At 41.3% G+C, this 109,484-nt stretch overlaps 1 protein-coding gene across 1 annotated transcript; it reads left to right on the plus strand.

The window, feature by feature from the left end:
• Window positions 1-22,339: 22,339 nt before the first annotated feature.
• Window positions 22,340-103,179, plus strand: LOC116273016 (ribokinase-like; the record flags this gene model as incomplete). Its single annotated transcript, XM_031661955.1, has 7 exons — window positions 22,340-22,514; window positions 33,358-33,421; window positions 34,349-34,411; window positions 38,209-38,373; window positions 50,463-50,554; window positions 55,543-55,731; window positions 102,875-103,179. Coding segments are annotated over 7 exons (922 nt in total), but the record flags the coding sequence as incomplete, so codon positions are not given.
• Between the last annotated feature and the right edge of the window lie 6,305 nt (window positions 103,180-109,484).

Genomic DNA, 109,484 nt, shown 5'->3' on the forward strand with positions numbered 1-109,484 from the left:
CTTCAATCAGTGTTTTATAGTTCTCATTGTAGAGATTTCTCATCTCCCTGGATAGCTGTATTTCTAGGCATTCTTTTTTTTGTATGTGGTAATTGTGGATGGGATTGCATCCTTAATTTGGCTTTTGGCTTGACTGTTAGTGTATCAGGATGCTAGTGATTTTTTGTGTGTTGATTTTGTATCCTGAGACTTTGCTGAAGTTGTTTAACAACTTAAGGAGCTTTTGGGCCAAGATTGTGGGGTTCCCTAGGTATGGAATCATGTCGTCTGCAAACAGGGATAGTTTGACTTCCTGTCTTCCTACTTGAATGCCTTTTATTTCTTTCTCTTGCCTGGTTACTCTGGCAAGGACTTCCACTACTATGTTGAATAGGAGTGGCGAGAGGCTTCAATCAGTGTTTTATAGTTCTCATTGTAGAGATTTCTCATCTCCCTGGATAGCTGTATTTCTAGGCATTCTTTTTTTTGTATGTGGTAATTGTGGATGGGATTGCATCCTTAATTTGGCTTTTGGCTTGACTGTTAGTGTATCAGGATGCTAGTGATTTTTTGTGTGTTGATTTTGTATCCTGAGACTTTGCTGAAGTTGTTTAACAACTTAAGGAGCTTTTGGGCCAAGATTGTGGGGTTCCCTAGGTATGGAATCATGTCGTCTGCAAACAGGGATAGTTTGACTTCCTGTCTTCCTACTTGAATGCCTTTTATTTCTTTCTCTTGCCTGGTTACTCTGGCAAGGACTTCCACTACTATGTTGAATAGGAGTGGCGAGAGGAGGCATCCTTATCTTGTGCTGGTTTTCAAGGGAAATGCTTCCAGCTTTTTCCCATTCAGTATGATGTTGGCTGTGGGTTTGTCATAGATGGTTCTTATTATTTTGAGATATGGTCCTTCAATGCCTAGTTTATTGAGAGTTTTTAACACAAAGGGGTGTTCATTTTATGGAAAGCCTTTTCTACAACTATTGAGATAATCATGTAGTTTTTGTCTTTAGTTCTGTTTGTGTGATGAATCACAGTTATTGATTTGCATATGTCGAACCAACCTTGCATCCCAGGGAAAAGCCTACTTGATCATGGTGGATTAGCTTTTTGATGTGCTGCTGGATTCAATTTTGTTTTTTTCTTGTACCAGGTTTTGGTATCAGGATGATGCTGGCCTCATAGAATGAGTTAGGGAGGAGTCCCTCCTCCTCAGTTTTTTGGAATAGTTTCAGTGGCAATGGTACTAGCTCTTCTTTGTACATCTGACAGAATTCAGCTGTGAATTCGTCTGCTCCTGGCCTATTTTTTAGTTGGTAGGTTATTTATTACTGATTCAATTTCGGAGCTCATTGTTGGTCTGTTCAAGGATTGATTCAGTTTCTTCCTGGTTCTGTCTTGGGAGAGTGTATGTGTCCAGGAATTTATCCATTTCTTCTAAACTTTCTAGTTTGTGTGCATAGAGGGATTTATAATATTCTCTGATGGTTATTTGTATTTCCGTGGGGTCAGTGGTAATAACCCCTTTAAGTTCTGTTCATTAAATATAATGAACAGAAATGTATTGGCTCATGGTTCTCTCCAGAATGGAGAGTCCAAGATCAAGGGCATCTGGTGAAATCGCTGTGCCATTCCATGGTAGAAGAATAAAGCGGGTGGGGAGGAAGAGAGAGAAGTAAAAAGAGGTTAAACTTGTCCTTTTGTTAGGAACTCACTCCCTTGATAACAAACTCACTGCCATGATAATGGCATTAATCCATTCATGAGGACAGAGCTCTCATGACCTAAACTCCACTTAAAAGTCTCACCTGCCAGTGCCATTTCATTGGCAATTAAATTTCAACATGAGTTTAGGAGGGTACAAACATTTGAACCATAGCACTGCTCTTAGGGAATTTAGAGTCCAAAGAAGAAGGCAGACACAAAAAGAGATTATTATAGTATGACGTGGTAAGTGCCTGCAGGTTATGCGGGAGAACAGGGAAAACTTCCTGGAAGAGATGCCACCTGAGCCAAATTTTTAAAAATAAGCAGGTGCTAACCCAGAAAAAAGGGGAAGGAAGACATTCCACCACCTGGGGTTACACACAGAAGCAAAATCATGGAGGTGCTTGCATGGTACATGCTGAGGCAGCAACCCTTGGATCTTAGAACATCAAGATACACAGTGGTGATGAAAGGCCTGATCAGCCATGCTGAGGTGCTTTGGTTTTATTCTGTGGCCCTGGAAACCAGTGAAGGGCTCAAAGTATAAGAATGACAGCCAGATTTATATTTCACATAGTTCACTTAGTGCTAAAGTCAGATTTAAAAGAAGCCAATGTTTTGAAGGCATCAAAGGCATTCTTCTTGAAGACAGGAAGACCCATTGAAAGCAATAGTACTCAGAAATGTTGATGATGGTGCGAACTAGGACAGTAGTGCTGGGAATCAAAAAGAGGAAAAAGCCTAAAGATACATTTAGGGGCGCTGGGCGCGGTGGCTCACACCTGTAATCCCAGCACTTTGGGAGGCTGAGGCAGGCGGATCACGAGGTCAGGAGATCAAGACCATCCTGGCTAACATGGTGAAACTCCGTCTCTACTCAAAATACAAAAAATTAGCCAGGTGTGGTGGCGGGCACTTGTAGTCCCAGCTACTCAGGAGGCTGAGGCAGGAGAATGGCATGAACCTGGGAGGCGGAGCTTGCAGTGAGCCAAGATCATGCCACTGCACTCCAACCTGGGCAATACAGCGAGACTCCGTCTCAAAAAAAAAAAAAAAAAGAAAAGAAAAGAAGAAATATTTAGGGGCTAAAATAGTTGGAAACAACTGTTTAGTAAAGTGGGCATGAATCAAGCATTCGCTCTCTAATCTTTTGTAAGAAAACACTAATGTTGAAACTTTACTTTCCCACATTGACAAGACCTAGAAGGTAGATCCTTGGAAAGAATCCCATCTGATAGAACAAAAGCATTCCATGCTTACTACTTTTATGGGGGGGGGGGGGCAGTTATATTCCTTAAAAATCAAAATAAATGTTATCAAACAATTAAGAGATAGTCAGATTCTCTCTAGGGGAAAAAAGTCCTAATTTGGTTTTGAGATTTAAGAAAAAATACAGGTATTCTTTCATAATTGTAATGGAGACGCTAATGACAAATTTAGCTCAAAAAGTTTGCAAATATTAAATGGAGGCAATGAAATGACAGAAGATATAAACATAAAATAGAATGTTAAAATACGAAATAGAATCTTCCATATACCAGTACAACATTCTTAAGGAAAAAAAAAAACTACGCAAAGCTCAACCACCCATGTAACAAAGATATTTATAATGTGTAAATTGTTGTCGGGGAACTTAGGTACTGTGGAACTAGAGAATATCTGAGTAGCAAAGAAACTTGAGTTCATTTTTGTGTTGAAATGACCACCCTGTTCATTTTAAATATAGGAAGCACAAGTCTAGAAAGAATTAACTGATTTTCCCCCAGCTAATACCTAATTAGGATTAGAGCCAGGATTAAAGTTTTTATCTTTTGGCTCTCAAATATAACACATTGTGTTACTGTGAAGTTTTGAGTAGCATTTCAGAAGTTTGACATGTACTGGATTTGCAGGAGACAAAGTGTTCAGAAGTGCTAGTAAGGACCAATTTCCTTGAAAAAGAAAACAAAGCTAATATTGCAATTATCAGTATCAGAGTACTTAGTATTATTGTCCTTTAGAATTTTTTTCAGACCTGCCATTTTTATTATATATGCATAACATTTACTATTTTAAATTTACAATTCATTAGCATTAAGTACATCCACATTTTTTTACAAACATCACCACTAATCATCTCCAAAACTTTTTTCATATTCCTAAACGGAAATGATGTCCTTATTAAACAATAGCTCCCTATCCCCTCCTCCCCTCAGCCCCTGGCAACTACTATTCCACTTTGTATCGCTATGGATTTGACTACTTTTAGGTACATTATATAAGTGGAATCATGCAGTCTTTGCCCTTATGTGACTTACTTATTCCACTTGGCATAACATCCTCAAGAAAGGGTAAGTAAACTTGAAGACATAGTAATAGAGATTATCTAAATTTAAGCATAGAGGAAAAATGCACAGAGCCTCTGTAACCTGTGGAACAGTTCACCATATGTATAATTGGAGTCAAAGTATCTCATATAGGTGGAGTCTTTGTAACTGGCTTACTTCACTTAGCATAATGTTTTCAAAATGTATCCATGTTGTAGCATATTTCAGAATTTTCTTCCTTTTAAGGCTGAAAAATACTCCATTTATGTACATTACACATTTTGTTTATTCATCTGTCAATGGACATTTGGGTTGCTTCTACCTTTGGGCTATTGTGAACAATGCTGCTATTAACATGGGTGTACAAATATCTGTTTGAGCCCCTGTTTTCAGTTCTTTTGAGTATATACCCAAAAGTGGGATTGCTGGATCATAAGATCATTCTACCTTTGGGCTATTGTGAACAATGCTGCTATTAACATGGGTGTACAAATACCTGTTTGAGCCCCTGTTTTCAGTTCTTTTGAGTATATACCCAAAAGTGGGATTGCTGGATCATATGGTAATTCTATGTTTAATTTTTTGGAGGACCCACCATATTGTTTTCCATAACAGCAACACTGCTTTTCCTTTTAGTTTCTTGCATTTTCTTTGTAAAGTCCCTATTCTTCATCTTACTCACCAAGCCTCCCTTTTCCTATTTCAGTTTAGACTATTTTTTTGTTTTGTCTCCCATTTGTAGTCCCTCTTTTATGTCCTCTTATGCAATTTTGCATCCCCGTATGCATGTATATCTATCATGTCTAAGTATATGTTTGTGCAAGAGGAAAAATGTGTCTGTACAGGCAAGGAGCTCAGTAAACCTCATACCTTCTCTGCCCTCCTCAGTCTCAGCAGCATCATTTTTGTGGCCATTTAATACTCTGTTACATAGATATACAAAAATTTGTTGATTCAGTGCCCTAAATAAGTACTTTTAAGTTGTTTCTGTTTGCCATGATGAACTTCTTTGAACGCTTATCTTTTGGACTCATGTCTGTTTCCTTAGGTAAATTCCTAGAGATGGAATTTCTAGGTCAAAGGAAATAACATTCTTGTTTGTGTTTTGTTTTCTTTTGAGTCAAGGTCTAGTTCTGTCACCCAGGCCGGAATGCAGTGTCACGATCGCAGCTCACTGCAGCCTTGACCTTCCAGGCTCAATCAATCCTCCCATCTGAGCCTGCTGAGTAGCTGGGACTACAGGTGCATGCCACCATGCCCAGCTAATTGTTTGTTTTTTTTTTTTTGGTTGAGACAAAGGTCTCACCATGTTGCCCAGGCTGCTCTCAAACTCCTGACCCCAAGCTATCTGCCCACCTTGGCCTCCCAAAGTGCAGTGATTACAGACGTGAGACACCATACCTGGCTGGAAGTAACATTTTTTAAACTTTTGAAATATATTGGTAATTTGCCTTCATAAAAGTTCTTCTGAAATACACTCCTACTCACAGTGTATGAAAGGCCTATTTCCTGGATTTTTAACGAACACATTACTAGTTGAGAGATGATAAATGTTTTCATGTTTGATTATAAAAGGAGATGTCGAATGTTTTCCAGATGTTTGTTATTTATTTGTGTTTCTTTTGTGAGTTGCCAGCCACGGATCCTTTGTCCATTTTTCTGTTGAACACTCCTTAAGATTTTAAACAAGAGAGTTCAAAGAAAAAAAAAATGTAAAGATGCTGGTTAAGAGTTCTGCAGCAAAGAAACTAATAATGTAAGAGTGAAAGGAGAATTTTAAGACTCTGGCTAGCATAAAATATTGTGGAAATATGGAAGAGAGAGATTCTCAAACCTGGTTGCCATTTAGAATCCGTTAAACCAGACTCTCCAGGGAGGAAATCCAGGCATCAATTTTTGTTTTTTAAATTCCCCGTAAATTTTAATGTGCCACAGGGATAGAGAAAAAGTGACTTACTGATAAAAGCAGGAACTATGAAGTAGAGCAAATGTGACAAAATACTGTAGCAATTTGGAGAAATTAACCTTTAAGAGAAAGGGGTTGGAGTTATTCCTGACCAAGGGGAATCATGATTGGCACAGATAAACACATCAGTGTTTAAGTGGCATCATATCTGGTTATCCAGTCTCTCCACTGTGGTAATACAGAGTCTTCATTCTTGACACATTATATCACATGATGCTGTCCAGTGAATATCAGTTCTTGAATTATGTGAGTTCCGCCCAGGACAGTTGCCTCCTAGTTAGGTGGCTGCATCTTCCTCCATTCTGAGAGTGATTGTACAATGTTAAAACTAAACTGTAAGCTAAGTGAGGACAGGGTCTGAATATCTCTAGAACTTCACACAGAGTCTGGAATGTAGTAACTGTAACAAATATATGCTGAGAATGGATTGAGTATCACAAAAACGATCTGAGATTATTCCAGTTTCTTCCGTAGTTTTCATACTAAATCAAGATGTACTTCATTGAATACAATTTTAATACTTTTTAGTATTTTCTACACAGTAATGAACTACCTTTTTGTCATATTATCTTCAAGGACAAGATTTCTTTGAATTGTATAAGGTTCCTCTTAAGACGACTGATTGAAGACACTTTTTTGAGGCCTCAAATTCTTCATATGAGCATTTAAAATATTTCCATCTGCCTTGCTTTACCTTCTTTGTGATTTTTATATGACTAGTTTGACTTGGAGTGTTTCTTGTATACATGCAGAAGGCTGCTATAAATTATCTCTGTTTGTATATGGTTGATGTGTTTTCTAAATAAAAGCTGAGAGTTTTGTTTTTGCTTTGGGTTTGGGATTTTTTGTTTCAGGGTGTTTTGGTTTTTTGTTTGTTTGTTTGTTTTGGTTTGTTTCCCAAATACATCACATATTAGGTACTGGCTTGTCTTCCATAGTCAAAAATATCTTCAAATGCAATTCTTCTGTAGCATTGCAGAAAGTAATTTGTGCAACAGTTTTTTAAGTACCCTTTACAAATTATATTTTACATCTGGATTTTTACCACCAGTTTAAAAAGTTACAATTCATACACTGTTATAGCAACAATATTGGTTTTTTCTGAGTTAGAAATCTTCATTTTGAAGTGAGAAACACAGATCTACATTTTTAGTTACCTAAGTTTTCAACCAAATACTCTGCCAAAAATCTTTTAGAAACTCGATTTTAAAGTCCTTCAGGCTGTCTCAATGAAAATCATAAGCAGTTCTTTGGTATTCTGTCAAGACCATAAAGAAAATAGAATATTATCTAAAATGTTTCTTTTAAGCTATTTCAAACTATCACAGTACCTTGCTCAAAGTAGTTACTCAGTGAACATTTGTGGAGGGAAGGTAGGAATGCTGGCATGCCACAGTTGCCCAAGAATAGCAGCTATGTAGAATGGCTGTGTGGGGTCCCTGGTTCCAGCAGAACTTTCACCCTACTGACAGCTGCAGCCAGGAAACTGCATTATTTAACTGGTTAGTTCTTTGGGTTGTAATGAGCGGAGGATCATTTCAGTTACTTCAAGAATGGATACTTGCTTGCCAGGGGACCCAGAATTAGCTTAACAGCCAGGTCTCAGGAAGAGCAGGAACCAGGGAAGGTTCCTAGGAAATGGATTGTTGTTGAATTTTTACCCAAGTGCTCCATCATTACCCTGGCCCCACTGTCCTCCCCATGTGTGCTCCATACCCTCGCTCCTCTCTCTATTTGCAGGCTTTCTCTGCAAATATAGCACCTACTCCTTCCCAACCCTGCCAGTGTTTTGCCCTTATTGGTCTCCTTTACACCCCTGCATCCATTCAAGCTTCTGCTTCCACCACAAATTGCTTCCTTCTTACCATGTTTGTTGTTTGTTGGGTGTTCAACTGTGGTGTTTTATATACATTTATTAAGCTAGGCTGATTTTCTGTCTGCTTGACGTGTCCCTTACCTAGGGAATTGTGTTAATATCACCTACCATGATGGTGGATTTGACAATTTCTTCTTGTTGTTATATTTATTTTGGTTTTATGTATTTTACAGCTATTTTATTGGTTATATTTAGACTTGAATTATTACATTTTCCTGCCGAGTTTAACTGTTTTTCCCCCTTTCCTGTGGTGCTGATGAATTTAACCTTTTGATTAAAGCGAGTTGCCATATTTTATCTGTCTTTGCCCTAAGCTGTTTTATTTTTTAATTTTTGGCTAATATTGATAAAGCTATCCAGGTTTATTTTAGTTGCTATTTGCCTTGTATATCTTGTCCTGTCTTTTTTTCTTTTCACCCTTCATTGTGTCTCATAAACAGCACATACCTGGATTTTAGCCTTTTGTTGGCTTGTTTGATTTATTAATTTTTTTATAACTGCGATACTTTTTTCTTTTTACTAGAGAATGTAATCCAGTCACATTTGTTGGGAGTTCTGATTTATTTGAATTTATTTTAAATGTGTTATGTTACAATAAACCACTCTTTAGAACACTATTTTTCAAACTCATTAAGGCTGTAGAGCAGGGGTCCCCAGACCCTGGGCCACAGACCAGTACTGATCCGTGGCCTGTTAGGAACCAGGCTGCAAAGCAGGAGGTGAGTGGCAGGCAAGTGAGCAAAGCGTCATCTGTATTTACAGCCACTCCCCATTGCTCACATTACCTCCTGAGCTCCGCCTCCTATCAGATCAGCAGTAGCATTAGATTCTCATAGGAGCGTGAACCCTATTGTGAACTATACATACAAGGGATCTAGGTTGTACACTGGTGAGAATCTAATGCCTGATGATCTAAGGTGGAGTATTGAGGAGCAGCTGCAAATACAGATTAACATTAGCAGAGAGGTTTGACTGCACAGAAACCATAATAAGTCAACTGCTTGCAGACTCATGTCAAAACCTTATCAGTGAGTGGCAAGTGACAGTTAAGCTGTATCTGGTGGCAGGCTTAACTTTATAGTGGCAAGTGAGTTGATGTACTTCAGTTGTACAGCTGCATCTGGTAGCAGGCTTTAAGTCAGAATCCGACAGTTATTTTAGCCCACACATGGGCCACCCATTATTTTATTTACCATGCCTCTTTCTCACGCTGCACACTTGTCTCAGTCACAGTTTTGGTAAGCCAATGAGCTAATCCTAGCCAAAATGAGTAAAAAATAAACGTCACTGGAGAGCTTCTTTGAAAAGGGGGGAAAGACCCAGTGATGAGACAGCAGAAGACTTTAAGACTGGCAACAAAATGAAAGCTGCATTTAAAAGAAAATACCAAGAGTCCTATTTAAATTACGGGTGCATTGCAATAGGTGATTTCACATTCTCCAAACCTGCTTTGTGTAATATGTGGTAACTGGCTATCCAACGAAGCCGTGAAACCTTAAAAACTGCTTTGCTACATGGAGACCAAGCACTGCACATTAAAAGACAAGCCTTTGGAGTTTAAAAAAAAAAAAAAAGTGAACGGGAAGAACAGAAGCAATCATTGAAGGCCACAGCTTCATCAAATGTGTCTGTACTGACAGTATCATTGTTAGTGGCTAAACGCATCGCTAAAGCTAAGAAGTCCTTTACTGTTGGTGAAGAGTTGACCTTGCCTGCTGCTAAAGACATTTGTCATGAACTTTTAGGAGAGGCTGCAGTTCAAAAGGTGGCACAAGTTCCTCATTCAGCTGGCACCATAACTAGACAAATTGATGAAATAGCAGAAGACATTGAGGCACAATTGCTAGAGTGGATTAATGAGTCACTGTGGTACGCAGTCCAGGTTGATGAGTCTACCGATGTTGACAACAAGGCAACTATGCTTGTTTTGTGTAATGTATTTTTCAGGAAGATGTGCATGAGGATATGTTATGTGCACTTTTGTTGCCAGCCAACACCACAGCTGCAGAACTGTTCAAGTCTTTGAATGATTACATGTCAGGAAAACTGAACTGGTCATTTTGTGTGAGTATATGCGTGGACAGAGTGGCTGCCATGGCTGGACAGCTTTCTGGTTTCACTACTCAGATCAAAGAGGTTGCTTCTGAATGTGGGTCTACATACCATGTCATCCATAGAGAAATGCTGGATAGCCAAAAAATGTCACCTGAACTTAACAGCATTTTGCAGGATGTGATTAAAATTATCAGCCACATTAAAGTACATGCCCTTAACTCACGTCTCCTTCGCACAGCTCTATGAGGAGGTGGGCGCAGTGCACACGTCTTCTCTTATACACAGAAGTGAGATGGCTTTCTAAAGGTAGGTCACTGATCAGAGTTTTTGAGTTACAAGAGCCACTCCAGAGATTTCTTTGAGAAAAACAGTCACCACTGGCAGCACATTTCAGTGCCACAGAATGGGTTGCAAACTTTGCTTCCTTGTGTGACATATTCAACCTGCTCAACGAACTCAATCTGTCACTTCAGGGAGAACAACGACTGTGTTCGAGTTGTCAGATAAAGGGGCCGCATTCAAAACCAAACTGGAATTATGGGGGTGACAAGTGAACACTGGAATTTCTGACATGTTTCAAACATTAGCAGAGATTTTGAAAGAGACTGAGCCAGGGCCTTCTTTCCCCCAGCTGGTGCATGATCACATATCTCAGCTTTCAAAGGAGTTTGAGCATTACTTCCCAACCACAAAAGACCCCCCAAACTGGGAAGGAATGGATCCACAACCCATTTGTGGATAAGCCAAGGTGAATCGACTTTGTCCGTGCTGGAGGAGAACCAACTGCTTGAAATCGCAAATGACGGTGGCCTTAAAAGTATGTTGAAACAGCTTCAAATCTTCATACAGTCCAGATTGAAGTCAAGGCAGAATATCCAGAGATTGCCCCAAAAGCCCTGAAAAGCTTGCTTCCATTTCCAACGTCCTATCTTTGTGAGCAGGGTTTTCTGCAGTAACAGCAACCAAAATGAGATTATGGAGTAGACTGGACATAAACAACACACTTCAGGTATCACTGTCTCCTATCACCTCCAGATGGGACCGTCTAGTTGCAGGAAAACAAGCTTAGGGCTCCTACTGATTCAACATTATGGTGAGTTGTATAATTATTCCATTATATATTACATTGTAACAATAATAGAAATAAAGTGCACAATAAATGGAATGTGCTTGGATCATCCCGAAACCATTTCCTCCCCCTGATCCATGGAAAAATTGTCTTCCACAAAACCGGTCCCTGGTGCCAAAAAGGTTGGGGACCACTGCTGTAGAGCACAAGTCATGCTTTTTGTGGAATACCACAGAACATTAAACTTCAGTTAACTATATTCATACTTCCCATGAAATTGTGTGCTCTCTTCTGCTAGACTATAGGTTACATAAAGAATACTGCACTCAGGGGTTTAAGAAGAAAAGTTAAATTTGATAACATTGTGTCCATTCACTTAATGCCTTCTGAATTAAGTAGGAAAGGAGCACCATTATTTAACCTTTCCATCTCAGCATCTTAGTTCAGCTTGTAGAACACCAACGTTCTTCAGAAGTATAATTACTATTAAATAAAAATTACACAATAAATTATAAAATCGTAAAATATAAATCAGTCCAAAGGCTTTAGGTACATTTCTGGATAATATGTTGTAAGTTTTGGAGTCAGATCAACCTTGCTTTGAATCCTGGCCCTGCCATCTTCTACTGGGTGAACATGGATATGTTTTGTAATCTCTCTGATTTTCATTCTCCTTATCTGTGAAATAGGATGAAAATAATAATAACTTTCTCATGGGATTATTGTAATGGTTAAGTGAATTGATAGTTATAAAGTGTTTAGTGCAGTATTTATCATATAATAAGTCCTCTGGAAATATCTGCCATTATTAGTGTATTATTTCAATTGGACTTACTATATTAGGACCCCCAAAGGAGATGATTGTCTGAGTTGAATTTTAAAGGATTTGAATGGATTAGCTCAACTGAGAAGCAAAGGAAAGAACCTTCAGGCACACAGAATAGGCTGTGCAAAGATATTTTAAATATAAGTAAGATTTTAAGAATGAACAGTGTCAAGAGACCACCAGGAAAGCCACCATTCTTTCCTCTGTAACGTCACCTAGTGACACACTCAAAACAAGAAGTGGTGGAAAGGGATGAAATATAGGTCGTTTTTAGTATAGAATTATTGTTTCTTATGCTCTTATATAAATTGACTGTTAAGTAAATATTTGTGTGTTTTATCTATTGAATATCCAACATTATAGTCAAAATTGAAAGAATACCAATTGTCAAAGAAAGTAGCATATTGTGATTAAAAACTATAGCAGTGGAGTCAGAATAGCCGAATTAAAAATTCGCTCAACCCCTAACAGCTTTGTGTTTTTTTGATAAGCCAATACTTTTTGAATTCTCACTTTCTCCCTAAAACTGATGATAATGCCTGTTAAGCTCAAAATAACATAATGAGTTATTGATTATACATGATCACCAAAAACAGTAGATAAATTAAAATTTAATAATTGATTCCAGATTACATTATTTTTTCTTATGCTGATTTATCCTTCTAATTGTATTTTGCTTAGGATAAAATTAAAATCTGTTTTTATTTCTTTAAACTACATGAACAGATGGCAAAAAGATGTAACCCAGATAATTATAATGTAGTGACAGAAGTCATTCTAGAATTTAAAATTTACTATAATTAATTGGCAAAATACAAAATAAAATATTGGTTTTGTAGTTATTTGTCACTGTCATTTTTATTATTTTACAAATGCATACTTTTCTTGTCTTCAGTGAATTTAAAAGCAAGTCATCAGGAACTTTTGACAAATGACTTTGTTCCACCAAACCCTTTTTGCTCTGTTTTTCAGCATTCTGATTTTCCCACTTTCCAGTTCTTGTACACATACCTTTTGCCATCCAAAATGGCAATAGTTGTCCAATCCCCACTTCCTAATCCCCTGTACATACATATACATTTTGCCTGCCCTCACCTCTTGCAATCTCTAATTCCAAAATTAGCTCATTCTCCACCTCCCTATCCAACTTTTTTTCTTCCTCTAGGACTGTTCTCAGCTGGAAGTAAGGAGATGTATATATAATTATCCAAAAAGATTTGCTGAGCTTAGGTGGTATTTTAATTTTTATGTGTATGTTTAATGTTTTGAGTGATAAGCCTCTCCCAACACCTTGTATACTCAGCCCTCCATGCCATACTGGAAGAATAAAAAGGATGTGCCCCTTTTTGTCCCCACTTTTCTGACTATATTCCCAACTAAGTTTATAAAGACTCCCGTCACATAACTTCATTTCCAATTTGGAAATTTCATAACTGGCTTACTTTTTCCCTTGGGCTTCTGTCGTACATAGCACTTTTGCCCTGCTCTCACCCCATTGTATTATTTATTATGTACCTGTCATCTCTATATTATTTATCTGTATTACTTATTAGGCATCTGTCATCTCAACTTTCTATATAATGTCTTTTAAGCTGTAGACCATTCATTCAAAAATATTTATTTCTGCCCATGTTGGAATAACTAGTGAGCATCCAGAGATCACTAGACATGCAAAGAATCAGGAAAATGTGATCTATAACCAAGAGTGGGGAGAAAAACCACTCACTCAAAATAAACACAGAAAAACAGGGATGGTAGAATTAGCAAAAAGGCTTTTTTTTTTTTTTTTTTTGAGACAGGGTCTTACTCTGTTACTCAGGCTGGAATGCAGTGGTGCAATCAGAGCTCACTGCAGCCTCAACCTCCTAGGCACAAGCAATCCTTCTACCTTAGCCTCCCGAGTAGCTGCGACCACAGGTGCACGCCACCATACCCAGCTAATTTTTAAATTATTTGTAAAGACAAGATCTCCCTGTGTTGCCCAGGCTAGTCTCAAACTCTTGCGCTCAAACAGTCCTCCTACCTCAGCCTCTTAAAGTGCTAGGATTATAGACATGAGCAACCACGCCCAGCCAGAAAGGGATTTTAAAAGTCGTGTTACAAATGTGCTCAGTGATTTAAAGAAAAAGATGAACACAAGAAAAATGGAAGATATATGAATGAACCAAATTAGAGGTCTATAAAATGAAAAATACAATATCTGAAATAAAAAATTCACTGGATGAGCCTAATAGGGTGAACATGACAGAAGAAAGGATAAGTGAACTTGAAAAACTAGTAAAAGAGATTATCTAAACTGAAGCAACAGAGAAAAAAATGCACAGTGTCTGTGACCTGTGGAACAGTCTACCATATATGTCATTGGAGTCTTAAGAATAAAAGGAGAGAGAAGCAGAGAGGCACTAAAAGCATTTGAAGAAATAATGACTAAAATTTTTTAAACTTGATGCAAACTATGCAAACAATGAACATCCAGCAAGATGAGCATGATATAAACCACATCAGAGCACATTGTGATCAGATTCCTGCAAATCAGTTATAAACAGAAACTCTTAAAAGCACCCAGAGGTTAAGAAAAAAAAGACACACGTTACATATAGATGAACGAAGATTGACTGCAGACTTCCTGTCAGAAACAAGATGTAAGTCAGAAGAAAAAAAAATCTTTAAAGTGCTTGAAAAATAAACTGTCAACATGGAATTCTATATCTTTCTAATATAAAGGGGAAAGATAAAGACTTCCTAAAGACTTTTTAGGAAAATAAAAGAATTTATCACCAGAAAACTCACACTATAATAAATGTTAAAGGAAGTTCCTTTAGGTGGAACCAAAATGATTCCAAATGGAAACTCAGATCCGTCCAAAGGAATGAAGACCCCCAGAAATGGTAAATATATGGGTAAATACAAAGACTTTTTCTTCACTTCCTAATTTCTTTAAAAGGCAATTGACATTTTAAATTAATAAAGTAGTAACCTAGTATTGTGAGGTTCACATCATGTGGAAGTAAAATGTATGACAGTAGCACAAAGGTTAGAAAGAGGAAATGGAAGAATACGTAAAGTAGATTACATTTTTAAGTAAAGTGGTATGGTACTGTTTGAAAATAAAGTGTGATCGGTTTAAGATGCGTATTCTAAACACTAGATCAACCACTTTTAAAATAATGGGGGGGGGGGGGAATCAGCCAGGCATGGTGACTTATGCCTGTATTCCCAACACTTTGAGAGGCCAACGTAGGAGGCTCAGTTTAGGCCAGGCGTTCGAGACCAGCCCTGGGCAACTTACTGAGATTTGTCTCTACAGAAAAAAAAAGGAGGAGGAGGAGGAGAGAAGGTAGACTATAACACAGAAACGGGGAACGTGAAATGGAATACAGTTAATCCAAAAGAAAGCAGGAAAAGAAGAAGGAAATGAGTATTGTAATGTCATGTAGTGATATTGCTATGAAGAAAATTATTGGGAAGTAATGCTTCATGAATGTTTTCATGTTTCTGCATGATCAGGACTTTCTGAGCAAAGATTTCTGGCACCGGGTTAAAGAATGTTTTTTGTTTGTTTGAGAAGGAGTCTCGCTCTGTCGCCCAGGATGGAGTCAGTGGCGCGACCTCGGCTCACTGCAACCTCCGCCTCCCGGGTTCACGCCTTTCTCCTGCCTCAGCCTCTCGAGTAACTGGGACTACAGGCACCCGCCACCATGCCTGGCTAATTTTTTGTGTTTTTAATAGAAACAAGGTTTCACCGTGTTAGCCAGAATGGTCTTGATCTCCTGACCTCGTGATCCACCCGCCTTGGCCTCCCAAAGTGCTGGGATTACAGGCGTGAGCCACTGCGCCCAGCCTAAAGAATGTTTGAATGGCAAACAAGCCTTGGAAGTTAAAGACGTGTGGAGAGATTCAGAGACTTCTCCCCAAGATAATTTGTTTTCATGCTAGGGGTTGTAAACCTAGAGACCCTCCCCTTCTCCCCCTGAGATGATTTGTTTACAAAGCAAAGGTCAGTAAGTCATGTGCAGGTGATGCAAGCTGCTTCTTCCCCCACCCCAGAGGGGAGAAGGAGCAGCAGCTGTGTGTGAAAAGTCCTACATAGGCTCCAAATTTCATTACTGGGGAGTTATTCTTATCATGTAACCTTGTAGGGGACTGTTAGAACTAAACTATAAGTATGTAAATACTATCTCTGATTCAAAAACCTGGTGGTTTTTGTTTTTTGTTTGTTTGTTTGTTTTTGTCAGAATAAATAAGTCAATACTTAAAAATTATATCAAGAACGGAGTGTCTCCTATCAGGTGGTCTGGGAAGTCCTCTCTAAAGAGGTAACCTTTGAGCAGAGATGTGAATGAAGTCAGCCCTGTAAGACTGTAACATGGGAGAATACCATAATGTACTAATCTTTATTGTCTCTCTCATTGCCTGGTACACTTTTTCACACATACGTAAATTTTAAGTAGACAGGGGTCAAGGATATGACACTCTGAAAGACTGGTCACTTCTGGCTAGAGTGTTGTTTGTCCACTGTACAAATTCCAGAGTAGCTGCATCTTCAGACAAAATGACATTTTTGTCACAGACATTTTAGCTAGGAAAAGATAAGAGTTTCATGCCTGTAATCTCAGTGCTTTGGGAGGCCAAGGCGGGAGGATTGCTTGAGACCAGGAGTTCAAGAGTAGCGTGGGCAACATAGCGAGACCCCATTTCTACAACAACAACAAAAAATATTAGTTGGGCATGGTTGTGTGCCCCTATAGTCCCAGCTAATCAGAAGGCCAAGGCAGGAGGATCGTTTGAGCCCAAGAGTTCGAGGTTACAGTGAGCTGTGATTATACCACTGCACTCCAGCCTGGGCAACAGAGCAAGAACCTGTCTCTTAAATAAAAAGATATGGGTTAGAAATCAAGATCAGTTAAAAACTGTATAAAGCGTAATTTATGTTTCATTACCTTAAATAAATAATATATATGTCTCCAAATGAAGGGTTAGGGAACATAGAATGAATTTTTAGTTGGGAATTTTTTTTTACAGAGGTAGAAATAGATGTCACTAACTTGATTTTGAAATTACTCTCAGCCTTTTAAATGTGGCATATACAAATGCCGAGAAGAACAGATATGGTTGAAGAATACAGGCAGTAAGAATAATAAATTAGCGTAATGAATTTTAATTGGGTAATAACTAACAGTACAATCTCCTGTTATAGAGGCTTCTGTTGTCAGAAGCTTGCAGCCAAAAGGAGAAAAGATCAATGCAAAAGCCAAAAAGCAACACATTTGGTGACTTTTGGCTGAAGCCAATATTAGTGTGACCTCTTTAGTTGAAAGACTTCTCATCCCCATATAACCGGGTCATTTCTTCCTTTGGTTTGAATAATCTCTGAGAATCTGTAAAAACCACATCATTGTCAAGAAGTTAAGAGCAATTGATAAGTTGTTCTGGTAACACCTGTCAGTGAATTAACTCAGAGCACAAAACCCAGGCATTTAAGGAGTTGACAAGTATTATTAAACCTGTTTTGCAAGAGAAGAAGCTGGTTCAAAGAGGGAAAAGCTGTCAAAAGTAATACAATCAGTAAGTGGCTCAGGCCTCCTGCCTGGCACACCCAGGCTCTAACCACGTGGCCTCTCATGGCAGGGAAGACTGGGGCCATGTATGAACATTTATCCCTGTTCCTTTCAATCCAACCTAAAGACAATTGTGGCATTTTAAAAGCTATGCATTTGTTTTAAATTCAAATATATTTCTTAGGCATGGTTTTCTCTGTTCAGGTTTTCTCCCTCATTCAGAAATTTACACTGTTTTTACCTTTAAATGGTAGTAACAACGTATCTCTACTAATACTGTTTCCTTTTCTTTTTAATTTGAGCAATTTAATTTTTCTGTCTTTGACACTCTGTTAAACCTCTTTTTTTAAAATTAGAACAAATCATAGTAATGCTTTCATCCCAGGAGACAGTGCTTTGTGCAGATGCTTTCTTGAACCTGAGCATAATTTCATGATTTCAATAAGGAAGAAAGATAGGAAAGTCTAATTCAAAGTAAATTAGGATTTATAATTCAGAAATGCTTCTGCCTGTTTGTAACTAACTTTCTAGTTGCTCTCTCCACTCTTCAGTTTATTTACTTTAAAAAAAATTAAATCAGCCGTAAACTGTCTTAGTCTGGGTTTAACAGAAACTGGAGCATAAGACAGAGGCTTAAGTGCACATACTCGGTTAGCACCATAACCCAGGAGTCAAGAGCAGGGGACAGGGAAGAAGGAAGAGTGTATACAAAGGTATTTGACATTTGCAAGTTGACCACTGGCTGCTTAGTCCTTCAGGACAGTCTGAAGAGACAGAAGCCCAGGGGTGGGATGACAGCAGCATTCAGTAAGGCTCTGTTAGGTGACACCTGCAAGAAGCCAGCTAGTGCCCATGAAGAACTCGTGGCTAGTAAATGAGGCAGAGGCCACGTGAATCTGAAGTAGTGACAAGTGGTATCGTATAATACGCTGAAATATTCTTGTCATATGTATTTATGTACATAAGAATATAAAGTAAAACACGAACTTTTAGTCCCCACCTTTCTTTCTGAATACCTGTCATTTAACTTTTCACTTTTTATGCATGTACATATCATGGGAGAACATATACATATATCTTTTTCCTTTTTTTTATTATTTTTTTATTTTTTTATTTTTTTTTTGAGACAGTCTTGCTCAGTCGCCCAGGCTGGAGTGCGGTGGCGCGATCTCGGCTCACTGCAAGCTCCACCTCCCGGGTTCACGCCATTCTCCTGCCTCAGCCTACCGAGTAGCTGGGATTACAGGCACCCGCCACTACGCCCGGCTAGTTTTTTTGTGTTTTTAGTAGAGACAGGGTTTCACCGTGTTAGCCAGGATGGTCTTAATCTTCTGACCTCGTGATTCGCCCGTCTCGGCCTTCCAGAGTGCTGGGATTACAGGTGTGAGCCACCGCGCCCGGCCATCTTTTTCCTTTTAAAAAACATAAATCAGCCAGGCACGGTGGCTCACACATGCAATCCCTACACTTTGGGAGGCCAAGGCAGGAGGATCGCGTGAGCCCAAAAGTTTGAGACCAGCCTGGGCAACATGGCAAAACCCCATCCTACAAAAAATTAGCCGGAGGTGGTGGTGTGCACCTGTTGATCCCAGCTGTCTAGGAGGCTGAGTTGGGAGGGTCATCTGAGCCCAGGAAGTTGAGGCTGCAGTGAGCCATTTTTGTGTTGCACTCCAGCCTCAGCAACAGAGCAGACTCTGTCTCAAAAAAAAAAAATCAGGCCAGGCGCCATGGGTCAGGCCTGTAATCCCAGCTCTTTGGGAGGCTGAAGCAGGTGGATCAGGAGTTCAAGACCAGCCTGGCCAATATGGTGAAACCCCATCTCTACTAAAAATGCAAAAAATTTTAGCTGGGCATAGTGGTGCGTGCCTGTAATTTTAGCTACTCGAGAGGCTGAGGCAGGGAAATCGTTTGAACCCAGGAGGCAGAGGTTACAATGAGCCCAGATAACACCACTGCACTTGAGCCTAGGAGACAGAGTGAGACTCCACCTCAAAAAAAAAAAAAAAAGAATCAAACGTACTAATCTCCTTATTCCGTGACATATTTTCTTCACTCGTGTATTACTTGCATCGGGGTTAGGTTTAATGCCATTGTCAACAAGTTGATTTTGCCTTGGAGGTACATCAGGACACAATGATTAACATTTGTTGAATTAGTGCATGAATGAAGGAATATATCACTTCTAGTTACAGTTCTTGCTTATGGAAGAGGAATGCTGCTGATACTGGGAATGCAATGGGCAAGGTCTGGTAAAATATGAAGTTGTCATTGTCAGACAGTTGCCCAGTCATCCCTGCCAGTCTCCCCCTGCTTCCCTAATCTACACTTCCACATCCTCATTTCAGAACAGTAATAGATGCTATATTGGGGAGACACAGAAAAGAGACAGAGGGAGGCTGGCTGCTGTGGCTTATGCCTGTAACCCCAGCACTTTGGGAGGGTAAGGCAGGTAGATCACTTGAGGCTAGAAGTTCGAGACCAGCCTGGCCAACATGGTGAAACCCCCTCTCTACCCAAAATACAAAAATTAGCCTTGCCTGGTGGCGCATCCCTGTAATCCCAGCTACTCGCGTGGCTGAGGCAGGAGAATCACTTGAACCGAGGAGGTGGAGGTTGCAGTGAGCCGAGATTGTGCCACTGTACTCCAGCCTTGGTGACAGAGAGAGACTCCGTTTGAAAAAAAAAAAAAGAGAGAGAGAGAGACAAAGGGAGAGTCTTACAAAAATCTGTTCAATTAGCAAATATCTGTTAACTTCTTGTCAAGTGATAGACACATTGCATAAAATGGAGAACATGACATACTTGGTCCCTGTCCTCATGCAGGGAAAGTCTACAGTTGAGGGAAGAAAGACAAGAGTAGGGGAAGGATGCAGAAGAAAAAGAGGAGAAATTAGCAAAAGAGTGAAGAATTTCAGTGATCACTGAATTAATACAGTGCTTGTGTTAATAGAAGTTGTTTAGAAATGAGTTTAAATCCCAGCCATCTGCTCCCACATCAAACACACCTACTGTACCCATGATTTTGCCCTTCCCCCACATACATATGCATCCCAGTAATCATCTGGTGATTTTTAAATGAATTCTCACGTCAATAATAAAAATTACACTTGATTCAAACCAGTGAATTGTAACCCAGATCTAAGTATAAATATAGTGGAAATCGTAAGTTTCTTTAGTGACAGTCTTACTAATCAAGTTATTTGGCCTGTTTTTAGCCACATGGGATATTTTTTCTTTTTAAGGTTGCTGTGAGTGTTGTTTGTAGCAGCATCAGTAAGCCAAGAATTCACATAGTTACTCAATCACACAGATTACTCATCATTGCCTGTTCATAACAGAATCCTAAAATGTTTAAGATTTCTAATGCAAATCAAAATCTCATCATCACTTGTCATTGCTAAATTAAATGACAGGATAATAACATTACATTAAAACCATTTTTCTCTTGATTGAGTACCTTTTTCAGAAGTGAACCTTCTAGATGTATATTTTTTTCATCAGTACTATAAATGCATTTAGAATCCAAGATAAAAATAGAATTTAAAGGGGAGGAGTGGGATGTTTTCAAATTATTGAGAAGGCTCTTTTGAATCTCAACCATATTTGACAGTGTACTGCAAGGGAATGGAGTAGTTCAGCTCAATTTATTGACACTTTTAGAGCTATATAAGGGAGGTTAACAGGTTGAGCTTGGTCCTTATTGAAACAATCGTGTGTTCTTAGCATCAGTTATAAGTCATCCCCTTGCAAACTGGCTGTTAGGGACCTAGAGGAATTGGCATTGCTTTGTTCTAATATAAGATACTGGCTTCAGGTAGATCACAATCTATGTGGGAAATTAATATAGATTTCTAACCTGTAAAAGCAGCATAGGTTCTCAGTGGCCTTACTATTGTGAACTTACTTCTTTACCTTTCTTCCCTATCTAAAGCTAATTAACCTTTTATGGTCACACCTACCCTCTTTTTATCTCTCCCTCTGGCCCTTGGTCCACTTCTTTGTGGCCAACTAGCCAATGTTTGTGCCACCTGCGCCCATCTTCTTCACGTGCCCTAGAACTCCCCAGAACGCCTCTTTCATTTTAAAGTCAATCATTTCCTTCCATCCTTCAAATATTTTATTTCTTCATACCTTCCATCTTTAATATGAAATATAAAAATCATACCCTGGATCAAACCTTTTATTATTTTTGCCTCACTTAATACTATCAGTATTAGGCAATAATAGCATTATGGTAAAAATTCTTACCTCTTGGAGAAACTGATGAAGGTATTGACTCAAACAAGATTGGCTATGAGATGATAATTATTAAATTATTAAATCTGGATGATAGGTGAATGAGGGCAAGGGAAGTCAATATGCTGCTTTCTCTACTTTTATAGGTTTGAAACCTTCCATAATAAAAATTTAAAAATAACTTAGCTCTTTAGGGTTCCTTTTTTAAAACAGATGCTCTTTTTGAGTGAGCGCATGAAATGATGTGGTATGCAGTATGGCCTAAGACTAAAACCTGATCCTGCTGTCTGAACACCCCACTCTTACTCTACCCCTTAGTAAACAAAAAAGATTCTTTAGTACCTGGAATTGTAACTTCCCTCTCTCCTTAGGTCCTGTACTTGATTATCAGAATCCTGATACACTTCCTGCTTCTTGTTAAAGTAACCAGATAAATCCATATAGAAATATACATTAATTTCATCCCGTTTATTAAATCCCACTGTGAATAAAGTTCTGTGCTGGCATTAGGAAAGGGAATATGAAGGAAAGGTATTCATGAATAACCCTGATGCAGTACACTAGCCACAGTAGTGGGCTCTAGGAGACAGAGAGGAATTCTGTCAAAGAGACTCATTCTTGATAATGATGCAAACTACTAAATGTCATCCTAAAGGAAGAGACAATCTTCCTTGCTTCTGCTCGTAATTCTAAGTGTTAAGACTATTTAGAGCTCTACCATATAGCCTTCCCTCTCTTCTAAAGAACTTAAATTGATTACAGTTACCAATATGCCTTTTTTCTTCTCTTTTTAAATTACAATAGTCTTACTTCTCGTTTGCCAAAAACTGGAGAAACCATCCACGGACATAAGTTTTTTATTGGCTTTGGAGGGAAAGGTGCCAACCAGTGTGTCCAAGCTGCTCGACTTGGAGCAACGACATCCATGGTGTGCAAGGTAAGTATAAAGTATAGTGGAGAGGATTCTAGAGGTAAGAATCTGGTTTTAAGACTGGAGTTCATTGTTTTTATTTTTTTCAACCATTTTAAAGTGAACCATTCAGCGGCTTATAAAACGTAGAGTGGCATTTAATACATTCAACCACCACTTCTGTCTTGTTACAGAACTTTACTATCATTCCAAAACAAAATCCCTTACCCCTTAAGCAGTTCCTTCTTATTCTGTCTTCCATTTAAGGCCCTGGGAACCACCAGTCTTCATTCTATCTCTATGGATTTATCTGTTCTGGACATTTCATATAAATGGAATATATATTATGTGACATTTTGTACCTGGCTTCTTTCACTTAGCATACTGGTTTTGGGGTACAACATTGTAGCATATATCAGTATTTCCTTCCTTTTTATGATTGAATAATATTCCGTTGTATGGATATACCACAATTTTTTTGTTCATCAATAAATGGATTGATGGATGCTTGGGCTGTTTCCACATTTTGACTCTTATGAATAGCATTGCTACCAACATGCATATACGTCTACTTGAGTACCTGCTTTCAGTTCTTATGGAAGTTTATTGTTTTTAAAGATCTAAATGAGAGAGAGTAGTCTCCCTTGTCCTTTATATTAATGTCTGCCTCATTACATCCTCTGGGAAGTAGCAGTTCTCAAATAACTTAATGCTGCATTCCCTGAATGTAATGAGTTTCTAACTGGGGTGTGAGAAGTGAGGGAAATTAGCCTACTCCAGTGGGTTTCTGTCATCCAGCTTCTAAACAACAGCATGAGTCATCCTGTTTTTAGCAGGTTTCACTGCAGCAACACAGCTTTTGGAAACTTCGTGTAATAATAACTGGTGATTTACTCATCTCTAAGTCATTTTCTTCTAATGCTGTATCTTAGATCTGAAAAGAATCTTGGCCTTAATGAACTGCACATAACTGATCTTTTGGCATTGTTTTGTTTTCATGTATGTAGAGATATGATATTGTAACATCCAGTATTCCTGTTTTTATCCATGCTACTGAAATAATTTGAAAATAAATTAAATGGGCTGCCAAAAGTTTACATTTTTCATTTTTCATGAAATTTTAAGGTGCTAGCATTATAGTATTAGTATAACAGGAAAGGTAGATAACTGTGTTTGTTTGATTTTTAGGGAAAGCCAGGCTGGGTCTGTACATTATTAAAGGGCAAGAAAAATACAAGGAACTTAAAAGAATGAGCTTTCTCCTGTGAACTATATAGATTTTACCAAAATTCTCAAAATGTCATTTTTCATTGCAGTCAGCACTTTTCTCTCCACAGGAGTTTTAAATGATGTTTAAACTATACAATTATCACTTCATCTACTAGTGAACTGTAATTTTATGTCTAACCTATGATTAACATAATTTTCACATGGCTATTGGGTCAAAAACATCACGTGAAGCATAAGATTCAAAGTAAGAAACCCTCTTTCGCTAAGATTGAGCTCTTGATAGATTTAAAATATCATTGTAATTAATCAGCAACTAATTATGTCCCAGGAATTATGGGGCTGTGAGAGGGGGCTGATTAAAAACTTAGGCCTGACCCATCTCGTACCTGATTAGCTGTGGAAGGTTTGGAGAGTGATCAGATGGTGCTGACTTAATTAAGAGGACCTGGGAACTGGAAAGAGGATGATACAATTTCCTGTGTAGGAAAACCTGGACGTAGAATTGGCGTTGGAAGCTATGTACCCAAAATGGCTTCCTGAAAGAGGGGAGTTCCTAGAGCTGGAGACGTTAAAGGAGAGATTAGAGAACCCCTCCGTCTTGGAAGCTTTATAGAAGCTATTTATGTAGCCATTAAAGTCAAGATTGGATGTCCCCTGGGATCTCTTCCAAGCCTAAGATTATGAAATTGGTTTTATTTTAGGTCTGTTGAATTTGAGGTAAAGAAAGAAATGACAAAGAGAAATATTTGAATTATGGAACTGAACTTGGGAAATGAATCCTAAAACCATATGAGTGGATGGGAGAGGAATAGAAGCAGGGGGCTGTATTTTGGGAAATGTTCCAGTTAGGAGGTTGATTAAAGCAAAAGTACTATTTGCGTATGACGGTTTATGTTAGCATCTGTACAATGTTGAAAGTTCTATATATCTACCATGCCCCTGATTTAGTCATCTAATGTTTAGCACCGCAGTGGATTTTAGCCTGTGTGTCTGCATAGCAAAGGATCAAAAAACATGACTGTAGCTAAAACCTATCCAGGGTAACTTTGGTTAGATAACCTGGGACCTTTAGACATGGAATTATTTAAAAGCTTAAGCAAATTGCACAATATTCTTAGACTTCTTAAAAAGAAAATAATATATTTTTATAATAGAAGTTATTTCTGTCCATTAATCATATTTTATCCATTGTGAAATACATTTTTATTAAGCAAATTAGTCAAACTTGCTTTATAGCAGGTTTTTTGTTTGTTTGTTTGTTTGAGACGGAGTCTCGCTCTGCCGCCCGGGCTGGAGTGCAGTGGCCGGATCTCAGCTCACTGCAAGCTCCGCCTCCCGGGTTTACGCCATTCTCCTGCCTCAGCCTCCCGAGTAGCTGGGACTACAGGCACCCACCACCTCGCCCGGCTATTGTTTTGTATTTTTTAGTAGAGACGGGGTTTCACCGTGTTAGCCAGGATGGTCTCGATCTCCTGACCTCGTGATCCGCCCGTCTTGGCCTCCCAAAGTGCTGGGATTACAGGCTTGAGCCACCGCGCCCGGCCTATAGCAGTTTTTTAAAGATGACAAGTTCTAAGTAGAAACCAAAACTATGAAATTTATCAAGATAAAAATGAACAGATGGAGCAAAAGAAAAACAGGTAAAAATTTTCTATGGCTTTCTCAGCAAGATTGATTTACCTGTTACCACCTATAACAAACTAAACTTCAAGCTCTTACAAAGTAAGACTGATGGCCCAAACAAACTTCTTATATTGAGCTAGGGAGAAATATTTGTTAAGATATTGTGACAAAGAATATTAAAAGAGTTACCTCAATATTTATACAGTGATACACGTATAATGAAACATTTGAAGTACTTAAAAGTTATTTAGTCAGTTTTTAACTGAGTCATGGACCAAAGCTACAGTCCAGTGATAAATGGAGATGGTATTTTCAGATTTAAAATCCCCCCAGATATTGTATAATATGAAAGTCGTCCTCCCAGGACAAAGAGCCTATTAGGACGTCTTTCTTGAGACTTCACCTGAGTTAAGTGTTTCCTGCTCCATTCCATCGAAGCCAAATGTTAAGAGGAGGAAGTTATTCCTAAACATCAAAAATTGGCAGTTCAGGAGAGGACCATGGTCAAGTAAGGAACTCAAGATGCAGTGGCCCAATATGAGCACAGAAACCATGAGCAGGTATGAACCCAAATGACCCAGGTCAGGAATCAGCAAACTGGAAACACCTTCAAAAAATTACCCTGTCTTACTTCCTTCAAATATGAGACTGTCAAACTCTCTAATACAGGTAGCTATCTGTTCTCCCTTCAGAACCATCAAGCATGAAGTTTTGTGACAGAGGCGATACTGATGCAGGCTGCCCTGGTGGGCTTAGCCAGGGAGGGTTCTTGGCTTTGCCCAGGCAAGAATTTAAGAGTGAGCCAAGGATAAGAAAAAGCCACTTTGACTGAACCAGTGCTGCACGGCTAACCCATAGGCTGGGTGCCCAGAGGGTAGTGTATGGACGGTTAGCAACTATATTTACATGTACTTTAAATTATATGCTAATTAAGAGGTGGGTTATGCAGAACTTTTTGGAAAAAGGGTGGGGAATTTTCAGAACTATATAAGGTAACTTCCGGGCCATTGCCATGGCATTTGTAAACTATCCTGGGTCCAGTAGGAGCGTCTTGTGCTAATGAGCAGTGAGAGCAACTAGAGGTCACTTTCCTCCGTTTCAGCCAGCTTCTTCATTGCACCATGTTTTGACCAGATCCTGCTTCCACCAGCAGGGTCCAACCGGAAAGTAAGACCTGCTGGCCTCCTAACTCGGTGTATTAAGGCGGCGTTCAAAGTCCAGTCCTCAGACTGGTGCCAGGCTGCATGTAGATTGTCACTGGTCCAAACAGTACAGGAATGGAGAGTAAGCAGTTAGGATCATTTATAGCAATTTGACAGAATAACTTCATAGCTGTTGAATATAATAGTAATAATAAATTAGGCCTTGTAGTTTGTATGACTCTTTTTTGTTTTCATCTCCTTGTTATTGTATTTTATAAAATAGTCCACAATGGGTTGAAAGCAAGAAAAGGAAAACAAGGCCAATGTTTCTCCATGGATAGCTTGAAAAGCAGTGCATTAGAGTATCCATCACCTTAACCAAAAAGTACCTTCTGTGCTAGATTACTGTGGGAGAATCATCTGATCATGCATTGAGATTTTCATTTTCAGAGATCAAAAATTAGTCACCAGGTCTTTCCAGGTAATATGTAATGAGGAGAAATCTGTCCTTTCCTGAACTCTGTTGAAAGACAGCTAGCTAAAAGTAGTTGGCTCTGTTGATTGGAATGCTCAGCCATATGTTCAAACAAATGATCCTATAACCAAGCAAATAGTATACACCTTATATAAGAAGAAATGGTAGAAATGAGAGAAAATAACTGGATTATCTCAAACCTATCACCACTCTCATATAATCAGGCCTAATAATGGTGATTGTAGCATTAACTTTGTGTGTTAAAGGTCTTCATTTTTTTCTGAGACAGGATCTCACTCTGTTGCCCAAGCTAGAGTGCAGTGGTGCAATCTGGGCTCACTGCAGCCTCAACCTCCCCGGGCTCAGGTGATCCTCCCACCTCAGCCTCCCAAGTAGCTGTGACTACAGGCACATGCCACCATACCCAGCTAATTTTTGTATTTTTTTGTAGAGACAAGGTTTCACCGTGTTGCCCAGGCTGGTCTCAAACTCCTGAGCTCAAGCAGTCAGCCTGCCTTGGCCTCCCAAAGTGCTGGGATTACAGGTGTGCATCACCATGCCCAAAGGCCTTTTTTTTTTTTTTCAGAGACAGGTTACCTAGGCTGTAGTATTATGGTGTAGTCACAACTCACTGCAGCCTCAAACTCCTGGGCTCAAGCAATCCTCCCACCTCAGCCTCCAGAGTAGCTGAGACTATAGGCATGCAGCACCACACCCAGCTAATTTTTTAATTTTTTGTAGAGATGGGGTCTTGCTGTGTTGCTGAGGCTGGTCTCGAACTCCTGTCCTCAAGCAGTCCTACCACCTCAGCCTCCCAAAATGCTAGGATTGCAGCATAAGCCACCATGCCTGGCCTAAACGCCATTATCAAGGTAAACACCCCTTTATCTAGGATTTAAACAACCAGCAAGCTTAAATAACTGAGATTTTATAGATTCTTCTTATGTATTTTGTTGTAAGGCCACAAATGACAATATATAAGTTAATTTGAAGGATTTATTCAAAAAAGTAACAGCTGGGTTTTGTATGACAACAAATGCAACTTAGTCTCCTCAACCAGCTGTTCATTATAACCCTCAGGCACTGAAAAGTCACAAAATGTCTTCAGTTGCAAGGATTAAATTATATTCATCTTAGTTTTAGTGTTAAACCTATTTTCTGTATTCTAATGCTTTGAAATTGGTAACCTGTTTTAATATATGTGATAACTTCTCGAGCAGAATATTCAATTTCATGTGGCCTTGGATACGATATTTTGATCTCCTATGTTTTATTCACCCCAAGTGTATGTTGAAGAGTAGAATTACTAGATGGTTTCTGCCATTTGAGGATTCCAAGCAGCCTAAACAACCATTCCTCAATCATTTTGCAAAATAGAAGTTATGGTGCTGACTGAAGTTGCCCTCCTTAGCTTCAGGTCATAGTTCTGGACTCTGGAAGCCCTGCCAAAGCTCTGCTTCAGTGCAGAAGGACCCCTCCCAGTGATAAGAGTGAAAGAAGCATCTCAACACCCTTAGCTGAAGAAATGCTCTTGTTCGTCATATACCCAGCCCTTTTGCTTTCCATTACCCTTGCTGCATTGTCAAATATAGAAGCCACTAGCCACTTGTGGATATTTAGATTTAAATGTAATCAAAGTTAAAAATTGAATTCCTTAGTCACACAGTCTGTATTTTGAGTGTCTGTATTGGGCAGAACAAATAGAAAACATTTTCTGTATTGAACAGCACAGATATAGAACATTTCATCACTGCAGAAAGTTCTGTCGGATGGCACTACTCTACAATATTCAGGACAGAACTGAACCTGGGATTTCCAAAGAGCATGTTGAGTTCTGAGCGTTCCCTTTTGGCTTATGTGCAAGCGCTTGTCCATAGTTGCTCTTGACCTGGCTTCCTTCATGTGGAACAAGCTCACACAGACAGGCTATTTCAGACTATGTGGGTTTCCAAGAATCTTTCTGCCCAAAAGTATTTCACTGCTATAGGCAAAAGAGTGTGAGAGTGCCTTCAAGGAAGCTGTTGAAAACAAAACCTTGTATGGAACCATTCTAGAATAGTTTGGGTGCTTGTAGTCATGTTCCTTCAAGAATGGAACATGACAGCCGGGCGTGGTGGCTAATGCGTGTAATCCCAGCACTTTAGGAGGCTGAGACAGGAAGATCACCTGAGGTTAGGAGTTCAAGACCACCCTGGCTAACATGGTGAAACCTCATTTCTACTAAAAATACAAAAATTAGCCAGGTATGATGGTGCACACCTGTAATCCCAGCTATTCAGGAGGCTGAGGCAGGAGAACCACTTGAACCCAAGAGGCAGAGGTTGCAGTGAGCCACGATTGCACCATTGCACTCCAGCTTGGGCAACAAGAGCGAAACTCCATCTCAAAAAAAAAAAAAAAAGAATGGAACATGACTACAAGATGGGTCCAAGGGAAATGAACAGAAGGGCAACTGATGTGATCACATCCTAAAGAGTCTCCAGTAAGCTTTTAAGAAGGCTAGACTAACAAATATGAAATTGCCAACAATATAAGATGATATTGAACTATGGGCTTGATTAGGAATGTCATAGGAGGTCTGGAGATGAGAGGATTAACAAGGGCCAGAGTAGGGAAGGTAGACCTTAAATTGATACCTGAAAAACAGGTGAGGTTTGATTTGGTGGAGGAGAGGGCAAAGGACTTCTAAGTTCTCAGAAATGATGGTAAGGAAGCAGACAGGTTTCTTTCTATTGATATATCCAGAAAGGAACAATTTTCTGTGGAAGAATGGAACACACCAGGAGTGACTGAAGCCTGGATTGAGACATAGTCCATTGAAGTAGTGCTCACTGGCAGGACAGAAAAATAGAAGTTCAGTTCAGAAGTATAGTTCAGAGGTAGCAAGCCGAAAGGCCTACAGGAACCAAGCAGGTCACAGAAATTGCAGTAGGCTAGATAGGGACTGTGATGAAGTCAAGAGTCTATGCCCACTTGAAGGCACTTACCTCTCAGTTCCAGACGGTTTGCCTTGCAGGAATGTGGACGCGGCGTTACCAGAACCTCTGAATGTTCAGAACCTCCTGGACATCTGTCTGTTTTTGTGAAGTCTTCTAATATTTAAGTATTGAGAACTGATTAAAATTAAAAACAAAATTAAAATTAAAACAAAAATAACAGGGCATTCATAGCAAAACCTGCACACAGATATTTATAGCAGCTTTATTCATAATTTCCCAAACTTTGAAGACATCCTTCAGTAGACAAATGGATATTTAAACTCTGGTACATCCAGATGCTGGAATATTATTCAGCTCGAAAAAGAAATTAGCTATCAAGGCACAAAAAGACACAGAGGAACTTTAGTTGCATATTACTAAGTAAAAGAAGTCAGTCTGAAAAGGCTACATACTGTGTAATTACAACTGTATGATATTCTGGAAAAGGCAAAACCATATGGAGACAATGAAAAGATGAGTGTTTGCCAGAGGCTCGTGGGGAGAGAGGGATGAATACACAGAACACGGAGGATTTTTAGGGTAGTGAAACGATTGTGTATAGTACTATAACGGTGGATATATGACATTTTATATTTGTCAAAGCCTATAGAATATTCAACACCAAGAGTGAACCCTAATGTAGACTATGGAGTTTGAGTGATAATGATATGTCATGTAGGTTTATCAGTTGTAACAAATGTACACTTAGTTGCAGGATGTTAATAGTGGGGGATACTAGTTGTAGGAAGAGACAAAGTATATGGGAACTCTGTACTGTCTACTCACTTATGCTGAGAACTTAAAACTAGTTTTTAAAATAAAGTCTATTTTGGCCGGGCGCAGTGGCTCACACGTGTAATCCCAGCACTTTGGGAGGCCGAGGCGAGCGGATCACAAGGTCAAATCGAGACCATCCTGGCTAACATGGTGAAACCCCGTCCCTACTAAAAAATACAAAAAATTAGCCGGGTGTGGTGGCAGGCGCCTGTAGTCCCGGCTACTGGGAGGCTGAGGCAAGAGAATGGCGTGAACCCGGGAGGTGGAGCTGGCAGTGAGCTGAGATTGTGCCACTGCACTCCAGCCTGGGCGACAGAGAGAGTCTGCGTCTCAAAAATAAAATAAAATGAATAAAAAATAAAGTCTGCATGGAGACTATCCTGGCTAACACGGTGAAACCCCGTCTCTACTAAAAAAGTACAAAAAACTAGCTGGGCGAGGTGGCGGGCGCCTGTAGTCCCAGCTACTCGGGAGGCTGAGGCAGGAGAATGGCGTGAACCCGGGAGGCGGAGCTTGCAGTGAGCAGAGATCCGGCCACTGCGCTCCAGCCTGGGCGGCAGAGCGAGACTCCGTCCCAAAAAAAAAAAAAAAAAAAAAAAGGCTGCTTTTTAGAAAACAGTAGTAGGACAAACGAAACATATCTAGGAGTCAGATTCAACTTTCAACCCACCAATTTACAGCCTCTGCTGTAGATTCAACCGTAGAGTTCAAGCCAAGGTCCAGCCAAGGTAGCAGTCAGACAAACGGTTAGCATTAGAGAGGTATGGGAGAAGATAACAGGGGTGTCCTGACCAGCACAGTGATTGCAGAAACGGACAGTAGGGAGATGTCGGTAAGATGCCAGCAGTTGGTATCAAAGGCCTTGCAATCATAGTTTTCTGGCTTTGAGCCACAGACCTAAAGTTCTGGCCCCTGCAAATAGCTGGCCAGGCAGAGAAGAGTACCTGTTCTGAAAGAGCTAGAGGGCTAAGCAGATGAAGAGGATACACACTCGTGCTGACAGAAACGGGGAGAGATCCAGTTACCAAAGTGGACCACAAAGCAAGAATGTGGTCACAGGACCCAGGCACAAACACAGCCACTTAAATTATAGTTCAGTGGTTCAGGGGTGACACTAGGCGCTGGGCTAACTAGCTTTTTCTTTTCCTTTTTTATTTATTTATTTATTTATTTATTTTTGAGGCGGAGTCTCACTCTGTCGCCCAGGCTGGAGTGCAATGGCGCAATCTCAGCTCACTGCAACCTCCGCCTCCTGGCTTTAAGCACTTCTACCTCAGCCTCCCAAGTAGCTGGGACTACAGGCATGCACCACCACACCCAGCTGATTTTTGTATTTTTTAGTAGAGATGGGGTTTTACCATGTTGACCAGGCTGGCCTCGAACTCCTGACCTCAGGTGATCTGTCTGCCTTGACCACCCAAAGTGTTGGGATTACAGGCGTGAGCCACTGCGCCCAGCCTGAAGCTAATCAGGACTTTGTTAGTAACAGACAATAGACACTCAATTCGAAATAGCTTAAGCAAACAAATAAAAATAAATAAATTTTTTAAGAAGAATGTATTGCCTGGTGTAACTGAAAAGCCCTGTGGTAGAGCTGGCTTCAGATGACTTAGGGGTCCATTAGGCTGTTAGGAGTCTGTGTCTGTTTGTGTCTGTCACTCCTGCTTTCTGTTACGTTTCTGTTTTCTTTCTAGCTGTCTCTATATGGTGAGCCCCAGTGACTACAAGCTTACATTCTCTTATAGCCAGCAATCTTACTGGGAAGAAAACTTGTCTTCCCTGGTAGTTTCAATAAAAGTCCCAGGATTGAGTCTTTTTGGACTGGTTTAGGTCACATGCCCATTCATGAACCCATCACTGTGACCAGGGTGGTGGAACTTTTTTTTTTTTTTTTTTTTTGAGACAGAGTCTCACTCTGTCATCCAGGCTATAGTGCAGTGGCGTGACCTCAGCTCACTGCAACCTCCACCTCCAGGTTCAAGCAGTTCTCCTGCTTCAGCCTCCCGAGTAGCTGGGACTACAAGGAACACGCTTTTTAATCAGGCCTGGGTCCCTTGGCCAACTTAATTTTGTTGTCTATAGAATGGGACAGAAATGGGTGTCCAAAGGAAAAACTGAAATACCTTTAACAGAATAGATGCTAGGATGCATAAACAGAATTCCATTACACCAAGTTACTCAAGTTAGCTAGGGCCTTTAAAATTTCCTTTTCTTTGCCTCCACATGTCAGTGTCAAGGGAAAAGATAAAAAGATTCTGGAACATCAGGTAAGTCATGACAAAGATGCCCATATTTACCATGAAGTACAAATAGCTGAGATTGTTCATAAATATTGAGGATTGATGATGGTAGACAACTCCATCTCAGTGGGAATTATCACATGAACAGCTCAAAATGAGAATGACTTAATGAGTGGCGTTCATTAAATACTTCACATTTTAAGTAGGATATAAGTGAAACATTATTATATAACAATTCTTTGGGCTGCAATCAAGTCTAGCATCTTATATTAAGAAGATTAATTAGCTAATGTTTGTAAAGTACTATGCAGATATGCCCTTTTAAAATGCTAAGTATTCTAAAAACTACATTGTAGCATTTTACTAACTATAAAAGATCTAATATTCATTATTTCTTTGGTACAGGTTGGCAAAGATTCTTTTGGCAATGATTATATAGAAAACTTAAAACAGAATGATATTTCTACAGGTAAAATTCCCATCTTTTTTACAGTTACTGTTCATAGCTTTTTTCCATGATTTTGTTATGAGAAAAATTGAATCTAGAGGAGAATTATTAGACCTTCCCCTGGTGGCCAGAGAATTTTTATGCACAGCTTTGTCCATTCTTGCTTAAATGTCCTTTGGTTTATTCTTCCATGTACATTCCTCCAGATGGGAATAAAATGATAAGAGATTACATACCTTCATCTCATGGATATGTGACAAATGACAAGGAGAAAAATGTGCTGCATTCACAAAAGGTGTTTTAAGAACGTTACAGCTGGCAACACTCATTAGAAGCCATAGAGACTGAAACCATTATTTCACAGAAGAGAAAACCAAAGGCCAGAGATGTTCTGTGATTTTTCCAAGAGCACACAGTTGGTTGGAGCCAGAGCCAGGACTAGAATAAAATCTTCTGACTCCAGTTCAGGGCTCTTTGCTGCTACCAAAGACTGCCTGGTCAACATTTCTGTTTATATGCTAGACCTTGATTCTTGGTGAAATAACAAGCTTATGAGAATGAAAATAATCAAACAAGTTCATTTTATAGGTTTGACCTTTATTTTTTATCTCAACTCTGACATTCCTTTCAAGGAAGAACATAAGTGTGTTGGTCTAGAAAAATGCATATGTATACAATTATGAATAATTGGGGGGACTTGAAAGTAGGAGCAGTTTGGTGGGTTGTTACTAATGTAGAGAAAAGGTGCAACTAAATATAAAACTGTCTATTTTTCTTGTTGTATAGATGATGGGTATAAATTAGCACTAATTACTTATTTTTTTTATCATTCCAGATGGTTAAAGGTTAAAAAGTTTTTCCGAGGATTAGTGTTGTATTGAAATTGTTAAAATAAATTATACATGACAGTCTGTATACATGTGATTGTAATTTTCTTTTTTCTTTCAGAATTTACATATCAGACTAAAGATGCTGCTACAGGAACTGCTTCTATAATTGTCAATAATGAAGGTAAGTGTTTTGCATATTGGAGTGTCATTTCGTAAGACAGTGTATTTCCAGAGTTAGATCAGAAGCATCATCAATTTTGACCCATAATCCTATGGACCTCTTACTACAGCCACCACTCAAGGCCTAAAACATAGTTTTTCCAATCCAAATGTAAATGTGTTTCCCTTTATTTATACTTCTCACGTTGTTTGTTCAGATCAGTTTTCAGACGATTTTCAAAATTGTCTCTCCAGTATATATGAAGTTGCCTCAAAATAATATGTATATGCTGTAATGTCCCCATTACCCTTCATGTGAACTTATAATTGACATTTGTCTCTAAAAGCAGTCAAGCATTCATCTGTCATTTCAGTTACACTAGGTAAATAAATGTAAATAGGTGCAAAGAAAAGTTTGATGAGTCATATTTATAGAATACGTTCTGAGCAAATGGCAGCAACTAATTACATCCAACTTATCGTTAGTGTTCAATTTCGTCTGTTCTTTCAACAGCAATCAAATCGCAAAAGTCTATATATACAACTAAGTCTGCCACAAGGCTTTGCCATAGCTGATACATGTATCTTTTAAAATAGTAATTGGGCCTGGCACAGTGGCTCACACCTGTAATGCCAATGCTTTGAGAGGCTAAAGTGGGAGGATCACTTGAGGCCAGGAGTTCAAGGCTGCAGTGAGCCACAGTCCCACCACTGCAGTTCAGCCTGCATGACAGAGTGAGACCCTGACTCTAAATAGATAAATGAATGAGTGAATGAATTAATTAATTAATTAAAACAGTGGCTGAGCGTGGTGGCTCACACCTATAATCTCAGCACTTTGGGAGGCCAAGGCGGGTGGATCATTTGAGGTCAGGAGTTCAAGACCAGCCTGACCAACATGGTGAAACCCCGTTTCTACTAAAAATGCAAAAACAATTAGCCGGGCCTGGTGGCACATGCCTGTAATCTCAGCTACTCAGGAGACTGAGGCTGGAGAATCGCTTGAACTCACGAGGTGGAGGTTGCAGTGAGCCCAGATCGGGTGACTACACTCCAGCCTGGGCGACAGAGCAAGACTCTGTCTCAAAAAAAAAAAAAAAAAATAGTAACAACCTTCAAGTCAGGTTTTTATAATTTCTGCCAACTGTTTTAATTATAAAAACACCTACATAAGATGTTTTAAAATCAGAATCAATATTCAGAAGGACCCAGCATTTTGTGGGGCACCTAGGACAGAGCCTCATGTGTTGTGGACAGTGTGCATTTTATTAAATTAGGATTTGTCACAACGTGTCTTTTATTTATAATGCAGCTTTGCAAGATCATTTCTCACAGAAAATACAGTATTTTTAACTCTAGTGATTCCAAGTTGCAATAATAATGATATGTTTCACCTAAAGGTAGTAGATAAAAGTTTTCATTCTAACTATAGAAAGTCTGTGTTCATTTAAGCTACCTTTTAAGTAATTATTCCTGCCAACAGCAGCTCATTCCTTGTCTTAACCCTCTTTTGTTGTTGTTGTTGTTCTAGGAATATCCTCAAGTTCTCTTTCTTATTTATGAACAAAATCTGCATTTTCCATGCAAAGATATAATGTAATAGTGTGTGTCAAGTGCCTATTTGGTAGACCTTGCCTGGTTTACAGTGTACAGTAATGCCCTCAAGAGTATAGGTGGTAATAGAAGAATTCAGACAAATACACAGAGATGGGACAATCAGCTCCCTTAAACGAAGGAGTGAGTTTGCAAGTTTAGTTTTGACAAGTTAAATTTGAGGCATGAACAAGCTAGCCATATGGCATTGTCCATCAGACAGCTATAGTCTTGGGCTTGTTGCTCAGCAGCTAAGGCCAGGCCAAAAATTTGGATCTGGGAGACAGCAACATGGAAGTAGCAGTTGACTCCAACAGAGAAATTGAGGTCACTGAAGAAAATGAAGGAGAGATGCTGTCTTTCAGCAAGTGGATACTTTGAATTTTTCCAGGACTGAGGTTAGGTTTATGCTGAACCATCCCCACTTTATTAAGCCTTCCTCGTGGCCAACAAACACATCTGTGGTAAGATGATAGGATAGAATTTGTTCTGTGTTGAGAGGTGATTTTAGGTCATGTCTATACAAGATCAGCACGAGCAGCCTGGAGCACAGAAAATGCCTGCTACAACTCATTCCTCCAGATCAGTGTTGTCCAATAAAAATAAAATGCAAGCCACATGTGGAATTTTAAATTATCTAGTAGCCACATTTTAAAAAGTAAAAAGGAACAGGTAAATTTAACTTAGGCAATATATTTAACCCAATATGTCCAAAATATTATCATTACAGTGTGTAATCAGAAATTTATCTTGGCTGGGCGCAGTGGCTCATGCCTGTAATCACAGCACTTTGGGAGGCCAAGGCAGGTGGATCACATGAGGTCAGGAGTTCGAGACTAACCTGGCCAACATAGTGAAACCCCGTCTCTACTAAAAATGCAAAAAAAAAAATTAGCCAGGCGTGGTGGCACACCCCTGCAATACCAGCTACTTAGGAGGCTTAGGTGGGAGAGTTGATTGAAGAACCCAGGAGGTGGAGGCTGCAGTGAGCCGAGATCGCATGACTGCACTCCAGCCTGGGCAACAGAGCGAGACCCAAAAATTTATCTTTTTTTTTTTTTAATTTTTAAAATGGTAAGAATGAATGGATATTTTACCTTATTTCCTTTGTACTATCTTTGAAATCCACTTGTATTTTACTTGAAGCACACCTGAGTGGACTAGCCACATTTCTTTTTTCTTTTTTTTTTTTTTTTTTTGAGACAGAGTCTCACTCACTCTTGCCCAGGCTGAAATGCAGTGACGTGACCTCAGGTCACTGCTACCTCTGCCTCCCAGGTTCAAGCGATTCTCACACGTCAGGCTCCCGAGTAGCTGAGACTGCAGGCACATACCACCACGCCCAGCTAATTTTTGTAATTTTAGTAGAGATGGGTTTTCACCATTTGACCAGGCTGGTCTTGAACTCCTGACCTCAAGTGATCTGCCCACCTTGGCCTCCCAAAGTGCTAGAAATTATAGATATGAGCCACTGTGCCCAGCCAGGACTAGCCACATTTCAAATGTTCAATGGCTGTGTGGGGCTTGTGCTCATGACTACCATATTGGACAGCACAGCTCTTAAGGGTTCACCTTACAGATGAAATGCACCACCACCCCTCCCTCATTCAGGTGGGATTAAAGACAGCAGGTCCAAGTAATAAGAATATATCAGAATCCTTAGTTCTGTTTCTGTTTGATCCATTATAGTATAAGCCAGGTATCCCTCTCTCTTCTATATCTGATACAATTTTCTATCTGTTAGATATTTTAAATGTGTTTTGATTGACAGCATCACTTTTTAGAATACCATAGGGTACACATGAACTGCTTGCATACTACAGTGTCATACGAGTTTATTCCTATTTATATTCGTCTCTATAGCATCTGTCATTTAGGATTCAGAACCTTTACCACATACATATACCAGCTATTTTCTATAGAAGAAATGTTTAAAGTATGTTATATGTCATTTCTCAACTAATATTCTTTATATATAAGAATATTGGGAAAATCTTTTTAAGATTTTGCTTAAGGTGATCAGAATAATGTGAATCTTACAGAGATATTACAAAACATACATTTGGAACTCAAAATTCAAGCTGAATAACCTAGAAATGTTAAAATTAATACTTACAACACATTTTGTATAATGACTTTACAAGGGTGATTGTATTCATAACACTGCAGAATATCATTGCTTGGCTTTGTTTAGTTTTAATATAAATAGGTGGAATTTCTTTATAGGCCAGAATATCATTGTCATAGTGGCTGGAGCAAATTTACTTTTGAATACAGAGGACCTGAGGGCAGCAGCCAATGTCATTAGTAGAGCCAAAGTCATGGTCTGCCAGCTCGAAATAACTCCAGCAACTTCTTTGGAAGCCCTAACAATGGCCCACAGGAGTGGAGGTAATTATACATATTTGTCATTGTTTCTATAAAAGCTTTTATCGCCATCTTAAAGTTAGCCGTCTTAATTTTAAGTTAAGCAAAGCAATACTCTTTCTGTAGTAAAATATTCTTTCTTCCATCTGTGAGATTCATAGTCTTGTGGTTCTTGATAATGTTAGAGAACCTTACAAACGGTTAAAAAAAAAACATGAGTAGCATTTCCAAAATCCCTCCATATAAATCTTCAATGTAGTTGGAAGAAATGGTACAAGTAGAATTAGAATTCCTGTAATCCCAGCTACTTAGGAGGCTGAGGTAGGGGAATCGCTTGAACCCGGGAGGTGGAGGTTGCAGTGGGCTGAGATCACATTGCTGCACTCCAGCCTAGGTGACAAGAGCAAGACTCCATCGCAAAAAAAAAAAAAAAGAATCCCTGAAGCAGCCGCTTGTCCAAGGTACATATTAGGTGGTGAAATGTTTTCTACTCTGAGAAGCAGAGGTCAAGCTGCATGTCATACATACAAATACATACATACATACATACATACATACAAATACATGCATACATACAAATACATACATACATACAAAACTAACTGGGGCAGCCCAGTTACTTTTTGACAAACATCTCTAGGAATTGAAGATTAGGTTTTTTTCTCCTTTTCGTAAAACTTTATCATTTTCAATAAACAACAAAAGATTGTTTATATGTAATATTTTCTATGTTATCAATATCCATTGACATTGCCTCTTTTGTTTGACCTTTGATTTTGGAAATTTTCAAACCTACAAAAGCAGCAGAATTGTACGAGGAAATCCATCACCCAGCTTCCAGTTATCAACCTGTAGCTAATCTTGATTCATCTGCTCTCCCAGTCACTCCTCTTCTCTCACCTCCAGCAAATAACAGACTTTTTAAGAATCCAGATAATTTCTTTGTTTGCTTCTTTTTCACCACTGACTAGTGGGGAAAGCATCTTCTGAATTAAAATCCCATTTCTGTCCCTGTCAGCCTGTGGTCCTAGCAGAATTACCTGATTTGTCTGAGCCTTGTCAGTAAAATGCATATAGAAATACTCCATCTGCAGAATTGTTCTAAGGATGGAATAAAATAAAATATGATGCCAAGCGTGGTGTAGTACATGGTGGTAAATCCCAATTTTTTTCTCTTCCATCCACTTCTCTCTTTAAAGTTAGGATAATATCCTGATCAAGCATCATTTGGTGAAAAAATTCAAAATAAATAGTAGCCACTCTAACATGATGACTTCTTGATGTTGTGGCAATAGTTCTGTGATTTTTTTAAGAATAAAGTAGAGAACCACATTGACTTTTTCTCAAGATACAAAACTAAAAAGAAAAAAGAAAAAGAACAGTGTGTATGTGTGTGTGTGTGTGTGTGTGTGTTTATATAAGTGATTTCTCCCAAAGTGTACAGTGTTCTACATAGAAATAAATGGAAAATAAGTCAGTGAAATGATTTTGTGGAGAATTTTTAAATGTTCATCCTGATTTCACAAATTTTCCTCTTGGCAAAACAACATGCTGTGGTAAATTTTCACTGACATTTAGTGTATTTTTAATGGACTTGAAGCTGTCAGAAAGAATTCTAAGCCAAAACCCATTTGGTTCCATTTTCTCAGAGTGTCACAGTAAAGTCTAATGCTTATGGTTACGCATTCTCTGCACTGTGCCCATCTCAGCAGAGTGATGTGAATACAGGGTGCCACCCTGCTCCTGCTCTTGTCTTTCTTTGTATAGATCAAAGCGTATTCTCGTGTACTTCTGTTTTTTTCCTACTATCCCTTGCTGCTCAGAGATCACTGTTTCCTCTGTCCTAGTCTAGTTGCCTGTTACCTACCCAGCTTGTGAAGGAGAGAAAGGTACGGCAGCCACAGTTGAGGATCTAACCTTTCACAGGTGAGAATAGAGTAATCCGGATGGGCAGGCAGCCTACCCTGGGGCTGTCATTGGGTTGGGTCCAGAAAGGCTTCCTCCATCCCCTTCCGTGTAGCTCTTCCATTTGGGAGCTGGAGGACCCAGGGCAGCAGGAAGGTGGGTAGGTAACAGTGGGTCACAGACCACTTGGCCTACTTCACACTTTTACTAAGAGCCAGCATGCCTTGCTATTAATTCTGCATGAACTTCCTTATATAATAATATCAGAAATAGTAATATCATGCATTTATATGTACTTTACAGCTTACGAAGTACTTTCTTACACATTTTATCCTCAGAAAAACCTTATGACAAAGATATGGCAGGTAGTGTTCTCTCAGATTAATGGTGAGAAGACTGAGACTGAGAAGTTAAGTCATTTGTTCAACCAGTGTCACACTTTAAGTTATGGAAACCATGATTTCAGACTCTAAGACCCAAGTTCTGTCTCCTAGTTTAAACCGCACTTCAAACTGCCACAACCCATTGATTCCAACAAACTGAGCCTTTATGAAGAGTATCTCTAGAAAAGTCAAGTCCATAAATGTTAACACTGTCCAGCACGTGGCCTAAGCTTTATGTGTTTTTCTGCCCAAGAAACAGAGAAAAGGCTCTAAAGTGTTTTCAGCACTGTGACTCCAACAGAACACATACATGGGTGCGCGCGCGCGCACACACACACACACACACGCACACAAGCACACACACTCATCTGTCCAGAAGTCCTCCAGTCAGATGGCTTTCTCTGGCCAAGTCAGCTGGTCCCTATTTGGTAGATACTAACCAGATGCAGCTTAGATTCTATTCCATGAGGAGGGTATGTGTGTGTATGTGTATATGTGTGTTTGTGTGTGTGTAATGTATCATCATTCTCATATGCAAGAAGAGCAGTATCCCAGCACTTTGGGAGGCCAAGATGGGCAGATCACGAGGTCAGGAGATTGAGACCATCCTGGCTAACACAGTGAAACCCTATCTCTACTCAAAATACAAAAAAATTAGCCGGGCATGGTGGCGGGCGCCTGTAGTCCCAGCTACTCAGGAGACTGAGGTGGGAGAATGGTGTGAACCCGGGAGAAGGAACTTGCAGTGAGCCGAGATCGCGCCACTGCACTCCAGCCTGGGCGACAGAGCAAGAGTCCATCTCAAAAAAAAAAAAAGAAGAAGAAGAAGATTGGTATAATGAAAGGAGAGCATTGGTTTGGGAATCATGAAATATGGCTTTAAATTCATAATCAGCAAATGGGGGATCTCAGTCAAGTAAGTCAGTTCCTCACTGTGGACGTCACTTTCTTCTGTGAAACCAGAATTGGGCTGACAGCTCTCAGGGTTCTTTCACGTCACTTTGGACTGATCCCAGAGCAGAGTGGGCTTAATGATCTCTTAAGCATTGAGCGCCCTACCCTTTGCCCCAGGAAGCTGCCTATGTGCTGAACAGCATTATTCCATCTTCAAGAAAGATGATAAAGTCATCATCATCATCATCGTCTATGGGTTTTGTTATCACAGTTCCATTATCTTTACCTCTTACAAGTAGTGAATTTTGAATTAAGCACATTGTATAACTAGATTATGCTAATATATCAGTCATGAAAATCCAGAGGAAAAGATCCCTACATCTTTGAATATACTGTCTCAAAACTCTCTGTCTCTATCAAAATGAAAGCATCGATTTTAAAGACATAGCAGCTACAACACCAAAAATCGGTAGCCCTGTATAGCCCCCATCCTCACCAGGCCACAATGCTATGAGGTAGGCCCACCAAAGAGCTAATGCTGCAGCTGCTTGTGATGAAATTATGCATGTTGGTTCTGGTCTTTATATCCATTTCCAAGCAAATGGAACAGTACATGAACAATTATAAATAATTGAGATTGTAAAATTGCCAAAGTTAAATTATCAGTATGATACAAAGTATCTTTTAATGCCACTTAGTCCTTTTGCCTTTGGCAAGCAAAACTTCTTGTCTGGTCATCCAGACTTTCACAGTGACATTGTCCAGCACATAGCCCAAGCTTTGAGTGTTCTTGCTGCTCAAGTCACAGAAAAGAGCCTCTGGAGTAATGGACAGCAAAGCCAGTACTTTGAGTATCCCAACATGCTCGCAGTATCTTCACTTAGGGTGATTTTCTTCCCTGGTTTCTCTGAGCTAATTATTAGGGCCTTCCTAACTGTCCAGCCCCTGCCCTCCTTGACAACATCATAAAGAGTTTCTGCCTCGTTTTCCTGCCTTTTAGCCTATACATCTGCTCCTCCAGGCCTCACCAGTTCCTTACTGACATTATTGTGCTATCCATTAACATGCAGTTAAGATAACTAGGAGTTTAGTTCATCTGACACTACAATTAATAATAATTACTGTTGGGTGCTGCCAGTCACCTCTGCAACTCCAAGTTACTCCATGGTACATTCTGTGTTCTCTAGCTCTGCCTGGTCCCAGGATGACATAATGGCTTCCACCTTGTCTATTACAGATTTGCATTCTTTGATTAGCTGCATCTGCTAATTTATGTTTCTTTCATCGTGGTAGAGTATGCTTATTTGTGGTAGCACAAGCCGAGAAGAATCCTTTCTTTATGGCAGTTACACTTTTCCTCTAAATTTAGTTACTAGTCAGACTCTAAGCCTATGTATCCAGTTACTATTGAAGAATGCTGTCCCTCAGTAAAGTACAGGCAAATAAGATTGATTTTTATACAGTATTTACAGTAAAATTATAGAATTCCTTATTCTAGCAATTGATACTTAAATTTTAATGTAATTTTTTCCTTAAAATTTGTTTTTATTATAGAAATTTTCAAATATATATAGACATACAGAGAATAGTATGGTAAACCTATCTATACTATCATTTAGCTTCAACAGTTACCAACATGTGGCCAGTCTTTTTCTCTACTTTTAAATTCAATCTTTTGTTTTAGACACCGTGGGGTACATGTGCATACTTGTTTTTGTTTTGATTTTGTTTTTCTTGTTTGTTTGAGATAGAGTCTTACTCTGCCCACCCAGGCTGGAGTGCAGTGGCATGATCTCGGCTCACTGCAGCCTCCACTTCCCAGATTCAAGTGATTCTTATGCCTCAGCCTCCAGAGTAGCCGGGATTACAGGCCTGCACCACCACACCCAGCTAATTTTTGTATTTTTAATAGAGACGGGGCTTTACCATGTTGGCCAGGTTGGTCTTGAACCCCTTACCTCAGGTGATCCACCTGCCCTAACTTCCCAAAGTACTGGGATTACAGGCATGAGCCACCGTGCCGGGCCCTCATATACGGATTTGTTACATAGGAATATTGCGCCCAGGTAGGGAGCATAGTACCCAATAGGTAGCTTTTCAACCTGTGCCCCTCCCTGCTCCAGTACTCCGTAGTGTCTGTTGTTCCCATCTTTCTGTCCATGCATACTCAATATTTAGCTCCCACTTATAAGTGAATACATGTGGTATTTGGTTTTCTGTTCCTGTTTTAATTTGATTAGGATTATGACCTCCAGCTCCATCCATGTTGCTGCCAAGGACATGATTTCATTCTTTTTTATGGCTACATAGTATTCCATGTGTATATGTACCACATTTTCTTTATCCAGTCTACCATTGATGGGCACCTAGGTTGATTCCATGTCTTTGCTATTGTGACTAGCATGGTGATGAACATACAAGTACATGCTTCTTTTTGGTATAATGATCTGTTTTCCTTTGGGTGTGTACCCAGGCATAGGATTGCTGGATCAAATGGTAGCTCTATTTTAAATTCTTTGAAAATCAATCTCCAAACTGCTTTCTACGTGGCTGAACTAAGTTACGTTCCTGCCAACAGTGTATAAGTGTTTCCTTCTCTCTGCAGCCTCACCAGCATCTGTTGTGTTTTGACTTTTTTTTTTTTTTTTTGAGATGGAGTCTTGCTCTATCACCCAGGCTGGAGTGCAGTGGCGCGATCTCGGCTCACTGCAAGCTCCATCTCCTGGATTCACGCCATTCTCCTGCCTCAGCCTCCCGAGTGGCTGGGACTACAGGCACCTGCCACCATGCCCGGCTAATATTTTTGTATTTTTAGTAGAGACGAGGTTTCACTGTGTTAGCCAGAATGGTCTCAATCTCCTGACCTCATGGTCCGCCCGCCTCGGCCTCCCAAAGTGCTGGGATTACAGGTGTGAGCCACCATGGCCAGCCCTTGACTTTTTAATAATAGCTGTTTTGATTGGTGGGAGATGGTGTCTCATTATAGTTTTTTTTTTTTTTTTTTTTTTTTTTTTTAGTATTTATTTATTTATTTATTTATTTATTTTTTAATTTATTTATTATTATTATACTGTAAGTTGTAGGGTACATGTGCATAACGTGCAGGTTTGTTACATATGTATACTTGTGCCTTGTTGGTGTGCTGCACCCATCAACTCGTCATTTACATCAGGTATAACTCCCAATGCAATCCCTCCCCCCTCCCCCCTCCCCATGATAGGCCCCGGTGTGTGATGTTCCCCTTCCCGAGTCCAAGTGATCTCGTTGTTCAGTTCCCACCTATGAGTGAGAACATGCGGTGTTTGGTTTTCTGTTCTTGTGATAGTTTGCTAAAAAAAAAAAAATTATAATGAGACAGAACAGAGTCCTCAGAAATAATACCACACATCTACAGCCATCTGATCTTTGACAAACCTGAGAGAAACAAGAAATGGGGAAAGGATTCCCTATTTAATAAATGGTGCTGGGAAAATTGGCTAGCCATAAGTAGAAAGCTGAAACTGGATCCTTTCCTTACTCCTTATACGAAAATTAATTCAAGATGGATTAGAGACTTAAATGTTAGACCTAATACCATAAAAATCCTAGAGGAAAACCTAGGTAGTACCATTCAGGACATAGGCATGGGCAAAGACTTCATGTCTAAAACACCAAAAGCAACGGCAGCAAAAGCCAAAATTGACAAATGGGATCTCATTAAACTAAAGAGCTTCTGCACAGCAAAAGAAACTACCATCAGAGTGAACAGGCAACCTACAGAATGGGAGAAAATTTTTGCAATCTACTCATCTGACAAAGGGCTAATATCCAGAACCTACAAAGAACTCAAACAAATTTACAAGAAAAAAACAAACAACCCCATCAAAAAGTGGGCAAAGGATATGAATAGACATTTCTCAAAAGAAGACATTCATACAGCCAACAAACACATGAAAAAATGCTCATCATCACTGGCCATCAGAGAAATGCAAATCAAAACCACAATGAGATACCATCTCACACCAGTTAGAATGGCGATCATTAAAAAGTCAGGAAACAACAGGTGCTGGAGAGGATGTGGAGAAATAGGAACACTTTTACACTGTTGGTGGGATTGTAAACTAGTTCAACCATTATGGAAAACAGTATGGCGATTCCTCAAGGATCTAGAACTAGATGTACCATATGACCCAGCCATCCCATTACTGGGTATATACCCAAAGGATTATAAATTATGCTGCTCTAAAGACACATGCACACGTATGTTTATTGCAGCACTATTCACAATAGCAAAGACTTGGAATCAACCCAAATGTCCATCAGTGACAGATTGGATTAAGAAAATGTGGCACATATACACCATGGAATACTATGCAGCCATAAAAAAGGATGAGTTTGTGTCCTTTGTAGGGACATGGATGCAGCTGGAATCCATCATTCTTAGCAAACTATCTCATTATAGTTTGATTTGCATTTCTCTGATGATGAGTGAAATGATGAGTAGTTTTTCATATGTTTGTTGGCCCACTCGTATGTCTTCTTTTGAGAAATGTCTGTTCATGTCCTTTGCCCATTTTATTTATTTATTTATTTATTTATTTATTTATTTATTTTGGAGACGGAGTCTCACTCTGTCGCCCAGGCTGGAGTGCAGTGGCCGGATCTCAGCTCACTGCAAGCTCCACCTCCCGGGTTTACGCCATTCCCCTGCCTCAGCCTCCCGAGTAGCTGGGACTACAGGCGCCCGCCACCTCGCCCGGCTAGCTTTTTGTATTTTTTAGTAGAGACAGGGTTTCACCGGGTTAGCCAGGATGGTCTCAATCTCCTGACCTCGTGATCCGCCCGTCTCGGCCTCCCAAAGTGCTGGGATTACAGGCTTGAGCCACCGCGCCCGGCCTTTTGCCCATTTTTTAATGGAGTTGTTTTTTGCTTGTCGATTTATGTAATTCCTTATAGATTCTGCATATTAGACCTTTGTCAGATGCATAGTTTGCAAATATTTTCTCCCATTCTCTAGGTTTTCTCTTTACTCTGTTGACCATTTCTTTTGCTATATGCAGAAGCTGTTTAGTTTAATTAAGTCCCACTTGTCAATTTTTGTTTTTGTTACAGTTGCTTTGGGGGACTTAGCCAAAAATTCTTTGCCAATATCGGTGTCAAAAGGGTATTTTCTAAGTTTTCTTCTAGGATTTTTATAGTTTGAGGTCTTACATTTAAAATATTTAATCCATCTTGAGTTAATTTTTATATATGGTGAAAGATAAAGGTCTAGTTTCTTTCTTCTGCATATGGCTAGCCAGTATTCCAGCATCATTTATTAAATAGGGAATCTTTTCTCTGTTGCTTGTTTTTGTCGCACATGGCCAATCTTGTTTTATCTGTATCCTGCCTCATGGCTCCCTACCCTGCACTGCCACCTTGGATTATGTTGAAGCAAAACCCAGATGTTACACTTCATTTTTAGTATACCTGTTTTTTGATGTAAGGTACTATGTTTTTGTTTTTGTTTTTGTTTTTGAGACAGAGTCTCACTCTGTCACCAGGCTGGAGTGCAGTGGCGTGATCTCAGCTCACCGCACCCTCTGCCTCCCAGGTTCAAGCGATTCTCCTGCCTCAGCCTCCTGAGTAGCTGGGACTACAGGCATGTGCCACCACGCCCAGCTAATTTTTGTATTTTTAGTAGAGACAGGGTTTCACCATGTTGGCCAGGATGGCCTTGATCTCTTGACCTTGTGATCTGCCCAACTCAGCCTCCCAAAGTGCTGGGATTACATGCTTGAGCCACCGCGCCCGGCTAGATACTGTATGTTTTAAGAGTGTTGTCTTTGCTACATACAGCACTTAACCTGTAGTCAAATTTAGTCCCATCAGTTTTTTATAACTAATGGCTCATTAGTTTAGTGAGAAACCTCTCCAACATTTTTTTCTTCTGTGTAAGTGTATAAGTGTAAATACACATATAGTTATGTGAGTTTGTTATTTGTTCTTATTAAAAAGGGAGAGTAGGCTGGGCATGGTGGCTCACACCTGTAATCTTAGCATTTTAGGAGGCCAAAGTGTGAGGATCACTTGAGCCCAGGAATTCAAGAACAGCCTAGGCAACATGGCAAAACCTCATCTCTACCACAAAAAGAAAAAAAAGAAAAAGAAAAAGAAAAAACTTGCCCAGGCGTGGTGATGGGCACAGTAGTCCCATCTTCTTGGGAGGCTAAGGTGGGAGGATCACTTGAGTCTGGGAAGTGGAGGTTGCAGTGAGCCAAGATTGCACCACTGTACTCCAGCCTGGGTGACAGAGCCATCTCAAAAAGTTGGGGGTGGGTAGTACAAAACTGCCTTGTTCACTTATAAATAAATTATAGAAGTCTTTCTTTGACAAACAGAGATCTACTTTACTCTTTTTAACAACTGTAGTGATTTACATCAGGCATGTGTCATAATTCTTTTTTTTTTTTTTTTTTTTTTTGAGACAGAGTTTCGCTCTTGTTGCCCGGGCTGGAGTGCAATGACGCGATCTCGGCTCGCTGCAGCCTCCACCTCCCGGGTTCAAGTGATTCTCCTGCCCCAGCCTCTAGAGTAGCTGGGATTACAGTCACGCACCACCATGCCCGGCTAATTTTTGTACTTTTAGTGAAGACAGAGTTTCACCCTGTTGGTCAGGCTGGTCTCAAACTCCTGACCTCAGGTGATCCACCCGCCTCAGCTTCCCAAATTGCTGGGATTACAGGCGTGAGCTACCGAGCCCGGCCTATGTCATAATTTTTTAAACTAATCCCCTTTAATAAATGCGTTGGTTTCTTTTTGTGTTTTCTATTGCAAACAGGGCTATATAAACAACATTGTATATCATCTTTGTATGCTTATGGATTTCTATAGGATGGGTTTAGAAAAGGAATTGCAGGACCAGGCATCTTTTGAGGGAAAAAAATGATCCTTTAAGAATGGCTCTACCATGTTGTTCCACACTTGTAGCTTACTCTAATCTGTGCTCAAATGCTGATGAATGTGCTAGGCGAGCAGTTGTTTCCACTTAATGCTTGAGGAAAATTGGGAACAGTATATTGTTCTGAAAACCTAAAAAGTTTAAGTGATGTGTTAGAATATGGGACAATGAGAGTCTTTATGTGTAATTGACATCTCTAAGACCTCTCAGAAGTGAGAGAACCAATGAGAGAGACTGTTGCCAGGCTACAAACTCCAGCAGAAGGCAGAAGAGATGGGTGGACAGGCGAGGGTGTTGGGCTATCTGTAAAGGACAATATAATAACAGTAATAATCCTTTACATTTGTACAGCAGATTAGAGTTTACACTAGGCTTTTACATCCGTTTTCTAATTTAAGCTGCACAATAACTCTATACAAAAATCTGAGCAGCCAAAAATATACCATAGAATTTCTGTGGGTGGACATTCTGGATTCTAAAGTAACAAAAATGTGGGAATAGTGTTAGCCTATACTGGACAAGACCCACTGACTGAATCAAAATGCTTAAAATGTTAGGTAAGACCAAGGAAGGTGCAGAAGTAGAGTAGATGTCCTCACCAGGCTGAAGTAGTAGACAGTTTTCATTAGCCACATGCTGATTAGTCCCCAAGAATGTGGAATGGATTAGTGCCAAGCTGGCTATGTGAGAGCCGCCTGGAGAACTTGTAAACATGCAGATTCCCTGATGTTACCCCCAGAGATTCTGATTCAGTGGGTTTGAGGTCAGTTCGAGAAATTAGGCATTTTCACAAGCTCTCCTAGTGATGCTGATATGCAACCAAGTTTGCAAACCACTGTTCTTGAAGTTTCTGAGAACTGCAGCTAGAGATTTTTACACTATGGGTCTATAGTCAAATGAGACAGCATGCAAGTCAGTGGACCTGGGTTGAGAAAAAGAAGACTAACCAATCTAGTTGAGTACTCAAGTGAATAAGTGCTTTGACAAAGAAGGAACTTCCTATGAATGTAATTTCTAAAGACTTGAAATATACATATCTACATTTACAAAGTCCCAAACCAAAGGGTGTTTTAAAATATTGTGAATTGTCACTGAGGCATGTGTAGGTGTGGACAGAGTCCTGGCCTAGAGAGACTGCTTTTTTTAGAGTGGACCAAACTCTGAACTTAAAGCCAGAGGACCCTGAGTAGGGGTCCATCTTCACTGTGTCCCAGTGTATAACCTGAGATGTATGACCTCATCTTTCTGAGCCTCATTTTCCTCCCTCTGAAAAATGACCATGATATTCTCATTTCCCTGTGTCTGCTATTCCCATCTATCCTTCTCTTGTAGCCTCTCAGTCTGAGCTAGCACCAGCCTCTGATTGAATTCCTCCTCCTTTCTCAATCTTTTTTTTTATATTCCCAGATTGCTCACAGAAGCCAAGAATGTCAGCTTTTGTGTAAGTGCATATGTTTGCAGGAGTAATTGTGATATATTTGGGAGACATACATAGGTGTATAAAATATGCATATGCACATGAGCTTCCTGCTTACTGTTCCCACCAGGAAAGTTCTGAACCTTTCGTTGTTTATTTCCTATCATCTCCTTTTCTTCCCTGGAAAATGGATTTATGAACTAGCCTTGAAACCAAGCCCTTAAAGTAACCCACAAAAATGTCCACCAGCCTGTTCACATTCACACATGTACTTTCATGCCACAGCATTTTTACTTTTCTCTAATGTTCTTGTTGCCTTTGCCTTAACTCTACAATCACATTGACTGTAATATTGCTGTTTTCCCTGGAAGCTGAAATGTTGTAAAGTGCAAAGTAGAGAAAATGGAAGTAGGGAATTGGTACCCAGCTGTCGTGGAAACTGAGATTTCAGACTTTTCTCTACATCCGTAACTAAGTGGATATTTAACCAGATGAAGACAAAAATGAACTCAGGGATTTTCCCTACTGAATGTCTGTAAATGCACCATGTTAAAAATGAAAACTAATAATCACCCCCTTTTCCATTCCTTTGTAGTGAAAACATTGTTCAATCCAGCCCCTGCCATTGCTGACCTGGATCCCCGGTTCTACACCCTCTCAGATGTGTTCTGCTGCAATGAAAGTGAGGTAAGGGTGAATTGCTTTGCTTGTTCTGTGAGAAACCAAAACTTCATGCAAGTGGATAAAGCAAAGGGGCGGAACTAACCACATCAATTTGATGACGTGAATTCTCAGGCATGGTGAAAACGGATTTTTTCAGTTTACTGGGGTGTGGAGAAAAGGAAATTAGTAAATCCTAGGGGGAAAAAAAGGATTCTCTGAGTCACTTCCATATTCTGGCACTTATCAAACCTCAGTTAATTTTAGTCCGTTCCTTGCCCTCACACTACTGGTGTTTTGTTTTCTAATTATTTCATATTCTGAGGACTATATTAAAGTTGCCAGGTTTAGCAAGTAAAAATGCAGGATGTCCAGTTAAATTTGAATTTCAGATGGATAATAAATAACATACCTAACAAGTTTATACTGTAAAATTACCTGTCATTTATCTTAAATTCAAATTTAACTGAGCTTCCTGTATTTTATCTGGCAACCCTAATTAGTGTACAACTCCTGGAGGATCTGCTACATCCAGTAGCAAAGACCCTGTGTCATGATGTATCATCTGAACAGACTATCTATCAACTGGTACAGTAAGAAAGGATATTGTACCACCCTTTCTTAAATATTGTTAGGAAGAAAATTTCAATATTTCTCCTTTTTTATACTCCAGACAGCATTAGAACAGAGCTCTTGCCTGTCAGTGGGATGCAGGTGTACACACTGGTGAATGCAACATGGAGAGAAAGAAATTAATGAACCATAATAGTTAAATTTCCACTTTTTGTTTTTGAGACAGGAACTCACTGTGTCACCCAGGTTGGAATGCGGTGGTGTCATCATGGCTCACTGCAGCCTCTACCTCCCAGGTTTAAGCAGTCCACCCGCCTCAACCTCCCAAGTTGCTGGGACCATCATGCTTGGCTAATTTTTTAATTTTGTGTAGAGACATGATTTCGCCATGTTGCCTAGACTAATCTCAAATTCCTGGGCTAAATCATTCCTCCTGCCTCAGCCTCCCAAAGTACTGGGATTACAAGCATGAGCCACTGCACCCAGCCTAATTTTCCATTTGGTTTAAAGGCTGAATGAAGGCTTTTAGGATTTCTTGACCTGCTTTCTTGATAATTTCATCTCTCAAAACATAGAGGAAACAAGAAAGAAGACTGCTACAAGGAAACTAATTTTAACAAACCACAATAGGTTATGCAATATTTTTGAGCAACCACCATGCTAGGAAGAAGGAATTGTGGGAAATAGTGACCATTTCACAATAAGAGGTTAGAGTACCCTCAACTGCCAAACTGGCCTAAATTTTCCTGCTAGATACTTGAAGAGCACTCTATTTATTACTCAAATGCTCATCACACCTCAAATTACTTATTCATTTATTCTGTCTTCTCCATTCAATTACAAGTTCTATGAGGTCAGAGACATCTGTCTTATTCACTGTTGTATCCCTGATGGCTATCCCTGTGTATATAGTTATCTGTTGCTGCATAATAAACTACTTCCAAAATGTACTGGCTTACAACAGCAATAATTATTTATTGTCACTCCCAGTTTTTGTGTGTCAGGACTTCACACAGGGGATAGCATGATTTGACTCTCCTGCACAATGCCCCAGGCTTCAGTTGGAAGACACAAAGTCTGAAAGCTGGAAGTTTTCTTCACTCACATGCTTGACAGTTGATGCTGGCTTTCGGCTGGGGGCATAATGAGGTTGTTGGCCGGAACACGTAAACATGGCCTCTATGTGTGACTTGGGCTTCCTCGTAATATGGTAGCTGGGTTTCAAGATCCAGCTTCCCGAGAGAAGGAGACACCTGACAGAAGCCATATTGGCTTTTGTGAGTTAGCTTCGGAAGTAACACGGCATCACTTCTGACTCATTCTATTGATTTAAGCAGGAAGGTCCACCCTAGTACCCCACCCCTTACTAGAAGATTGTCATTGGCACAGTGTAAAACCAGGATTTGTGATATGATATAGGTTAATACAGTTATCTTTGGAAAATAACATCTGCTACACTGTACCTGCACATAGCTGGCACTTAGTAAATGCTTATGAAATAAATAAATGAAAGAACTCTGGTGTTTAAGGAAATTGGTCTCAGAAACTTAATAGAAGAAAGAAAAACATTAAAAGCTTAATGTTCTGGGGCCAGGCGCAGTAGCTCACGCCTGTAATCCCAGCACTTTGGGAGGCCGAGGTGGGCAGATCATGAGGTCAAGAGCTCAAGACCAGCCTGGCCAACATGGTGAAACCCCGTCTCTACTAAAAATACAAAAATTAGCTGGGCATGGTGGCACATGCCTGTAATCCCAGTTACTGAGGAGGCTGAGGCAGGAGAATTGCTTGAACCACAACCTAGGAGGCGAAGATTGCAAGAGCCAAGATCGCGCCACTCCACTTTAGTCTGGGCTACAGAGAGACTCTGTCTCAAAACAAAAAAAGTGTAATGTTCTTATTGATGAACTCTAATCACAGCAATAATGTAAATTCATGCTTATGATACTCTGCTCCAAACACAAACCATTGATATGTAAATATTAATGGAGACAATGAAAAGATACTCACAAGCTCTAAAACAAGATAAATAAGTCCACAGATCAGAAATGGAACAGCCTCACAGAGCATTCAGCCCTTGATATGCTGGCTGTACACCAACCCCAGAAACAGGCAGAGGTGGCAGGAAGTTCACCCACTGTGAGTCATGGGCACTAAAAGTGTGCCACTTATAGGTGGCTGGAGCCGAGCCCACGGATGGAAACCATACATGCTAGACTGTGGCTCCCCGCTAACAGTAAAAGGTGGAGGAACCTGCTACCCCTGCTGCCTGAAGCATATTTAAGGCTCCCAACCTGAGGAGCTAGCAGGACAGAGACACAGCCTCTGACCAAGAAGTAAACCAAGCCAACCACTGACTTAGTGACTGGACTGGCAGTAGCTCCAGAAACAGCAGAGCAAGAACTCCCTATTGCCAATATAATACCTGGTTCTGGTTTAGAGACTCTTGTGTGCCTGGCGGAAGCTACTATAAAACCACTGAGGGCCAGGCACGGTGGCTCACGCCTGTAATCCCAGCACTTTGGGAGGCTGAGGCGGGTGGGTCACGAGGTCAGGAGATCGAGACCATCCTGACCAACGTGGTGAAACCTCATCTCTACTAAAAGTACAAAAATTAGCCGGGTGTGATGGCATGCGCCTATAGTCCCAGCTACTCAGGAGGCTGAAGCAGGAGAATCGCGTGAACCCGGGAGGCAGAGGTTGTAGTGAGCTGAGATCTCCCCACTGCACTTCAGCCTGGATGACAGAGCAAGACTCTTGTCTCAAAACAAAAACAAAACAAAACCAAAAAAAAAACACTGAAAAGGAGGCATCAACCAGGTAGGAGCTGAGGTGTGACAGCTTTCCAACTCACAGTGAACAAAGTGAGCCTGCAAATGAAAAACATAATGCTATGAAGTTCACGCAGCACAATCAACAACCTACAGATGAATTTGCCCAAGATGAAATTCATATAATAAAACTCAGCCAGGCGCCATGGCTCATACCTGTAATCCCAGTGCTTTGGGAGGCCAAGGCAGTTGAATCACATGAACCCAGGAGTTTGAGACCAGCCTGGGGAACATAATGAGACCTCATCCTGTCTCTACAAAAATAAAAGATGAGCTGTGTGTGGTGGGGCATGCCTAGAGTCCCAGTATGTGGGAGGCTGAGGCAAAAGGATTGCTTGAGCTCAAGAGTTTGAGGCTGGAGTGAGCTGTGATCATGCCACAGCACTCCAGCTGGAGTAATAGAGCAAGATACTGTCTCTAAATAAATAAACAAGGCAAAAAATACTTTAAAATAGTGTAATTAAGATTAACATTCATTATGAAAGAAGAAAAAATTTTGTGAAAGAAACACAGAATTGAAGCAACAACATGCGAATATGAAAAACAACCAATTAGAAGTCGTGAAAACCTAAATGGTCATGGAAATGTTTTTAAATCACTCGGTAGAAAAATAAGCATTAGAATGGAATAAAAAATTAGTACATTGAAAGAGAAATTGGGAGAAAAATATGGATCTTGTTGAGCTCCCTCATTTTACAGATCGTAATTGATGTGGGGAAGGTCACAGACTGAGTGAGTAGGAGAGGTCTCCTGAATGCCAGGGCATTGCTTTTTCTGCTACCTGTCAGTACCTCTCCTAATCTGCTTCCATCTTCTCTGGCAAAAACAAAAGAAACGAGTAGTCTGCAAACATGGAAAGCAAAAACTGGAAATTTGAGAAGAGGGGTTATGGCCCAGGAGAGGCTTGGAAGAATTATGTCCTTAGGTGCCAAACTTACAGGTGCAATTTATACCAAAATCATTGGCAGTGGCCCTTTCCTTTCTCCTTTCCTGCCTCTCCTCCAACCCTCCTTTTTTTTTTTTTTTTTTTTTTTGATAGAATTCCCTTTGTTGCCCCTAACTCTTTGTTAAAATTATTATATGTGCAGAAAAGCTGAATGAACAACTACCTTTCACCTAAACATTTGTTAACATTTTGCTATATTTGCTTTTCCTCTTCCCTGTGTGTACTTAGTTTTGTTTTTGTTGAAACGTAAGTGAAAAAAAAGTATTTTATTGTTGAGAATAAGTTGCAGACAACATGATACCTCACCCCAAATACTTTGGCATACATCTCCTAAGAGGAACCACAGTACCATTATCACACCTAAGAAGATTGTCAGTAATTCCATACTATCATTTAATATCCAAGCCACATTCAAATTTCCCCAGTCGTCCCAAGAATGTCTTTTATAGATTGTTTTTGTCATCACTGTTATTGCTTGAAATGTCTTTTATAGGTTGTTTTTGTCATCACTGTTACTGCTTTATTTTCCTGTACCAGTATCCATCAAGGTTCCCATTGCATTGGTTATTACAAAAAAGAAGGGAGACATTTTCTAGAAAAACAAATCTGGAAGTGGATCCGGGTTACTTATTTTCACCACTGTTTCTGTTGACTTTTGTGTGTTCCAGGCTGAGATTTTAACTGGCCTCACAGTGAACAGCGCTGCAGATGCTGGGGAGGCTGCATTAGTGCTCTTGAGAAGGGGCTGCCAGGTGGTAATCATTACCTTAGGGGCTGAGGGATGTGTGGTGCTGTCGCAGACAGAACCTGAACCAAAGCACATTCCCACAGAGAAAGTCAAGGCTGTGGATACCACGGTAAGTTTTAAAATTTAAGAATCATGTTTAGCCCTTGAAAATTGTGACTTAGTAGCTAATTAGATGCCGCACCTGAATTTTTGGATAATGAAATAAAGGCCTAGTAAGTGATATGGTGAAAGAGAAGAACAACCAGGCAGGGGAACTGTGTTTTAATCCCTCTCTAACTCTCTGTGGGACTTCATGCAAGCAACTTGACCTCTCTGAGATGTTGTTTCCTCATTCATAAAGTCAGAATAGCAGTAAAATTATACCTGTATTACCTATATTCATTCATTTATCCAGTCATTCATTCAACAAATAGGGATTTGTGGAATACCTATTATGTCCCAGATATATGATAGTTGCTGGGGATATAGCAATAAATAAGGCAAAGTCTCTGCCCTTGTAGGGCTTAGATTCTAGACAGTGAACAAGTAGCTGTGTCTTACAAGCTTCTCATGTGAAATGAACAGCAAGGAGCACTGGTTAAGCAGAGATCATTCTTTTAACCAACAAATTCTAGCAGCTAACATTTACTGCATGCTTGCCGCATCTCTTTTGCATACATCTCATTTAATCTTTAAACAATTCTGTGGGACAGGTATTGTTTCCATTTTGCAGATGAAGAAACTTATACAGGATCACATTGCTGGTAGGTAACAGAGCTGGAGATTCGAAACTAGGCATATGGACTCCACACAGACATGTTTTGTGTAAGGTACTGTGCTAAGGACCAGTGTGCTAGGTGAACAAGCCATGGCTACAGAGTAGGAATAAAAAGGAAACAAGTTAGAAAAAAGACTCATGGTTCCCCTAAAGCTAGGGAAACATAAATTGTTTGTTTATTGTTAGAATTCAGAAGAGCTTGCCGGGCGCCACTTCATGCCTGTAATCCCAGCACTTTGGGAGGCTGAGGTGGGCAGATCACGAGGTCAGGAGATTGAGAACATCCTGGCCAACATGGTGAAACCCCGTCTTTACTAAAAATACAAAACTTAGCTGGGCATGGTGGTGCACACCTGTAGTCCCAGCTACTTGGGAAGCTGAGGCAGGAGAATCACTTGAACCCAGGAAGCGGAGGTTGCAGTGAGCCGAGATTGCACCGCTGCACTCTAGCCTGGTGACAGAGCAAGACTCCGTCTCAAAAAAAAAAAAAACAGAATTCAGGAGCGCGGACTAGAAAAGTAAGTAAACTAGACTTGAGGAAGAATAAACATTTTAGGGCTTTTATTTAGAAGAAACAGATAATTATTCATAAAATATATTTTGGTTTGTTTTTATGCTTAAAAGTGACTTCAAAATGTGGGTCATTATGAAAAAAGAAGGCTGAGGGGATCTGATGAAGTTTTGGATGTGAATATACTTTGAAAAATATTCAAGTGCAAGAAATGGTTATGTGACATGAAATTAACATCCTGGTTGCCTTTCAAAATGTGCTTTACCAGGTATTTGATAAAATGTGCTTGGTGTTGCTATTGTCTTCATATTTAGTCATTTCTGAAACTATTAGTTTATTTTCTGTTTGTCAAGGACAAGAACCTGTATTTGAGGGGATCCTTAGTTCTGAAATCGATCCTCCATTAGACTAACACTACTTTAAGTCCTGACCTAAAGTGAAAAGACTCTATGCATATCTCCTGCTAAAAGTGAAATGAGAGTTCCTCAAAGACCTACATAGATGCACAGAAGTGGCTCAGCCCCTATTCTCGGTGTCCATGTTAGTTACTACCCCTTTGGATTGTAAGCACCAGAAGCACAGCTCAGGCTTATGCAGGAAAAAGGATTTATTTGTTGCATATAATTGCAAAGTGTAAAGATATGGCAGAATGCAGAGGTTGAACGGTGTCATCCAGGCAAGTCAGGTCACTTGCTCGCTGGCTCCCTCCCTGTCAGCTCTGCCCTCCTCATAGTGGGCTGTGAGCTCCCTGCCCACACTGTGCCTCATGTCATGTCCCTGTCCCTGGTTTCAGATTCAAATCACTCTTATCAGAAGATAGGGAAGTGGATGCTGACAAGAAAACAGTAGAATGTCTAGTGTGTTTTAATATATCTAGAGATTTTTCATTTTCTTGCAGAATTTGAAGATGAACTATTAATTAGTACATAGGAAACTGAGGAAAATGTTTAAGTAAAGCAAATTTTCCCTTCTAGGTCATCTAGAACCTAAGGGGAAAAAGTATGATGAAGTGAATATAATCTTTGTATATGACGTGGCTATAAATGCTATAAATGCATAGTCATAACAATGTAAATGCCAATTCTAGATCTAACCAAAAATGGAGATTAAAGATGGGAGGATAAAGTGAGTGTGCATTTGCACATGGGGGGACATAAAACTAAACGCTCATCTTCCATAATTGGAACTTAAGAGATAATATCTAAAATTGACTTTTTTTTTTTTTTTGAGACAGGTTCTCACTCTGTTGCCTAGACTGGAGTGCAGTGGCTCTATCTTGGCTCACTGCAACCTTTGCCTCCCAGGCTCAGGTGATCATCCTACCTCAGTCTCCTAAGTGTCTGGGACTACAGGTACACGCTACTGTGCCTGGCTAATTTGTATATTTTTAGTAGAGACAGGGTTTCACCACATTGCCCAAAATGGTCTCAAACTTCTGGGCTCAAGCAGTCCGCCCACCTCAGCCTCCTAGAGTGCTGGGATTATAGGCAGTGAGCCACCGTGTGCAACCCTAAAGCTGGTTTTCTAAAAGCAGTATAAGTTTATTGCCAGAAACATCAGATAATTACCAGAAGAAACCACTAAAAGAATTTAAAGTATTTGCCTCATGAAAATGGGAATGGAGAGAGATTGGGCATTTATACTTAAACCTTACATGAGTCCACAAAAACTTGTATGTGAATGTTCATAGCAGCATTATTCATAATAGCCAAAAATTGGAAAGAACCCAATATTTATCAGCAGATGATGGATAAACAAATTGTGGTATATCCATACAATGGAAAATTATTCAGCCATTAAAAAGAATACTGATACATACAACAACATGGATGAAGCTCCAAAGCATTATGCTAAGTGAAAGAAGCTAGATACAAAGGATTATATATTATGTGATTCCATTTAAATGAAATATTCAGAATAGATCAATCCATAGATACAGAGCATAGATGGGTGGTTGCCAGGGACTAAGGGGAGGAGGAATGGGGAGAAACTGCCTAATGGGTAAGGAGTTTTACTTTAGAGTAATGGAAATGGTTTGAAACTAGATAAGAGGTTGGTGATTATACGACATTGTGAGGATACTAAATGCCCTGAGTTATTTATGTTAAAATAGGTAAATTATTAAATAATTATTTTTTAAAAGGAATGAAGTACTGATTCATGCTATGACATGGATGCACCTTGAAAACATACTACTAAGTAAAAGAAGCCAGGCATAAGAGGTCACATATTATGATTTTATTTCTATGAAATATCCAGAATAGGTATTATAAATCCATAGAGACAGGAAGTCAATTTATGGTTGCTGGGAGGGGATGGAGAGTGACCACTGATGAGTATGGAGTTCCTCTTTGGGGTGATGAAAATGTTCTGGCATCAGTGGTAATAGTTGGACAAGCTTGTGGATAATACTAAAGAACACTAAAGCATACCCTTTTAAAGAGTGAATTTTATGATGCATGAATTATATTTCAAACAACAACAAAAAAGCTCCACCTAAGCAATTCACTCATGAATGGATATTCGTGATAAAGACTCTCCACTGAATTGCCCTACTGAATATACGTGAGTGGACTCTCGGCATCCCCCAGGTGGAGCAGCAGTGACACTGACAGGAACCAGGGTAGTGATTTTCTGGGTCTAGAATCTTCCTCATCTTTTTTATGCTATCTTCGTCCTCTCATCCAGCACTTTCATTATTAAAATTCTTACCTGTTCTGCACACAGCTGTGCAGCCTCTTCGTAAATCTGATAAAGAGAAGATAATTCACGTGGTGAGTGAGAAGCTCCCAGGGAGGCATTTTCTTCTGAACAAATGAGCTCTTTCACTTTTCTGTGAGGAGGGTATTACTTGCTCTCAGTCGGTATGTAACCTTCTCGCTTTTCTCTTCCTCCTAATCCCTTATTAAAAAGTCAGGGGTGACATGGATAGTGGAAACATCTTTAGTTTGTTGGCGTGTTGTCCACTCAAGGCAGACAGCCTGCCCTAGAAGAAGCCATTTCCCGTTCTACGTCAGTGCTTCTGCAGACTGCTATATTCAGTTTTGCCTCACTGTTAATAGTTGAATATATCACTTCTATTTTTACATCTGTTTTTCCCGTTGTACTAGAGTGAGATGGTGGCAGTAGCTGCAGATGTCCTCAGCTCAGTTTGGAAGACGTGACAGATGTGTCTTTTCTCCCATTTCTACATGTTATCTGAATCTCAGCCTCCAAATGACAGAGCGTGCATGTCCGCCCGCTGTTCTTCCACCCTGAATGTTAAGGGGTTTGCCTGCTTGCGTTTAGGATTGCACTAAGCACTCCATAGTCAGAGACACACACCTAAGCATAGTATATTTTAGGATTGTGCTACTGTGATATATTATAACATTAGTTATCCCTGACTTATAAGCACTGAAATTCTTGACATATAAATTGCTTTTCTTTATGTAAATGGTTAAGTCCTGGAATCTACAATAACACTCTCAAGAATTTAGTCCATAGGCTAAATCTGTCTTCTCAAGAATCACTCACTCTGTAATAATGCATGGGTATGTAAGTAAACTGAGAACAAACACAAGCCAGGGGCACAGGAAATATATCTTTCCTGTTCTTTATTCTCCTTTCTATCCTTCACATTTGAGTCCTGTAGTGTTCAGAGTTGCTGATGAGGCACTAGGCAGTGGCAGCCAGCTGCATGGGTGTCCCATAACTACTCAGGGCTTGAGAGTTAACTCTAAATTAGGATTGCACCAGTAAGAAGTAGAGATAATTTCTGTTAAAGTTTGCACAGAAGCACTTTCTTAGGATGAGGTGATTGCTGGGGCTGGCTGGTTACTCACAGGTTTCCCAGGTGACCTCTTGTATTCCTCTCCTCCTGGGTTCTGGCCCACAGCCGTCCCAGCTGTCTCAAGGATAGGGTTAATGGATCAACCTCTTAGGCCCCATCCAGTCTGACAGTTCAATCTTTGAAAACCTAGCATCTGAGGGGCCATTACTCCCGACTTGGTGTGACCTTTCCTCCGCCCTACATTCTCCTCTCCCCACCGTTGTCACTTCCACCAGTGGAAAGTCAAACTAATATTACAAAATGTACTTAGAACTAATGAATTGAGGTGATCTCAAGAGGTGTTTCTCAAAGCAGGCAACCTGAGGCCCTGTTCCTTGCTTAGCCATAGTCCTGCTGGGAGGACTGAATACTCAGCAGTTCCTGCATGAGCACTGCCAGTACTAGTCTCCGTGACTCTCCTTGAACTGTGTTTCCCCAGCAGACTATTCTTCTTCTCCTCATCTCCTTCTCTCTGATCAACATATACTTTCTTTGCATGTGGTAATTAGTTGAGTTTCTGAGGGGATTTGTGGCTCAGAAGCCATTTTGTCCTTGAATAGAGGCTTTGCACATTTCTGTCCAGAAGCTTCTGTTATAGCCAAGATGTTTTGGTGTCCCTTACTGTTGATTGGCAATACTTGAGAAAGGGCTGGGTGAGTAAAATAATATGGTTTAAAAAAATGGTCAAATCTTAGCTGCTGAAGAGGTAACTGTAAAGTAATAAGGCTAATTTTGAACTGCTCTGTCAAATGTTTTATCCAAGAACTGTTTCCTTCAAACCTTGACTTTAAGAGACTTACTCTACTGATACAGCTACTACTCAAAGTGCCTTTGGAAATCGTCTGTCAGAATTGCCTTGAGAGCCTTCATTATCCCCTTTATTCCACTAATCACTTTTTCTACTTGTGAAATTAATACATATTTTAATGTTCAAGGGGGGAAGGAGAGCAGCAACACAGAAAGGTATAAAGAAGAAAGTCAAGTATCCATGATCCTTCCACTTAAAAGTAATCGTTAACCTTTGGGTGTAAATCCTTCCAGATTTTTTTCTCTGCATAGTCATATACTTTTGAATATCTACTTACAGACAATTTGAACATTTGCAATATTATAGGATTAATATGTGTAATTGCACATATTACAACCAAAAAATTACAACTAAAAAATAGTGTAAATACAACTAAAAAAATCAAGTATTTCTCTAGAATAATATAAATAGGCAAGTCACTGAAGAAGAAATATGAAAAAAATAAATGAGACAATGCTTAACCTCATTAGAAGTCAGGAATATATACATTAACATAACAGTGAGGTCCTCTTTATTGCCCATAAGGTTGGCCAAAATTAAAATTTGAGAATGTTTCAGTCCAAATAGATCACAAAACAAATATTATACAGTCACGTAATTATGGTGGGAATGTAAATTTCTACAGTGTTTCCAGAGGGGCAGTTTGACAGTACTAATCTTTTTTTTTTTTCTTTTTGAGATGGAGTTTTGCTCTGGTTGACCAGGCTGGAGTGCAATGGCTCAATCTCAGCTTGCCGCAACCTCTGCCTCCCCAGTTCAAGCGATTCTCCTGCCTCAGCCTCCCAAGTAGCTGGGATTATAGGCGTGCGCCACCACTCCCGGCTAATTTTTTGTATTTAATAGACACAAGGTTTCACCATGTTGGTCTGGCTGGTCTTGAACTCCTGACCTCAGATGATCCACCCACCTCGGCCTCCCAAAGTGCTGGGATTACAGGCGTGAACCACCACACCCAGCTGACAGTACTAATCTTTAAAATATACCTTCCCTTTGAAAACAGTAAATCTTGGCTAAGCATGCTGGCTCACACCTGTAATCCAAGCACTTTGGAAGGCCGAGGCAGGAGGATTACTTGAGGCCCAGAGTTCAAGACCAGCCTGGGCAACATAGCAAGACCCTGTCTCTATTAAAAAAAAAAAAAAGAAAGACAGAAAATAGTAAATCTCCTTCTAAGAGTCTGTCCTACAAAAATGCTCACATACACGAATATTTGTACAAGAATGTTTAATTCAGCTTTGTTTGCAATAACCAAAAATTGAGGTGTATCTTCCTAATCATCAATAGAAAAAGGGTAAATATTAATAATAATGTAGTGCCATTTACTTGAAAGTAACTCTCTAGCTATCTCTAAGTAAATGCATATTTTAAAATCTGGAAAGAACCTCACCAGCTGTTATGATCATTATTCATGGGAAGGGGTATAGGCTGGGGAGAAGGTGTTATAAAGGGGGACTTCTGTCTACTCCATACTCTACTGAATTATTTGAGTTTTTCCATAAGCCTGTATTTTTCATTTATTACTTTGTAATTTGAAATAAATATGACTTTGGGACATGGCCAAAAGCTGTTTGGAGCCATATCTAGCAAGTAAGATCGGTGATACCATTTCTCTGAGGGTGTACTGGGCATTATCCTCACAAAGAACCTCTCAAGCAATTCATAATCTTCATATAACTGAGCCGAGGAGCTCCTTGACGTAGGATAACCTCTGAATGGATAGACTCCTGGTGCCAAAAAGATAGATCTCCATTACCTTCCTATTGAGGGCACTTAAGGCTCCGTCAGTCTGGTTAGTTTATTATATACTTTGACAGGTTTTTTTCTTAATCTTTTTAAAGAAATCATTCCTCAGAAAACATGTTATTTTATACAGTTCTTCTTGGAAATACCAGAATAAATGTCAAAGCATCACTGTTTCTGATCATCATTCAAATGTACAGCAGATCTTCAGACAAATTTTCCTCATGTTCAGGTTTTCTGAATGAATGAATCTGCTTATAGATTTCCATTTAACTCTTCAACCCTCAGTCTCACAATTAATCATAGCTTGAGTGATCTTAACTCTGGCTTTTGCCACGTTGCTTGGTCTTCAGTTGATGGATTATCTGGAGTTGTAAAAGGGACCAGCCAATAGGTGATGTCTCATGTTTAGGTATTTAGTAGTTCACGTACTTCATCTCCCATTTGAAACAGTCGTGAATGGAATGGCTCATGAGAGATGGAGGAACATGTAACACCGTGCTGTGGACTGAATTGCGTTCCCACCAAAATTCATATGTTGAAGCCCTAACCCCCAATGTGACTGTATTTGGAGATAGGGAAAGAAAGCAATGGTTAAATGAGGTCATAAGAGTAGGGTCCTGGTTCGATGGGATTAGCATCCTTATAAGGAAAGACACCAGAGAGCTTGCTCTCTCGCTCTCTCCCTTTGTTTTTTCTCTCTCTGCTCTGTGTGCACACAGAGTCATGTGAGCACACAGCAAGATGGTGGCCACCTACAAGCCAAGAAAAGAGGCCTCGGCCGGGCGCGGTGGCTCAAGCCTGTAATCCCAGCACTTTGGGAGGCCGAGGCGGGTGGATCACGAGGTCAGGAGATCGAGACCATCCTGGCTAACATGGTGAAACCCCATCTCTACTAAAAATACAAAAAAAAAACTAGCCGGGCGTGGTGGCGGGCGCCTGTAGTCCCAGCTACTCGGAGGCTGAGGCAGGAGAATGGCGTGAACCTGGGAGGCGGAGCTTGCAGTGAGCCGAGATCGCGCCACTGCACTCCAGCCTGGGTGACACAGCGCGAGACTCTGTCTCAAAAAAAAAAAAAAAAGAAAAGAGGCCTCAGAATGAAACCTACTTTGCCAGTACCTTGATCTTGGACTTCCCAGCCTCCAGAACTGTGAGAAATAAATTTCTATTGTTTAGGCTGTTCAGTCCATGTAATTTTGTTATAGCAGCCCTAGGAGCCTAATACATACACGGAGTCAAGTGAATGTGCTTCAGAAGTGACCTGAAGTGAATGCTAGAAAATTGGCTGTTCTGTAAAGAGAAAATAATCCAAAGCAAACTAAGAGGACTGGCGTAAATCATCATTTTGGTGAAATATCTCAAGGGTTTTTGCATATGGTTTAACTCTAGTCATCAGTCCCAGTGGCTAAGAGCAGATGATGGCCTGAGTTCTAACCCTGATTTAGCCATTAACTAGCAGTGCTGCTTTGGGCAAATGATTTCTTATGTTAGGGGCTCAGGTTGTTCATCCAAGCATGATGTATCTGGTGTGGCTGATCTCTGAGGCACCTCTGACCTCTGAAATTCCTTGGTTCATTAGCCTCTGAAATTAGATTCTTTGGGGACATGAGGATTCTTTAGACTAACAATAAAAGCTGGGCACCACTCTGTGCCAGGCATCATGCTGGACTCTATGCATTACTTCACATCCTCAGAACAACCTGCAGGATGAGTTTTTGACTATTTGAGGGAGGAGGCAACTGTGGTTCTCAAAGGTTACTTGACCTGCCCAAGGGCCTACAGCTGGTAAGTTGGCAGAGCCAGGATTGATTTTAAGTTGGTCGATCTGCCTATCTGTCTGTCTCCGACACCCATGGACTTGCTACCTCACTCACCACCCTGTCTTTTGATTTGGTGACAGTCTGCCTAGCCTTCACTCTCTCTTATTTGACATTCCAGCACTGACTTTCCTTGTCACTTCTCATGATACAGGCTTCTTTTCTGTAGATCTTCAGAAGCGGCCAGATCTTGAAAAGGCCTTGCTTACTTTGTACAGTACACTGCAGCCTCATTTAAATGAAATAATCCATGTATACGCTGAGAACAGTGTCTAGCACATGTAAGCACTCAGTATGTGTTAGTTCTCACTAGTACATCCCTGTATATATTATTGTTCACTTTACCACTTTATGGATCATTTGGGTACCAGGTAGCATAGACCAGGAGCTTGTATCACCCACCATTAAGCAGAATGAATATTCTCTTGGCTCTATATATTAGTACAATGTACCATGATGCAACTCCAGCTTCTTCCTACCATGGTAAGGAGCAGGACCACATGGTGATATGGTTTGGCTCTGTGTCCCCACCCAAATCTCATCTTGAATTGTAATCCCCAGATGTCGAGGGAGGGACCTGGCGGGAGGTGATTGGATTATGAGGGCACTTTTTCCCATGCTATTCTTGTGATAGTGAGTGAGTTCTCACGAGATCTGATGGTTTTATAAGGGGCTCTTCTCCCTTCCCTTCACACGCTCTTATCTCACCTGCTGCCATGTAAGATGTGCCTACTTGTCACTTGTCATGATACAGGCATCTATAATTGCTCCTTTTCTGTAGATCTTCAGAAGCTGCCAGATCTTGAAAAGGCCTTGCTTTCTTTGTACAGTACACTGCAGCCTCATTTAAATGAAATAATACTTGTATACACTGAGAACAGTGCTTCCTTCCACCGTGATTGTAAGTTTCCTGAGGCCTCCCCAGCCATGCGGAACTATGAGTCAGTTAAACCTCCTTTCTTGATAAATTACTCAGTCTTGGGTATTTATAGCAGTGTGAAAATGGACTAATACACATGGACAGTGATTTGCAGGATCATGCCCATTCCAGACAGCAAAGGTTCTGGAACAACTCATATTCTTTCATTCTCATCATTGAATGATCAAACCTAGAGGAGAGGTGCACCACTCTCAGAGACTATAACCAAATCATTTTTTCATTAAATTTATTTAAGTAAGAGCTAAACTATAAAAGTTAGTGAAAATGTGATTCTTATTTTTTAACATTCACAAACTAGCTTTTTAGTTGAGGCAACCTCCTGCCCATCCTTAAGATTCATCTCAGAGAGTTCTCTTTGGGCAACCCCACTGCTTAATACAATGCTTGGCATATAATAACAGGCCCTCTGCAAATAATAAAAGAGTTCTGGGCCGGACACGGTGGCTCAAGCCTGTAATCCCAGCACTTTGGGAGGCCGAGATGGGCGGATCACGAGGTCAGGAGATCGAGACCATCCTGGCTAACCCAGTGAAACCCCATCTCTACTAAAAAATACAAAAAACTAGCCAGGCAAGGTGGCGGGCGCCTGTAGTCCCAGCTACTTGGGAGGCTGAGGCAGGAGAATGGCGTGAACCCGGGAGGCAGAGCTTGCAGTGAGCCAAGATCCGGCCACTGCACTCCAGCCTGGGCGACAGAGAGACTGCGTCTCAAAAAAAAAAAAAAAAGAGTTCTAGTTCCTTCTGGGAAAGTAACTAGTTAGAGTGTTAAGAGTTGCTTACCCTCCCTGAGCCTTAGTTTTCTCAGGGGACTAGGGGATCAATTGGATTTCTTACATTCCTTAGGTTCTACATTGAAGATGCCCAGGGAAACAATAATCTTAGATAAAAATGCTCCCTATAAATGATTTGCAAATAGAATAATTACCCAGTTTTCCATTTTTAAACATATCCTTAGATTGTTTTATCTACAGTCATACAAAGGCCAGGCCAAAAAAACTAAGTTACAGAGAGTGCACGACATCTCTGAAATCATCATCATAGAATAAAGAAAACCCAAATGAGGTTCCGAAATAGCCCTCTTAACCTTAGAAATGATATTAGTAAAACTCTGCAGACTCTGGTGGCTGGAAAAAATGAAGAAGACAAAAAGAAGTTCACTGACTGTAAGGAAAGGACAGAGGACAAGGTAATTGCAGAAGAGATGGATAGACAAGGCACAAGACATCTGTCATGCCCAGGGGGCCACATTAGCTCTATTACATTACTTCCACATCAACAGATCACCTCATTTATTAGCTAATCAGGCAGAATTCAATATTTTAAATTATCTTTCTTAATCCTGCATGTGATCAGTTGAATACCCAGGGCTCTAGAAATCTAATTGTAACTGCTTACCAGAAATGTCATCTTCACTTTGAGGAATTGAACCAGGGCCAAATCTAAGGCTGTTTTCTCCATTTTCCCAAGGTACTGTCCCACAGTCATACCTGGACATGTGTGTACATGTGACTACTGCCCGACAGCTTAGGGGCTCCCTGAGGAGATGTGGGCCCCTGGCCCTGCTTCAGAACTCAAATATGGCCAGGGACTGAAAGAGGAATATAGTAGTAGAGAAGAGGGGTATGGAAGTGGATGTAGAGTACAGAAAAGGAACCATTGTTTCAGCCTTGGAAAAAGTCAAGAGAGAACTAAATCTAGATTTAGAATGTTCTGTGGGCCTAGACATAAAATAGTCCCTCTGCCCAGTAAGAGGGGATTGTATAAGATTATAGGATCTTGCTTACCCATCTACGATTAGGATTTCACTTCCTCTTAGCTTCCTACAGCTAACCCTCCTTAAGCTTCTAAGACATTGGTGTGATAATATGGCAGTGAGCCTGGGGTCTACTCCTCACCCATCTTCCTGGGATGTTATAATGGTGTTCTCAGGAGCAAACCTGCCAGGACAACACAATAGATTTTCTAAGTGGTTTCCATTGAGTGACAGTGTTTCTAGGGTAGACCTGAAATTATGAGGAGGTGAAAAAAACCACCTAGAGCCAGGCGCGATGGTGCATACCTGTAATCTAGCACTTTGGAAGGCAGATGTGGGCAGATTGAACTCAGGAGTACAAGACCAGCCTGGGCAACATGGCAAAACCCGGTCTTGACCAAAAAAAGTTAGCCAGCATGGTGGCACACGTCTGTAATCCCTACTACTTGGGAGGCTGAGGCAGGAGGATCACTTGAGCCTGGGAGGCCAAGGCTGCAGTGAGCTGAGATCGTTCCACTGTACTCCAGCCTGGGCAACAGCAAGACCCTGTCTCAAAAAAAGAAAAAAAAAATGCCCAGAGCCAAACCATAGAGCCCATGGCAGTGGGAGCCATGCCCATTGCCCTCAGTGCCCATTATTGCTGATGGAGTTGAACAAGGGAATAGAAAATGTCTGGTTCATAGCTTGCTGCACTCTGCCCTTTGTATAAAAGTGTGTGCATGTGTGTGTGTGTGTTGTAGGTTAATGGTGTGTATACTTTGCGCGTCTATGTTGATGGCATGTACTGTGAATAAACAGTTAATTGCATGAATGCCATGTGCTTATGTGTACGTGTGTGTGAAAAGAATGTACTGCTGTGGGACAGAGTTTAAAGCAGCTATAAAGTAATTCATTCTTGCTTTCCTCTTCCTATTTCAGTTCCTTTAAGAACAAATACAGAAGTGTTCTATACTGTGGTACAGCCCCTGAAAAGGTTATGGATTTGGAGATCAAAGGGATACAGAGATTAGGTGAAGTACATCTCCCCTAAGAGATGCTCTAAAAACTGAAAATGTTATGTTGTTTTCTTTCCTTGGTCAAGCAAACCAAAATTAGAAAAAGAAAGATTATAGTGACGTCTGCTAGGTGTCTTCCCCATGACTGTCCTGTTCCCAATTAGGAAAATCTTTTTCCTTCGTTTAGTATTCCCTTTAACTTTTAGTTTTAGTATGTAGGAATCTAATTGTTTAGATCAAGTTGTATGTGACTATAATTTGCATCAAATATATACATTTGTTTCTCCCCTCACTAGTCCAAGGCAAATCAGATTGCCTCTCTTTCCTTCCTTCCTTTCCTCCTTTTATTCTTCCTTCCTTCAAATGATGAAATATTTCAACCACACTGAACAGTACAGAGAATAATATCATGAACATCCATTGACTCACCACCTAGTTTATTAATTTTTTATATTTTGCTATTTTCGCTTCCGATAGTTTTTAAGAAATAAAATATTACAAACACACTGTGACTCCTGTGTTTAAGACGCTTAGTGTTACGAAGAAGTTAGCTTTTTTTCTTTTAAGAGATTGGGTCTCACTTTGCCACCCATGCTAGAGTGCAGTGGCACCATCATAGTTCACCATAGTCTCAAACTCCTGGGCTCAAGCCATCCTCCCACCTTAGCCTCCTGAGTAGCTGGGACCACAGGCATATACTATTATGCCCAGCTGATTTTTTTTTTTTCTAGAGCTGGAGTCTCACTTTGTTGCACAGCCTTGTCTCATACTCCTTCCTGGTTTCAAGCAATCCTCCCACCTCAGCCTCCCAAAGTGTTGGAAATATAGGCATGAGCCAACACGCTGAGCCAGAACTTAGCTATTAATAATACATTTGAAGACAGTATTTGTTTATTAAAATGACTCTTGTTCCTTGCCATTTTGCAGTTTTACTACAGGGAACCTAGATCTGAATTTATTTATACTGCTTATGACTCTTCTTCCGGAATCTCAGTATTTATGGTTTTCATCAATTCTGAAAAACTCACAACCATTTTCTCTTATTGTTGCCTTTCCCCTATTTTCTCTGGGAACCCTGTTAGATATTCATTCTCTCTCTCTCTCTCTCTGTCTCTCTCTCTGTCTCTCTCTCTCTCTCTCTCTCCACATACATATAGATAGAGATATATAGATAGAGATATATGTAGACCTTCTCTTCCTATTCTTCATGTCTTTTAAATTTTGTCTCTTCCATAATTTCCATATCCTGGTCTTTCAGTGCTATATTCTGGGTTATTTCTTCAGGTCTTTTGCCCAGTTCATTACTTGTCTTTTTAGCTATGTCTGATTTGTTTAGAAACCTGTTTTTGTGTATAGAAACCATATATTTTATTTCTAAAATTTCCATTTGATTCTATCTCAAACCTGCCCATTCTTTCATATGGTAGATTCTTATTTTAAAATTTCTTATTTTGTCTTTAATCATTTTAAACATATATCTGTAGTTTCTTTTAGCTGACTCTATTATCTGAAATTGCTGAGGACTAATTTCATGTCTAACTGTTTACTCTGTTTTATGGTAGATGTTTTGTCACATGTTTTATAATTGTGGGCTGTGAGCTTATCTTCAGTGGTACTTTATCTGTGAGAATCCTATGTAGTCTAGGTTGAAGGTATTTCTTGCCAGAGAAGTTTGCCTTTGCTTCTGCCTGCTGCCCCGGGAGTATCCCTAGCTGAGGAATACTTTTTTTTTTTTTGAGGCGGAGTCTCGCTCTGTCGCCCCCAGGCTGGAGTGCAGTGGCGCGATCTCGGCTCACTGCAAGCTCCGCCTCCCGGGTTTACGCCATTCTCCTGCCTCAGCCTCCCGAGTAGCTGGGACTACAGGTGCCGCCACTACGCCCGGCTAATTTTTTGTATTTTTAGTAGAGACGGGGTTTCACTGTGTTAGCCAGGATGGTCTCGATCTCCTGACCTCGTGATCCGCCCGTCTCGGCCTCCCAAAGTGCTGGGATTACAGGCTTGAGCCACCGCGCCCGGCCGAGGAATACTTTTATTTTGATCTCTTGGCTTGTGAATTTCTGGCCACACAGGTAGTATAAATTTCAAAACCCAAACTGCCTAAAAACAAGATCACGTTACAAAGTCTCAGTAACAGGATTTGTTGCTGTTTCTCTGAGCCGGTGCTGGAATTTTGTTTTCCTGGTTCATCTTTTCTGTAGGAGTCTTAGTTCCAGCACTCCACTTTGCTTGAAACCCACCTTTTGTCCAAACATGGCCATTAAAACCGAAGTCCCAAGATTACCAGGACCAGCACACTGCTTGGATGGCCATAGTTTATGCTCTTACCATGCTAATTTTTAGAACTCTCTTTGTTTTTGGACTCTGGGAAAATCTTATTTCTATTTTTTAGATATATTAATAGTAATAAGGCTTCTGTTTTATCCCAGAATTCTGAGTATCTTGTAGAAGGAGAGTTTTCAGAACTCTAGGCTACAACATTGCTACAAAGAGAAGCCTAAATTGGGTTTCTTCACAGGCAGTGATCACAGTCAGGGTCCTCAGGCTGCCTTTCATCTTATTCTCAGAGCATCGTGGGAGTTCCAAGACTAATGATACAAAAGCGGCCTCTAGAACTGAAAACAGTTCCTTAAGAAATAGGAAATACCCTATTGGAAAGAATGGCAAAATGGAATGAGGCACATCCCACTGTATACTTTCTTATTCAGCACACTTTGAATTTTCCACATGCCACGCAGTGGATATGCACTGGTATACCAGGGACACACCGACACAATAAGACAGTCCCTGGCCACAAAGAGCTTGGAATCTAGAAGAGTGCATAGTCCATACAGTCAGAATGAGAAGTCTCATGGTGATGTAGTGGAGGGAGCCCACCTAGCCTGAGGAGCCCAGGGAAGCTGTTTGAGAGGGTAAGGGAAGGAGCCGAGCTGAAGGATAAGGCAGTGGCCGCTTGGTAAAGTGGCACCCAGGCAGAGGCAGCAGCTCATGAAGCAGCTAAAAGGAGCAGGGCGTATTTGTGCTGCTTCAAATAGTTCTATTTGGAAAGACCTGAGTACAAAGGAGAGTGGGAAAGGATGAGGTGGAGAGGTGGCAGGGTTGAGTTGTAAAAGGTCTCCTTTGCCACTTCGGGGAATTCACACTTCTGAGGGCAGTGGGGAGCCATGTAAGCAAGGGATACATTTGATCAGATTTATACTTTATAGAAAGATTAATATGGCTGCTGTATGAAGAATAAATTGGAGTTGACAAGACTGGAGTCAGGGAGAACAGTCCAGAGACTGTCCTATTGATCTGGGTGAGAGAGGGTGGCAGCCTGGACTACGGATTCTGAGAAGTGGGTTTAAGAGCTCATGGGAATTCAGATGACATAAAGATAGTTCATTTCCTTAAAAAAAAGTGGGGATGGGGAGAGATAACTAAGATGGTTATTTCATAGTTGAAACAAACAGATCATTCTGTCAGTCTGAGTGGTTTTCCACATTTTTTTTTTACTCTGACTCACGTAAAGGCTAAAACCTACTCCCACTAGAAAGAGTTCCTGTCATCAGTGATTCTCTGCAGATAGCACAGAAAGATGCCTATATAACTTACAAAAAAAAAAAAATTAAAATCTCAGGTGATCCCTAAATGCCCTTCCATCCGGTATGCCTGCCTTCTAGGGAATCACTGATGTGTGTAACAGGCAAGCATTTGGAGCAGAAATCGATCCTTCATTTAAAGTAACTGACATTTGAAGTAACTCTTTTGCAACATAATGCTAGTTCAGATACTTGCCCTACCACCTGTGCCTTAGACACTAGCTTATTCCTGGTGGAAACACAGCCTTCACGTAATTATGCATCCTTCCCTGATAAAGTGACAAATCAGCCAGTATATGACGAATTTGGGTTGTGTAGACAAATATACCAGGTGCACCAGCCAAGACAGACACAGTTGGTTGTGAATCATCCACACCAGCTTTCAGTGCAGTTAGATTCACAGAACAATTGCTCAGTTCCTTCCTTCATTTTCACAGTGTAGACCTGGCTCAAGACCCAAGAGTGAAGCAGCAAGTGTGAAGAAGCAGAAACATTATAAATAACCCAGAGAATCCTTTTATAACAGCAACTGCCTACTGATTTTGTGGCCTAACAGCTCGAGCAAAAACGAATATAAATACAACATTGTGCAATGACTAATTACTCAAAATTTTGTGCATCAGCAGAAGTGGAACCTGTGGTTGGTGCTAATATTATGAAATGCCTTTGCTGTTTAATAATCTGGTAGCTCTATATTATTTAGCATGCATTTTTCTTGAAGAACAATGATTTTATTTCAAGTACCTCTCACTGAAATAAAAAAGCAGCTGTTAGAAGATGAACATTGGGCAGAAAATATTTTAGCAAATCTTTTGTAAGATACTAAGTCCTACTGGATTAATTGTTTTCTGTCTAGAATGGTGGAGTCACAAAAAAAAGGCGATTGCTGACCACAAAAGGCAAAAGGCCAACCTTTAGAACTCAGTGAATCACTAACAGACATTTTAGTTTTAATTGCCATTTACTCACCAATATATATACAAAGCTCTCATTAATATTGCCTGAAGAATGGGCCCTTTTTAATTCCATTTTTAGCTCGCTCTCAGGATTCCACTTCTCTTTTATTAATGTGGAATTCTTTAAATTGTAGAATAAATTAACCCACCGCAGACATTTTGGGCAGAATGGGGTTTTCAGCAAATTTTCAGCCTCCACAGGCCATTCTTCTCAGCAGCTTGCCAGCCAGCAGAGCAGTGAGGGCCATGGCTGGGAGCAGCACCTGCCCCTGAACTTGAAGAGAGGCTAGAGCAGCCCACTGGGCTCCTGGCCCAAGCACACTCTCAGGGTGACAGTGTCCTTCACATGTTCCTTAGGCTGGCCAAACAAGGGATATGCCAGTGGGTAAGCCACGTCACCATAAGGCTACTGGGCACAGCCAGTTTCAGCCGAAGAACATTATGGTTGAGCTGCACTGATGTAGCCATATTGACTTACGGACAATTTTCACATTATTATAAGCAAAACAGAAAATATTCTTTTTTAATTATCAAGAAATGTGAAAAAACAAAGAGCTTCATCTTATCTCCAGTTTCCATTCCTGGGGTGAAGTGAGTGATAGGTAAAGATTAAAAATGGAAGAGTTTTCAGAGATGGCTGAAGATTACCTATAGGGTGAGGCTCAGGCTTGGGCCGAGGGTGGAATGAGGTATAGAAAAGGGAAAGGATCAGGCATGTCTGTTCTGTATATTATTTGGTAATACAAGACAATATATCGACATTTTTACATGGTCATTTTGATGCAAATGTTATCTCAAAACAGCTTCATCAAAATGCTCCACTTCAGTCCTGGTCTGACCAGCCAGCCCAGAGCCCATCACAAACTAACAAAGCTGAGAATGGACCCTGAGACACAGTCAGGCCCCAGATGGAGCCAGCCACTGGCCTCTGTCGATATGAACTAATGACTGACTTGGACCGGGAGCCATTTATCACCAATAGTGGGGCCACATCTGTCCGTGGCACCAAACTGTGAGGTAGGTTGAGCACCACAACCAAGCACCCAACCTGTGTGAAGGCTGAGATGACCGAGACACACTGTGTCAGGCAGGGGATTCCTTGTGTCTTTGACTCAATTTTAGATGGATTCCAAGTGATGTAGTTATTATGATTATCTGTACTCTTTTTTACAAATGGGTACTAAATACTTGTAGGGTACCAATAAAGGAGGAATCTGGCAGTTCTGGGATGAAGGTTAATAGAGTTTTTCTTGTTCTGTAGTAGTTGAAATGTAATCAGTGTATTGAAATTCAGAAGATTAGTGTCATTGGTAATACCACTTACAGTTGCTTTGGGCAGTGCAGTGCTGCCCTGAGCATATCTTTTCCCCACCTTACTTTGATTTTGCACTCAACCCCTTATTGATCCTTCTCTGTTCTCACCTATCTTAATGAAAGAAGGCTTTAGCCTCATAAACCTCATTCCAGATAGAAATACATAATTCAAGAGAAACACTGATGTCAAAGAAGAGAAGGCATACCAATTTGTGTCAGCATTTGCTGTAAATTAGAGAGGAGTACAAGGAGAGTTTAATGTAATGTAGAATTGGAATTAAAATAGAACCAATATTTAGGCAGTCCTCCGCCTCTTTTTTTCCCTGCTGTGACATGAAGGATTGACTTTCTCTCAGCTCAAGTACCTAATGTAGTTCGTTTTTTTTCCTTTCTGCTGGGATTCCCCACACACACACAAAATACTGCATATTTATTTCTGGCATCCAAAATTAAATATTTTCACCTTTTCCATTCCAATCACAACCAAAAACTCAGGGTAGGAAGAGTGGGAGTTTCCCTCCTCTTCACACCTTTGCAGCATAGAAAGGACCTCTGGTGGCCGGGCACAGTGCCTCACTCCTGGAATCCCGGTACTTTGGGAGGCCAAGACAAGAGAATCGCTTGAGCCCAAGACAAGAGAATCAGCCTGTGCCACATAGAGAGACCCCATCTCTACAGAAATAGTTTTTTATAGCCAGGCGAGATGGCAAGTGCCTGTAGTCCTAGCTACTCAGGAGGCTGAGTTGGGAGGATCGTTTGAGTCCAGGAAGGGCAAAGCTACAGTGAGCCGTGACTGCACCACTGCACTCCAGCCTGGGTGACAGAGCGAGATCCTGTCTCAAAAAAAGAAAAAAAAGACCTCTGCCATGCCAGTATAATGAGTTCAGCTGTTGTAAATATTAATCCCTCCTTAATACAGTACGAATGTGGGTGTTACCGCCATGGTTTCTTTTTTCCTAAGCTGGAGTATAAAAGGTTGATAGTGAACATCTCACAGTGTAAATTTGTACAAGATGTTCCTGTACACTTGTGAGAATTCTTTAGCACACATCCAAGAGTGTTCTTCCTTTTAAAGTGGTCACATTGGGAAGCTTCACATTCAGACCACATGTTGTTTTCAGAACCTTTTTGGAGCTCTTTATTTGAATTTTTGCCAGAGCTAATCTTGTTCTTTACAGTTGCCCATTGCTTTTGGCCAATGGTGGAGTTCCCTAGCTTGATCCCTCACCTTAATAATTAGACTTGGCTTTAAACAATTCACTCTTTCCAGAAATAAATTCCTTAGGATATGATTCTCAAAATATGGCCCTAATGCCAGCAGTATCAGCATCACCTGGGAAGTCATTAGAAACACAAATCCCAGGCCCCACCTTAGATTTAATGGATCAGAAACTCTGGGGATGGAGCCCGGCAGTCGGTGTTTTAACAAGCCCTGCAGGCGATTCCAGTGCATGCTTATGTTTCAGAACCACTGACTGAGATGAAATGTGCCTCCATTGAAGATATTCAAAGATATGCTACAGATTTTGAAGGTACTGAAGAGAAGTTTCAAAATATTTTTGAGCAAAGTTAGAATACATTTATGGCCTCCCCAGAGGACTGCTTTAATGGGGACTGGGCTTTAACCAAGGTGTTCAGTTCTATCACCTAGCCATTTGACCTTGAGCAGGTTCTTACACTTGGTTTCTCATGTGGAAAATCAAAGACCCACCCTACCTACCTCACAGGACTGCAATGAAATTCAAATTTAATCACATCTGCAAACATGCCCTGTAAACCAGAAAGTGCTGTGGAAAAGTGAAAGTAATGTCACTCTGCAGGCAGAATTCTGCTAGCCTGCGCATTATGTCAGGGAAATGAGTGGGGCAAAGGCTTATATTTATCATTTCGCTGGCCAGATATTCCTTTTTGTCTATATAATGGCCTTATGGCTGTGTCTCAGATTCTGCCATTTCAGTCCAACAATTCATCTGGTATTAAGAGAGAAAAACCGTTGCCTGATTAGTGGCTATAAAATGCGAGGAAAATATTAATATATCCATTTTCAGGTCGGTCCTGGTGGCTCACGCCTTTAATCCCAGCACTTTGGGAGGCCGAGGCTGGCAAATCGTTTGAGCCCAGAAGCTTGAGACCTGGCAACATGGCCAAACCCTGACTCTACCAAAAAAATACCAAAAAAATTAACCACCCACCTGTAGTCGCAGCTACTTGGGAGGCTGAGGTAAGAGGATCACTTGAGCCCAGGAGGTTAAGCCTACAGTGAGCTGAGATTGTGCCATTGCACTCCAGCCTGGGCAACAGAGTGAAACCCTGTCTCAAAAAAAAAAAAAAAAAAAAAAAAGAAAAAAAAAACCATTTTTTTGACTGGGTGTGGTGGCTCACGCCTGTAATCCCAGCACTTTGAGAGGCCAGTGTGAGTGGATTACTTGAGATCAGGAGTTTGAGACTAGCCTGGCCTGTATGGTGAAAACCCATCCCTACTAAAAATATAAAAATTTCCCAGGCATGGTGGTGCACGCTTGTAATCCCAGCTACTCAAGAGACTGAGGCAGGAGAATCGCTTGAACCCGGGAGGCAGAGGTTGCAGTGAGCTGAGATCGCGCCACTGCACTCCAGCCTGGGCGACAGAGTGAGACTCAGTCTCAAAAAAATGAAAATTAAAAAAAAAAAGAAAAATATATCAATTTTCAAACTTGTTGTTCCCTACAAGGTCCCAGGAAAGCTCGGAAATGAGCTATCAGGGCTAACTACGTTGCATGGATACTGAAGCTCTCGTGCCTAGAACATGGCACACACCAACCGTGCAAGGGTCTTATCCTAAAACCATCATTTTATGCCTGTGCAGGGGTGTCTGGACCTTCAAGGAGGGAGCTCAGTGCTCATTGCCACACATTAATCACTGCAGAGAGACCGAAAAGAAAAGCCCTCAAGAAAATCAGATCTATGGAAACTGAGATTTACAGACCAAACCAGTTAATGCAAGTTTGTCCAACACAAATTTGTAAACTTTCTTAAAACATTATGAGAATTTTTCTGCGATTTTTTTAAACCTCATCAGCTATCGTTAGTGTATTTTGTGGCCCAAGACAATTCTTCTTCCTGTGTGGGCCAGGGAAGCCAAAAGATTAGACACCCCTGATGTATCTGTGTTCAAGAAGAATGCGGATGGATTTTTACCTTAGAGATTAGCCTTTGCAAACAACTTCATCATAGAAATCCTTTTTTTTTTTTTTTAAGACAAGGTCTCACTTTGTCACCCGGGCTAGAGTGCACAGCTCACTGCAGCCTCGACTTCTTGGGCTTCAACAATCCTCCCACCTCAGAGTACCTGGGACCACAGGTGTGCACCACCACACCTGGCTAAAGTTTCACATTTTTTTGTAGAGACAAGGCTTTGCCATCTTCCCCAGGCTGTTCTCAAACTCCTGAGCTCAAGCAATCCGCCGGCCTTGGCCTCCCAAAGTGCTGAGATTACAAGCTTGAGCCACCGTGCCTGACCAGGAATTCTTTAACAGCAATCTTCTGGTGCATTTATAATTTAATTTGAAAACTTTACAAACTCTTTAATGAACACTTCTGGGCAGGAAGGAAGCTAAACCTGTTGCCTCAGTGCTTATTGGGAATGAAGTTTCAGTAACACAGAACCACCTGGCCAACACCAACTTCACTTTTCACACAAAGTGTCAGCTAAAATCAAGATTAGGTGTGAGTATATTAATAATTGGTTAATTGTGGTTCCATTATTGGATAATTATGGAACAATAAGCTATTGGTTAATTATAGAATTAGAATATGAAGTGATTTTGCTCAAAAATGTGTCCCCACTTAACAAATCTATAGAGACAAAGTAGATAAGTGGTTCCTAGGCCTGGGGATGGTGGGGAGGAATGAGGAGTGACTGTTAATGAATATGAGGTTTGTTTCAAGGGAGATGAACAGTTCTAAAATTAGATTGTGGTGATGGTTGCTCAACTCTAACTATACTGAAGAACGTTGAATTGTATACTTTAAGTGGCTGTATTACATGTATATTAATTATACATATTTTTAAAACCCAATAGCTAATGAATTATAGAGCCAAGACAAAAAAAAGTGCCTATTTAAACAACAGAAGCAAAAATAATATCAAAACTTTGCTGCATGCAGTTTTAGACTTGATTCATATGAAAGTGGTCATTTGAAATACCTTAAGCCGGAAAATACTTTTTTTTTTTTTTAAGAGTCTCGCTCTGTCACCCAGGCTGGAGTGCAGTGGCACGATCTCAGCTTACAACAACCTCCACCTCCCGGGTTCAAGTGATTCTCCTGCCTCAGCCACCCAAGTAGCTGGGATTACAGGTGCACACCACCACACCGGCTAATTTTTGTACTTTTTTTGTGTGTAGATGGGGTTTCGCCATGTCAGTCAGGCTGGTCTCGAACTCCTGACCTCAAGTGATCTATCCACCTTGGCTTCCCAAAGTGCTGGGATTACAGGCATGAGTCACTGCACCTGGCCCCTGCTCTGTCTTTTAATTGCAGAGTAATTAAAAAATGGATTATCTCAGACTAATAGATTTTTTTTTTCTTTTTTTTTGAGACAGAGTCTTACTCTGTCACCGAGGATGGAGTGGCACAATCCAGCAGGGGCACAATCTTGTCTCACTGTGACTTCCACCCCCTGACTCAATCAGTCCTCCCACCTCTGCCTCCCAAGTAGGCGGGACTATAAGTGCATGCCACCAAACCCAGCTAATTTTCCTATTTTCTGTAGAGACAGGGTCTCACCATGTTGCCCAGGCTTGTCTTGAACTCCTGGCCTCAACTGATCCTCCCGCCTCAGCCTCCCAAAGTGCTGGGATTACAGACTTGAGCCATCACACCTGGCTAATAATTGAAATTTAAATGTCAAAAATCAAGGTGGCTGGTAGTAGAAGGCAAAGTCACGAACATTTGCGACATAGTGGTTTGTCATGTTCCCTACAGATTTCTTTAGAAAAAAAAATCAGTACTTACATAATAATGATAAGAAAACTGAACTCTCACTGTCCTTCATGATGCTCATAAACTGACCTGGTTAGGGAAGGCTGCAAGGTTGAGGTTCAGGAAAGGATGTGATCTCATCCTTATGATAGAAATATGCACTGATAAGTTAGAAAAATTCAGATTTTGGCCGGGTACAGTGGCTCGTGCTTGTAATGCCAACACTTTGGGAGACCAAGGCAGGAGGATCACTTGAGGCCAGAAGTTTGAGACCAGCCTGGGCAACAAAGAGAGACTCCGTCTCTATAAAAACATTTTTTAAAGAGAAAAGAAAGAAAAAGAAAAATTCAGATTTGAGCTGTGGAACTGGGTTCTTGTGTAAGTGGCGTTGTGCCTAATGGTATGTTCACAAACAGACCGCTCAGTCCTGTCTGCATAGGGAGAACCCTTCCACTTTCCCACCTTGGGAAAGATAGGCCATGCCATGCTGGTTTTCATCTTCTTGTTAAATTCTGCAGCCATAAAAAAGGATGAGTTTGTGTCCTTTGTAGGGACATGGATGCAGCTGGAAACCATCATTCTTAGCAAACTATCACAAGAACAGAAAACCAAACACCGCATGTTCTCACTCATAGGTGGGAACTGAACAATGAGATCACTTGGACTCGGGAAGGGGAACATCACACACCGGGGCCTATCATGGGGTGGGGGGAGGGGGGAGGGATTGCATTGGGAGTTACACCTGATGTAAATGATGAGTTGATGGGTGCTGACGAGTTGATGGGTGCAGCACAGCAACATGGCACAAGTATACATATGTAACAAACCTGCACGTTATGCACATGTACCCTAGAACTTAAAGTATAATAATAATGAAAAATAAAAAATAAAAAATAAAAAATAAATTCCTCACCCCAGGGGTTGAGCTTCCCCAGGACTCACTGGTGGCCATGGAGACTGTAGATGTGGGTGAACAGGAGAGGAACTGGCTGACAGAGGTAGGGATTTCTCGTTCAGTGGGAGGAAAGCAGGGAGTATTAGCATGCATTGAAGTTAGGGTGGCTGCTTAGGGCTTCTTAACTCACTAGAAGACCCTAACTGGGCCACTGGTAGTTCTTTGGGACAAGAGGTCCTGCTTCATTTTTTTCTCAAACTTTGTTTCTTTATCATCACCCCACTCCAAGGAAACTTTTGAGACTTCTTTTCCTAATCATCCTCCCTCTTCCCCATGAAATTTTTATACCACGTACACACACATACACACACACACACACACACACACACATATATTCCTTGACCTACAGTGGGATTACATTCAGACAAACCAACTGTAAACTGAAAATATAATTAATCGAAAATGCGTTTAATACAGCTAACCTACTGCTATACTTGAGATGTTGTCCCTGCCAAATCTCATGTTGGGTTGTAATCCCCACTGTTGGAGCTGGGGCCTGGTGGGAGGTGACTGGATCATGGGGGTGGATTTCTCATGAATGGTTTAGCACCATCCCCTTGCCACTGTCCTCAAAATAGTGAGTGAGTTCTCTTGAGATCTGGTTGTTTAAAAGTGTGGCGGTGGGGCACAGTGGCTCACGCCTGTAATCCCAACACTTTGGGAGGCAAGGGCAGGTGAATCGCCTGAGTTCAGGAGTTTAAGACCAGCATGGGCAACATAGCAAGACTCTTGTCTTTTAAAAAAAAAAAAAAAAAAAATTAGCCAGGTAAGATGGCACACACCTGTAGTCCCAGCTACTCAGGAAACTGAGACAGGAGGCTGGCTTGTGCTCAGGAGGCTGAGGCTGCAGTGAGCCATGGGTGACAAGAGTGAGACCCTGTATCAAAAGCAGAAGTGGCATCTTCCCCGTCACTCTGTTTTGCTCCTGCTCTCCCCATGTACCATGCCTGCTCCTGCTTCACCCTCCACCATGAGTGAAAGCTCCCTGAGGCCTCCCCAGAAACCACGCAGATGCCAGCGCCATGCTTGTACAGCTGCAGAACCATGAGCCAGTTAAATCTCTTCTTTATAAATTAGCCAGCCTCAGGTATTTCTTTATAGCAATGCAAGAACTGCCTAACACAGCTACCAAACATTATATTACAGTTTGTACTGAATGTGTATCACTTTCATACTGTCATAAACTTGAAAAATTATAAATCGAACCATCATAAGTTAGGACCGTGTGTGTGTGTGTGTGTGTGTGTGTGTGTGTGTGTGTGTGTGTATACTGTGGCCCTTTGGAGAGCATTTGTGTAATATCTAAGATTTCTTTCACACACCACCAAGAATGGATTTTGACCCCTTTCGGGGAGATATAGCCCCAGTTGGGAATGCATGCCCCGGATGAAATGAAGGCTGTAGGCAGGGCCCTTCTGTTCGCTCTGAGTGAGTGGTGAGGTTGATCACATGGAGTAAGTAGATCAGGTGGCCCTTTATCCATCATTAATCAGGATAGGCCCTGACCTCAGGTTCCAGCACTGCACTGCTAGAGGAATATCTTCCAAAATCACATTGTTCCTGCACCATCTGTTCAGCCTGCCTGCCCTGTCCTCCAGCCTCTGCTACATCTCCTCTCCATGGGTGGCAGCCCTCTGTGCAGTGGCTGGCTAGCTGTGGTTGACAATGGAATGCTCCATCAACTTGGCATTGCTGAGGATGTGCAGGCTGTCCCTGCCAGCAGTAACCCTGTTCCCATCCTGTCCTGCAGCCTCACCTGCCCCAGCTCTAGGCCTCTGCCCAGAAGCCTCTCTCAGTGTTCTCCTTCTGCACCTCCTCCACAAATGAAAGCATGGGGAATGGAGACCCCAGCACACAATGGTGATCATGGCTGGAACTCTCTGGAGCCTGGCATCCCTCATAAACAAGGCCACAGGACACTGACCTTCACCTCTTCCTGCCTCCAAGTGCATTCCTGGCCGCCCTTATCCTTCTACTCTGAGCTGGAAACATAAAGCCAGTCACAGCGCAAACCCCTTGCCTCACAATCCTATGGATTGTGCCCTAGGATGTTGACCTTTGTTTCTTAGATGCCTTGTCTGGCCCCCTCTGACCTAGGTCATGGGCTTTCACTGCCAAAAACTTGAGCAACATAAGGGGCCACTGAGATAATACCATCTTTGTCTGCCTCACCTTTGTTGAACACCTGCTCTGTGCCAAGCACTGTGCTAAGCCTTTTCACATACATTACTTAATTCAGTCTTCACAATAGCCATATGAGGCAAGTTCCCATTGTACAGATAAATAAACCCACGGAAAAGCTGAGTAACTTGCCAGAGGTCACACAGCTAGTAAGTGGTGAAATCAGGACTTAAACCCAGGTCTGTCTGAATTCCGAACCATTTACCATATTGTCCCAGTTGAAAAAATCACATTTTCCAGTTGTGCGAATAGAAATAAAAATGACACAAGACCTTTACTGCCAGTGAAAAGGCAATGAATTTACCATTCTTAAAAGATGACAGAGCTGGCCAGGAGTGGTGGCTTGCACCGGTAGTCCCAGCTACTCAGGAGGCTGAAGTGGGAGAACTGCTTGGGCCCAAGAGGTTGAGGCTGCAGTGAGCTGTGATTGTGCCACTGTAACCCAACCTGGGTGACAGAGCAAGAGCCTGTCTCAAAAAAAAAAAAAAAAAAAAAAAAGACACAGCTAACAAAAAGGCAGAAGCAGGACTTAAAACCAGGTTTGTTTGACACCCATATCTCCTGCCTGTCAGTGATTAACCCTTGGAGGACAAAAAATGACTTTTTCGTTCCCAGGCCCAGTCAGCTAGATACTCACGCCTCAGCCTCCTGCAGACAAGAACAAGGCAGAAGCCCCATTTTTAGAACTTGGAAGCAAGCACAGAGCAAGCCTGGCCCCTGGGCCAGCGTAAGTATGAGCCGTCTCAGCAGCTGGCACAGCCCTCCTTGAAACACTCTCCCTTGAAGAAATTCTGACCTAAACCCAGTGTAGCCAGCAAGGCTGACCCTGTTGGTGGAATCTAGTGGCCCCGGTATGGTGGTAGGAGGTAGCAGAGACCCTGGTGGTTTACATTTGCCCTCTCTCCCTTTCCTAAATCCCTGACAATATTCTTTTTAAAGAAATAATGCATTGACTTATGATTTAGTCATGTTTCATCCCATTTGCTTTTCCCTGGCTTCTAAAACCACAAGCATGGCTGGGGAATTCATGTCCACAGTGTAGGCTCTGAATAGCTTTGTGTAGGGAGAGGTTTTGAAAAGAGAAGAAAGTGGCATCTACTTGTGAGATGGAATGCATGAAGACATCGGGGAGGAATGCAAGGGCTGTAACTGTTAGGGTCCCTCGGCAGTTTGGGTAGTGACTCATTCAGCGTGGGTACGGATTCCTAACAAGTGAAGCTTGGTAGTGACGTCATTCTTGCAAGATTGTCTGGGATCTGTTAGAGCTGCCTGACAAGGTCTTACCTTGGAGACTTTCATCACTGGGGGGTTTTTCCCAGCCACACTTCATACCCATCATTTCCTCCAGCTTGTCCCCTTTTCTATCAACTGGAATTTGGCAAACCAGAACTTTCACGCATCTGTTCCATTGTCATCCTCCTACAGGGCGTTCCTGGGACAGTGTGTGCTCCTCACCTCATCGCTCATTACCCATCCTCCTGACAGTTCTTGGTTCAGTCAGTGCCTACCTCAGCTATGGTCCAGGTCCTGCACTAGGTCTCAGGACACGGAAGTGATGAAGACGGGTGTCCTACCCTCGAGGGGAGGGCAGGGGGCAACCAGAGGGCCTGAAACTGGTGGTTTCAGGGACAGCACAGTGCTTTGAACATAGTGCTAGGCAATAAATATGTGATGACCAAGTTAATACCCAAGCTGCGTCTCCAAAAATGAGTATAGGAGTTAGCCTAGGGAAAAGTCCACGCCGAGGTGTCTCTATGTACTGAGACCCATAACTGAATAGGAAGAAGTAAGTTCCTTAAGTGAATAGGAGGAAGTAAGAGATGAAACTGGAAAAGTGGGAACCTCATGTGCCATGTTAAGAAGTTGACGGCACGGAGGCCACATGGACAGATTTGCAGTAGTGTAGAGGATGGGCTGGAAGGGTCCAGACTGGAGGCAGGGAGACTGGCTAGGAAGTTAATGTGACCCTCTGAGGTGATGTGACCATTATTGGGGCAGTGGGGGTAGGGGTGGAGACGAGAGGACAGATTTGAGAAACGTTTAGGATTTAAACTCAGCAACTGGTGATTGATTAAGTATATGGGAAGGAGATACCCAGGAGAACCCCAAGTTTTCAGTGTGGAGGTGTCACAAGCTGAAAAGATAAGAAGAGGCCCATTTTAAGGCAGAGTTTTGAGTTCATTTCAGCCGTGTTGAGTTAGAGTTGCCTGCAAGAGACATGAGCCAGGTTGAGCCGGCTCACAGGTGGTTAGATACACAAATCCAAAGACAGACGAGAGTCTGGGCTAAAGATATTGATTTAGGACCCATTATATTCATAGCAGCTGAAACTGTTTGGCTACATATACCCCAACTTCCTCTCTCGATCCATGTGTATTTATCTAGGACTTTGGCGTCTACATGACCATTTTTCTCTCTGCCCCAATGCTGTCATGATGTGGGATGACTTCAGTGCCATGAGGATGAACCGTTACCAAGTCTCATAGCTCCTAGATGCCCTCTACTCCGGTGACTCTTCACCTCCACTCCATTGCAGCCTCCCACTCCCATGACAACCTCCAGGACATGGCTAGTACCTCCTTGAAACCACTTCAGTTCTCCGGTAAAACCTCACATCGTCCTCTCCGAGCACCCCCTGGCTTTCACCTCTTCTACACCGTTCCCACTTGTCTTAGTTCCCTGCACTTTCTCCTTGCCTCTTGACCTCTCTTCTTTCCTGATCCAGGTCAGACTCTCTGGCTGTTCATCTGAAATATTCTTTCCTGAAACCTTTGATTCTTTTGTACCCCTGCTCCTCCCCCACACCTGCCCAGGACACCACTAGTTCACCCAGGACAACACTAGTTCATGTTCTCTGCTCCAGCCCCAAGCACACAGAGGAAAATGGGCCCCCCATGCAGTGGATTCTCACTGGACCTTCACAGCCTTCCCTCCTCCATCCCTGTATTTCTTCATCACTACAGAAAACATAAGCCTTCCCATGGGGAAATGGGAAAATGTGGGCAGTCTCTTTCCCCCAAAATAGCTTCTCCATCTGCTCTGCTGCTGGATTCCTGCACAGATGACCTTGGTACAAATCTCAACTGCCATTTACCACCTTTTCTTTACACTGGGCAAGTGATTTAACCTCCTTAAATCCCATTTTCCTCAGTGTAAAATAAGGATGGCCCAGGGTTGCTCCTGGCATCTGTGACACTCTGTGCAAATTATTATAGAAGAAGCTGCCCATCTGGATAGGCACACAGCTCAGTGAGCTGGCCATGGCCCACAGCCCACTCTCAGCCCTCAGCTGGGCACCCTTGCGCAATGCCACTTTGCCTAACCATACACCACAGCCCCAAATAAGCCTACCTCCCCCAGGTTCTAATGAAAACAAAGGCCATAACATGCAAAGCACTCAGCAGAGAGCCTGACTCTGAGCAGAGCCTCAAAACAAAAGCTATGGAAGACCAGCAGACTCAGATTAACATGGAGGTGTGCTCTGCTGGGGATGTCATACATTTTTCCCAGCTCCACAGCATTTATTAAGAGAGCAGAGCCTTAAGAAGCAGGAGGCCGTGCGCGGTGGCTCACGCCTGTAATCCCAGCACTTTGGGAGGCCGAGACGGGTGGATCATGAGGTCAGGAGATCGAGACCATCCTAGCTAACACGGTGAAACCCCGTCTCTACTAAAAAATACAAAAAACTAGCCGGGCGAGGTGGTGGGAGCCTATAGTCCCAGCTACTCGGGAGGCTGAGGCAGGAGAATGGCCTGAACCTGGGAGGCAGAGCTTGCAGTGAGCCGAGATCGCGCCACTGCACTCCAGCCTGGGCGACAGAGTGAGACTCCGTCTCAAAAAAGAGAAAAAAAAAAAAAAAGAAGCAGGGACATGAGTCAGGTACGTTCAGTGAAGGAACTAACGCATGGCCATAGTCCACGGCCCAGGCAGGCAAGGGACGGTGGGAGGGAGGGGGGAGGGAGGGAGCTATGGACAGACAGGATTGTCTGAAACAGAGGGGAAGGGAAATGAGAAACCAGCCGCCCATGGCAACATTGCCTCGGGCCCTAGCAGCAGAGGCTGCCCACCCAGACCCATACCCAGCTCCAGGCGCTGACCTCAGGGGCGCCCGCCTTTCAGATTCTCCCCTTGGGGTCATCTCACCAGCTACTCATGAGTGTCATCTCTCACCAGCCCTGCCAAGTCCTCAACCCTCCCCACCGGCACCCCTCCCACCCCCACTAGAAGGCTCAGGTATTCCATGGGGCCAATTTTCCTGTCCTTGCGCTTCCCTGATTCCCCAGCTTCCTCCATGGGCACCACTAGAACTCAGAACCCAGAAGTGTCAAGGACCTCAGGAAGGCAGGGGTTTCAGATGCCACACCCATTCTATAAGAGCAGCTCTTCCTTAAGAGGAAATCACTGTGAGAAGGCAAAGGGTAGTAGCCACATGGGTATTATATTGAAGGAAGATGAATTATGCCATCACCCCTTTTGGCACAAAAATAATTTTCAGTAAAAGGTTAAAACCATCATGTTGTATCAATGAGAACTATTTCATTATTCTAAGAATGATTGATTGGAAAGTACTTGACTTACAGGAAAATCACAGTGATACAATACAGCTCCTACTTTTAAAGCACTTTCCATTTAAAAAAAAAAATCATACCAGTGTATAAAAATAGTTATACTGAAGATGTGAATCAACAGCCAAGTAATTTATTGGCACTTGAAAGCTTTGTGGTATAAATAGATTCAACAATGAGAATATCAAGTAACTCTGGGCCGTGGCAACCTAACCTTCATTTTCACTAACACAAAAGAAAGTCACATGTAGTTCAGCAAGGGCCGTCCGGTCACCTTAGAAGAGATCATGGGAAGAGAAGAACATGATAGAGCTAGGACCAATAAGTCAGGTCAGCTCAAAGCAAGGGACAAGGCAGCAGGAGAAACAGAGGGGACAGAGAAGTAGTACCTACCCTAAAGAGAGTTCAGATTGTCCGAGAGCAAAGTCTTGTACAAAAAACATTCAGCACAATGAACTCAGAGTCCTAAGAGAAATACAAAGGGATTACAGGATGTCAAAAGGAAGGGAGACTTTTCTCAGCTTGATTTCCTTCCTTTTTCCCTCCCTCCTTGCCTGCTTGCCCCAAACCTTCACTGGGTGGTGTAACGTGATGAGAGCAGGAATCGCTGGGTCTGGGTACAAAGTGCAGCTCTGCCATTTACCAGCTGTGTGACTCTGGACAAATTACTGGATGTTTCTGAGACTCAGTTCCCTCAAGTGTCAGTAGGGGGTGGTCGGGGGGTCAGTGTGAAGATGAAATGAGGTCAGTGTTGTATGTGTGTGTATAAATACCCAGCTTTGCTGCCTCTTGATGCAGAGCAAACAGGAAAAGTTCACTCTCTTCCTTACCCTTCCACTCCTCTGTGAAGAGTACAAGGCCTTTTCTGCCCCTTTTATGTTTAAATTTCAAAGAGTTTTTCCATTGTTGGATGTAATGTAACTTTTCAGATCAGCCTTCTTGTCTTTGACCTGAAGGCCCCTGTCAGCCAGGAGCCTCCCTGCTTCTTTGTGGTTTGGGGCTCAGTAGTCCAACTGCTGCCCTCTTTGTGAAGAAAAACACGGAACCCCTGCATCTCACATCTGGTGAGAAGGTGGAGACTGGGGCATCTGAGAGACGGTCCATCAGCAAGTATTAATTGAATGCCCAGTACTTTTAAGGGATTGTAAAACTCTAAGGAGTCAGCAGGGAAAGACATGGACAGGATTTCCGACCTCTCATGAGAGTTTAACACATGGAGATTGCCTCTGTCATGGTTCTTGGTTGAAAACAGAAGAAACCAGCAGTGGTCTTGGCACAGGGTGCTGGATACCATCACAACAGGGCTGTCACTAACATCCCAGGCCTCAGTTTTTTGGTTTTTGGCAATCACTGTCACAGTTAAAAAGTGTTCCTACCAGGCTGGGCACAGTGGCTTACACCTGTAATCCCAGCACTTTGGGAGGCTGAGGCAGGCAGATCACCCAAGGTCAGGAGTTTGAGACCAGCCTGGCCAACATGTTGAAACCCTGTCTCTACTAAAAATACAAAAATTAGCCAGGCGTGGTGACACACACTTGTAATCCCAGCTACTTGGGAGGCTGAGGCAGGAGAATTGCTTGAACCCAGGAGGCGGAGGTTGCAGTGAGCCGAGATCGCGCCATTGCCTCCAGCCTGGGCAACAAGAGCGAAAACTCCAGCTCAAAAGAAAAAGAAAAAGAAAAAAAAGTGTTCCTCCCAATCCTCTCATTGTTCATGGGAGTGTCATTGTCTAGTTCATGATTACAGTGGAAACTGCCTCAATAAGGTTGGTATTTCCAAGTGTGGGAAAGAGCTTCACTTCAGTCCACCCCGACTTGTAGCAGATGTCCACTTACTTAAAAAGAAAGAGAAATCATTCAGGGGCAGGAATTGGCCCATTTGCAAATTCACAGAGAGTGACTGATATTGATTTCCTTCTTACACATGGGATTTTTAAAATTTTTTTTTTTTTTTTGTGAGACGGAGTTTCGCTCTCATTGCCCAGGCTGGAGTGCAATGGTGCAGTCTCGGCTCATCACAACCTCCACCTCCCAGGTTCAAGCAATTCTCCTGCCTCAGCCTCCCAAACAGCTGGGATTACAGGCATGCGCCACCACGCCCAGCTAATTTTGTATTTAGTAGACATGGGGTTTCTCCACGTTGGTCAGGCTGGTCTTGAACTCCCGACCTCAGGTGATCCACCAGCCTCGGCCTCCCAAAGTGCTAGGATTACAGGCGTGAGCCACCATGCCACCACAACTTCTTTAATAAAATTTTTTATTTTTAAAAAGTAAAACTTACAGAAAAGTTACAGTAGTCCCATATACTCTTCACCTAGTTTCCCCGATGTTAGCATTTTGCCACATTTGTTTTATTGCTTTCTCTCAAAACACATTAATATCTTTTTTTCGATTCGAGAGTAAGTCACAAACATCATGATTCTACCTCTTAGTACTTCAGGATATGTCTCCTGAAAAAAAGGACATAACAAAAGTACAATATAATTATCAAATTCAAGAAGTTTTACATGGAGATAATCTTATATGTACAGTCTAATAATGTCCCAATAGTGGTTTTTTATAATTTTTGGTTCAGGATCCAATCCAAGACTATGTATTACTTTAGTCTTCTTGAATATGAAACAGGTTCGTAAACTATGTTGTCTTTCATGGCATTGATATTTTTCGAACAGCACCAGCTCATTGTTTTGTAGAATGCATGTCAATTTAGGTCTGTCTTATGCATTTGAGGCAGGAATGCTACATCCGTGACCTCGTGTCCTTCTCCAGGCCCCACATCAGGGAGCAGTGGTGTCAGTTTGTCGTCTTATCGGTGATACTACTGTTGGCCACTTGGTTAAGGTGGTGCCTCCCAAGTTTCTCAAGTGTACAGTCACTCTTTTTGCCTGTGTAATTAATACATAATCTGTGGGGGGATTATTTATAACTTGTAAATATCCTACCTTCATCCTACCTTTACCCAGCAGTGTTAATGCCTCCACTGATGATTCCTCCCTGAATCAGACAGCACTATGATAGTTGCACAATAGTGACTTTTTAAAGGTTTTTACTAGCTGGCATTCTACTGTAAGGAAGAATTTTTCTTTCTCCAGTATTTATTAATTTATTTTGTATCAGTATAGACTTGTGGATTCTTAATAACATTTAATGTCACTGTTAACAATTGATCTATTTTCAGAATCCTTTAAGTAAATTGCTTTTGCGTTTTGTGGATGAGTCAACCTAATTGCAATCAGAGCTCTTTCTTGATGTGGACTTGACCATTTAATCTATACTCCACTCTACACCAAGGCAAACAGGAAGTAGAATGCTGAGCTTTTGTAGGAATTGTTAGGTTAAGCACATAGGTTGTTGAAGTGTTTCAAGTAACTTTGGCAAAATGAGGTACTCTGGGCCCGGGCACAGTGGCTCATGCCTATAATCCCAGCACTTTGGGAGGCCGAGGCGGGCGGATCATGAGGTCGGGAGATTGAGACCATCCTGGCTAACACGGTGAAACCCTGTCTCTACTAAAATTACAAAAAATTAGCCGGGCGTGGTGGCGGGTGCCTGTAGTCCCAGCTACTCGGGAGGCTGAGGCCAGAGAATGGCGTGAACACAGGAGGCGGAGGTTGCAGTGAGCCGAGATCATGCCACTGCACTCCAGCCTGGGCAATAGAGCAAGACTCTGTCTCAAAAAAAAAAAAAAAAAAATGAGGTACTCTGGGAAGATATCATAAAGGAGCAGGGCCTTCTAAAGAAAGACAGCAAACAGTTTTGAATGAAGGCCCAAAAAGGTAAAGACTAGCAGGATCAACGGCTTCCAAACTAGACACAGAGAAAGGGGGACTTGGCAGAGCAAGAAGGAGCAGGAGAAAGGCAGAGCATAAACCAGCAGTGAAGTGAACATGCCCAGTCTGTGCAGAGGGTGTGCAAAAGAGCAAGGGAGGTCAAGGGAGGAAGTAGAAAAATAAATGAAGAAACAACATGTGTTAAGATTTCTGGTCATTGATTTTAGGTTAAAAGATTGAGCACCAAGGGATGATAGATTCCGTGGAAACAAAGCCATCAACTTTTAATTAGGGAAAAGACAGAAATGCTTTTGGTCAGAAAGGAAAGAACTAACAATTGTTTAGCTTTTATTTTTTAATTTATCTCTTCTATTGAAAGTTGAGCTGTTTTTTAATGTTCACAAAATCCTTATGAGAAAGATGTTAATAACTTCATTTTATGTATAAGAAAACAAAGTCACAGAGAATTTACATTAATTTCCCCAATGTCATAAAGCTAGGAAGTGGTGAGGCCAAGATTCACATACAGGTCTGTGTTACTCCAAAGCCCACACTGCCAGAAGAAAGAAATCTTTAGACTGGAAGAGCAGAGGTAGAATTCGAGCTCTCAGTATAAGGACAAATAAATTCCCATATGCCAATCAAAACACTTAAGCATGGCCCACAGTAAATCTCAATGATTATCTCAACCACACACTTGGGAGTAAATCAATAGTAAACCCAGGAAATAACTGTCAAGGTTTTCAAACCTGACATTCCTGTATAACTCAATACACATACCCACTCCTTTGCCTTTTTAAAAAATCAGTTGTATTAGATATAATTTTTATACAATAAGATTTTACCCATTTTCAGTGCATGATTCAATGAGTTTTGATGAATGTATGCAGTCATTTAATCACTACTGTAATCATAACCTAGAGTATTTTTATCACCCCAGAAAGTTCCTGTGCAGTCCTTTTGCAGTCAATACTCCCCAGCCCTTGACCTGCTTTCTGTTGCTACATTTTTGCCTTTTCTAGGATTTCATATACATGAATTGATATTAGCTGGGGTTCACCAGAGAAATCAGATGGAGAGATGTATATGTATATGTATTTTGTGTGTGTGTGTGTGTGTGTAGATTTATTTTTTATTTTATTTATTTTTTTTTTTTTTTTGAGATGGAGTCTCGCTCTGTCGCCCAGGCTGGAGTGCAGTGGCGCAATCTCGGCTCACTGCAAGCTCTGCCTCCCGGGTTCATGCCATTCTCCTGCCTCAGCTTCCGGAGTAGCTGGGACTACAGGCGCCCGCCACTACGCCCAGCTAATTTTTTTGTATTTTTAGTAGAGACGGGGTTTCACCGTGTTAGCCAGGATGGTCTTGATCTCCTGACCTCGTGATCCACCCACCTCAGCCTCCCAAAGTGCTGGGATTACAGGCGTGAGCCACCGCGCCCGGCCCAAGTGTGTGTGTAGATTTATTATGGGAATTGACATGTGCAGTTATGGAAGGCAAGAAGGCCCACGGTCTGCAAGATGGAGAAATAGGAAAGCCAGTGGTACCGTTTAGTCTGAGGTCAAAGACCTGAGATCCCAGTTAATGTGCGGAGGGAGAGGGGAGAACATAGATGTCCTAGCTCAAGAAGAGAGAGAAAGAATTTGCCCTTCTGCCTTTTAGTTCCATCCACGCCCTCAACAGATTAGAAGATGCCTGCCCACATTGGTGAGGACCGATCTTCTTCACTCGGTCTACAAATTAAAATGACAGTCTCTTCCAGAAACACCATCACAGACACAGAAACATTATTTCTATTAAACAGAAATAATGTTTAACCAGCTATGTGGGCATCATTCAGCCTAGTCAAGTTAACACAAAATTCACCATCACAGAAATCATACGATGTGACTTGTAATCTTTTGTGCCTGGCTTCTCCCACTTAGCATAATTCTTTTGAGATTCATCCATGCTGTTTTATCAGCAGTTCCTTCCATTTTATTGCTAAGTAATATTGCCTTGTCTGGATGTGCCACAGTTTGTTTATCCATTCGTCAGTTCTAGGACATCTGGATTGTTTCCAGTTTGGAGTGATTATAAATAATGCTGCTGTAAACATTCACATATAGGTCTTTATGTGGATATATGCTTTCATTTCTTTTGGATAAATAGCTAGGAATAGAAATGCTGGGTTTTATAAGTATATGTTTAACATTATTAGGAAGCTGCCAAACTATTTTCCAAAGTGTCTCTATCATTTTGCATTCCCACAAGCAATGAATAAGACTTTTCATATCTCCAGGACATTTACGCCAATTTTTGGTACTTTCAGCTTTAAATATTTTAGTCTTTGTACTAGGTATATAATGCCATCTCATTGTGTTTTGAATTTGCATTTCCCTAGTGTCTGATTATATTGAGCATCTTTTCATATACTTATTTGGCATATGCATGATGAAGCTTCTTTGATGAAACTTCTGTTCAAATCTCTTGCCCATTTTTATTGGGTTGTTGGTCTTATTGGGTTGTATTATTGAGTTATAACAGTTCTTTGTCAGATACATGTTTTGCAAATATTTTATCCTAGTCCATGGCTTATCTTTTGATATTCTTTTGAAGGGCAAAGGCTTTAAATTTTGATAAATTTCAGTTTATCAGGTTTTTTAATCTTTGTGCTTTTGGTGTCCTAAGAAATCTGCCTAGCACAAGGTTACAGATTTTCTCCTATCTTCTTCTAGAAGTTTGTTGTTTCAACTCTTACATTTAGGTTTGTGACCCATTTTGAGTTAATTGTTGTCTATGGTGTGAGGTAAGGGTTTGTGTTCTTGCATATGGATATCCATTTGTTCCAGAACCATTTGTTTAAAAGACTGCCCTTTCCTCCATTGAATTACTGGGTACAGGTTGAGTTTCCCTAACCCAAAATCTGCAGTCCAAAATGCTTCAAAATCATGGGCCAGGTGCACCATAATCCCTGTAATCACACTTGCAATCCTAGCACTTCAGGAGGCCTAGGCAGGTAGATCGCTTGAGCCCAGGAGTTCAAGACCAGCCTGGGCAACATGGTGAAACCCCATCTCTCTCTCTCTCTCTCTACATACACACACACACACACACACACACACACATATACATATACATACACACACAAATACACACACACACACCCCCAAAAAAAAAAAAATTGCCGGCCAAGCACGATGGTTCACGCCTGTAATCCCAGCACTTTGGGAGGCGAGGTGGGCAGATCACAAGGTCAGGAGCTCAAGACCAGCCTGGCCAATATGGTGAAACCCCATCTCTACTAAAAATACAAAAATTAGCTGGGCATGGTGGCAGGTGCCTGTAATCCCAGCTACTTGGGAGGCTGAGGCAGGAGAATTGCTTGAACCCAGGAGGCAGAGGTTACAGTGAGTCAAGATCACACCATTGCACTCCAACCTGGGCTATAGAGTGAGACTCTGACTCAAAAAAAAAAAAAAAGCCGGGTGTGGTGGCACACATCTATACTCCCAGTTACTTGGGAGGCTGAAATGGGAGGATTGCTTGAACCCAGGAGGCAGAGGTTACAGTGAGCCAAGATCATGCCACCACACTCCAGCCTGGGCAACAGAGTGAGACCCTGTCTCAAAAAATAAAAATAAAAATAACTTCAAAATCTGAAATTTTTTCATTGCCAACCTGATCCTCAAAAGAAATGTTCATTGGAGTATATTGGATTTCAAATTTTTGGATAAGAGATGCTCAACCAGTGAGTATAACACACACACACACACACACAAAGTGAAATCCAAAACATCTCTGATCCCATGTATTTCAGATAAGGGATACTCAACCTATTCCTTTGTTGGAAATAAGTTGACCATATATTTGTCGGTCTGTATCTGGACTCTTCTATCAAGTTATCAAGTGACCTACATGTCTATCCTTATGTCAGTATCTCACTGTCTAATTACTGTAGCTTATGGTAAGCCTGGTAACTTGGTTCTTTTTCAAAACTGTTTTGGCTATTCTAGAACGTTTCCATTTCCATGTACATTTTAAAATCAGTTTATTAATTTACAACAATTGCCAGCTGGGATTTTTATTGGAATTGCATTAATCTATAGATCAATTTGGGGAGAATTGATATCTTAAGAATATTGAGTTTTCCAATCCTTGAAACTCTCACCATTTATTTTTCTTTAACTTTCCATAGCAAGAATAGATAGATCTTACACATATTCAGTTAAATTTAGCCTAAATACTTCATTTTTAAAATGCTGTTGCAAATGTTTTCATAACTTTGAGTTCTTGTTCATTGCTAATATATAGAAATACAATTTTTTTTTTTTTGAGACAGTCTTGCTCTGTCACCCAGGCTGGAGTGCAGTGACGCGATCTTGGCTCACTGCAAGTTCTACCTCCCAGGTTCATGCCATTCTCCTGCCTCAGCCTCCCGAGTAGCTGGGACTACAGGTGCCCGATACCTCACCTGGCTCATTTTTTTTTTTTTTGTATTTTTAGTACAGATGGGGTTTCACCATGTTAGCCAGGATGGTCTTGATCTCCTGACCTTGTTACCCACCTGCCTCGGCCTCCGAAAGTGCTGGGATTACAGGCGTGAGCCACCACGCCTGGCCACACTTGGTTTTTTATAGTGACCTTGTGTCCTGTTACCTTGCTAAACCCACCATTTCTAGCAGCTTTTTGGCTGGACTTCCTAGGATTTTCTACATAGGTCACTATGTCATCTACAAAGAAAAGGTGTTTTACTTCTTCCTTTTCAATCTGTATGCCTTTTCTTTCTTTTTTTTTTCCCCTGTCCTTTTGCACTGGCTAGGCAATCCAGTACAGTGTTGAGTAGAAGTAGTGAGAACAGACATCTTTGATTTGTTCCCTGTATTAGGGAGGAAGCATTCAGTCTTTCTGGTTGAGCATGATGTTAGCTGTAGATTTTTCATAAATGCTCTTTATCAAGAAGATCAAGTTACATCTTCTTTCTAAATTTGCTGAACTTTTATCATGAATGAATGTAGAATTTTGTGACATGCTTTTTCATCTCCTGTTGATATAATCATAAGATTTTTAATATTACTGAATTACATTGATTTTTTAAAATGTTAAACCAATCTTGCATTCCTGGGATAAATTCTACTTGGTCATGATGTATTATCATATATTAAATATACACACACACACACACACACACATTTAATTTGCTTTAAAAAAGTTAAGGTTTTTACATCTATATTCACAAAGGGTATTGATCTTTTTTGTTTTCTTGCAATGTCATTGTCTGGTTTTGGTATCATGGTGATGCTAGCATTATAAAGTGTTTCCCTGGCTCTTCTATTTTCTTTTTTTTTTTTTTTTTTTTTTTTGGAGACGGAGTCTCGCTCTGTCGCCCAGGCTGGAGTGCAGTGGCCGGATCTCAGCTCACTGCAAGCTCCGCCTCCCGGGTTCACGCCATTCTCCTGCCTCAGCCTCCCAAGTAGCTGGGACTACAGAGGCCCGCCACCTCACCCGGCTAGTTTTTTGTATTTTTTAGTAGAGACGGGGTTTCACCGTGTTAGCCAGGATGGTCTCAATTTCCTGACCTCATGATCCGCCCGTCTCGGCCTCCCAAAGTGCTGGGATTACAGGCTTGAGCCACCGTGCCCGGCCGGCTCTTCTATTTTCTTAAAGAATTTGTGTAGAATTAGGATTACTTCTTACTTAAATGTTTGCAAGGATTATCCAGCGAAGCCATCTAGTCTAGAGTTTTCTTTATTGGGAACCCCCCATTTTTAATATAGGAAGGACTTATCTTTTATTCTCTAGCAACACAGTGTGTAGGCCAGGCACAGCATCTCGTACCTGTAATCCCAGCACTTTGGGAGGCCAAGGCGGGAGGATCCCTTGAGCCCAGGAGTTTGAGACCAGCCTGCCTATTTATGGGAAGACCCTGCCTATTTATTTATTTGTTTATTTAGACAGGATCTCACTCTTTCGCCCAGGCTGGAGTGCAGTGACATGATCACAGCTCACTGCAGGCTCGACATCCCTGAGTTCAGGTGATCCTCCTGCCTCAGGCTACCAGGTAGCTAGGACTACAGGCACACACCTCAATGCCCAGCTAATTTTTATGTTTTTTGTAGAGACAGGGCTTCGCAACATTGCCCAGGCTGGTCTTGCTCCCCATGTGCTGGGATTACAGATGTGAGCCACTGTGCCTGGCCAACCTCATCTCTACAAAAAATAAAAAGATTAGCTGGGTATAGTGTTGCACACCTGTGGTCCCAGCTACTCAGGAGGTTGAGGTGGAGGGATTGCTTGAGCCTGGGAGATCAAGGCATCAGTGAGCTATGATTATGCTACTGCACTCCATCCTGAGTGACAGAGCGAGACCGTGTCTCAAAAGAAAGAAAGAAAAAAGCAATATGGCCGGGCGTGGTGGCTCACGCCTGTAATCCCAGCACTTTGGGAGGCCGAGGCGGGCGGATCACAAGGTCAGGAGATCGAGACCACGGTGAAACCCCGTCTCTACTAAAAATACAAAAAACTAGCCGGGCGAGGTGGCGGGCGCCTGTAGTCCCAGCGACTCCGGAGGCTGAGGCGGGAGAATGGCGTAAACCCAGGAGGCGGAGCTTGCAGTGAGCCGAGATTGCGCCACTGCACTCCAGCCTGGGCGACAGAGCGAGACTCCATCTCAAAAAAAAAAAAAAAAAGGAAAGAAAAAAGCAATATGTAATGTAGCCCCAAGAATGAAGGGTAATCAAATTGTGAGAATTGTTGCTGCCTAAATAATGCTTCCAGCACACACAGTTCCACCAAAACCTGTGTTTCCCTGGCCTTGGCTGTAGTGGAAAAGAATTTTAGTGATTTTAAGAGTGTTTTCAGGTGTGGGTATAATATTTTTTAAACTTTCTTTTTTTTTTTTGAGACAGAGTCTCACTCTGTTGCCCAGGCTGGAGTGCAGTGGCACGGTCTTGGCTCACTGCAACCTCCACCTCCTTGGTTCAAGCAGTTCTCTGCCTCAGTCTCCTGAGTAGCTGGGATTACAGGCACACCCACCACCACGCCCGGCTAATTTTTTGTATTTTTAGTAGAGACAGGGTTTCACCATCTTGGCCAGGCTGGTCTTGAACTCCTGACCTCGTGATCCACCCACCTCGGCCTCCCAAAGTGCTGGGATTACAGGCATGAGCCACAGAGCCCAGCCATATTTTTAAAACTTTCTAAAAAACCTTGTCTGCAGCCAGAAATACCCCGGTAGCTATCAGAGGGGTAGGTAGACCTGATTTCTGTCGGCAATGCCAGAATGTCTCCTTTCTGCCTCCTGCCTCCACTCTGGTCAGGGTGCAAGGTAGGCAGGCACAGAGGCATGGCTAACCTATTCATCCTTTTGTTAGCTTAAACTTTTTTGGAAAAATATTATAAACTTATAATAAATCAAACAATATAGAAGTATATAAAGAAAAGATCACTGTCCCTGTACCTGGCACATAAGAAAACCAAATATTCACAATTTGATACATATCCTTCATTCTATATTCTCTATATTCTTTTTAAAAAATACACATGTGCTGGGCCAGGCACAGTGGCTCATGCCTATAATCCCAGGATTTTGGGAGGCCGAGGCGGGCAGATTACCTGAGGTCGGGAGTTTAAGACCAGCCTGACGCCGGGCGCGGTGGCTCACGCCTGTAATCCTAGCACTTTGGGAGGCCGAGGCGGGCAGATCAGGAGGTCAGGAAATTGAGACCATCCTGGCTAACACGGTGAAACCCTGTCTCTACTAAAAATACAAAAAGCCGGGCGAGGTGGCGGCGCCTGTAATCCCAGCTACTCAGGAGGCTGAGGCAGGAGAATGGCGTGAACCCGGGAGGCGGAGCTTGCAGTGAGCCGAGATCGCGTCACTGCACTCCAGCCTGGGCGACAGAGCGAGACTCCGTCTCAAAAAAAAAACCACCAGCCTGACCCACATGGAGAAACCCCGTCTCTACTAAAAACACAAAATTAGCCAGGCGTGATGTGCCTGTAGTCCCAGCTACTCGGAAGGCTGAGGCAGGAGAATCGCTTGAACCTGGGAGGCGGAGGTTGCTGTGAGCCGAGATCGTGCCATTGCACTCCAGCCTGGGCAACAAGAGCAAAACCCCGTCTCAAAAAAAAAAACAAAACAAAACAAAACAAAAAAAACCCCACATATGCTCATACAGATAGGTATTTGTCTTTTTTTCATTCTTTTATTTCTTTTCCCCCAAATGGGATCATGGACGCAGAAACCTCCTTTTGTGACTTAACTAATGGACATTTCTCCAAGTATGTGCTTATATTGCTAGACTTTTCTCATTAATAGCTGAATACTTTTCCATAATAAGAATGTGCCAGTTTATTCATCCTATTTGGTAGATGTTTTGCCTTTGAAAATAATGCAGCAATAAGCATCTTTGTACCTATATTCCTATATTACAGGAGCTTTTCCTTCTGTAGGAGATTCCCAGGAGCAGGATTGAAATTGTTGAATCAAAGAGCATTAGGCATATTCTGTCTTTTTTGTTGTTGTTGTTGTTTGTTTGAAATGGAGTCTCGCTCTGTCACCCAGGCTGGAGTGTAGTGGCACGATCGCGGCTCACTGCAACCCCCACCTCCCGGGTTTAAGCAATTTTCTGCCTCAGCTTCCCGAGTGGCTGGGATTACAGGCACGTGCTACCATGCCCGGCTAATTTTTGTATTTTTAGTGGAGACAGGGTTTCACCATCTTGGCCAGGCTGGTCTTGAACTCCAGACCTCGTGATCCACCCACCTCAGCCTCCCAAAGTGCTGGGATTACAGGCGTGAGCCACTGAGCCCAGCTAAGCATTATACATTTTCTAGTCATTGACCATCTTTTCATATGTTTATTACTGACCATATACATTTCCTTTTCTGAAATTGCAGGTCTATATCTTTATTCACTTTTATCCTACATTTGTCTTTTTCCTAGCAATTTGAAGATATTCTTTGAATAATGAGGATATGTTACATGTATTGCAAGGATTTTCACCAAATCTGTACTTTTTCAGTTGGCTTTATTTATAGTGTCTTTGGACATATTTTTAAAATATGTTTATAAAATTAAAAACCTGTTATTTTTTTCATTATGTCTTTTTGTGTTTACTGACTTATGTTTTCCCTGTCTGGGGTTATACAAAAATATTCATCAAAATTTTCATCTTATTATTGTACTGTTTTGTTTTTTACATTCAAGACTTTAGCTGGAATTTAATTTTGTATGTAATGTAAGGAGGAGTCAAGACTTGGCATCTGGGAGTTTGCCATAGCTCTTCATATCTTGTGGCATTTTCCATGTTTTCATAATAACCCTCCAGTCAGCTCACCCTCCAGTTCCTCAGGTTTCAGACCTTCCTCATGTCAGCTGCTGTGCTGTAAACTGCGAGTGGGAAGGAACCATGTCTGTCTCTTTCTCCATTGCATCCTTCAGGAAAGACCAGTAAAGGTTGCAAAGCACCTAGCATAGGGCCTAACACATTTTAGGCACTCAGACAACATTCATGGGGGGAATGAAAGTTGCATTCACAGCTGTATTACTATCACCCCTTGGCGAATTTAATATTGATGGCTTTGTCTGTGAAAACAAGGGGAAATGTCATTCTCCTTAAAGCCACTAATGGTTTCATGAGCTCACTCTGGTCCTTTCTTCTCCTGTGTCTTTATTCTTTGAGGTCTGCCTTCTCTTTATAAATCTGGCTTGTTCTATAAGGGCTCCCTTCTTGGGGGGGCTTTCTTCAAACCCCTTCTTAAAATCTAACAGCACTTACAAATTCTGCCATGCTATTTAGCATTTAATCCACAATGGATTTTAGTCCTTTTCTAGCACCCATCACTGTGCTGGGCACATAGCCCATCAAATACATCAACTGTGACTGGAACAATCTTGCATGCCAAGGTTCTTTAAAAAGCCTGAGGTATAGCCTCAAGATTTGTTATGAAAGCCTGGTCTAAGGAACCAGCAAACTGGAAAGAGGTAGAAAACGACCCTGAGAGCTGTTGAATACAAGAATGGTTTTTCAAGTGAGACTGTGTAGTCACATTTAAATTGTCCTGAACACAATTGTTAGCCAAACATGACAAGGTATTGCTCTGTCCAAAGGCACACGTCCATAGACTTTCTCAGGATGTTTTGTGTCTCCATGGCCTTCACCAGCTTGGATCTTTGGAGCTTCAGAGAAAATGGAAAGAAACTTGATGTGCCCCTATATTTGGTTTAGAAATAATATCAAATGGCTCTCAGCTCTTTCTGCATGCATTTTTAATGAAGAAATGGCTAATTCTAGGGCTAGGGCAGGGACTATACAAGATGACCCTGGAGCATCTTGGGGGATTTTGTTTGTTTTGTTTTTGTAGAGGCAAGGCTTTGCCATGTTGCCCAGTCTGGTCTCAAACTCCTGGGCTCAAGCCATGTGCCCACCTCAGCCTCCCAAAGTGCTGGGATTACAGGTGTGAGCCACCACGCCCGGCCCCCTGGGGCATCTTGTAATGCCAGAAAGTACTCAAAACCAAAAGGATGGGCGTATGTCAAAGGGACACGGAAGCCAACTGGAAAAGCTCCCAATGGCCAAAGCTGGAACAATTTGAACAACAAAATAATATGGCATTGAATTATAGCCCAAAGAATAAAACAAATAACGATGAGTTCATACTGATATAAATGACTGAATAAATAAATGGAAGAGACCAATCTCCCATACAGAAGAATTCCAAATAATTTATGTAGAAACTCCACCCTTAAGGAGATAGAACATAGAAACTCCACCCTTAAGAAGATAGAGCATAACTTCAGGGAATAATTCCCCAACCTTTAAGAGTGGAATACACTTAATGACTTGCTTTCCAACATGAAAAAAAAAATTAAAAGAAAAAAAAAACAAAGAGTGTAACATGAAAAAAGGGAGCAAAGTAACTTTACAGTGGATAAACTTGGCAAAGACTACCTTAGCCAGGTGATCAAGGTTAACACCATCAGTGAGAAGTCATGCTGATCGTATGTACCCTTCAGATGATGTGATGAAAATGACATTTCACCTCTGTGGTCTTTCCCCCAAAAACCATAACCACAGCCTGTGAGAAAAATGGACATATCTCAATTAAGATACGTGCTACAAAATACGTGACCAGTCCTCCTCGAAACTATCAAAGTCATCAACAACAGCCAGGTGCAGTGGCTCACACCTGTAATCCCAGCATTTGGGAGGCTGAGGCAGGAGGATTGCTTGAGGCCAGCAGTTCAAGACCAGGCTAGTCAACATAGTGAGACTCTGTCTTTTTTTTTTTTTTAATTAAAATTTTTAAAACCTAGCCAGGTGTTGCACATGCCTGTAGTTCCGGCTACTTGGGAGGCTGAAGCAGGAGGATTGCCAGTGCCCAGCAGGAGTTCACTCAGGAGTTGAGCCCAGGCTGCAGTGAGCTATGATTGTGCCACTGCACTTCAGCCTGGGCAATAGAGTAAGACCATGTCTCTTAAAAAAAAAAAATCACCAAAAACAAAGAATGTCTAAGAAACTATCACAGCCTACAGGAGTCTATGCAAATATGACAATTAAATGTAATATGGCATGCTGGATGGGATCCTGGAACAGAAAAAGGACATTAAGCAAAACTAGTAAAATCTGAAAAAAAGTATGAAGTTCAGTTAATAATATATTATTTCTTTAGTGGTGATAAATGTACCACAGTAAGATGTTAACAGAACTGGGTATGAGTACATGGAAACTCTGTATTATCCTTGTACCTTTTCTGTAAATCTAAAACTAAAATTAAGTTTACTTAAATATTTTTAAAATATGCAGTTTGGGCAACAGATTGACTACATGCTTGTCTTCAAAAGTGTGCTTTTAATTACAGGGTGCTGGTGACAGCTTTGTGGGAGCTTTGGCCTTCTACCTGGCTTACTATCCAAATTTGTCCTTGGAAGACATGCTCAAGAGATCCAATTTCATTGCAGCAGTCAGCGTCCAGGCTGCAGGAACACAGTCATCTTACCCTTACAAAAAAGACCTTCCGCTTACTCTGTTTTGATTGCTATTAGTCCCAAAATAAATATACCTGGGAATAAAATGTACTTGGGGGTGGCTGCTCCTGGCTAACACTTATTAGAAAATGTCCTCGTCCCCTTTCTTTGCAAATATTAGTTCTTCTACAAAAAGTCATCCTCAAGCTTCATTTGTAACAATGATTCTTTTGCTTTCCATGCATTTGCACAAACCAACCAGAACTAAAGATTCCACAACCAAGATCTGTACAAACATTACCACTCTTCAGGGACAAGTAAACTCAATTGTCAACAGATTGTTAATGCCCCATGTGCACCACGCGGCAGAGGTTGTGGACAACAGTGTCTAGAGCCAGAGCAGACTCTTCTTAAGGGAAAGGGCACTTTCTAAGAGGGGCAGCTGATACTCAACTTTAGCTTAGTGTTGTCAAAACCTCTGGTTTTGTAAGGGAAGGCAGAAGTTTGGATATTTATTGAAACCCTTCAATGTTTATGTATCAGCAACTAATTTTTTTTTTTTTTTAATGTAAACACCACAGGGGCATGGTGGCTCACGTGGTGGGTGTAATCCCACCACTTTGGGAAGCCGAGTCAGAAGAATTGCTTGAGCCCAGGAGTTTGAGACCAGCCTGGGCAACATGGAAAAACCTCATCTCTACTAAAAATACAAAAAATTAGCCAGGCGTGGTGACACACACCTGTAGTCCCAGCTATTCAGGAGGCTGAGGTGGGAGGATAATATGAGCCTAGGAGTTTGAGGCCGCAGTGAGTCATGATCACGCCACTATACTCCAGTCTGCGTGACAAAGCAGACCCTGTATCAAAAAAAAGAAGTAACCACCACCTATGGGCCACATTCAACCCATGGACTGAATAAGTAAGTCATTTGTTAAACCAGGTAAGTTCCTTTTTTTAAAGCAATTCATGCATGTCACAGACCCTTTACATCAGCTTAGCTAGGAGCAGGTGATTTTTCTTATAACTCAATACTATGTACAGTTTCAGCCTAAAAAGAGCCAAGATCTCACCTATTATTGCTTTGAACCAGAGCTTTATCAAAAGATGCCATAAAATAGCTGATTGATCATGAGGCCACAAGCCCCTAAGACTCATCAACTATCTGCCTCTAATTCCTCTAAACCGCCAGAGAGCTGCTCTTACATTTCCCTCGGAGCCAGGTTTGGGCCATGGAGAAGGAACTTCTTATTTTGTAGTCAGGGTGGGCACGGTATCATTCTCCCACACAAATGCTTTAAATGGGGTAGGATGTGAACCAGCAGAGCTTAAAATGAGCAGATCCTTTTCAACCAGGAACTTGACAAAGGAGAAAACTGGACAACTTTGAAAACTTGTGGGAAACAAAAGCCCAAGTAAGAAAGTGTATGGCTCTGGGCAGCACAGAGGTCCCTATCTGAACATTAGGGATTGCTCCCAGAATTCCATGCTAGTTAGCTGTGTGGTACCACCATGCCTCAGAAGTCTTAGCAGTGGCTTTATGGAAATACACTATAGCTTCTTTTATTTTAAAAGGAAAGAAAAATCTAGGGAATAAAGGAATCCAAAGCTGTCCCACAAAATCCTAGATACTGCTTTGGTGACCTGGGTTTGAAAATATAGGCCAGTGGCATTTTTCCTAATGAAGCACAAATCAGAAATAGAAGTTCTCTTGATTTGTGTTACAAGGCTCCTTCTTTTGTCATTCCTGGTCCCCCTTGCCATCTTTGTTATTACATGGGAGTTTCTTCAAGATCACTCTGGAATGTTACTCTGCCTTTTCTCTTGAGTACAGAGGGAGCAGGCTGGAAACTCTTACATAAGTGTTGTTATGGAAACATTTATTACATGAAACAATGGTTATTTTTTAGTAATGTGGTTGATTTTTAAAACCTCAAATAGTGTGGAAAAACATCACTAAGACACAATAGCATAGGCTATTTTAATATTTTTTATTAAGGGCTATAAAAATACCCAGAAAGATAAATAAATGTGATGCAATGATATCTGTCCTAATATGAAGAACTTTCTTTCACTGCATTGTTTTCCTTCACAATGGCCTTCAAATCACAGGAGGCAGTGATTCCATGCCATTTCCTCTTCTTTTATTACACACTACAGGATTTCTGAATCAGTATCCCCGCCCTCAGTCTTCTCTTTATAAATCAAAGTCACTTTCAATCCACCAGTTAAAGGGAGCGTATTTTTTTATCTTCCACGAAGAGGACTCTTTGTTTCACTATGGAGGGAGAAAACAAAGAATTGTAGCAGAAAATTATTATAAAGTATCATCGACATTTTTATAAAAAATATGTATCAGACCATAAGCCCTCTTCTTTCTCTTATTTTACTATTTCTTGATATGAGGATGGAGCTGATTTGCAAACTCAGTTCCTCCATCCCAGGAGCCAGGGCAGACTGGAGAAAATGGCTATAGGGCCACTAGCTAATCAGCAACATCCTTGGTATCCCACAAGTCATTATTTAAACCAATGTAGAAATATTCACATTAAGAAAGAAAACTAGGGACAAAAATGGAAAACAATGTTTTCACCCAATTAATGTCCACTCTTGCAGGAGGTAAGCAAGGACAGACTGGGAGGTGGACTCCAGAAAAAGAGCATCAAGAACCAAGTGGACCACACTGTCTGGAAGAGTAATAGACACTAAACCTCTACTTCCCAGAGATGGGTTAATACACCCAAATATGGAGTTTTTAGTTTGCTACTATAATTAACATCATAACCAAAATCTCATTATTGTAAATATCACAGAGTACAGTTCTCTGAAACAAAGTGCTACCTGCCTGGATGAAACACTGAAGGCTAGCCGGGCATGATGGCTCACGCCTGTAATCCCAGCACTTTGGAAGGCCAAGGTGGGCGGATCACCTGAGGTTGGGAGTTCAAGACCAGCCTGACCAACATAGAGAAACCTTGTCTCTACTAAAACTACAAAATTAGCCAGGCATGACACATGCCTGTAATCCCAGCTATTCGGGAGGCTGGGGCAGGAGAATCACTTGGACCCAGGAGGCAGAGGTTGCAGTGAGCTGAGATCGTGCCATTGCACTCCAGCCTGGGCAACAAGAGTGAAACTCCATCTCAAAAAAAAATGACTGAAGACTAGATGCTGAGCAGTAAGGCTTTCATAGTTCTATAATGCCCTATGGCACTCCATTAACTTCCAACATTCTCTGTCTCTCTCTCTCTCTCACACACACACACACACACACACACACACACACCCCACCCCTACCTATTTCCTCCTTGCTAAAACAAAAATACACCAGAAATGGAACAATCACCCAAGGAAGACCTAAACTATGACCTAACAATTCCTCACTTGTCCCTATCACACAGACATTTTAGCTTTTTCCTTCTACAGTCAACATGGATACTCTGTATATGAGATTCCCAAGCTATCTACGATTAAGAATTACCTTATTTAAGTAAGTCCATTCTCACCCTCCACTCCTACCTTAATCCTGGTTTAGTAAGGCTAGAGTTGGACTGGAAGTCTATATTTTTTTAAAACTCCTCAATTTGAGGCCGGGCGCAGTGGCTCAAGCCTGTAATCCCAGCACTTTGGGAGGCCGAGATGGGCGGATCACGAGGTCAGGAGATCGAGACCATCCTGGCTAACACAGTGAAACCCCGTCTCTACTAAAAAATACAAAAAACTAGCCGGGCGAGGTGGGGGGCGCCTGTAGTCCCAGCTGCTCGGGAGGCTGAGGCAGGAGAATGGCGTAAACCCGGGAGGCGGAGCTTGCAGTGAGCCAAGATCCGGCCACTGCACTCCAGCCTGGGCAACAGAGCAAGACTTCGTCTCAAAAAAAAAAAAAAAACTCCTCAATTGATGGGCAGCTGAATTTAAGAACTATTAAACTGTCAACAGATTTTTATCTATAATATTAATACACTGTACATAAGGGATCTTTTTAACATACTTCAAACCACGTGAAATGTAAGTAGGATTGATCCTCCTAAAACTCCAAGGATGACTACAATGCATTAATGCATTACAAGATGGTAGTAAAGAACCAAAACAGTTTCTCATCAATGTTATTAATTACAAGAACTATTTCCCCCATGGTTTTCTACAGGGAACTAAAAACTTGGTTTAAAAAGAGTTGTCTCACTGAAAAGCAATCTGGAGACAATTTAAATGACCCTGACTAGGAGTAACTGATTAAGGTTAGTAGAGCAAGGCTATATGGAGTAGGATTCTTTCATTCATTCACTGCACCTATTCCTTTAACACAAAGAATAAATATTTAAGACCATAGAACTGTGCGAGGCAATGTAGAGTTTACAAAAGTGTAAGAAGACTCCCTGATTTAATACATCAGTACATCATGAGGTGCCCACACAAATGTTCAGTAAACCCCAGAGGACCCTAAAGGTCAGAAGGGACAGGAATGGTGACAGAAGGCCTCATGGAAAGTGTCAAGTTTGGTCCCTGAAGACAGATCAGCATTTGGATTAAATGAACCACGAATGGGCATCTGGTTAGATGATGGTAGGAGTCTCACAGTGGGGATCCATGGCCTGACCACAGGGATAGGTTTTGATTTAAAAAAAAAAAAAAAAAAAAAAGTTTTAGAAAGATTAATTTGGCTCCATGTAAGAGACAGAACAGGGACTTGGCCAGGAATGGTGGCTCATGCCCGTAATCCCAGCACTTGGGAGACTGAGGTAGGAGGATCACTTGAGGACAGGAGTTCCAGACCAGCCTGGGCAACATAGAAAGACACTGTCTCTTAAAAAAAAAAAACAAAAAAAACTGTGTTTAAATTAGAAGGGCCAAGCACAATGGCTCAGGCCTGTAATCCCAATCCTTTGGACAGTGAAGGTGGGCGGACTGCCTGAGCTCAGGAGTTCGAGACCAGCCTGGACAACACAGTGAGACCCCATCTCTCTTTTTTAAAAAAATTAAAGAACAGGGACTGCTGGGCGCGGTGGGTCACGCCTGTAATCCCAGCACTTTGGGAGGCCAAGGCGGGCGGATCACAAGGTCAGGAGATTGAGACCATCCTGGCTAACATGGTGAAACCCCATCTCTACTAAAAATACAAAAAAATTAGCCGGGCGCGGTGGCGGGCGCCTGTAGTCCCAGCTACTTGGGAGGCTGAGGCAGGAGAATGGCGTGGACCCGGGAGGTGGAGCTTGCAGTGAGCCGAGATCGCGTCACTGCACTCCAGCCTGGGCGACAGAATGAGACTCCATCTCAAAAAAAAAAAAAAAAAAAAACAGGGACTTGGAGTGAGAAAGGCTGGGTTCCAACTCTGGTTCCACCATTTATCAGCTATGAGTCCCTGGGAAAATTTCTCAAAATACTCTACCCTGCTTTCTTCCCTGTGGAAGAGATAACTATCTCCCTCACAAGGTTGTTGCCGGACACACAGTGCACATTCAACACGTGTTAAGTGAGTTGAAATGACACACTGCTACCCACAATTGTAAACATGAATTTTCTGTCAAAATATTTAATGCTTAATGCATAGAAGAATGAATCTGTCAAGTTCTCTCCCTACATCTAACCAAAATCGATTCTGCTTCAATTAAAGTATATATTGTCTTGTTTAGTCATCCAAGGAATTAAAACTGACAAGTTTTCATTCTCTTTATGATAAACCTTCAATACATTTACGAAAGTTTAATAAGCTTATGCCTCAGCATTTAATCCTTCCTCTTCGGAAATTAGCATCTAGTTTTATACATGGAAAAGGAGTTCGAAAGGACAGGCATATGCAGCTGCTTCTTGCCACAGACTGTATTATGAAATGCTCAAATAGTTGGGAATTTTTTCACATTTCCTTACCTATTTCCTTCATAAAGCAGACGAATAATCATTTTCCTCAATCTTAACAATTTACTAATCACAGTAAAACATGCTAGGAGAACTGCCAAGCTATTTGGTACCCTGGGCAATGGGGCAGGCCCCGAGGCAAACATCACGAACACCTGCAGGGCATTCAGCAGGTGGGCAGAAAGCCAGGAAGTCTGCTATCCCAGAACATTCTCTTCTTCAGAAAAGACAAAGCTGTGCTGTCAAAGCTAAGGACATTCCTTTTGAGAAAAGTTCTAAGCATCTGTTTGAAATTTGTATGTGAATCTTTTCTCCCACTTCGATCAGAACTGTTTATGGTTGTATCCTTTCCCAATCTCAAAACTTAAAATCAAACTGACAAATATTAAGTTCCTAATACCTCCATACTAAGGATGAAAAGCCCAATACATACATTTTTGATACTTAAAATATCACAGAAGGTTATTCAATCAATATTTATTAGTGTTGTGCAAGTTTCTAAAAATAAACTCAGAGTTAAATATATATACTCTGGTTTCTCTTCGGCTCGTATAAATCTTTCACCTTTTACTGAGAGAGAGAAATAGGCCAGGCGCTGTGGCTCAAGCCTGTAATCCCAGCACTTTGGGAGGCCAAGACGGGCGGATCACAAGGTCA

This window comes from Papio anubis, unplaced genomic scaffold (assembly GCF_008728515.1).
Source record: "Papio anubis isolate 15944 unplaced genomic scaffold, Panubis1.0 scaffold309, whole genome shotgun sequence".
Taxonomy (NCBI): Eukaryota; Metazoa; Chordata; class Mammalia; order Primates; family Cercopithecidae; genus Papio; species Papio anubis.